At 38.0% G+C, this 142294-nt stretch overlaps 11 protein-coding genes and 1 long non-coding RNA gene across 32 annotated transcripts in view; 2 read left to right on the plus strand and 10 right to left on the minus strand.

Annotated features, from left to right (window-relative positions):
* LOC120487728 (adhesion G protein-coupled receptor E5) overlaps positions 1-40358 on the minus strand; it is a 49922-nt gene extending 9564 nt beyond the window's left edge. For 2 of the 8 annotated variants that reach the window (XR_016168982.1, XM_039684076.2), the window contains exons 1-9: positions 35081-35741; positions 30714-30788; positions 30435-30578; positions 30227-30355; positions 28348-28467; positions 837-965; positions 669-724; positions 207-296; positions 1-122 (exon numbers count right to left, since the gene is read on the minus strand). The exon at positions 1-122 is cut by the window's left edge and continues 32 nt beyond it. Coding sequence is in view for 7 of the 8 variants with exons in the window: in XM_039684076.2 (XP_039540010.2) it covers positions 1-122; positions 207-296; positions 669-724; positions 837-965; positions 28348-28467; positions 30227-30355; positions 30435-30578; positions 30714-30788; positions 35081-35123 (908 nt within the window). In the remaining variant the exon portion in view is untranslated. Of the gene's footprint in view, positions 123-206; positions 297-668; positions 725-836; positions 966-21339; positions 22627-22733; positions 22830-22979; positions 23152-24160; positions 24314-24400; positions 24619-24967; positions 25163-25254; positions 25426-27031; positions 27235-27314; positions 27432-27515; positions 27670-27761; positions 27846-27920; positions 27968-28054; positions 28184-28347; positions 28468-30226; positions 30356-30434; positions 30579-30713; positions 30789-35080; positions 35743-36808; positions 36938-37691; positions 37821-37899; positions 38044-38188; positions 38261-40225 lie in introns of those variants that run through there. The other 6 variants (XM_089132692.1, XM_039684086.2, XM_089132695.1 and 3 more) reach the window with 6 other exon arrangements.
* On the minus strand, positions 1200-4380 carry LOC148978422 (uncharacterized). The gene is made up of 5 exons (XR_016169043.1): positions 3787-4380; positions 2628-2654; positions 1544-1618; positions 1268-1372; positions 1200-1204 (listed from the first exon to the last, which is right to left on the minus strand). It is a non-coding gene; the product is annotated as an uncharacterized LOC148978422 (long non-coding RNA).
* Positions 4682-14961, minus strand: LOC120487757 (adhesion G protein-coupled receptor E5). 6 transcript variants are annotated; one of them, XM_089132700.1, is made up of 17 exons: positions 14695-14954; positions 13531-13596; positions 13297-13419; positions 12347-12475; positions 12165-12220; positions 11654-11743; positions 11421-11574; positions 11224-11340; positions 10771-10823; positions 10582-10737; positions 9235-9405; positions 8947-9141; positions 8252-8469; positions 6934-7092; positions 6696-6867; positions 5976-6065; positions 4682-5550 (listed from the first exon to the last, which is right to left on the minus strand). In XM_089132700.1, exons 1-17 carry the CDS (start codon positions 14720-14722, stop codon positions 5506-5508), a joined length of 2022 nt encoding a protein of 673 aa, XP_088988826.1. In that variant the 5' UTR covers positions 14723-14954; the 3' UTR covers positions 4682-5505. The 6 variants fall into 6 exon arrangements, 5 of the variants coding, with proteins under 5 accessions (XP_088988826.1, XP_039540054.2, XP_088988827.1 ...); XM_039684120.2 differs by having other exon boundaries at positions 10582-10823; positions 14695-14955; XM_089132701.1 differs by lacking the exon at positions 14695-14954 and adding an exon at positions 14464-14653 and having other exon boundaries at positions 10582-10823.
* Positions 16893-19877, minus strand: LOC120487847 (uncharacterized). The gene is made up of 4 exons (XM_039684260.2): positions 19768-19877; positions 19261-19428; positions 18732-19125; positions 16893-18040 (listed from the first exon to the last, which is right to left on the minus strand). The coding sequence occupies exons 1-4, from the start codon at positions 19840-19842 to the stop codon at positions 17031-17033; spliced, it is 1647 nt and encodes a 548-aa protein (XP_039540194.2). The 5' UTR covers positions 19843-19877; the 3' UTR covers positions 16893-17030.
* Positions 40359-47859: 7501 nt separating the features above from the next.
* On the minus strand, positions 47860-52478 carry LOC120495598 (uncharacterized). Of its 2 annotated transcripts, XM_089132726.1 has the most exons (4): positions 51393-52478; positions 50725-50892; positions 49709-50126; positions 47860-49153 (listed from the first exon to the last, which is right to left on the minus strand). In XM_089132726.1, the coding sequence occupies exons 2-4, from the start codon at positions 50890-50892 to the stop codon at positions 48144-48146; spliced, it is 1596 nt and encodes a 531-aa protein (XP_088988852.1). In that variant the 5' UTR covers positions 51393-52478; the 3' UTR covers positions 47860-48143. The 2 variants fall into 2 exon arrangements, with proteins under 2 accessions (XP_088988852.1, XP_088988853.1); XM_089132727.1 differs by having other exon boundaries at positions 49709-50114; positions 50725-52478.
* A 136-nt stretch (positions 52479-52614) lies between these two features.
* LOC148978423 (uncharacterized) lies at positions 52615-57762 on the minus strand. 2 transcript variants are annotated; one of them, XM_089132725.1, is made up of 4 exons: positions 56856-57762; positions 56196-56363; positions 55356-55800; positions 52615-54251 (listed from the first exon to the last, which is right to left on the minus strand). In XM_089132725.1, exons 2-4 carry the CDS (start codon positions 56361-56363, stop codon positions 53245-53247), a joined length of 1620 nt encoding a protein of 539 aa, XP_088988851.1. In that variant the 5' UTR covers positions 56856-57762; the 3' UTR covers positions 52615-53244. The 2 variants fall into 2 exon arrangements, with proteins under 2 accessions (XP_088988851.1, XP_088988850.1); XM_089132724.1 differs by having other exon boundaries at positions 55356-55812.
* Positions 57763-57839: 77 nt separating this feature from the next.
* On the minus strand, positions 57840-69793 carry LOC120495603 (uncharacterized). 3 transcript variants are annotated; one of them, XM_089132731.1, is made up of 4 exons: positions 69465-69793; positions 68775-68942; positions 60736-61111; positions 57840-59725 (listed from the first exon to the last, which is right to left on the minus strand). In XM_089132731.1, the coding sequence occupies exons 2-4, from the start codon at positions 68940-68942 to the stop codon at positions 58719-58721; spliced, it is 1551 nt and encodes a 516-aa protein (XP_088988857.1). In that variant the 5' UTR covers positions 69465-69793; the 3' UTR covers positions 57840-58718. The 3 variants fall into 3 exon arrangements, with proteins under 3 accessions (XP_088988857.1, XP_088988858.1, XP_088988856.1); XM_089132732.1 differs by lacking the exons at positions 68775-68942; positions 69465-69793 and adding exons at positions 61285-61452; positions 61977-62345 and having other exon boundaries at positions 60736-61099; XM_089132730.1 differs by lacking the exons at positions 68775-68942; positions 69465-69793 and adding exons at positions 61285-61452; positions 61977-62343.
* A 3137-nt stretch (positions 69794-72930) lies between these two features.
* On the plus strand, positions 72931-78449 carry LOC120458956 (polymeric immunoglobulin receptor-like). The gene is made up of 9 exons (XM_089132703.1): positions 72931-73138; positions 73224-73541; positions 75914-76264; positions 76350-76658; positions 76754-77071; positions 77152-77454; positions 77523-77825; positions 78160-78226; positions 78338-78449. Exons 1-8 carry the CDS (start codon positions 73093-73095, stop codon positions 78207-78209), a joined length of 1998 nt encoding a protein of 665 aa, XP_088988829.1. The 5' UTR covers positions 72931-73092; the 3' UTR covers positions 78210-78226; positions 78338-78449.
* A 2497-nt stretch (positions 78450-80946) lies between these two features.
* On the minus strand, positions 80947-87906 carry LOC120487795 (polymeric immunoglobulin receptor). Of its 2 annotated transcripts, XM_089132685.1 has the most exons (11): positions 87693-87906; positions 87290-87607; positions 86466-86816; positions 86072-86380; positions 83958-84272; positions 83575-83877; positions 83204-83506; positions 82189-82221; positions 81959-82054; positions 81820-81866; positions 80947-81727 (listed from the first exon to the last, which is right to left on the minus strand). In XM_089132685.1, exons 1-11 carry the CDS (start codon positions 87742-87744, stop codon positions 81416-81418), a joined length of 2439 nt encoding a protein of 812 aa, XP_088988811.1. In that variant the 5' UTR covers positions 87745-87906; the 3' UTR covers positions 80947-81415. The 2 variants fall into 2 exon arrangements, with proteins under 2 accessions (XP_088988811.1, XP_088988813.1); XM_089132687.1 differs by lacking the exon at positions 82189-82221.
* Positions 87907-92146: 4240 nt separating this feature from the next.
* LOC148978424 (uncharacterized) lies at positions 92147-104521 on the minus strand. Its single transcript, XM_089132806.1, has 6 exons — positions 104309-104521; positions 103898-104212; positions 103121-103468; positions 93117-93212; positions 92976-93022; positions 92147-92883 (listed from the first exon to the last, which is right to left on the minus strand). Exons 1-6 carry the CDS (start codon positions 104358-104360, stop codon positions 92626-92628), a joined length of 1116 nt encoding a protein of 371 aa, XP_088988932.1. The 5' UTR covers positions 104361-104521; the 3' UTR covers positions 92147-92625.
* LOC148978425 (polymeric immunoglobulin receptor-like) lies at positions 94663-103030 on the minus strand (the record flags this gene model as incomplete). The annotated part of the gene is made up of 2 exons (XM_089132621.1): positions 94663-95105; positions 102727-103030. Coding segments are annotated over 2 exons (696 nt in total), but the record flags the coding sequence as incomplete, so codon positions are not given.
* Positions 104522-108852: 4331 nt separating the features above from the next.
* LOC120487817 (deoxynucleoside triphosphate triphosphohydrolase SAMHD1) lies at positions 108853-118570 on the plus strand. Of its 4 annotated transcripts, XM_089132717.1 has the most exons (17): positions 108853-109124; positions 110408-110548; positions 112080-112255; positions 113670-113764; positions 114252-114412; positions 114652-114767; positions 114906-114977; positions 115125-115156; positions 115244-115393; positions 115468-115568; positions 115801-115909; positions 116677-116768; positions 116903-117015; positions 117143-117279; positions 117348-117440; positions 117561-117665; positions 117866-118570. In XM_089132717.1, the coding sequence occupies exons 3-17, from the start codon at positions 112168-112170 to the stop codon at positions 118028-118030; spliced, it is 1629 nt and encodes a 542-aa protein (XP_088988843.1). In that variant the 5' UTR covers positions 108853-109124; positions 110408-110548; positions 112080-112167; the 3' UTR covers positions 118031-118570. The 4 variants fall into 4 exon arrangements, 3 of the variants coding, with proteins under 3 accessions (XP_088988843.1, XP_088988842.1, XP_039540152.1); XM_089132716.1 differs by lacking the exon at positions 108853-109124 and having other exon boundaries at positions 109996-110548; XR_016168986.1 differs by lacking the exons at positions 108853-109124; positions 110408-110548 and having other exon boundaries at positions 112027-112255; positions 117556-117665; positions 117866-117963.
* The last annotated feature ends 23724 nt before the right edge of the window (positions 118571-142294 follow it).

Here is a 142294-nt window from a genome sequence, read left to right on the forward strand (position 1 = left end):
TCTTTAAGCTGAGGTCCAATCAGACGCATGCCTTTCTCCACCGTGTCCAGAAACTGACTCATCGTCTCGCCGTCAGCGATGTTTCCGTCCGACAGCAGATCATCGGTGGAATTGCAAAAGTTCTGTGAAATTAATTTCATTTAGCCACTGTGCAAGTGCATGTACACAAACTACTATGAGAATATATGATGCAGTGTGTGTTTAACCTCCAGTAACTCCTTCCCGGTCAAATGTTCTCCCTGTGTGTCATTCAGAGACTCACAGCTGTTCTTCAACAGTGACATCAAATGCTTCAACTAAAGGAAGACATACAGAAATCAAATGTAATAAAATGTTCAAACAATTATGAGATAATAATTTAAAAAAAAATCGATATGGCAGTTTTTTTCCCTGTGGTATCGAATATCGCCATTTTTCAAATATCGTATCGAAGTTTCCAAAATTCCAGAATAGTGTCAACTCTAGTTAAGAAGTTTTCTCTCCACAAAGAAATGAGAACACATATTAATAATATATGAACATCAAATGTAATTTTAAGAACATTTTATCTTAACATTTACATAACTTTTTCAAAATGAAAAAAAATGTGGGAAGGTGCCCTTTTAGCTGGGCATATAATATAATAATATAATTATAACAATCATAATAAGCAGAAGTATACACTCTACCTTCTCCGGTGTGTGTTCTGCATCAGGTCGAGGTTTAAACTGATCACAGTCCATTTCTGTGCACAACATCAGCAAAGATCAAAATAAGTAAAAAGGCTACAGTGCGCTGATTAACTTCTACAAGAGTCTCATTAGCTGTTAATGAACAGAACCTGCTAAAATTCTCACCAATGCATTTTGACTGGTTGTTGCCGTAGTTACTGTAACCCGGGTGACATTCGCAGATGAAGCTGCCTGGATGATTTATGCAGACTGCGTTTGAGCCGCAAACATCTGGATCTGTACACTCATCGATGTCTGAGAGAGAGAGAGAGAGAGAGAGAGAGAGAGAGAGAGAGAACATTAATACTATTACAATTTAAATCATTTTAAAGTGGCATTTTTTATGCCATTTTATGAAGTCTTGATATTGTATTTGGGTGATTGGTTAGCTGACCCAGTGTGCTGTGATTGGTTAGCTGACCCAGTGTGCTGTGATTGGTTAGCTGACCCAGTGTGCTGTAATTGATTAGCTGTAACCTTCATCATCCTTCAACCTGCCATTACCACACACCACAATAGGACATATAGCATAATATAGCATAAAGAGGCACCCTCACATTTTGATTTAGAGCCAGTCGTGGTCTGAAAGTCCAGATCAGATAAGCCCGGAAAAAACATTTCTGTTGTTGTCTCCACATCACCAGAGCCTGAAGATGAACCGTCTATATCCAACAGAAAAGAAAGAGCAATTAGCATTAATAATTGTTTTAGAACAAATTAATTATAATTTAAGCAAAGACATGTAGCCAAAATGACGAACATTTTATGACCAAAACCTTTTAGCTACAATGTGCAAGTCAATTTGGAGTTTCTGCTAAAATTAGAAAAGGTACCTTCTTCTTCATAGTCATATGGGCCCAAAAACATGAAATCGCCAGAGCTGTCAAATTCATTTTCAGGGGCACACTCTATATTTGACAGGAGGGAAAGAGAGCAGTTGGCAAATGATGTAGGCCTACTGCAAATATTGTGTCTTTTATGTTTTGTAAAAAAAAAAAATAATAATACAGTTTTTGCACAAAAGGCCCGGACGCCCTTAAATGTCCTGGACGATTTCGACCAATCAAAGCGTGGTTGCTATAGTGACATTCCGCTGAGGTGAGTTCAGAGGGAGAGACAAGATGCATCGTAAATATGCTTGACAGTTTCAGTATTCAACGATTATTCTGCTGGTATATATTTACATTGGGTCGCCGACGTGTGAGTAACTTACTTGCCAAGTAAGTTTATTTTTCCATGTTTGTTCCGTTAGTTGGGTAGAAACTGTTAGTCTATATTCATCAGCGCGGGCGGTACCTGATTACAATATTAGCATAAATCTGCCTGTATTACTTTCTGTTCAGTACCTTTTCGGAGTTTCTGCATGTTACGTTACGTTATGTATGAGACATTATGTTATTATTGGTTGTATGGTTACTTTGGAGATGATGATTATCATGAGGTGATCAGCGTCGTACTGAATGTCTAGTTAAACGCATTTATGTGCTATAGTCCCTTCTTGTGGTATAATAATTATTCTATTTTGGGTTTGTTAGACTGAATGCTGTTAATGTTTATGTATGCTAATGTTTATTTCTTTGTTTAATTTGTTATAGAACCACACGACACATACATACCCCATATGTAAATCTACCAGCTCTTCAGTAAATAAGTGAAGTTTGAACCCTGCTTGTTCAACTAAGCGTCATCTAATACAATTCTGACCGACTGCTGTGTTTCACATCCATTAAAATTAGTCTACTATCGAAGCTCTCCATTTCAGTTTCTACTAAATGAATATGGTGGACTCCTCGAATCGATCTGTGTACTGTTCTGTTGGGAAGCTCTTTATGAAGAGTTGTATGACTACAACAACAGTTATACATACTTTCTCTTTTAAATGTTCAGATCATTAAAACTTGAAAAGGTCATAATTACCAACAACACATGATGGCAGACAGAGACCTGAAAGAGAAAGGGAAAAAAAATACAGCTATAGTAAAAACTCACAATAACTTCGTGATAGTTTTTTAGCTCTATTTTTTACATCAGCTAATGCTAAAAGGAGTAGTTGACTTTAAAAAAAAACTTTTGCTGATAATTTGCTCACCCCCATGTCATCTAAGATGTCCATGTCTTTCTTTCTTCAGTCGAAAAGAAATTAAGGTTTTTGATGAAAACCATGATGAAAATTTTTCTCCATATAATGGACTTCAATCGGAACCAAACGGTTCAAAGGGAGAGTTTCAGTGCAAACTGTTCAAATGGCTTTAAACGATTCCAGATGATGAATAAGGGTCTTATCAAGCGAAACGATCGCTCATTTAAAAAATAAATAACAAAGTTTAAGTTTTATAAGCTCAAATGCTCGCCTTGCTCTGTTCTGTGATGCGCGTTCATGACTCTCCTGTTGGAACTCGTAAATGAACAAATCTTTTGAAAATGAAAAGATTCGTTAATTTTGTCATGGACCTTGAACCGTCCCCGAATGAAGTTCATTATAAGGAGAAAAATCCTGGAATGTTTTCATCAAAAACCTTAATTTTTTTTCGACTGAAGAAAGAAAGACATGGACATCTCGGATGACATAGGGGCGAGTAAATTATCAGCAAAAGTTTTTTTTTTTTAAGTGAACTACTCCTTTAACATCAGTATATCTGATTGATGAGACAAATGTTGGAAAAACGTCCAAAAATACATCTGTGGTTATCTTGCTTCAATGTCCCATTGTCCTTCATCATAAAAGCAGCAGCAGAGGGAGCTAACATGAAAAGCACAGAGCATGCGCTGGATTCTTGTGGGCGGTTAAAGAGAAAAACTCTTTTGTGCTGCACTATTTCACAATCATTTCCTTACTATAAGCCTTTCTTACACGAGGGGTGGGGGTGCGGTGGGAGAGACGAGGCTATCTGGTTTCACATTTCTAGAAACAGAAATCGACAACTTTGAAGAAGTCTTGCTCAACACAAACAAACAGGCACGGTTCAGTTCTGCATGTTCCCAGCAGCCGTCTGACCACTATCCACTTGAATTGCGCCAGAAATATATATTCACTCACTGCACATGTGAACCGAGCAAAACAATATAGGCTACTCACCCAAAAGAAGTGTCCATTTCAGCTCCATGTATGAAATCCTGCAAAGGTTATTTCTCGCCTGTTATTTGTTCAATGATTTTCCACTATACGTTCTGCTGTATTCCTGCTTGTGTCAAGACAAGAGAGAAGCTGTTCTCCCTTTGCTTCTGTACTTATATTTCCAGCCCTGCAGCTCTTCAAAACCCACCCAAAACATTCACATATTTCCATCTACTTCCGTGCCATGGGAACATAAAATAAGAAAACTGATCAAAACATGCCAAGTAAAACAAAATGAGAACATACGACAGAAATGTTTTCAACACAACAGGTAGAAACTATTAAAATATGTCAAATATTTCTGAAACACACATGCATCATTTAGAAAAAACCCAGGATAAGTGATCAGAATAAGCAAAATTAGTGCAATTAACAAGCAAAGTTGTTGGGTTGACTCTTGACTCAAAAGTGTTCAAAAACAAATGCAATGACAATAATAATAATGCGCTGAAACTTCAAACAGAACTACAGTACGTCTTTCTTCAACACACATTGTAAAGCTTACATAAATAAATAAATCGCTTCAGAAAATTGGCAGAAGTTTGAGTCTCGAAAGCTATTAAAGTCTTTTCAGATCCAGAAAACCCTCATTATTCTGAAACACACATTTACAGTAACTGAAGTGGTTGCTGCTAAAGTGTGGTCGCATTTTGCTCTTCTCAATACTCCTAAGATTTGTCCTTTTCACACGACCATGACGTTTTTACCAATATAAACACATTTCACTCAGCGTAACTCTGTCATAAGTTACATTCCTGTGAAAGAGGCAGAACTGAGAAAAAACAGGGCAGAAATCAGACCTATATTTATGGTTTGATCATCAGCATAATAACAGCACAGAATTATTTAAACAAAATATGTTTTTAATGCATTTTAAAATAAACTCAAGAAATATTAGTACACAAACAGACACTATCTGTTAAGATCATGTATTATTTAATAACCCCAGTCTCTCAGATCAGATCATTTATGTATCGTAAAGCCGTCATAAATGAACCCAACTACAGTTTCCCTTTCACTTATGGATTATTTTAACATTCGTTAGTGGCATAATCATGTCAAGATCTCCCTCAAAGCAATACAACATTGATTATTTTAAACAAGCTGCAATTTGCATGATATAACATCCAGTTTCACAAAAAAACAACAAAGACAGAAGCACCCTGATGACATATTTATTCAGAAGTATGAATATTATCCAATTTAAAAGTTATTTTTAATGTGATGACCAAAAAAATATCCTACATATTGTCCTCAATTGTAAAACTAAATGTTTCACGATGTAGGAAAACTAACAAATTTTTTTAAAAGACATTAAATAACCGGTAGATGGCGGCAGAGGAACACGTATCGGCTCATCAACCGTTTCCACTTACCAATATAGCTTTCACATTTTGCTTTTATTTTTAGTAAAATTTGCAAATAAGCTACACAAACTCATTCAGCGCTTCGAAAGATTGCAGATTATCACTACCAGTAACTTAAACACCTGTGATTGGTCAGTATTATTAACAGGAATGTCTGTTATTAGCTACAATATTTATTTATTTACAACATTCTCATCGAACGGAAGGATGCAAAGCACGTAAAGATCTTCTGACTGGAAAGGTTGAGCTGAAGGTCTTCGTTTGTCGTTGAAAGTCAATAGTGTTCGAGAGTTTGTAAAAACCCACCAGAAGTTTATATCTCTGACTCTCCAGTGCTGTTGTCGACCCGAAGAGGTTTCTATGAAAGTCAATGAAAGAATGTCACAAACACTCAAACACACTCACTTAAGCCCAAAATATACTTTTACACGGACACTATTGTATGCATACAGTTGAATAGCCTTTCATAGTATACTCCGTTCGATAGGGTGTGTGAACACAGGTCAACAATTGCTCCAGAAAGTTTCATCTTTGTTCAGTGTCTCTCCAGACGTTATGACCAATAAAAAGTCTTTGTATTCTTTTACACTAAAGTTACGGCTCTCGATGTGGGCGCCTGTGGTTGTTGTTTCGTCTCTTTAGTTTCGTTTTCTACTGGGAAACAACGGCCTGAGACAGTGCTGCCACCTTGTGGAACAACTGATTAGTGTGCAAAATACACACATGCTGTTCACCTTACCGTACGCAGACCCTCGCATGCGAGTAAAAACCGGCTTGACGTACCTGACTGCTGTTGGACTGGCAGGTACTGTATTCTCCTTTCTCATTATGTGGACACAATCGGACAAACAGTTTGTGATACTCCGCCCTGACCTGAAGGGGGCGACAAAACAGACAAAATAATTGATGCAAATTAACTGACTTAGCGATAAATTACCGTTTGTTTCGGATCAAACCCTAGAGGGCGATATGATATTACACAATTAAATCTATGCGTAATTGCTGCAATGAAATTTCAATTTGTTACAAATTTACTAAATTAAAAAAAAAATTGTATTGAAAAATGAATCATTATGAGATAAAGTATTTGAATGATTTCTGAAGGATCATGTGACACTGAAGACTGGAGTAATGGCTGATCAAAATTCAGCTTTACAACACAAAAATAAATTTTAATTTAAAGTATATTAAAATAGAAAACCATTACTTTAAATTGTAATAATATTTAACAATTTTACCATTTTTTCTGTATTTTTGATCAAATAAATGCAGGTTTGATGAGCATAAGAGACTTCTTTCAAAAACATGTTTCCAAAACCGGTATATCATTCAACCACTAATTCAGAGCAATAAGTACATCTGTACATACGTCCGAGTTTCGAGTTTGTGTGAACTGTCACGTTAAACTGTTGAAGTCCTGCGAGATGTGTCTAAAACAATCCCCTGTTACCAAACCTTCAGTGTGTTGAAGGCCATTCATCATGTGTGTTCTGCTGTCAGTACCGGTTTGGACAGCAGGCAGTGCATGATGAAGATGAGCGCCCCCTGGAGGCTATTGAGGATGGTGAAGAGGTACAACATGACTTCAGTCCCGTTCTCCTGGAAGAGGAAGAAGCCGAAGACCCACGTCCCTCCGAGAACACACAGCTGAGCCACTGCGGTCATCGTAAAACTCCTGCAATAAAAATAATAATAATAAAAACTACAATAGTATACGAATTTGAGTAAAATTGACACACACCTGATCTGTTTGAGTTTGGAGAGGTCTGGATTGAGACTGGAGAATTTGTTGGCCAGTTTCCACACAGTGATGACGAAGAAGAAACAGTTGAGGAGGACGATGATGCAGACGGGTGCGAAAAAACTCAAGATAAAATAACCATCTAGAGAGAGCCAACAGCTGGAATGATAAACCAGTCACATGGTTATAAACACACGCATTTTTTTCCTCAGTAAACTTTTTTTCACCCCAGTATTTACATTTTTAACGTCTTCAGTTTGAGTTAAAGATAATAGCATGATGTCATCACGGCCTGCTGGCCGCCTTCGCTCTTCCACAGAAAGTACTGTAATATATCTAATTACAACATGTCGAGACTGGAAAATCATTGGCCTTCAGAGACTGTGAATGATTCATCTGGATTTACAGCTTCTGAGTTGATGTTTGACCCTGAAGTTTCTGAAGCCTAACAATGAATTATTGACACAGGAGTTTTCCCTGTTGGAGATCAGGCGGTAGTGTTGATGCGAGTTTTGTGCATTTTATTATCTACATTCAATTAATACACCTGATCGGTGACAGAAAGACATGAATCTCTTGCATTTTGAATAGAGTTAACCTGTAGTTCTGGTTCAGAATGACCCTTTTATACTGAGTATTACTGTGTGTCGTTGTATTACATTAAAAATATGGGTATGAACTTTATGGTGAGGGTGAACTTGACTTGACCAAAATCGCAGCTTTGAAAAATGTACGCTATAAGTTGCATTCCTTTGGATAAAAGCATCTTCCATAAGCATAAATGTTAGTCCCCTTCGAGAGGAGTTGAGAAATCTACATAACAAAACACATACATTTATATTTTGCTTCTTTGGAGCTTTGTAACCATTCTGGGCGTCACATATCAAAGACTTCTAAGACATTTTTAATAGCTTTTCATTTATATACTGTAAATTTCGTCATGAAACTTGATATGCATGATTTCTTTGCAAACAAGGCGAATCATCAAAACGTTTGGCCCGTTCTGCTGATAGGAAATCATATGCAATTTTAAGTGTGCATATCAGCCAAAAGTAAAGTTGTAGATGGGTTCAACATCGAATTTTGATTCATAGGGTTTTTATCTATATACATTTTTTATTTATTTAATACTTCTATTTAATACTTGATGGAAAGAGTGATTTTTATATCTAAATAAGGTTATTATTATCGTTAACAAAAACAAAATTTATTTAATTATTTATTTTACAATAATAAAACTACAATAATAACTGAGATAAGACTGATTCAGAGAGCTGGCACACACACACACACACACACTAGAGGTTTAGACACTCACTGTCGATCGGTGCCGTATCCCTTTGGGAAGGAGATGGCAGAGATAATGACGATGACGAGAGGGACTCCGTATCCCACCGCATACATGTAGACATGTTTTAATGTGGTGTGAAACACCAGCACAACCATCCGGTAGAGCTGAACCCCCTCCAGCAGCATCCAGCAGAACGCAGACAAGAAGAAGAAATGAAGAAGCCCGGCCACAATCCCACACCCAACCTGAGAGAAAACGAAAAACACAATGAACTATTGAAACATTAAACTATACTAAGCAGACTGACTTTATTTCTGTCAGACGTCTATAATTGAGCTATTATTCAGCTACGGCTCTTATTGAGAATTAACAGAGGTTTAGATGGTTTGTGTGAAGTCACCATTATGGTGATCAGTGTGCGCTTTAGTTGGGCTCTTGACCGTCAAACGTTATATTTTTTCTGACAGGTTTAACTGTGTTTATAAGACACATTTGTTTAAGAAAAACAAGCCCAGATAAAATGTGATCAGGTGTTCATGGTTATGCTTTAATGACAAACTTATATAGTGGTCTATCTGGATGATGTTATTTTTATGAATCTACAGTTTAAACACAGTGTCAATAATAAAACACATAATATTCTAACTAAATCAGTGAAAAATGTAGCTTTTAGACTTCAAAGCTCCCATATATACATAAGATATAAGACATAAGACACACACCCGATCGTGAGTGCTGGAGATCCCGCAGAGGAAGACGAGGTCTGCGATGAAGAGGCACACGCTCAGGTGAAGATGAATGCTGTTTCGGGTTCCTTGGATCGTGCGGCAGAACCGAAACGTCAGGATACAGAGAAATAAACAGAGCAGAGACAGAACTAAACCCACACGAGTGATCAACACCAGCTCAAACGAGTCCTGAGGGAGAGGAAGAGGGAAAAAATCATCATCATTTCATCTAAAATCTGAATTAAATGTGTGAAATCTGTTTTTTCTAGGTCACAGATGTACCTGTATGGGATAAAGGGCCATCAGTACAGCGAAACTACTGAGATGAGTGCAGGAACACGCTGTATGAGTGCTGTTAGACCACGCCTCCTCACAGCCACGCCCAGACCACGCCCCCTCAGCCTCATTCCAGAACACACAGGAATAAGCCACGCCCTCAGACTCCGCCCTCTCCTGAAGAAGTGAGAAGAACCGTTTTGGAAACAAGGAACACGAAAAGTTGTAAACTAATGGAAAACGCAAAGTGTGTGCGTGCATGAACTAAGGCCCTGTTTACGAGACACGAGAACGATTCCGGGTGAAAACGTACAAATATTTTATCGGATGTGCCTTTCGTTTACACGGCGACGAGGCTTAAAAACGCAAAAAAATTAAACCATTGTACGAAACATTCTCACATAGTATTACTGATAAGAGAAGGCGCAGTGAAGGCTGTATGCAGACGCGCGGACTTGGTGTTGTTGTGTGGCAGCGCTCCACATTGCCACCTAGCCGCCTGGAGTGCACACTACATCGAAATTTACACACTTTTGCGTCACCCTATACACGCAGATTTCCCAACCATTACGCTAATCTAAACGCAGAATAAAAAGTGAAAACGCAACGCCACTTTTGCGTATTTTATCATTTCTACAGTCACATTTTAGAAGGCCTTAAGTCATCATTTGTATTTTTCAATTTCGCACACGCATTCTGCAGTTGTAAATCTTGTGTAAATGCTAGAGCCAGACCGATATATCGGCTAATATCAGCCGATATTAGGCATTTTACAAACTATCGGTATCGGCAGTTATAATGGCCGATAAATGAATATTTAAAAACTAAAATAAAAACAGCCCATGTCATGAGTGTTGGAGTTGTAGTTTGTCCACCAGAGGGCGCTCAGTCATCACTCTGTTCTGTTGTGACAAGTTTCTTTATAAAATGCATTATCATATCATTTTAGTTAAAACTCATAAATAACTACAAATAACTAATGTTAGGGAATGTTTTTGTTGCGTGTTTCGAAAAAAAAAATATATATATATCGGCCGATATATCGGAATATCGGATTTTAAAACCAACAAATATTTGTATTGGTATCGGCCTTCAAAATCCTTTATCGGTCGGGCTCTAGTAAATGCATTCTGGCACTTTAAAACGGCATTATAATCTCTTTAAACCCTGATGAGAAAAGTTTGGGCACACGGTAGACTTGTTTTCTGCTGGTCTAACTAAGCAGGTCATTAGTTGAAGCAAACTGGTTGACCATTTTGGACCAGTAACAAATCAGCTATACATTTTTATGTGGTAGTTTTTTCATTTGTAACTGTCAAGTCACTGAGTTGTTGTGTTGGTCGGCATCTTCACCTGCTCGTGTGTAAAGATGAGCGTCACCGGCTCAGACAGCTCTTTGGTTTCTGGATTACTGACGACGGCCGTCACCACCTTCGAGTTGAGTTGATAAGTGATTTTTCTCTCTCTGCTCTCCTGCTCCTGTGATGATTCGCTCATCTTGTGCAACAGATCACTGGATGATTCGCTCATCTTGTGCAACAAATCACTGGATGAGTTCATATCTTTAAAACTAACCAGCGCCACAAACGCAAAACCTAAAGGAAAACAACATTCACATCTTATCATGAATGCGCTCATGCTTTTATATGTACAATATACACTATATTGCCAAAAGTATTAGGACAGCCCTCCAAATCATTGAATTCAGAGGTTCGATCACTTCCATGGCCACAGTTGTATAAAATCCGAGTCCGAGTTTGGCGGTTGCAAGGAGAACGGTGCTTGCCTGACTGCATTGTGCCAAGTGTAATATTTGGTGGAGGGGGGATTATGGTGTGGGGTTGTTTTTCAGGGATTGGCCTCTTAGTTCCAGTGAAAGAAACTCTTTTTGGACCAATACGCTATTCAATACCAAGACATTTTGGACAAATTCACGCTCCCAACTTTCTGGAACAGTTTGGGAATGTGTCTGCGTGTTAGTAAGTGTATTTGTACCTGGATATGATTTCCCTACTACTGTTTCCCAGCTGGTGTTGAAGAGGGCGGAGTCTGTGCTCAGAGTGACACGCCCACTGGGCGGAGTCTGACCCCGCCTGACTGCAACCTCAGCGACTGTGAATCACATGATCACACTTAATTAAACAATCTTGACTAAACGCAGCACATTTAGGGGATTAACGTTTGTGTCTCACAGGTGTTGTGCATCTCCATCCTGGTCACAGGCTCTTTAAGCTGAGGTCCAATCAGACGCATGCTGTTCTCCACGGCAAACAGAAACTGACTCATCGTCTCGCCGTCAGCGATGTTTCCGTCCGACAGCAGATCATCAGTGGAATTGCACAAGTTCTGTGAAATGAATCAGTGATATTCATCAAAGCATGTACACAAACTACTATGAGAATATATCATTCAGTGTGTGTTTAACCTCCAGTAACTCCTTCCCGGTGAAATGTTCTCCCTGTGGATCATTCAGAGACTCACAGCTGTTCTTCAACAGTGACATCAAATGCTTCAACTAAAGGAATACAAACAGATAACAGAGTCTATTTATCTTTGTGGGAACCGAGATTTCTAAATCATACAAATGTTAACACAACATTCTCCTAGCCTGTACTCAATATAAAATACTCTGAATGCTTTTTTTGTTGGTAATATTCCAAGAATGTTGACGTTAGTATTTCAGTAAATATAAATAAAATCATTGGGGATTTTGTTCTGTAAACATTTTCTGTCAAAACTATGAGAACACTCATCAAGTAAAACCATCATAAAGATGCTCCAAGACTGTTCATGAGAACCACACGTATGAACAAAGTTAAAAGAGCATCATATAAATGTTATTTTAAGAACATTTTATCTTAACATTTACAAACCATGATAGCCTGGCATCTAATAAATATAATAGTAATCAAAATAAGCAGAAGTACACATTCTACCTTGTCCGGAGTGTGTTCTGCATCAGGCCGAGGTTTAAACTGATCACAGTCCATTTCTGTGCACAACATCAGCAGAGGTCAGTAGCTAACACTCACCAACGTCTATAAGAACAACCTAAAAACTGCATCGGGGCATCTAAAATGAAGCGAATAATAGTTTGCCCTGCTGCTATAACACTCACTGGTGCATTTTGACTGGTTGTTGCCGTAGTTACTGTAACCTGGGTGACATTCGCAGATGAAGCTGCCTGGATGATTTATGCAGACTGCGTTTGTGCCGCAAACATCTGGATCTGTACACTCATTGATGTCTGAGAGAGAGAGAAAAGATGAGTGAGAACATACTTTTTTTGTACTGTTTGTGTTATTTTAGAACAGTCTAGGTTATGGGAAGATGTGTTGTCCCATCAAAATGATCATATTTTAAGTTGGCGGGTCAATTTGACCCATTTTGATTGTCGAGCTGTCGGAAACACTAGTCAACCCTATGATGCCTTTCTTGAAAATATGTGACTTTTTCATTTATGGTCATGAAAATGCCAATAAAGTGTCAACAGGGAAATTTATTTTCGACAATACTCGTCTGTATCTGACAGGAGTGAAAGACAGCATTTGGCATTATAATTATATAATTCTAAATTACATCCAGTTTAAGCTTCTACATTAAGTCAGGATGATGAACTGTAAATATTGTGTCTCTTGTCATTAGCTGCTTTTTACCATGTTTTCTAAGTCATTTCCCAGATAGCAAACTGACATTGAATCAACGTGGAAATATGACATCGAAACAACGTTGATCTGACATCGTTTTGCTCATCGAATTAACGTTGAACCAACGTCAGATGCGTCATTCTTTCAAAACTAACGGAAAATCAACTTGAAATCAACGCGTTGTTTCAAGGTTATGAAAGCAAACCAATTTTCGATTTCATTTAGCTTTAAAGAATGCCGCGTCTGACGTTGGTTCAACGTTAATTCGATGAGCAAATCAACGTTGTTTCAATGTCATGAGAGACGTCGTTTCCACGTTGATTCAATGTCAGTTTGCTATCTGGGTTGGATTAAAGTGCTAAATTAATAATTGTAAATGTAGACATGTAAATAAGGAGGACTCCACAATCCTCTCTCACACCATAACATGGTCCTGCTTCGGTGGTCCTTCCGAACCCGTTATTACAGGTGCAATGGTAACTTCCATCTGTATTTACACACTTGAAGTTATCGCCACACACAATCATCGCACACTCATCCACATCTGCAAAAGAGAAGAAAATATGGTATTTTAGAAGTTAGTTGATCACATCCATTATGCATAACGTTACATGAAGACGTCACAACACTCATACGTTTGTACTAATTCAATTACCAACACATTTTTTTTCAACAAATTTATATCCAATGGCACATCCACTACATGATGGAAGGAGGAGACCTGGGAAGAGAAAGAAAATACAGCATAACTCCGTATAACTTTGTATGTTGCTGTCTACACACAATGCTGAACATCATGAAATGTGTACATGCTATGCAGCCAAACCGCATTGATTACACATCTGACAAAGTATGTAGTGGATAACATACATAAATCGTATTATTAGGCTATCTGTGTGAGTGCTTTAATCCTCCTGGCTTTAGAGACACGCGCTCAAGACATTTTTCCACAGAAATACGCGCGTTCAGAATTTAAATTTATAACGGCCACTCCAACCGCCACACTGATATTCGTCACTATAATATTTTTTTATGAGGTTGAATGAAAATCTTAATCTATTTTGCTCATCTCTATTCAAGACGCAGAGAAGCTGTAAATGCTAAATTAAGTCAATATATTGCATTTTAATGTTTGTAAAATTGCAACGTTCGCCTAGTATTCTGTAGTTTAGATGAGTTTTTTTTTACGAGTGACATGACGAAACTGTTCTCTCTTTTATAGCTACCTGTAGGGCAGACAAAAAATAATAGCTACCTGCGGCTATATTTGTATAAGCTGGCATTTTTGTAACTTGCTTGCCTGAAAATAACCAAAAGTCATAAAGAAATATTCCTGTTTAAACGCAATTGCTCACATGTGACGAGTCTAAATTATTTTCTGAAGTAATCTTCGACAGAGCTAATCGTCCTTGTGAGGGACAACACGCCCTGATCTATTAAAGACAATTCTTGAACAGAACGGAAAGTGAGTAGAAAATTCGACACGAAGCAAAAGCTTTAAAAAACCAATGGAAAATCAGACAAACATCCGAGTAACTTCCGTGATCGCGAACATGATTTGTGTTAACTTCTTGAAAATTACACGCACTATTTCCTCATTCATCGCTATCAATCGGTCTTCACTCTCCACGGGGTCCGTGTTGGTGCACGACAATAATAATTTCCTATGGCCCTTTGGTTTCTGTCTAACAACGGAAATCGTCGAGCTTAACGTAGTTAATTAGTTTTTTTCATACCATCTCTGACACGAAGCATTTGTCCGACTTACCTACATCACAAATATATCCCTCACACACGTGGAGTAAGACATTTCACTCACCCAAAAGAAGTACCCATTTCAGCTCCATGTTAGTTAGCACAGTAATAACTGCTTTTGTTGTTTAAGGTTCGTGATATATATACAATTCCCAAAGAAAATCAGACTCCAGACTATTACTTCACATCTTGAGATACTCCAACCACAAGGTGTCCCTCCTTCTCTTTATGATTCAGCTTTAACTACAGTAAAATTATAAACAGCATATATTGTACATCCCTTTTATTTTGTACATTATGCTGCTCTCCACATAAGTCACTTGGGACAAAAGCATCTGCTAAATGATTAAATGTAATGCCTGGTCCTTCCAATTAAATGTAAATGAAATTATCATTGCACAATATTAAACAAACAAATGTGTTCTTCAACTATAGGTCAACCATATTAAGGCTGGCACTAATGATTATTTTGATACGAGTAATCAGTCGATTATTTTGGCGATTAATCCAGTGATCTGATTAAAAAAATAGACCTAAACTTTTAAAATGGCTTAAACAAATGTAATGACAATGAGGCAATAATATTTGATTCAAATAAAGTATCAAAAGCAAGTAATCATGTGGTTTCAATGAAAACACTGTTAAAATACATAATAAAAACAATCATCTGTACATTGTGTATTATAACTAATGCCTGCAGAAGGGCACTTTTGCAGACAAAATTACATCTAAGCTTAATTTTTTTATATTTAGACACTTCTTTATGATATAAACGCAACAGCCATAGGTAATTTCTTGAACAAGAACACGAGGACATAAAAACATGGTTTAAACTTTTATTTTAAAATCCCGATTAACAGTTTGAATATTTAAAAACATAATGACCTATTTTCCTGCATTGGAGTAGGTTTATAAATGACTTTTTAAATGTGCTGAAATGGCACACATTGTGTTCCCCAGATAAACGTTATTAGCAACACAAACTCACAGCATGCAGAGATGGAGTCGCTCCACTCATGTAAATGAGAACGGTTCAAGTGGAACAGCATGTACTGTAACCGGAGACGCATGTAGATAAAGTACATATATATTAAACCTGCGGGGCATATACATTATGGATTTGAAATGGTTTTATCGTGCAGCCCTAGAAAACGGTCTAATAATGCGGACATGGAACACACAACTTACGGTAAATCCCAATCGAGGACTTTGTAATATAGAGAACTCTAATTCAATCGAGGAATTGTGACAGGCCTAAACTCAATGGCCGTCGCTCTGCTTCCGTTAGGGCAAACATCTGCAATAATATTGTAAAACGTTTTGGGATTTAAAAAAAAACAAAAAAAAAACAGTAACACTTTAAGTATATTAACTAACATGAACAAACAATGAGCAAAACATTTGTTACAGTAGTTATTAATCTTTGTTAATTTTAGTGAATAAAAATACAGCTGTTCATTGTTTGTTCATGTTAGTGCATTAACTAATGTTAACAAACACAACCTTTGATTTTAATAATGTAAATGTCAAAATCAATATTAACTAAGATTAATAAATGCTGTAGAAGTATTGTTCACTCTTAGTTCACGTTATCTAATAAACCTTATTGTAAAGTGTTATATTTGCTGATAATTTACTCACCCCAATATCATCCAAGATGTCCATGTCTGTCTCTCCTCAGTCGAAAAGAAATTAAGGTTTTTGATGAAAACATTCTTGGATTTTTCTCCATATAATGGACTTCAATGGGGACCAAACGGTTCAAGGTCCAAAAGACAGTTTCAGTGCAAACTGTTCAAAGGGCTTTAAACGATTCCAGACGATGAATAAGGGTCTTATCAAGCGAAACGATCACTCATTTCAAATATAAATAACAAAGTTTACGTTTTATAAGCTCAAATGCTCGCCTTGCTGTTCTGTGATGCGCGTTCGTGACTCTCCTGTTCGAACTCGTTCATCAAAATGAACGAATCTTTTTCATGTCATTTGGTTTATTCAACGAACGAAATGAACGAGTTGACTCAATAAAAGATTTGTTCATTTTGATGAACGAGTTCCAACAGGAGAGTCACGAACGCGCATCACAGAACAGAGCAAGGCGAGCATTTGAGCTTATACAACTTTATTTATTAAATGAGCGATCGTTTCGCTTGATAAGACCCTTATTCACCGTCTGGAATCTTTTAAAGCCCTTTGAAAGTGTCTTTTGGACCTTGAACCGTTTGGTTCCCATTAAAGTCCGTTATATGGAGAAAATCCTGAAATGTTTTAATCAAAAACCTTAATTTCTTTTCGACTGAAGAAAGAAAGACATGGAGATCTCGGATGTCATGTGGGTGAGTAAATTATCAGCAAATGTTTTTTTTAAAAGTGAACTACTCCTTTAACACTGAAAAGACACTAGGATGATTCAGGAGCAGTTTGTTCTTTAGCGTGTTTGTTCTGATGGGTCTGGAAAACCCCTAAATAAGCGAATCTCTCGTCGCAGAGGGAGCAGCAGTAAGGCTTCTCTCCTGTATGAACTCGCTCGTGGATCTTCAGGACGTCCGATCGAGCGAACGTCTTGTCACAATGCGAGCACTTGAACGGTCTTTCTCCTGTGTGAATCCGCTGGTGCTTCAGTAAGTTGGTGTTTTGACGGAAACTCTTCCCACAGACGTCACATCGGTACGGTCTCTCTCCCGTGTGGACCCTCTGGTGAACCCTGAAATGAGCCGGGTCAGAGAAGCTCTTCCCGCAGTGGAAGCACAGGTAGGGTTTCTCTCCCGAGTGCATTCTCTCGTGCCGCCTCAGCTGAGATATCTGACGGAAGCGCTTGTCGCAGTGTGAGCAGCGATGCAGTTTTTCAGAGTGTATTTTTTGGTGAGATATGAGACAGATGGGCTGTTTAAAGGTCTTCCCGCATTCGCTGCACTGATACGGCCTCTCGCTGGCGTGCGAACGCATGTGCGTCTTGAAATGGGACCCATCTCTGAACCTTTTCTCGCAGAGAGGGCACTTGTACGGCTTCTCCCCCGTGTGTATCCGCTTGTGAACTAAAAGAGATTGTTTGGTGCTGAAATGCTTGTCGCACTCGCTGCAGTGGAAGGGCTTTTCGCCAGTGTGCGTCTTCATGTGAATTTTCAGATTGCCAGAAGTGAAAGAAATCTTCCCGCACTGTTCGCAGTGAAACTCCTTCTTCACTCGGTGCTCTTTTGAATGAAGTCTCTTCTCTTCTAAGGTAGGAAAGCTGATGTTGCATCTCTTGCAGGTGAAGTGTTTCTGTTTGGTGTGCGTTCTCTCATGTCTGGTTAAATTTCCCTGTTTTCTGAATGTTTTCCCACAGGTTTCGCAGGAGAAACTCTTGACCTCCGGCTGATCTTTTGATGTCGAGGCCGCTTCTTCATCAGCAGATGAGCCGCCATTCACATCTGAAAAGAACAAAATAATATATATCTATTGGCTTGCATGTCCCCAACACATATCAATTCATGTAATTTGGGTCAACAAGTAATATAATGAACATACAAAACCATCGGCCATTTTCTAAAACAAAAATATTAAGTTGTATATACTTTTTAACCACAATTGCTCATTTTGTGTTGGTCTTCGACGCGGCAGACTTACTTACGCCTACGTCCAGAATGACCTTTCCAACATGACGATATATATATCCCAGACCAACACAAGACAAACAATTGTGGTTAAAAAGTATATACATTTTTAGAAAATGACCATTGGTTTCGGTAGATAAGACCCTATTCCACGGCTGGGATCGTGCCGAGCCGTGTGAAGATCTTCAAAACTGCATTGATTTGGCTTTCGTTAATTTGGTTACCGTTGAAGTCCATTGTGTGGAGAAAATTTGCGTCCACCAGTACGTCATGCGTCAAGTCAAAGGTTACTCTTTCACCGTATATCGACCTATCGGAAGCTAGTTATTTTAGTTTATAAGGTTTTAAATATGGATATTTTTCTTACAAAAATGCATTGCTTTGCTTCATAAGGCCTTTTTTAATCATGTGGGTGACTTTTACGATGGATGGATGCAAATCATGGGATAATTTTAGTTTTTAGGGAGAACTATCCCTTTAAAATAAAAATTTAAAGGAAGAAACATACCCATATGTGAGGGAATAATGTCACCATTACAGTGATCATCATTATCATTGTCATTGTCCTCACAGTGATCCTCATTGTCATTGCCGTTATCATCATCATCATCATCATCATCATCGCTCTGTACTTTCTCTGCAGTGGTTTCCTCTCTCGTCTCCTTTGAATTTCTGCAGTCCATCGGTTTGACGGAGCACATCTTCAGCGGCGTCAGCTGTTCTTCAGCGTTACAGTCAGAGGTTTGATCAGCGTTACAGTCAAAGGTTTGATCAGCGTTAAAGACAGAGGTTTGATCAGCGGATCCATGATCATGAGTCTCAGTGTAACACAGTAAACTGAGGCTGATCTCTGAGTCCTGTGTGTCTCTGGATCTCTGATCTCTGACGCTCCAGACTGAATCCTGAGAGTGCAAAACACAAAATATATGCTTAAATCTGTCATTGTGTTATTATAAATCAACTTAAAGACAAATTTTCATTGGAAAAACAGACAGAGATTGAAGTGAACTATGAAATGCAGAGTGAGCTGCTCAAACCTCTCTGTCGGGTTTGTCTCCTCTTTCTCTCAGCTTTGCCTCCAGTGACGCCACCTCTTTCTTCAGCTGACAGATTTCAGTGATGAAATCCTCAATATCCAGCATGGACAGATCCGTTCCAACTGATTTACAGCAGATCACATCCATCTGTGCTGTCATGGTCAACATCTGAAGACAAACACATCATATTTATTACAAGAAACATTTATAATGAACTGACACTGATAAAAAAAAATGTTTATGATTATAAACGAGAGAAGAACTGAGCAGGAATATTTTCAAATATTGCATAATACATGATAACCTTCAGTAACGCATTATTCTGTCGCTAGAATTAATCAAAACATTTAGCGTTCGACAGAAAAAAAACGAAATTCGAGGAGAGAGAAAACAATCTTCATTTCCGAACATCAAAACACTAAACGAAATCAATCATTCTATAAACAGATGAATCATAAATAAAGAAAAACGCAAATATAAGTGTAGTAAAGCATATTTAACACCCACCGGCTCAGTGTTCAAACAGTAAGATCTTCTTTCTTTCGTTCGGGTTTGTTTTACTTGCGGAATGAAGAGCTTCATAGCGCCTCCTACTGCGCTGGAGCGACTCGCAAACACCTGAGTGAGTGACAAATTAATGTAAATACACCCTAAATTCACGTATTGAACGATGTTCCAATGAATGTAAATGGCGTTATGGGATATTAGCATATTGTCTCATGTAAACTGTAAACTTAATTCAGCCACTTACTGAAAAACTTGGCAGTGCCACGTCAGGGCCAAGACCAAAACGACCGTTATTACCTCAGTTCATGTTTACATAGACACAGAAATAAAATACACGACAGAAGTCAAGTATATCGGAGGTATTTTTGATTGAGGAAAAAGAGAGAGTTTGCAGATGTTTCGGGAACCTGTTGTAGTCGCTGTGACGATCTTTAGGAAATCCACTGAAGAAGGACGAAGGCTGGCGCGCTGAGACTGAGGTTATTTGTAGCTGTTTGTGTGATTTACAGTATTTAATGTTTTAATGAGCTTAAATTAAGCGCTTCCTCGCCGTTTATTCTTAAAACCCGAATTAACCATGATTTAACAGCAATATACGTATTATTAAACAATACAGTAACGTACCAATTTGTTTACTACAGCAAAGAACTTTCAACCATGATATTTCCTGGAAAAACAGCCTACTGTAGTAACACGTTATAATGCTGGACACTCTAGCGTTCAGCGGCAAGTCTAAATTAGTATGTAGGCCTATTTAACATATTTTTTTTAAATATTATAGTTACAATATTTTACTAAGTTTCTCAATAATAAATAATAAACAAACAATTATATATTTATATCTGGAAATAGTTTCTGAGTATTTACTAACAGATTATTATTTTGTAGTTCTGTTGTTCATATGAAATAATTTTGAGACAGTCAGATCAGTTCATTATACATGTGTCTTGTAATAATGATATTGTATTGCTTCAGATGTTGACCATGACAGTGCAGATGGATGTGATCTGCTGTAAATGAGTAGGAACGGATCTGTCCATGCTGGATATTGAGTGATTGTGGGAAGAGTGGTTCTAGTCCAGCAAAGAGTTGGTGTCGCTTTGGAACTTTACCTGGCCGAGAACCGGTTCTTTGGCTGTCGAAACACAAAGAACTGGTTCGCGCGCAGGCACCGACTCTCAAAATGCTTTGGTGGAAAAGGGGTATGTGTGAGTTCTGGTTTCTTAAGAACTAATGAGGTTATTTCTCATGTGTTGTGCAGCACTCTTGAGTTTCCTCAAGAACCAATCAGTTGCACCATTTTTTCATGGTCGAGTGGGTTTTATTTAAACAAGAGTCATGGCTTTCCTTTCACATTGTAATTAATTATCCATTTCATCACTGTTCTTACAGAGCATTTGTTGTTTCACCATGTAAGGTAAGATATCTACTGGGTCGAGGTGTAAAAATGTGTGAGGGTTTTATTGTGGCAAGTAATTTTACTGTAATGTGCAGATCAGTGTGTGATTATAGAATAATAGTGTACGTTTAAGGGATAATTGGCATATTGACCTCATGTGAACACAAAACAAGCGATTTTTAAATATTTACTTAAAAAAAAAAACATGGCAGTACCACATCAGAAAATGATATTCCCTCTTATTTCCCTCATATTGTATAAATCTGAACTGAAATTCAATAACACATGACACGTACAAGTTACGTTACAATCAGAAATCAAGTATAGTTGTAGACCACATAACAAATCAACTTAAAAAAATAACCGTTTTTTCATCTAAAGATACAAAATATCCATTGCGGAAAATGTAAAATAAAACATTTGTGTTTATCAAATATCATAATTTCACATTCAATAGATAGCTTTATAAAACAAAACAAAAAATGTTTGTGTTGCAGAAGCAAGAGTTTTAAAAAGTTTGGCATTAGCTTGATCTTCTTACAAAATCACTTTGTTCTTAAAATGAGGACACTTAAGCCCTAAGTATACGTTATACGTAGCCTTTCAAAACCACACTTGGCGGTCAATGCAAGCGTCATATTCTTCCTGTCTCTGCAATTGTTATAACCCATTTAAAGTCTTTAAACTATGGATTTGGGTGAATCTCCTAAACCCCTCACAGAAACGCTTGTCAATGCTAGCGTCTGTTGTGTCTCTTCTGTTTCTTTTTCAAATGTGAAACAATGGCCTGAACAAATTCAAGGCACATGCATGCTTCTGCTTAAATCTCTGATAATATAGTTTCAGGACTAGTATTAATTAAAGTCTTTGACATTAATTAAGACCTGCTCTGTGCAATGCAACTGTTAGCTTAATTAATCTAAAGTACCTCTCCTGTTTCCCACATAAATAGAGGTCAAATTTCCCAACAGCTTGAGGACGTAAAGTGGCGTGTAAGTGCAGATCACATAAACCTGCATCTGTGATTAATAATAGATTAAGGCGTATTCTTAAGAATAGTTCTTCAAACATCATGTTCTCAACTGTAAGCAAATGAAAGCTGCCTTTTACATGTAAAGTAGGACGTTTTCCACTAAAGGCACGACAAAGAACAGCTAAGGTGTCTCCAAAGACCATTAGAGGAAGAAAACGGACCTACACATTTTACTACTCTAGCCGTTTTGGCTGAAATGTTTCAAATCCGCCTCTAGTGTGACGAGCACACACCTGAAATATTCTTGCATGACAGACAGAAAGAAAGCAGTTTAAGATCTTCTCAGCGGAAATCTGTCCCATGTGCCCTGTGAGAAGTTGCGCTCCCTTGTGTCTTTGGAGGTCAAACATCACTAGAGATCCTCCAGGACGTGACTGGCGCTCTATATCTTGGACTCTGCGGTGCTCGGATTGCTCCGTAGAGGTCGCTGTAAAGGTAAGACGACACATTTAGTCTAGTGATGACATCTTTCCACGGTTAAAACACTGTGATTATATGAGACATGATTGATGTTCAACAATCATGCAAATTTACCTGACTGTTGCTGGATTGATTGGTGCTGAAATCTGAATATTTCTTCTCCTCATCTGAGCAGATCCTGCTAACCAGCTTGCAATACTCTTCTCTGACCTGAAGGGGGCGACACAAAACACGTTTAAAACACACTGCAAGAACCAATGAGGTTCATTCTCCTGAAGTCTGTTTGATGTTGAGTTCATTGGATCTTTCAAATTTAGGTTGAATCCAGACCATACTGTGTTTCCATTTGTGTGTGTGTACCTGTTTGGACAGCAGGCAGTGCATGATGAAGATGAGCGCCCCCTGGAGGCTGTTGAGGATGGTGAAGAGGTACAACATGACCTGAGTTCCTTCTTCCTGGAAGAGGAAGCAGCCGAAAACCCACATCCCTCCAAGAACACACAGCTGAGCCACTGCGGTCACCGTGAAACCCCTGAAAGTCACCAGGAATTAATTACAACTTGACAGAATAAATTTAGTTACTCTAATGTCGTTCCAAACCCGTAAGACTTTCAAACTCTAGACTCTTTATGAACGTTTTGAGTTTTGGGTGAACAGACTTCCAATGAATGGGAAAAAAATCTCTCAGATTTCATTAAAATATCTTCATTTTGTGCTCAGAACAAAAAGAAGAACCAAAGTCTTACGGGTTTGGAAGGACATGACGACATTTTGTGTAGACAATCCCTTTAAAGGTGCTGTATGTAACTGTTTCACTCCATTAAAGCATAACAATGCCATAATATGTTTGCATATATTGAGGAAATTTCACTGAAAAACACTTCTACAGCCATTTATTTACTCTGAAATGTGTGTTTCCAGGCTGGAATGTTTATTATTGTTTTGGTCTGTGTTAAACTGCATGTTGCTAATTTTCATTGTCTATTGCGCTGGTTCCTGTTGCTTGTGCTCAAACTAGCAACCCATGTGAGCATCGAGTCTGCGGAGGTGCAACATGACATCATGACTTTTGCGTAAACATACACGCCAATTTCGAGTCAAGTGGCGTGTTATCTTGACGCATTTTGAGGTGTACGCGTGTATGTCTGCGCCATTAACGTCCGCGTGTCTGTACACGCCGTCAAATGTCCTAGCAAAACAAAGCAAAATGTAGATCTACATCTGGGGAGCTATGTTTTTCTTTCCTAGGATGGTGAGGGAACAGTCATAAATGCCATTAACCCCAGTGACGGTTAGGTTTAGGGACGGGGTTGAGGTAAGTCATATATTTATATATACAGTAATAACGTTAAGTCAACGGCATTCATAAACACGCCGAAAAGCGATTATGTGTGTTGATAGAGCGCCAAAAATGGAAATACGAATTGCCGAGTCATACACACGCTACTTCATGAGATCAGTCTGCGACAATCTTCGATATTTTAAATTTGGACTGCAGTACCTATTTCCACCACTCGTCATCTTACAAAAAAAACACACACCTGATGTTGCGGAGTTTGGAGAGGTCCGGGTTGAGGCTGGAGAACTTTTCGGCCAGTTTCCACACAGTGATGATGAAAAAAAAGCTGTTGAGGATGACGATGATGCAGACGGGCGCGAAGAAGCTCCACATAAATTCAAGAGCGAGCCAACAGCTGGAGCACAAACACACAATATAACCATTAAAACAGCTGGAAAGCAATCGCTCATATGAATGCTATGAACACACAACCAGCGCTCACTGTTGATCGGTGCCGTATCCCCGCGGATAAGAGATGGCAGAGATAATGACGATGACGAGAGGGACTCCGTATCCCACCGCATACATGTAGACATGTTTTAATGTGGTGTGAAACACCAGCACAACCATCCGGTAGAGCTGAACCCCCTCCAGCAGCATCCAGCAGAACGCAGACAAGAAGAAGAAATGAAGCAGCCCGGCCACAATCCCACACCCAACCTGAGAGAAAACGAAAAACACAATTTGTTTTTGTAGTTGCTTGTGATTATCTAACTTCAAGGCAGAGGGAGTCGAACGAGTCGCAGCACAGATCAGAAGCAGGAGTCAGGTTTCATTTATCATGTGATGAGAGTGAGGCGAACTGACGGAAGATTTGGTTTCAAAGTGCCCTTCACTTTACTTTCATAAATTATTCCAACTAAGTTTCGTAAGTTCAAGCAACTAAATTTGTCGATTTGAAAATATGTAATGTTCTAAGTAATCTAAATCTGTGCAAAAAGAGTTAAGTTGAGTGAGCACAATTTAGACTTCAAAGCTCCCATATATACATAAGATATAGGATACACACCCGATCGTGAGTACTGGAGATCCCGCAGAGGAAGACGAGGTCTGCGATGAAGAGGCACACGCTCAGATGAAGATGAATGCTGTTTCGGGTTCCTTGGATCGTGCGGCAGAACCGAAACGTCAGGATACAGAGAAATAAACAGATCAGAGACAGAACTAAACCCACTCGAGTGATCAACACCAGCTCAAACGAGTCCTGAGGGAGAGGAAGAGAAAAATCATCATCATTTCATCTAATATCTGAATTAAATATGTGAAATCTAAGTTTTTTCTAGGTCACAGATGTACCTGTATGGGATAAAGGGCCATCAGTACAGCGAAACTACTGAGATGAGTGCAGGAACACGCTGTATGAGTGCTGTTAGACCACGCCTCCTTACAGCCACGCCCAGACCACGCCCCCTCAGCCTCATTCCAGTACACACAGGAATAAGCCACGCCCTCAGACTCCGCCCTCTCCTGAAGAAGTGAGAAGAAGAGGATGATTGACAGTTCAGAAAAGGTAAAGAACACATGAACTTTATCAGCTTTATCTTTTTTTAAACAGAACGATTTCTTTGGTCACCACAAAGAGCATGCTTATCAATTGCTACTTCATTTAAACCTATTACATTTTTAAAAACTACTTACCAGATTTAGAAACATTGGTTTTAGGAAATTTAGTGCAGTTCTGTATTAAAGAAAACTCGGTAACACTTTACAATACGTGTGCACTAATTTAATGCTTAACTAATGCACAGATAATACTGAATTAATGTGTAACTAATGATTATTTACGCTATTCATTAATGATTACCACATTAGGAACTAATTAAGAGTCTGTAAGGTTAATGTATTAGTTCATACATGAATTGTTATTAATTAAATATGTAATTGTGGATTAATTCCATAATAACTCATTTTTGTAACTAATAGTTAATTACCAGAATGAGCCAAAGCCTTTTATTTCAACTTCCAGGTAATATGACAGGTATACTAATATGCATTAATACATGATTAATTACTTCATTGTTAGTACAAATTCATGTGCAAATTACTAAATGACTAGTTAATAATGATGTGCCCCATCAAGTAAAGTCATAACACAACGATACCTTTGCAAATCATTAGCTAATGATTAATTAAAGCAGACAACTGGAAGTTGAAGTGCATAGCTTTGACTAATTGTGATAATTAACACATTAATTTACACTATTAGTTAAGAAAATATGTTATTAAGGAGTTAATACACAATGACACATTGAATTAATAGAAATTCATGTATTACTTAATCTATTAATCATATCGACTCTTTATTAGTTGCTGATGCAGTAATCATTAATTAATGGTGTAGTTCTTTATTAGTTATACATTAACTCATGATTATCTGTGCATCAGTTAAGGATGAATTAATGCACATTAGCGCACCTGTATTGTAAAGTGTTACCGAAAACTCTCTTGTGCGTTTCTGTGTTCATATACAAGGGTGACATCTAAACATTTAGTGTGGTTGTCAACTCTTTTCATTCATTCAGAAATCATATCATGCTGACAAATTTTTTCCCAAGCAACCATTTAGATCACTCCCACAATAATAATAATAATAAAAAAATACATATCTCAGCACCAGATCAGAACATATTAGTAACAGAGAATTGCGCTTTATTGGCTTGCCAAATAGGGACACCCTAGCAACCACATCGCAATGAAAACTAAAACATTGTGCTTTCTAATGATATCTCCCAAGGGTAGCGTGTACAGAGTGAACAGCAGCGGTCCTACTACTGAGCCTTGTGGTACGCCATACTGAACTTGTGATCGATAAGACCTCTCTTCATTTACTGCTACACACTGAAAACAGTCACATAAGTGTGATATGAAACATGCAAGTGCAATTCCACTAATGTCAATTTTCAAGTCGTGATCGATATTAAGTATTAAACGTAGCACTAAGATCCAGTAACACTAATAACACTGTAACAACATAGCAATGGCCTTGTAATCACACAGAACACCCTAAACTAAACCATTTAGTTTGTGTGTGTGTCCAATGAGATCTCGGTGTGTGTGAGGTCGGCATCTTCACCTGCTCGTGTGTAAAGATGAGCGTCACCGGCTCCGACAGCTGTTCGGTGTCTGGATTACTGACGACGGCCGTCACCACCTTGGAGATGAGTTGATAAGTGATGTTTCTCTCTTCATCGTCTGATCTCTCTCTGCTCATCGTGTGAAACTGATCACTGGATGAGCTCATATCTTTATAACTGACCAGCGCCACAAACGCAAAACCTAAAAGACGACAGTCACATCTGGTCTTGAATGCACTGATGCTTTCATAAGTACATATATGTGCATGTGTGTATTTGTACCTGGATATGATTTCCCTACAACTGTTTCCCAGCTGGAGTTGAGGAGGGCGGAGTCTAAGCTCAGAGTGACACGCCCACTGGGCGGAGTCTGACCCCGCCTGACTGCAACCTCAGCGACTGTGAATCACATGATCACAACTGCTTAATTAAACAATCTTAACTAAATCCAGCACATTTAGCGGATTAACGTTTGTGTCTCACTGGTGTTGTGCATCTCCATCCTGGTCACAGGCTCTTTAAGCTGAGGTCCAATCAGACGCATGCTGTTCTCCACGGCGAACAGAAACTGACTCAACGCCTCGCCGTCAGCGATGTTTCCGTCCGACAGGAGTTCATCAGTGGAGGTGAACAGGTTCTGGAGTCAAACACAATGAGACTATTCAGCTCAATCGTCAAGTTACCACGATTTCAACACCAGAAATGCAGAAGAAACAGTTTCACGGTCACCTCCAGCAACTGTTCTCCGGTCTGACGGCCTCCATCTCTCACAGACTCACAGCTGTTCTTCAACAGCATCAGTAAATCCTTCAACTAGAACAACACACAGTTTACTCTCCGTCTGAGAAAACACTACTGAAAATAATCACAAACGGACAGAAACTTTACCTTTTCCTCCATTTCAGTCTCAACATTAAACTCGTCACAGTTCATCTCTGCGCACATAAACAACACAATTAATCACTTAAACTTGCACATATATATATATTTTGGAAAAGTGCACATGCTACTTGAACACTCACCGGTGCATTTTGACTGGTTGTTGCCGTAGTTACTGTAATTCGAGTGACATTTGCAGATGAAGCTGCCTGGAAGATTTTTGCAATCTGCGTTTGTGCCGCAAACATCTGGAACTGTACACTCATCGATGTCTGTGTGTGTGTGTGTGTGTGTGTGAAAGAGAGAGAAAACTGTCACATAAATGCAGATTCCTTTGATAAACTCTTTTATGTAATAATATTGCAATCGTTGTTCCAGTTGTTAATGTGATGGTCACTGTCAGTGTCATTAGCAGCATCAGCACACTGACGCTCACCTGTACAGGTGTTGTTCTCGTGTGTATCAAACCCTGGAGAACAGATGCAGGTGAAATTGCCAAGTGTGTTATTGCAACGACTGTAAACTCCACACACTGAGGACACACACTCATCCACATCTGCAGTGAACACACACACACACACACACACACACACACACAGAGATGAGGGTGTAGGTTAGACGAGCAAAAGTGTAACGTTCACACATAAAGAAGAGAGATGACAGAGGTTAATGACATGTTTTATCAGCTTGAAACCCCTCAAACAAAGGTATTAATCCTTTTCAACTGCTGAATGATTATCCTATTTGTGTGGTATATTTATTTTCTTTTTGTATGGGAAACCCAGATTAACCCAATACGTTTATAAAGCCGTGACATGAATGGCAAAAGACTCAATGTGTCACAATGCAACTCGACTGATGCTTATCTTTCTATGATGCAATTTCCATCTTATGCAAATGTAATGTTTTCCTAGATGATAAATGAACCGTACGAGCATGCAAAGACAGTAAAATCATGTGGTAATGTCACATACTACAGTTTGACAGCGTACAGTGTGCTGATGTTCCACACAGAGACCATCATTAATGTATGGAAGCTTGTTTCCGCCATACAATGAAAAATATAAAAGGTAATTGCGACTTTTTATCTCACAATTCTGACTTTTTTCTCACAATTGCGAGATATAAAGTCAGAATTGCGAGATATAAAGTCAGAATTGCGAGATACAAAGTCGCAATTGCGTGTTATAAAGTCAGAATTGTGAGATTTAAACTATTCTGAGGGGGAAAGTTAGAATTGGCCTGATAAGTCGCAATTATGTGTTATAAAGTCAGAATTGCGAGATGTAAACTCGCAATTGTGAGTAAAAAAGTCAGAATTGTGAGATTAAAAGTCGCACTTCTGTCTTTTTTTCTCAGAATTGCAACTTTATATCACGCAATTCTGACTTTATAACTCGCAATTCTGACTTTATATCACGCAATTCTGACTTTATATGACGAAATTCTGACTATATCTTGCAATTCTGACTTTATAACTTGCAATTGCGACTTTATCACGCAATTCTGACTTTTTATCTTGCAATTCTGAGAAATAAAGTCATAATTGCGAGATATAAACTCGCAATTGTGAGAAAAAAAGTCAGAATTGTGAGATAAAAAGTCACAATTATTTATTTTTATATTCAGTGGCGGAAACAAGCTTCCATATTAATGTACTGTACTGGTGGCTTTAACTGATTCTGTGAACCTCCTCGTTTCAGTGTTTCGTTCAATTATTTGCTTAAAAACTATAAATGCATCACATGGATCTCGGATGGGGTCCAAATTTAACCAGGGCTTGAACTAAAGTTACAAAAATTCCTCTGTTTGTATCCGTCATCTAATAATTATGTATAGTTATGGGTTTAAACACCATCCCAGAAAACAAAATATGTTCTAAGAATATTTTCCATTAAGTTTAATTTCAACATTTCTGAACGTTCTCTGAAAGATCAAAACGTCCAGTTTTATAAATGTTTGAGGCAAACATTCCATTTGAACATTTTGAAAACGTTACTTTTAAATATTCTCTGAACATTCCGAAACAAGTTGCAACATTTAAAAAAAATACATTTAACCGTTTCAGTTAAAATAGTTCCATGAACGATGGATAGATGAATGTTTACTTTAAAAGAATGTTCTGAGAACGCTCTCTGTAAACCATTTTAACCAACTACCACAATAAATGTCCCATTAAAGGGAATAAATAATGAAAGCCAAACATTTGTTCTGGAAGGCACATATTGCCCCTTATTAAAAAGGTCATTTCTGAAACTGAAGTTGTTTGGTTTGATTAACAGTCAACGGAAATCAATACGAGTGAGGCCGCTCACCTTCACATGATGAGTTTAGTCTTTGTTCACGATATCCTTTAGGACATGTGCAGATATAAGAGCCAATGGTGTTCAGACACACCCGATCTGTTGAGCATGTGTGTGTCTTCTCAATACACTCATTGATATCTGTTGGGGGAAGCAGTTGGTATTAATTATAGTATTTTAATCATAGTGGACTCTTTTATCCCATAAACCCCTCTCGTACCGACACACTGTCCTGCTGTTGCTGCTGTGAAATTGGGTGGATTTGATCGAAATCCTTCATCACAGATGCAATAGTAACTTCCATTTGTATTTACACACTGAGCATTTTCACCACACCGATTTGGCGTCTCACACTCATTTTCATCTGTAACAGAGGCAGGAATCAAGAAAGAAACGTCATTATGAAGTTTAAAAACTGATCAAATTCCCTCTTTTGAGTGACATGCAGAGCATTAACTGTGTATTATGCACATTAAAACACACACAAGGTGCTCATTACCTTTGCAGCTACTTTTTATTTTTTTGAATCCAATGTCACATCCACCATCAGACTCACTAGACGACAGGAAAAAACCTAAAGAAGATAAACAAGATCTGTAGAATTACCTTTGTGCGTTCATGAATATATCCATAAATACATCTGAAAAACTCTCCTGTCAAGACAAATTAAACTTTTAAATGAAGTTCAGTCACATCGGGCAGAATGAATTGCTTTAAGCAACTCGCTTGTGTTATATTATGTATTATGTATTTTGAATGGGTCATAAAGTGTTGTCTGAATCGATCTGCACTGGTTGTGCTGTAATTTTTGATTCTTTAAAAGGACCCACTCATAGAAGTCATTTATTTGTGAATCAGAGTCTACGCTAATGCTACACTAGCCGTGCTGTATTAGTTTGTGTGTTTTTGCATGCAGCTTACCATTGTTCAAGTCATCATTAGTTCAGTTCAGACTGCAAACTCTGTAAATCTCGGTTTATTTTGCAGTGAGATTCAAGTGGGGTTTCACTGATATTCATAATTTGGCTGATACCAATAACCCTTTGTATTTGAAAGCCAATAACCAATATATTGGCCATATTTTTTTTATGATTTTTGAGAGCGTGATAAAAAAATCTCACCATTAAAAGCCAAATTGTCAGCCAAATAAAAACCAAAGACTGTGATTGTCAAAAATATTTTTTCTGCCTTATTTTGTGCTCAATTTGAGGGCTATTCAATATAGTTTAGACTTTAATTGGAATCTGAATATGGGAACTTGGAAACAGTTCTTGGATCTTACATAACGCCTGCACATGAGTTTCCCTTACAGTGTCCCTACATATAGTGTTCATTTTGTTCATGAAATCAATGATGAAAAATGTTCGTCAACAACCTTTTTTCCATGACTAAGACAAGATGATGATAAGATGACGCCAACGTCGTTAAATGATAACTTTGTCTTATATCAACATTTAATTTCCTGGATGGAAAAAAAGATAAGACTAAAATGTACTTAAAATTTTTTTTCCAAAATCTGTTTATGCTGAATAAAATGAGGAGACAGAATATTATTTTAAAATGAGCTGGAATTTGAAGATTAGGTACATGAGTAAATGGTTCCAGTGAGTGACCTCAAGTACCGCTTTTAGTGCGCAAGCAAATTTTCTTAGAAACCTGAACAGGATACATTTTTTGCCCACTGTTTTACTTAATATTGCAACCTAGCAACCACGCGCACGCACTGCTGCACTCTCGACACTGCGGAAGAAGCACTGATGATCTAAACACTAACAAACATGAAAGCCAGTTCAGCAATGACTTGACTATTGTTTGTGTTATGATTGTCCTTTATTGCTGTTGTTTTAATAGGACAATTGGAATTTCATTAAAGTTATAAGTTTTTGAGGGAAGTTTTTTATTTTATTTTACCAGTTTTTATAATGTCGAGAGAGTATTTTTTAAAATATATTATATATTTTTATATGCTACAAAGCCTTTAATACATTTAACATTGTTGACAAACTTAACACTGCTTGCATACAAACAGAACATTCTGTACAATAGAACACTTTCACACATACAAAAATTCTATCCAAATGTGTACAAGTACGTGTTCAGGAAACCACAGATGCGCCAAAGATGCCCTGTACGGTGTGCTGTGAGAGCTGTGGCTGATGTGTCAAGCTCTTTACTCAAAACTCTCAGAACAATCTGCACATCTGCAGGACGAGATAGCATGCACTTCACACCATTTTCATTTTTTTTAGCAGAATGCAGAGCGACAGATGCAACGCATAACTTTCCACCCAGCACTCACACTCAAGCCATTTTCTTTTTTTTTTATTTAATCGTATGTCAGTCTCAAATCAAATGACTAAACCTACTAAACAAAACAACAACAATAAACAGTTAATGACTTCATAATGTATTAAGTGGTTTCACCTTTACGTCTGGGTTTCAGTTTGACTGTTGGTGGTGAAATGTCATTTCCATATGGTGCTTTACCCTTGAGTTGTGTGGTTGCTTTTTTCAGTGGTGATGTGTTGTTAATAAAAGTAATGATATGTTTAAGTCATCAGACGCTCCTTCAGCTGTCAGACATGTTACCGTTGTGTCTGTATGACCAAAACATGTAGTGAAAAACTAAGGTTGAATTTGAGTAACTGACTCAGGTAATCAGGTAAGTCCTTCAGGATGTCGTGGAGGGGTGTGGTGTCTAAGACCCATCATTCTAGCTACTGGAGTGCCTCAGGGCTCAGTGCTGGGACCGCTTCTCTTCTCCATCTACATGTTATTATTAGGATCTGTCATTCAGAAACATGGCTTTTCCCATCACTAATATCATCTAACTACTGGAGTGCCTCAAGGCTCAGTGCTGGGACTGCTTCTCTTCTCCATCTACATGTCATTATTAGGATCAGTCATTCAGAAGCATGGCTTTTCCCATCACTAATATCATCTAACTACTGGAGTGCCTCAGGGCTCAGTGCTGGGACCGCTTCTCTTCTCCATCTACATGTCATCACTAGTGTCTGTCATTCAGAAACATGGTTAATCCCATCACTGTTATCATCTAGCTACTGGAGTGCCTCAGGGCTCAGTGCTGGGACCGCTTCTCTTCTCCATCTACATGTCATTATTAGGATCAGTCATTCAGAAACATTGCTTTTCCCATCACTAACATCATCTAGCTACTGGAGTGCCTCAGGGCTCATTGCTGGGACCGCTTCTCTTCTCCATCTACATGTCATTATTAGGATCTGTCATTCAGAAGCATCAGAGCTACACAACTCCTTGTCAAAACACTTGTTCTTTCCAGACTGAACTATTGCAATGGCAGGGCTTACAGCATCACTGTCAAACCTATCCAACTGATCCAGATGCTGCAGCAAGAGTGTGATCTTTATCAAACCGAAGAAACACACGTCACACCTCTCCCACAAAGTTACTTTCCCAGACCTTCACCTGGACTGTTCCCTGCTGAACTCAACTCGAGCCGAGGGGTCTTTAGTAATGTAATCTAATGTAAATGTAATTGAGTTTCATTTGCAGTAGGGCAGGAAAAACATGTGGCATGTGTGGTAGAAGACTAGAAGACTTATCTTAACCATCTGTGGTTAAGCGTACCCTGCTTTCACAGTAATATTCGACAAGCCTCGTGATTATTTAAGTCATTTCTAGGGACAATTCTAGTCTCAACTCTTGCACCAAACCCCCAAAATGATTTTTAAGTGGTTTTCCTGTTTCTCGTCAATGCCATTAAAAGACCATGGAGTGGAAAGGTTCAATAGATGTTAAATGTTCTTCATGAAACCGTCAATGCCAATAAGGAACCTTTATTTTTAAGAGTGTATATGCGAACCCTGACCAACACACATGGTTTCTGAGGTGCGGCGAATGAAAGTGATGGCGTCTACAGATTGCACACTGCGTCAGAGAGCACCTCTGTGGGATTGTGGGGAAAAAACGCAAGCGTTTGTGAAACTGCTCGTCCGTCATGGGACCAAAAGTTGAAGAAGATTTAACTCTTGCTGTACCACATTCTGACGTAGACCAGCGCTGATCAATGGGAATTACTTAGAGATAAAGTTGTCCAATTGGAAATCCAAGTTTTATTAGAAATCTCTCACTTTCAGAAAGTGTCTCTTTCCAAATCTACTTGCATTCATATTCATTTCAATTAAAAATACAACAAAATACAGTTTAATAGCAAATAAAAAACAGATGAAGATGGTGTAAGATGCTATACATTTATTGTTAACCTTGCCCCATCTGTGTATATTGTACACCTGAAATACTGAAGGTATTGTACTATTTTTAGAATAATATAAATCCAATTTTACATTTTAATATTTCTCTCAAATGTAATTAAGGACAAAGAGTCAAAATAACACAACGGAAAGGTAAACATTCTTGACATTATATGTTATGTCCTAAAATTAAGTGATAATAGAATGTAATTTGAATCTAAAAGTAATGAAATTATTTAAATAAGTTCATGAATCATACTCAATTGTACCCAAAATTAAACAATAATAACACCACCAACATCCAGAAGTCTCACTTTAGCTTTTTACTTAAAAATGAGAACATTTTCTTAGATTCGACAGAAATGAATTACTTCGATGAAATCCCACAGATCCACTGACAAACAACTACACAGACAGTTTTGATGTAGTTTCTTATCAGTCAAATCTCAGTGTCTGTGTTGTGTCTAAGAAAGAGACTCTTCATTACGAGTCAGTGTGAATGTGTGCGACGTCTGTGTGGTTTAATTGAGAACAGAGCTGAATCTCTCCAGCTTAAAGAAAGAATAGAGTCCTTGTTTAACACTCACTTGTCTGCCTGCTCTTAAATGACCAATCCACATAAACATCTACTCACCCAAAAGAAGTAGTGCCCACTTCAGCTCCATGTTAGGAAACATGCCGTCAGACTCGAGTCTGTTTATCCCAAAGGAAATCTGTATTCCAGTAAAGCGTCGGAGATTCCCGTCAGTCTGACTTTCACTTAAAGCGGTTTGAAATCTCTATCTGAGAATAAAGCTCTCTTCTTTTCAAAAGTTTCCAGTCGGGTTCCCAGATGATTCCTCCTCAGGTTGGTCTCGTCTTTCACGAAAGCTCTGTTTGTCTTAATCCACGCGTTAGGAATTCAACTTTCCACTATTTTCTCTTCCTTTTTTTTCCACTGGCCTCGTCAGTTATACCTCTACTCCTCCACTCTGCTACTGTGTGAGAAGTCAGCAGCTATTCATATCTGAGTGAGTGGGTGAGTGAGTGTGTGTGTGTGAGAGAGAGAGAGAGAGCAGCTGTTCTTGTGCCAGGAGTCATAACTGAAAGCGCGCGCACTCTTTCTTCGCTGCATTTCGCTTCCTTTTCACGCTGCAAAATAATAATTAATTTAATTTCTTAAAAAGTCTTTTAAAACGTTTTCCAAATATCTAAAAGTGTTTAAAACACGATAAATTTGCATTATACGCAAATAAGTCCGTAATTTCACTGGCAGAATGACGCGGAGAAAACGGGGGTTTTAAGACACTCATTTCACACACAATGGTGGCTGTTGACACTCACCCAGATGATGTCACGTCCTGAATTGCACAACAGGGATTGTATCTCCCCACACACACCCACACACACACCCACGTGTTTATTTAGCTAAAATGGGGACCTTCCGTAGACATAATCAGGGTTCAAAATTACCTACAAATGTCTCCCGCTAATTTTAATTAGGTTAGTAGGTTCCCTCATAGCAACATTTAGATGACCCACATCAGGCACATGTGGAAGCATGATCGGGAGTGTCGGCCCAAACACTCATACACAAACACACACATTCTCTGTCTCCTTCCTTCAGTTGTCTTGGACAAATGGGAATTGAGTTGTATTTCCACACACAGAGAGACACAGTTTGCGGGGTCATGGGAAAGGTCAGGAAAAGAGACACAGAATTTCAACTTATTTTAAATATTTATTAAATCACTTACTTGACAGTGTGTGTGTGTGTAACAGAGAGAGAGAGGGTAAACACACTCAGGAAATGGTAAGCCAGAAGATCCTGATGCTTTTGAGTGTGTAGAGACAGCAAGCTTTATCAAAAAATGTAATCTAATTAGTTCCACTAATCAACAATTACACACACACACACAATACTGCCAGTCTTCATCTTCAACACTGCCTCAGTTGATTAAGCATGTACAAACAGGCATGTGTTTGTTTCATCTTCTTTTTATTTACTCATTTCATAATTGCTCCTCATCAAACATTGAAACTGTGTTGGAAATATTTGTCAAGCGCATTTAAACTTATTTACATGAACAACTATAAAAAAAACAAACTTCGCATGTTCTCTTGTTGACTTAGAGGAGAAAAGCAGAAACAGGTCTTCAAATATCATATAAATCAGATTCACAGCTGATCGGTAAAGGTGAAAAGAGATAGTTTTGCTGATACCGGATCACAGTTAAACCACACGGAGATGCCAGACGTCATCGTTCAGCAAACGAGACTCACACACAGAAATGCGTCTGTGAAATATCTGTGCACAAAAACAAAATATAATTAATATTTTAACTAAAAAACAATGCACATACAACTCATAATGCACGCTCACCGGTGCATTTTGACTGGTTGTTGCCGTAGTTACTGTAACCCGGGTGACATTCGCAGATGAAGCCGTCTGGATGATTTATGCAGACTGCGTTTGTGCCGCAAACATCTGGATCTTTACACTTATCGATGTCTGAGAGAGAGAGAGAGAGAGAGAGAGAGAGAGAGCTTGAAACAGCTTTGTGATGCTTGAAACCCCTAAAAAAACATATTAATCCTAGTTTCATTTACACACTTCTCGCTGCATCAAGACTTACAATAAATGGGGATCCAACTTAAGTATCCAACCAAATGGGACACTGATCAGCATAATGGTGAGTTAACTTTCCAAACAAGTAAAAACTAGTAAAACAAAAAAACGTTTTAGCAAAATCAACATCCGTTTATGAAATTAGCTTATGTGATGATCTCTCAGCTGTTTAGAATAAAAGTTGTTCACGATTGAACATTTAAGATGACTTTGGGAAATGAGTGAATGAAGGATAACTGCAGAACTGAGAAAAGTCTATTAAGAATTTCCCGCCTCAAAGAGTTTTTTTTTTTACTTGACGTAATTGAACTCAAACCAATCAGTTAATCTTATCTCGGCTTTTCTGTAAACAAGCCATTGTATGAGAATAGTACAGATTACTAGATATTTACAATTGACTAAAAGGTGTTAGTTGGAACAAATGTTGGATTTTACAGTGTTATAATGAATATATTTAATACAATTCTATTCTAGGCCTGTATATGGGTTTAAACACTATAGTCACTATTAGCTGACACTAAATATGAAAAGCCAAAATAATTTATTAAAAGGAAAATTGACCTTTAATGAAAAAAGGTTATTTATTGATTGATTATAAATCAAATAAATGGAAATCAATACGAGTGAGGCCGCTCACCTTCACATGATGAGTTTAGTCTTTGTTCACGATATCCTTTAGGACATGTGCAGTTATAAGAGCCAATGGTGTTCACACACACCCGATCTGTTGAGCATGTGTGTGTCTTCTCAGTACACTCATTGATATCTGTTGGGGGAAGCAGTTGGTATTAATTATAGTATTTTAATCATAGTGGACTCTTTTATCCCATAAACCCCTCTCGTACCGACACACTGTCCTGCTGTTGCTGCTGTGAAATTGGGTGGATTTGATCGAAATCCTTCATCACAGGTGCAATAGTAACTTCCATTTGTATTTACACACTGAGCATTTTCACCACACAGATTTGGCGTCTCACACTCATTTTCATCTGTAACAGAGGCAGGAATCAAGAAAGAAACGTCATTACGAAGTTTAAAAACTGAACAAATTCCCTCTTTTGAGTGACATGCAGAGCATTAACTGTGTATTATGCACATTATGACACATTAAAACACACACAAGGTGCTCATTACCTTCGCAGCTACTTTTTATTGGGTTGAATCCAATGCCACATCCACGAGACTCACTAGACGACAGGAAAAAACCTAAAGAAGATAAACAAGATCTGTAGAATTACCTGTTTTTGCATTGCCTTGCCTTGCCTTAAAAATGTATAAAGGTACAAAATATTTCTATTTCAAAAATAACTTTTTCTAGTCATCAAAAAATCCTGAAAAATAAAATGTGTGATGGTTCCCAGAAAAATACGAAGCTGCACAACTGATAATAATCAGAAGTGTTTCTTGAGCTACAAATCAGCACATTAATTATACCTGAAGCTGCACTTGTTTGTGTAAAATGTGAACATTTGTTGTATTTGTTGTAACTGAATGTACGCGCAGAACGAACTCTTCTATGGGATGAATATAGTATCAAAATGATTAACACGTGCAAGCACAAATATCAATGAACTTGATTAATACACTAATACAAAAGAAAACATTTGTATTCACAAAAATGTCTCTATTTGTACAAATTTCAACACATTCATTAAATTTTGAACTTTTCACACGCAAGTTGAAAGGCATTTGGTTATATAGTAAAATATTTCTGCAACATTAATCAAGTTGATACTAAATTTTGATACTATATTAATCCCATACTCTTCTGACTGGTTTGCTGCATCATTACACTACACTGTAAAAAAAATTGGGGTAGGATTTACTTGAAAAAACCTTGCTAAACGATCTCACTCAGAAAATGCTAGTAAATTTACAAAGATTTGCCAAGTAAAAACCTAAACATATTTATCAGTAGCTTTAATTAGAAATCTTTAAGTTAAATTTACTTGGAATGTGGAATTAAGTAAACTTTACAAAAAATAATAAATTTTAACTTCACTTCACTAAAACAATTATCTTGAATTTTATTAGTCATTTATAGTATGTTCTTTACTTCGATCATCTAAGTAATTTATATATACATCATGTCAGACTTTAAGCCTTATGTGAATGCAAACACCTCAATACTTGGTAGACAATACACAATGGTGGTAACATTTGATGGATCGTTTTTGTGTTTGAATGTGTCGTTTTAAGCAAAAAAATTACTCGAAATGTCACAAAATGGCAATTTACTAATACTGAAAACAAAAATCAATGATAACACAGTGTAAATACAGCTGGAAACCAGTGAAAAATGAGCCCCATTAATTATTCAAGGTCCAGTGCATGATGGGAACCCCAGTATCAGAAAAGTTGAGTAATTTTTACTTAATTTTATTGAGTTGATATTACATTTTCATTTATACTCGCTTGAAATAAGTACTGATATGGAATTTACTTAGTTTTTTAAATTCTTGCCTGAACTAACTTTTTCAAGTAAATTACATTGGGTTTTTTCACTAGTATTTACTTAACCAAAAAATCATTTTTTACAGTGTACGGGGCTGTTGGATGCTTGAATCTGATTGGTTTAGGAAGGTACTGATGTGTTTTAAAGGAAATGCACAGCTAAAGTAGTTCCAGCTGGCTTTGACTGCATTACAGCTCCATATCACTACGCAATATGATTTTAGTTATTTCAAAGCTCTTTACAACCGAAGCCGACAACATGCAAAAAGAACGGCACTGACCAAGCAAACAAAAAGTAAACAATGGGATAAAAACAACCAATTATTTCCATGTTTTTCCACAAAATTAGGTCACATGCTCTCTCTCTCTCTCTCTCTCTCTCTCCAGCTCAAACACACACACACTCGCACAGAAAAGGTGTTTTCAGCGCTGATCTGAAGATTTTATCAGTAAAATAGTTGAAAAAAAAACAACAACAACTGAGAAGCTGACATTTTTCTTTTTCTACGCAATAATGGCTCTGTTCTTGATGCAGATATATTACCCCCTTGGTGCATATTATTTTCTAATAATTCATTGGATTGTTTTCATTTGTTCCTTACATATAGTATGTTATATTGTTATCTACAGCCAGGATTACTGACCGGTGCGGCCCTGATGCATGATGCAACTTTGAGCATTTATCACACACACTAAAACAGTGAAGCATCAACTCACCAAAAACAATAAGTGTGCACTTCAGCTCCATGTTAGGAAACACTGCGATTCCTGCTTTGGTTTGTGATATATCAACGGTTTGCTCCTTCTTGTCCTTCGTGTTTGAGATTAGGGCTCAGATGAGTGCAGAAGTTTAAATGCACATCCTGCGCTTGCCCAATATCAGACTTGCTTCCGCTCGAGCAGTCTTCACACTGATAGGACAAATTTATCATTTACCAGTCAAGTTTGTAACTGAGACTATATATGATTTCCCTTAATGACAAAAAACAGGATTATCTTAATGCTGGGATGAGTGGAAGCATGCATGCATTTCCTTGGCTGTCTTTATGTTGTATTTGTAGCTTGTTGTTGCGATTCTTGTGAGGCGTGCGGCGAGGACGTTTCTCTGTTTCCTCTTTACACATTCATTTATATGTTGAGAATATTGAAAGGCAACACTTTTAGGTGTTTTAAGTGTCATCAAAGCGGGAAAATCTTCTTCCAAACTCCCGAAGTGACCAAAACGTGCTCTGAGTTCAACTTCTATACTGTCTTTTTGACACATCCACGTGGAAGGGGCTTTCAATAAAGTTGATCTGGACAAGTCAACTGTGGTTCAACTTTCTAAGATGGCTCCTGCCTAAGTGGACTTTCTAAATTAAACGGTCTGTACACTTACAAAGTTCTCAATGCTTCGTTTTGCATCTGTATGGAGCCTCATTATGTTACTGGGTTAGTGTGGGGATATTTTGAGCCTTGTTAGTGGTATAAACTAGCGATTTCTCTTTACTTTGTCAATGCCCCCATATACTAGCGGATACGCTAAACAGTTTTTAGAGATAAAACTCTTTACATTCGATTATCATGAAAACAAATCTCAGACCAAAGGTTCATTTTGCGCCAATTAAACCCAATGGCAATTTAACCCAACGGCTGGGTTTGTCCATATTTGACCCAAAATTGGGTTAAAACAACCCAGCAGGGCAATTATTTTGTTCTGAAATGCTCTGTTTGCACTCAGCATGTTGCTTGGAGGCTCCTTTCTTCCTTGAAGTTGAGCGTGTTTGGAGGTTTTAAGTCAGAAAGGCCAGCTGTGCGATCCAGCTCCGGTTCCCGTTTTCCTTTTGCTGTCCTGGAAAGTGTAAATCTCAGGGAGGAGGCTCAGAAACCGTTCAAGCACTTCCCACGAGACAATCTCACTTCACTTTGCATCAGTTAATCACCATACTCTGTCTTAGCGAGGCGCCATATGTGTTTTGCGAGTTTCAGCCTGACGCGATTATCATTTTCACGTCCTGAGCCACATTGTTTAAATGGCAATATGTTTGTCCGATTGTTGTTTGAGGTGTTTAGAGTTATTATTATTATTATTACTAAATGTATTTTTTAAAAAAATCTTTTTTTTTAGTGCTATATACTATGTAATCTTTTTTCTTTTTTTAGGGTGACTCCTACCAACTATCTAGGGACTGCAGATGAAAAATAGCCTTTAGGCTAATTCTGGCATATTGACAGAAATGTTTATGAATATGCACTGTCCCTGTACTAAATAAATAAATAAAATAAATATGCATTTGCGCCTATGCACTTGTTGGTCTGAAAACGAGGTGTGTGTTCAGGCGCATTGTTGGCGTGTTACTATTTTGAGGAACTCAAATAGACTGAACCTATGACCAACTGAACTCTGGGGTGGTGATGTCGCAGTGGATAAGACACATGCCTTTGGTGTGAGAGATGTGGGTTTGAATCCACTGTGAGACACCAATGTGTCCCTGAGCAAGACACTTGACCTCTGACATATATAGCAATTGTAAGTCGCATAAGTCAGCTAAATGAATAAATGTAAATGTGGTCAAAAGTCAATGGTTGTATTTGCCATTTAAACAACTTGGGGCAGGACGTGAAAATGATAAGTGCGTCAGGCTGGAACTAGCAAAACACTTTCACACGCATTGCACCGGGTGTATGATAGGGCCCATTAAGTTACTGTTTCTCTTCAACACACACATAGAACAAAATCCACAACTTGGATAGTAAGATGACATCAGATATCAGTGACCCTTGCAAGTAACCTATAGGGGAAAGGCCAGGAAGAAAGACAACGTCAAAAAGTCCAGAATGTTCTCTTCACTAAAATACGGTATATAATAACACACACACACACAGATTTATGGGTCAGCTGAGTTTTGTGCTGATGAGGCTACAAGTGCTTCAGCATAAACAGCTAGTCGACACACATCCACATTTGTTGTACTTTCTGAAGTGCTTTAGAGATGAAACAGGCTTTGCACATAACACAGTCCAACACCACAAACAACGACAGTTTGCACAATTCTTCAGTATTGAGTCAAAGTCTAACACTGGGCCCTTTCACACAGCAGTCCTGGTGAATTACCGTAAAATTAACAGAATGACTTTCCCGCTAAATAACTATACTGTTCACACCGGCTCCAAATTCTGTGATGTCTGAGGGAAAGGCATAAGGAGATGATCAAACAGAACGTGTGTTAGCTCTTAAGACGCACATAATAGTACAAAAGTACATTTAAAAAAAAAACAGTCAATTTTTCTAAACTGTACTTTTTTTAACGTAAAATCAATAAACTTACTGGCAACAGATAGTCAGCAAGCAGCAGAAATATTAATTACTGTAGCTTTAAGCTTACTGTAAAATAAAGTACAGGATTACTGTTATTTTTATTCTTATTTTATTCATTTTACTGCTCAATATATAATAACACCAGTTATTGCTTCACATCAACAGCTTTATTCATCTTTTCCATTTGATTGATGAACTTCAATAGAAAATATTTACCAGCATATTAGCCGTATTTAATAAATAAGTAAAATACAATTATAGCTATACAAGTAAAATCTCAGTAGCGCAACACTTTGTGAGTTTGGAAAGTAAATGTTAATGTTTAAAGTACTTATTTAGTAGTAGTATACAAAAATAACCAGCGAATGCATATAGTCTTAAAACGATAGGAAGGAAAAAGCAGAAATGAAAAATGTCCTCTTTATCGCGACGACTCTTCGCCCATCAAGGAGATTAAGTTGTTTAGTTTAGAGATGAAAAGACTCGAGTTGAAATCCTTGTGTTTGATTATTAAACACACCTGCACACTGAAGACACTGGGGAAGAGGGGTTTACTGGGAAATTACACAAGCTTGAGATCCTGAACCTCTCATGCTGTCACAACACACACACACACACACACACGGGTCCGCTGAGTTTTGTTTCCCTCGGTTTACATCTAGAATAACTAAAGTAAACTTCCAGTTTTGTTGTGAGGATTAAAAGAGGAAACGGCCTCGCATGATGTGCTGTAATCACAGCTGATGTGGAAATACAACCAGACACTTGCATAATTCATCACGTCATATTTCTAAAATAATTCTTCTTTATTTAGCTAGTCAAAGTCTAAAAACATCCAAACTCATTCCTCACTTCGACCGCACAGCCTTTTCAGGCAGAAAACAACAATAATAAAGTTGATTAATTCAGCAAAATCAACTCCTCTTTTAAGGTGAACTCTATTTGAGGACCCGAAACATGCTTCATTACGTATAAATAGATGTGTTTCACTTCTGTTCCTGATCTCAGTGTGTTCATGTAAAACTCCTGAGAATTAACAATAATCTCATGATTGATGATCTTCCTCTTCTCATGAGCTCACGGACTAAAATACAGTAAAACACCATATGATTTGTGGTCTGGAAACACTGCAGTTTTTTCCACACTATTGAAACCGCTGTGGTTTTGTGTGTGTGTGAGCAACGTTCCTTCAGTTTCTTCCAGTCTGTTTGCATAACAGTTTATCTGTTGTAGCTCCTAAAGCTCTTTCGGACATTCAGTGATCCCGTGAAGCGTCTTTCTAAAGCGTATGAATGAGTGTTTGATCTGTGAGAGCGCCTCACTTCCTCTGCTTGAGGGGAAACGGTAACCGTGGCAACGAGATGATCATGTGACATGGTGGCAGGTCGCATCATCAGTGCTTCACAGTGTGAAACATCAGCTAGAATGTGACAAAGAGTTGCTTAGCAACGCTCAAACAAAACAATTCTAAACCGTTTTGCCTCATTAAATATTCATGAGCTGTAACTGTGCTTAATTTTAACTGCTTACACACAAAATCCACACTCGTCAACACAATTTATGAAACCTGACACTCACACACCAAAGCTGCTAAAACATTACACTAATTCTCAGCCTCATTTTTTGCAAACGCACAATTCTCTAAGTAGGCCAAACACACACAAATCTAACAGGAGGTATCTTGATCAAGCCTCACACACACTCCTCATTGCTTTACTGAACACCAACCAATCTTGGCTTCAGGATGGGCCTTTATAAACAAGTCAAAGGTCAAGTCATAGATTTTTCAGATGGCGTATTACTGTATTCACAACCACAAATGCTTACAGTAAAAATATAAATAGTTTGGTTTTAATCTTGCGTTTGTGTTAACAATGAATTTCAATCTTGTAGAGAAATGCACACTAACTGAATAACTGTGTGTGACTAAATCCGGAAATATAATATTATGGTGTTTGCAACGTAAGACAAATGTTTGCTTTTGTGATAATTTTGCTTTTTCAACACTGATAATAATCACAAATGTTTGTTGATCATTAGAGTGATTTAGGGTGATCATGTGACACTGAAGAGAGTAATGATGCTGGAATAAATTACACTTTACTGTATATTCACAAAGAAAACAGCTGATTTTCATAATATTTCACTGTTTTGACTGTATTTTTGATCACTGTGCGCGTATATGTGTGTGAGAGAGTTTGAGTGTGTGTGAATGTCAGACAATAAGTGAGTGCATTTGTGTCAGTGAATGAGTGTGTGTGTATGTATGTGTGCGTGTGTGTATATATGACCGGACTAATACAGTAAATATTTATGTTACATAAAACGTTGGCACATGAAAGCTAAAAGGCTCTGAGAGAATGAAAGTTAGACCTTTATTTCTCTGGGTGGGCGGAGCCTGAGACGAGCAGATGTTTCCTTTCCAGCCGTTTCATGCGTCTCTCTGTCTGTGTGTCCTCGTAAGAGATGGAATATCAGATAATCAATGCAAGGCCTTCAGTATTTCCATGTGCTGTAAACAAATAAATGCACAAATCAGCAGAAAGTGCTGCCAATATCATATCTGAGGGGCGGGGCTTGTGAGTCAGTGGGCGGAGCTCCTCACAGAAGGACAGAGTGGAGATGCAGTAAAAGAGGAAAAGTTACTAAAGCAGAAGGTTGTTTTGCGCTGATTAGTCCAAATCAACTTGCAAGTTGATTGATGTAATATTGCTTAAATTTCTAAGGAGAAATAACTAAATTAGAAAATCAGTTATGAAGTAAAAAAAATCTACTCTGTTTTTCTGATTTAACGAGTTAATTTTTCATGAGAAATTTTTTTTTTGCTGTTTTTCTGAATTAATGAGTTAATTTTTCATGAGAAAAAAAGTTTTTGCTCTGTTTTTCTGAATTAATGAGTTAGTTTTTCTTGAGAAAAAAAAGTTTTTGCTCTGTTTTTCTGAATTAATGAGTTAATTTTTCATGAGAAAATTTATTTTTGCTGTTTTTCAAAAATTTCTCATGAAAAATTAACTAATTAATTCAGAAAAACAGAGCAAAAAAATTTCTCTCATGAAAAATTAACTCGTTAATTCAGAAAAACAGAGCAAATTTTTTTTCTCATGAAAAATTAACTCATTAATTCAGAAAAACAGAGCAAATTTTTTTTCTCATGAAAAATTAACTTGTTAATTCAGAAAAACAGAGCAAATTTTTTTTTCTCATGAAAAATTAACTCATTAATTCAGAAAAACAGAGCAAATTTTTTTTCTCATGAAAAATTAACTCATTAATTCAGAAAAACAGAGCAAATTTTTTTTCTCATGAAAAATTAACTCGTTAATTCAGAAAAACAGAGTAGATTTTTTTTCTTCAAGTGAATGCAATACGCCTCCGTAATATTACATTTCACTAGAGCAACTTAAATTTTATACGTTTTGACTCCCTCAGTGATATCTTTAAAATGAATTGCTTAAACGCTTCCTCCTAGAATCTAACCAAAGCAAGTTTTTGTATAGATATTACTTTATTGCTTTTAAGTTTTATTGCCATAAATGCAAATACACAATAAAGCCACATTTGCACCATGTTTAATATTCTTTCTTTAAACACTTGAATCTTAATCTTCACAAGTTTAATCTTTCATCCCGTTTCCATTTCTTATAGGAAATATTTTCAACAGTTTAATTAGGCTATTTCATAATTTCTCTTTGTCATAACTTGGGGGGTAATAAAAAAAGAAAGAGATAAAGATAATGTTTGACATGACCTTTGGGAGGAAGTGACAGACATTAATGGTTTTACTGTGACCCAGCGGAAGCTATTGAGGCAAATACTTCAGGTCATTTCTCATGCGTCAGTCCAAATCTCCAACAGAACAGATGTTGCTTATTCTGTCCAATGATTATTAATTTAAATATTATCTTTGGCTCCAGCTGGGTTTTCTATCTGATGTTCAGCTGAGTGTGTTGACTTGTACTGCTTTTAATATATCGCCATCCAGTGGTCATATGAAAACACACATACTTCACAACATCGACATTGACCAGATTCATGCTAGGCCATATGAAGTTTTTGAGGACATGTCCGAGGTTGTTTGGGTCAATGTTCAAATCAACTTACACTTTATACATCTGAGAGTGACAAAACAATAGTAAACTCGAACGCACAGACACAGTAGATTATCGTTGGATCGATAGCTCAGTAGTAGCGCCTCAAATTTGCTTCATATTTTCCACTGTTTTATATTTGATTTAATATTCAATGTTTTTGTTTTGTGTTCTGTATTTTTCTACTTTCAGTCTGTATTTTGATTGGCTGGTACAGTCTAACTCACATGACGCAGAAATACTGATTTGCTCAACCCTGCATTGGCTGCCTATTAAACATTGTACACATTTTAAAATATTGCTGATTACTTACAAAGCACCAAATGGTTTATCTCCGCGGTACTTGAATGAGCTCTTAAAGGACAACTCCGGGGCAAAAATGAACCTTTGGTCTAATTACACATCGGTACATAATCAATCGTTCTCTGAGATTTGTTTTCATGATTATCGAATGTAAGGAGTTTTATCTCTAAAAACTCTTTAGCTTATAACGCTAGTATATGGGGCATAGAGTAATGAAAATAAAAATCGCTAGTTAATACCACTAACAGTCGAGCAGTTGAACCACGAACGCCGAGCCAAGTGTGCTGGTGAGACAGACTGATCTTATGAAGTAGCGTGTGTATGACACGCCAATTCGTATTTCCATTTTTGGCGTGCTATCAAGACGCATAATCGCCTTTCAGCGTGTTTATGAACGCCGTTGACTTAACGGTATATAAATATATGACTTACCTCAACCCCGTCCGTAAACTTAACCGTCACTGGTTTTAATGGCATTTATGACTGGAGATTTGACTGCGTGTACAGACACGCGGACGTTAATGGCGTAGACATATACGCATACACGCGGATAGCTCAAAATGGGTAGAGATAACACGCCACCTGACTCGAAAGTGGCGTATATGTTTACGCAAAAGTCATGATGTCATGTTGGGTGAGATGTGAACTAACAGGTTAGCAACTATGGTTTTGGGAAACGCACCCCCAGACTGACTTTATTTCTGTCAGACGTCTACAGAAGTTATTGAGAATTAACATTAATCTAAAAAAGAGTTACAAGTTACAATCATTGTTCTGTTGTGTACAACACAACTTAATTTACAGTGTTTAGTTCGATTCATCTTTACTCTCCCAATCCACATGAAAGCTCAATGTGACACTGCCTCCTACTGGCAGAAAGAGCTCAATGTGCAGTTTCAGGATGAGCTCAATGAGTCTTTAATCCAGACTTACTGATGAAAAGACACTATGATGATTCAGTTTGTTCTTTAGCGTGTTTCTTCTGGTGAGTCTGAAAACTACCTAAATAAGCGAATCTCTCGTCGCAGATGGAGCAGCGGTAAGGCTTCTCTCCTGTATGAACTCGCTCATGAGTCTTCAGGACGTCTGATCGAGCAAACGTCTTGTCACACTGAGAACACTTGAACGGTCTTTCTCCTGTATGAATCCGCTGGTGATTTTTGAAGGCACACTGTTGTCTGAAACTCTTCCCACAAACGCTACAGTGATACGGTTTTTCTCCAGTGTGAACTCTCAGATGAAGTCCAAATTGAGCCGGGCTAAAGAAGCTCTTCCCGCAGTAGGAGCACAGGTACGGTTTCTCTCCGGTGTGAGTCCTCTCATGGCAAATCAAATAAGATTTGTGACGGAATCGTTTATCGCAGTGTGAACACTGATATGGTTTCTCCTCAGAGTGTATTTTCTGGTGTGACTTTAGACAGGTTAAGTTTGTGAAGGTTTTCCCACATTCGCTGCACTGATACGGCCTCTCGTTGGTGTGAACGCGCACATGCTTCTTCAGATGGGATCCATGGTTGTAACTCTTCTTGCAGTGAGGACACTTGTACGGCCTTACACCCGTGTGGATTCGCTTATGAGCATCAAGATTCCCTTTGGTGCTGAAATACTTGTCGCACTCGCTGCAGTGGAAAGTCTTGTCGCTGTGTGTCTTCATATGAGATTTCATATTATAAGGAGTGGTGATAAAGTCCTTCCCGCACTGTTCGCAGTGAAACTCCTCCTTCTTCACAATGTGCTCTTTTGAATGAAGTCTCTTCTCTTCTAAGGTAGGAAAGCTGATGTTGCATCTCTTGCATGTCAAATCTTTCTGTTCTGTGTGTGTTCTCTCATGTCTCGCTAAATGTCCCTGTGAGCTCAATGTTTTCCCACAGGTTTCGCAGGAGAAACTCTTGACCTTCAGCTGATCTTTTGATGTCGAAGTTGTTTCTTCATCAGAGGATGAACCATTATTCACACCTGGGGAAAAAAAAAAACGGTATTAAAATGTTGGAAACAATATAAAAAAAGGTTCCATTAGTTAACATGAACTAATCACGAACAATGCCTCTGTTCAGCATTAGTTAATATTTGTTAACGTTAACTCACACATACTGTATACTAATTCATCTATTCACGTTAACAGCACAATTAATTAACATGAACAATGCCTGTGAATATCTTTACTGTTTTGTAAGGTAACGTATTGTACACATTTACATTAGTTTATGTAGCAGTTGAGACACATTAAGGATGAACATTTCTAACTCACCATCTTAGTGTAAAGGTAAAAATGCTGTTGTGTACCTTATCAACATCACTTGTGTGCGCCGCGAATGCAGGTGGAAAAAAGTCAAGCGAGTAATTTACGGTCACATGATCGGCTTTTTTGATCTGCCCTTGTGGGGTTCGCCAATCAAGCTATCGGCCGATCAATCGGAGCATCACTAGTCTGCAAATGCTAATTTAGAAACTTAACTACATTTGTACCCAAATTCTTACCATAACAAAATATAATAAATGGAAGATACATACCTGAAGGTATAAAATCATCATCATCACTTTGATTATTCTTATCCTCATTTTCTTCATCCTCAAAATCATTTCCTTCATCCTCCTCATTTTGAACATCATCATCTTCATCCTCCTCCTCATTCTGAACATCTTCATCTTCCTCCTCCTCATGACTCTGTTGTTGTTGTTGCTCTGCTGTGGTTTCTTCTCCTCGTCTCTCTATCAGGTTCCTGCAGTCCTCCAGTTTGACGGAGCACATCTTCATCTGCAGTTCTCCAGCGTTACAGTCAGAGGTTTGATCAGCGGATTCATGATCCTGAGCGTCAGTATAACACAGTAAAGTGAGGTTGAGCTCTGAGTCCTGTGTGTCTCTGGATCTCCAGACTGAATCCTGAGCTTCTGTCCCATCAGTCACACACACTGAAACCTTCTCCAGATCCTGACAAACACATCATAGATCAACACAAATAGACAACAACCTGTTCATATTAGCCTCGTTACTCAGCAGTTATCTCTAGCGGTTATATTGGTGATTTGTTTGCATATTTTTATGTTAAAGGTATAAGTATAATTGCGTAGAGCTTCACACACATGACCAGCGTTGGCCAATAGTGAGCCTACGTGTGACGTACAACACAAATACGCAAATACTATGAGAATCATTTGTTTGTGTGTTTTTTTTTTTTCCGCACAAAAAGTATTCTTGTCACTTGATAAATTTAAGATTGAGCCACTGTAGTCACTTGGACTGTTTTAACGATTTGTTAAATGTTTCTGGGCCGGCAAGTTTCAATCCCTTAGAAGCCTATGGAGGAGTGATCTAGCTCTCAGATTTAATCAAAAATATCTTAATTTGTGTTCCGAAGATGAACGAAAGTCTTACGGGTTGGAACAACATGAGGGTGAGTAATTACAGACAGAATTTTAATTTTTGGGTGAACTAACCCTTTAACTTAATTTGAGATGTGCATTAAGTGAAAAGCTAACACAACTTTGATTTGATTGAGCTGAAGGATGAAACGATGAGCTGCTCAAACCTCTCTGTCGGGTTTGTCTCCTCTTTCTCTCAGCTTTGCCTCCAGTGACGCCACCTCTTTTTTTAGCTGACAGATTTCAGTGATGAAATCCTCAATATCCAGCATGGACAGATCCGTTCCAACTGATTTACAGCAGGTCACATCCATCTGCGCTCTCATGGTCAACATCTGAAGACAAACATATCATAAGCCGAATTTAAGAAAATAACATTATTATTAAACGTCTTATAGCCTATTTAGACAATTTGATAATCCAGAAATGCGTTTAGGAGCTTTGTTTGTTTTAATATTGAGCAAGCACAGAGCAGAAATTATCACCAAATGTAACAATATATGATAATTACATGCATATATTAAAATATTAAACATGATATTGTCAGATTTCTACTCCTTCCAAAACAGTGAACCCTTTTAAAGCATCTAGCACTGAAAATTAAGCATTGTATTACTGTTTACTTAAAATATCATGGTTACAACATGGTTACTGTAGTAAAACAACAGGACATTTGCTGTGGTTACTACAGTACAGACCATGGTTATGTTATTATTATGTTTTATTAGAAGAGGGTGCGAGGAAAAACTTTAAGATCATCAAATTAATAGAAAAATAGCAAGAACAAGGACAAAGAGCTAAAACATTAACAATGTAAAACAGATTAAACACTCACCGTCTGAAACTGCTCTGAAAGCTCCAGTTGCCTTTCTTTCTTCAGTGGTTTTACCGGTAGACTAAATAACGGCACAGCGCCTCCTACAGTACGAGCGATGGAGTAAAGGCTTCACCAAACCATTTCTCATTCAAAATGCATTGTACTTCAATGGCGTTGCCATGATAGTAAATTCACTACCGTAACTCGATTATTAAATAAAGACGATATACAAATGTTAGTCAGTCAGACGGTAAATGGAAAAGACCGTTATTTTTTGAATTACGCGAGTTCGCGGGTTTCTGAGGAAGAGAGGAGAAAGCGCGCGCAGATATCAGAGGGCGGCGCGCTGCCTGTAAACGAAGTTACATGTTCCAGAATCTTTCTGTTTAAAATAAACGCTGTTCACTCTTTCTGATGATCTGAGAACTGTGAAAAACGTATGTCAGTCAGTTAGCATACACCATTAAGCATTTTCAACGTTAATAAATATTTATTGAACAGCAAATTAGCATAGCTATTAGAAGAATGATTTCTGAAGGATCATTTAACACTGAAGACTGGGGTAACGGCCTATTAAAATGCAAATTAGACTCACTGTAAAAAAAATTATATAGAAAACTAATTTTAGATTAAAATAATACTTCACAGTATATTGTTTTTGCTGTTTTTACTGCACTCCCTTCAGCAGAATGCATACAAGAATAAATACACACACTCCCTCAGACAAACGGAGAGAGATAACATATTACACTTGCAAATTTTATCGCATTGCACTGCTTGGTGTATGCTGATTACTTTGGTCACTGAGGACGTGATTTCAGAATCATGATTTTCAGTAAGTGTTCAATAACAGCTAAAAGAATTAGGCTTCATCATTATGTTAGTGTGATTAAATACTAATCATCATGGCTTAATCTGCATTGTAACCATTGACAGGTTACCATCGTCATCTGATGTCATTTCACTTCCTTTGCTATTGCAAATGTGTTTGACAAAAACACAGTCACAACAGCATAAAAAGACATAAAACACGATCTTACAAAAAGATATACATTTAATAAGAATTAAGAGACACTAATCACTGTTATGGTGACTTCAAATGAAACAAGAGTTAAACCTCAATAAAATTATTAATAAAATTCTCAATAAAACTTTTGTAGACGTCTACAGAAATTGTTATTGAGAATCAAAATTAATTTGTTTTGTGTGTGTGTGTGTGTGGCTGCTGTGACAGCGCGTATGTCAAACACATTAGCTGGGATAGTAATAGTTCAAGTTACAATCATTGGTCTAGTCTGTCCAACACAACTTCATATACTGGCACTGCGTCCCAATTCGCATACTATCGGTCCTAAATAGTATTCGAAAATAGAATCAGTACATCTCAAATCGTAGTGTGTTGAAATGAGTGTTTCAAAGATACCTGGATGGTCAACTATTTCCGGTCAGAATCCGAAGTGTAATCGATGCACACTTTAACGGCTGATATTGCCCACAACCCATCACGCGTGCTCTCCGAAATGGAAGGAAATCATTTTACGGTGATTACAGTTTACAGTGACAGGATGCACGCAGCACGCGACAGTGCTGTCCGTTAAATCTGATGTGATAGGTTGTCCCAAAGCTTGCCTACTCTTTAGCTACACCCTCAAAAGTATGTACTTTTTCTTCACAAAAAGAGTACACATACTTTTAGGGCGTAGTATAAGTAAGCGAATTGGGACGCAGCAACAGTTTGGTTCAATCTATCTTTACTCTCTCAATCCACAAGCTCAATGTGACACTGCCTCCTACTGGCAGAAAGAGCTCAATGTGCAGTTTCAGGATGAGCTCAATGAGTCTTTAATCCAGACTTACTGATGAAAAGAGACTATGATGATTCAGTTTGTTCTTTAGCGTGTTTCTTCTGGTGAGTCTGAAAACTACCTAAATAAGCGAATCTCTCGTCGCAGATGGAGCAGCGGTAAGGCTTCTCTCCTGTATGAACTCGCTCATGAGTCTTCAGGACGTCCGATCGAGCAAACGTCTTGTCACACTGAGAACACTTGAACGGTCTTTCTCCTGTATGAATCCGCTGGTGATTTTTGAAGGTACCATGTTTACCGAAACTCTTCCCACAAACGCTACAGTGATACGGTTTTTCTCCAGTGTGAACTCTCAGATGAAGTCCAAATTGAGCCGGGCTAAAGAAGCTCTTCCCGCAGTAGGAGCACAGGTACGGTTTCTCTCCGGTGTGAGTCCTCTCATGGCAAATCAAATGAGATTTGTGACGGAATCGTTTATCGCAGTGTGAACACTGATATGGTTTCTCCTCAGAGTGTATTTTCTGGTGTGACTTTAGAGAACTTGAGTTTGAGAAGGTTTTCCCACATTCGCTGCACTGATACGGCCTCTCGTTGGTGTGAACGCGCACATGCTTCTTCAGATGGGATCCATTCGTGAATCCTCTATCGCAGTGAGGGCACTTGTACGGCCTTTCACCCGTGTGGAGTCGCTTATGAATTTCAAGATTCCCTTTGGTGGTGAAATACTTGTCGCACTCGCTGCAGTGGAAAGTCTTGTCGCTGTGTGTCTTCATATGAGCTCTTATACTAGATGCAGTGGTGAAAAAGTCCTTCCCGCACTGTTCGCAGTGAAACTCCTTCTTCACTCGGTGCTCTTTTGAATGAAGTCTCTTCTCTTCTAAGGTAGGAAAGCTGATGTTGCATCTCTTGCATGTCAAATCTTTCTGTTCTGTGTGTTTTCTCTCATGTCTCGCTAAATGTCCCTGTGAGCTCAATGTTTTCCCACAGGTTTCGCAGGAGAAACTCTTGACCTTCAGCTGATCTTTTGATGTCGAGGTTGTTTCTTCATCAGCAGATGAACCGCCATTCACATCTGAAAAAAAAAAAAAACTGCATTAAAATGTTGGTAACAATATAAAAAAGGTACCATTAGTTAACTAACACATTAACTAATAAAACCTTAATGTAAAGTGGTACCAAAATGTCTCAATTATTAAAAATAAACAAATTGTGAGGCAGCTCACGACACAGTGTTTTCAACACATTGGATGGACTAGAGATGCTCTGATCAGCATTTATGGGGCTGATCACCCATTACCAAAATCATGATCTGCTGATTGCCAATCACTGCTGATCACAGAATGGCAGGGGAATGGGAATATTTTATCTAGAATCTAGCAGAGTTTGCACCATTTGTACAAATTAAACTAACTATGAGTTGACTGTATTGGGGCGAAAATCAGTAGAAATAGGCTACAGTCAAGATCTTTAAGGACCACCAACTGTTTATTTAATTGTACTGAGAAAATTAGATAACGTGAGGCTACTGTAGGCCATCTTTCCCAAATAAGGTAGAGTAACACAAAATTATTCCAAACAAAGAGGGGTCAGGCAGACCAACACACATTAGATTAGCTTAATGGGACTTAGGCTCACTTAGAAATTGTAGCGTCTTAATACGCTGACTAAATAATTAAAATATTAAATAATTGACAGCAAAATGTAAAACTTGTTACACCAAAACTGGCTACCGCCACAAAAAAAAAACTATGGCAAGTTTTTTTTCTGTTATTATGAAAGTCTGATGAAGTTGATAAACCAACTACATCAGATCCAAAAAATAAAAAACTACCACCACTTTTGAAACATCTCGCGGCATAAATGTACCAATACAAATAAATAAAACATCTCCAGTTAATTAGCAGAGCATTTGTTTTGTTCAATGTGTTTTATTTAAACTTTTTCAATCAAGTGATCACAGTTCTCCTTGCCGCTGCGATCAGTGGCGCAGATACTGTGTTCTCTTGAGGCTCGCGCAGTCTTCACTCGGACGCGTCAAGCTAAATCAAGCTATTTTTAGCCCATAACGGCCGATCAATCGGAGCATCACTAGTCTGCAAATGCTGATTTAGAAACATAACTACATTTTTACCCAAATTCTTACCATCACTAAATATAATAAATGGAAGATACATACCTGAAGGTATAAAATCATCATCATCATCACTTTGATTATTCTTATCCTCATTTTCATCATCCTCAAAATCATTTCCTTTATCCTCCTCATTTTGAACATCATCATCTTCTTCATCCTCCTCCTCATTCTGAACATCATCATCTTCTTCATCCTCCTCCTCATTCTGAACATCATCTTCCTCCTCCTCATGGCTCTGTTGTTGTTGTTGCTCTGCTGTGGTTTCTTCTCCTCGTCTCTCTATCAGATTCCTGCAGTCCTCCAGTTTGACGAAGCACATCTTCATCTGCAGTTCTCCAGCGTTGCAGTCAGAGGTTTGATCAGTGGATCCATGATCCTGAGCGTCAGTATAACACAGTAAAGTGAGGCTGAGCTCTGAGTCCTGTGTGTCTCTGGATCTCCAGACTGAATCCTGAGCTTCTGTCCCATCAGTCACACACACTGAAACCTTCTCCAGATCCTGACAAACACATCATAGATCAACACAAATAAACAACAACCTGTTGATATTTGCCTCATTACTTAGCAGTTATCTCTAGCGGTTATATTGCTGATTTGTTTGCATATTTTTCTGTTAAAGGTATAAGTATAATTGCGTAGTGCTTCTGGTTGAACACCACACGCATCACACACATGACCAGCGTCGGCCAATAGTTAGCCTACGTGTGACGTACAACACAGAAACTCTACGCAAATACTAGGTGAACCATTTGTTTGTTTGTTTTTTCGCACAAAAAGTATTCTTGTCGCTTGATAAACTTAAGATTGGGCCACTGTTAAGTGAGAAGCTAACACAACTTTGATTTGATTGAGCTGAAGGATGAAATGATGAGCTGCTCAAACCTCTCTGTTGGGTTTGTCTCCTCTTTCTCTCAGCTTTGCCTCCAGTGACGCCACCTCTTTCTTCAGCTGACAGATTTCAGTGATGAAATCCTCAATATCCAGCATGGACAGATCCGTTCCTACTGATTTACAGCAGTTCACATCCATCTGTGCTCTCATGGTCAACATCTGAAGACAAACATATCATAAGCCGAATTTAAGAAAATAACATTATTATTAAACATCTTATAGCCTATTTAGACAATTTGATTCCAGATATAAATACGTTTAGGAGCTTTGTTTGTTTTAATATTGAGCAAGCACAGAGCAGAAATTATCACCAAATGTAACAATATATGATCATTACATGCATATATTAAAATATTAAACATGATATTGTCAGATTTCTACTCCTTCCAAAACAGTGAACCCTTTTAAAGCATCTAGCACTGAAAATTAAGCATTGTATTAGTACTGTTTACTTAAAATAGCATGGTTACAACATGGTTACTGTAGTAAAACAACAGGACATTTGCTGTGGTTACTACAGTAAGACCATGCGTTATTTTTTATTAGACGAGGGCGAGGAAAAACTTTAAGATAATCAAATTACTAGAAAAATAGCAAGAACAAGGACAAAGTGCTAAAACATTAACAATGTAAAACAGATTAAACACTTACCGTCTGAAAGCTCCAGTTGCCTTTCTTTCTTCAGTGGTTTTACCGGTAGACTAAATAACGGCAGCGCCTCCTACAGTACGAGCGATGGAGTAAAGGCTTCACCAAACCATTTCTCACTCAAAATACCAGCATTGTACTTCAATGGCGTTGCACTAAATTCACTACCGTAACTCGATTTTTAAATAAAGACGATGGATATACAAATGTTAGTCAGTCAGACGGTAAATGGAAATGATCGTTATTTTTGAATTAGGCGAGTTCGCGGGTTTCTGAGGAAGAGAGGAGAAAGCGCGCGCAGGTATCAGAGGCGCGCTGTAAATGCATGTTCCAGAATCTTTCGGTTTGAAATAAACGCTGTTCTCTCGTTCTGATGATCTGAGAACTGTGAAAAACGTATGTCAGTCAGTTACCATACACCATTAAGCATTTTCAACGTTAATAAATATTTATTGAGCAGCAAATTGGCATAGCCTAGAAGAATGATTTCTGAAGGATCAACATTGAAGACTGGGGTAACGGCCAATTAAAATGCAAATTAGACTCACTGTAAAAAATATATATAGAAAACTGATTTTAGATTAAAATAATACTTCACAGTATATTGTTTTTGCTGTTTTTACTGCACTCCCTTCAGCAAATGCAGACAAGAATAAATACACACACTCCCTCAGACAAACGGAGAGAGATAACATATTACACTTGCAAATTTTATCGCATTGCACTGCTTGGTGTATGCTGATTACTTTGGTCACTGAGGACGTGATTTCAGAATCATGATTTTCAGTAAGTGTTCAATAACAGCTAAAAGAATTAGGCTTCATCATTATGTTAGTGTGATTAAATACTAATCATCATGGCTTAATCTGCATTGTAACCATTGACAGGTTACCATCGTCATCTGATGTCATTTCACTTCCTTTGCTATTGCAAATGTGTTTGACAAAAGCACAGTCACAACAGCATAAAACGACATAAAACACGATCTTACAAAAAGATATTTAATAAGAATTAAGAGACACTAATCACTGTTATGGTGACTTCAAATGAAACAAGAGTTAAACCTCAATAAAATTATTAATAAAATTCTCAATAAAACTTTCAAAGATACCTGGATGGTCAACTATTTCCTCTCAGAATCCGAAGTGTAATCGATGCACACTTTAACGGCTGATATTGCCCACAACCCATCACGCGTAGGACGAAGATTCAGTAAGAACAAACACGAGTAAAAAGTGTTAAACAACTACAGACATGGAGGACGCGCGAGTCCCGCGGTTGTGTAGAGATGTTTAAATAATGAGCTTTGAGTGAATAATTATCAATATCCAACCATACGAAAATTAATTTATTCATTGTTGTCCACATTATATTGCATCTGCAGCAGCATTGTGAACTTTTGTAAAGATACATTTAGCCATGACATTTTAAATGCATCATTATATTAAAAATTGAAAACACGAGGAGAGACTCCACATGTAAGACCCACGACTTGCAGATGAACGTGCTCTCCGAAACGGTAGGAAATCATTTTACGGTGATTACAGTTTACGGTGACAGGATGCACGCAGCACGCGACAGTGCTGTCCGTTAAATCTGACGCGATAGGTTGTCCCAAAGCTTGCCTACTCTTTAGCTACACCCTCAAAAGTATGTACTTTTTCTTCACAAAAAGAGTACACATACTTTTAGGGTGTAGTATAAGTAAGCGAATTGGGACGCAGCAAGAGTTTAGTTCAATCTATCTTTACTCTCTCAATCCACAAGCTCAATGTGACACTGCCTCCTACTGGCAGAAAGAGCTCAATGTGCAGTTTCAGGATGAGCTCAATGAGTCTTTAATCCAGACTTACTGATGAAAAGAGACTATGATGATTCAGTTTGTTCTTTAGCGTGTTTCTTCTGGTGAGTCTGAAAACTACCTAAATAAGCGAATCTCTCGTCGCAGATGGAGCAGCGGTAAGGCTTCTCTCCTGTATGAACTCGCTCATGAGTCTTCAGAACGTCCGATCGAGCAAACGTCTTGTCACACTGAGAACACTTGAACGGTCTTTCTCCTGTATGAATCCGCTGGTGATTTTTGAAGGTACCATGTTTACCGAAACTCTTCCCACAAACGCTACAGTGATACGGTTTTTCTCCAGTGTGAACTCTCAGATGAAGTCCAAATTGAGCCGGATTAAAGAAGCTCTTCCCGCAGTAGGAGCACAGGTACGGTTTCTCTCCGGTGTGAGTCCTCTCATGGCAAATCAAATGAGATTTGTGACGGAATCGTTTATCGCAGTGTGAACACTGATATGGTTTCTCCTCAGAGTGTATTTTCTGGTGTGACTTTAGAGAACTTGAGTTTGAGAAGGTTTTCCCACATTCGCTGCACTGATACGGCCTCTCGTTGGTGTGAACGCGCACATGCTTCTTCAGATGGGATCCATTCGTGAATCCTCTATCGCAGTGAGGGCACTTGTACGGCCTTTCACCCGTGTGGATTTGCTTATGACCATCAAGATTCCCTTTGGTGGTGAAATACTTGTCGCACTCGCTGCAGTGGAAAGTCTTGTCACCGTGTGTCTTCATATGAGCTCTTATACTAGATGCAGTGGTGAAAAAGTCCTTCCCGCACTGTTCGCAGTGAAACTCCTTCTTCACTCGGTGCTCTTTTGAATGAAGTCTCTTCTCTTCTAAGGTAGGAAAGCTGATGTTGCATCTCTTGCATGTCAAGTCTTTCTGTTCTGTGTGTTTTCTCTCATGTCTCGCTAAATGTCCCTGTGAGCTCAATGTTTTCCCACAGGTTTCGCAGGAGAAACTCCTGACGTTCAGCTGATCTTTTGATGTCGAGGTTGTTTCCTCATCAGCAGATGAACCACCATTCACATCTGAAAAAAAAGTCTACCATCAAGAAATTCTATATATGTCTATATTTTTATATAACTTCTAGAGCTTAAAATTTAATCAAGATAAATGTGAAATTGTTCAACTAACACAGCGTTTTCAACACATCGGTTCACAGTAACTAATGTCTGCACCTGCTGATTTAGGAGAACAACTAAATTTTAACCCAAATTCTTACTATGATTTGCCATAACAAAAGATATTAAACGCACAGCAAAATCCACAGTCTTCAATAAACACTGCTGTAGGGATACTCCTATTAGCTCAGATACAGGGAATATAATTTTAATAACAAATCATCAAACATGATCGTGAATCACCTACAAATTATAAATTACCCGTAAAGGGAAAAGTTACCAACGGCCTGAATACAACGGATTATAGTCAGTCCTCCACACAGGTAAGCAAATATAGAACAATTGTGCTATCAATAATCAATCACAACGAATTATAACTAAAATATTAATATGTCAATTGTCAAAAATAGATCGATTCTAAGGACAATTCCCCATGGGATTAATTTAGTACCGACTAATCTGTTTTGTCCAGCTATCTTAATCACCCCATGAAAAATGATCCCTCTGAGTCTTTCAGGAGACGCTATTACTCTGGCCACGAGGATTAACTTTCCTGTTCTATAACAATACTATTTAACTACCAACAAATAGCTTGATCGCAACATTAAAGGGACTTTGAATCAAAGGGACTTTGACAGTCAATCAAATTAATATAATGTATTGAATACATGAAACTATGTATATCGGTGAACTAAAGTTACATGGAGTACATGTACATGTAATGGCAACTTAAATTTGTGTTTTTTCTCCCGAAGTGATTCTGCTTGTTAACATCAGGTGTCTTCGATTTTGCTCACTCAATCATCACTTAATTATCTCATTTACTTTAACACTGCTTCAGTGTTACTTATAACTCTCTGAGTGTGGACCAAATAAATTCTGAGCAGTGTTAATTTAACAGCGTGGAAGAAACATACCTGAAGGAATAAAGTCATCATTATTTCGATTATTCTCATCCTCAACATCATTTCCTTCATCACCATCTTCATTCTGAACAACTTCATCTTCATCCTCCTCCTCCTTAAAGCTCTGTTGTTGTTGTTCCTCTGCTGTGGTTTCTTCTCCTCGTCTCTCTATCAGGTTCCTGCAGTCCTCCAGTTTGACGAAGCACATCTTCATCTGCAGTTCTCCAGCGTTACAGTCAGAGGTTTGATCAGCGGATCCATGATCCTGAGCGTCAGTATAACACAGTAAAGTGAGGTTGAGCTCTGAGTCCTGTGTGTCTCTGGATCTCCAGACTGAATCCTGAGCTTCTGTCCTATCAGTCACACACACTGAAACCTTCTCCAGATCCTGACAAACACATCATAGATCGACACAAATAAACAACAACCTGTTCATATTAGCCTCGTTACTCAGCAGTTATCTCTAGCGGTTATATTGCTGATTTGATTGTATATTTTGCTGTTGTCTTAAATTAAGATGTGAATAAGACGTGAGAAGCTAACAATATGAGCTGCTCAAACCTCTCTGTCGGGTTTGTCTCCTCTTTCTCTCAGCTTTGCCTCCAGTGACGCCACCTCTTTCTTCAGCTGACAGATTTCAGCTATGAAATCCTCAATATCCAGCATGGACAGATCCGTTCCTACTGATTTACAGCAGATCACATCCATCTGTGCTCTCATGGTCAACATCTGAAGACAAACACAACATCATTATTATAATGACCTAACACTGATTTAAAGTCAAAATAACAAACAGAATAAGAAAATTATTATATTTTCGGTCTGATAATACTAATATACCAATAGATATTGATTTCAGATATAAATAAACATTTGTTTAGGTAAGTTTATGTTGAAATTCTTTATTGTAAGAATATCATTATACAATATCATTTTCTAAAACTGATAGATTTAAACGCAGATTTCAGTAATTAAACATGTTAATGTGATACTTGTACTCATTTCTAAGCGTCCAGCATTTAAAATTAAACATGTTAACTATTACAAATATCACAGTTAAAACATAAATTAGCTGCTGTAGGAAGCAACGGGAAACTGTAGTGTTTATAACACTACAAATATCCTTTACTATGGTTACTGTGGTAAAACCATGGTTAATTCGTTTTTTAATGATAAAAAGCGAAGAAGTAGTTCATTTAAAGCACATTAAAACATTACAGACAGAAAAAAAACAGTTAAAAACAAAAACAAACCTGTCTCAGCCACAGCGCGTCCTCTTCTTCAGTGGTTTTACCGGCGGACTGAAGAGCGTCACAGCGACTCCTACAGGTTTCGGGAACTCCTGCTGGTCTGTAGATATCGTCCACAGAAAACTTTCTCCGTCGTTTAATCAATCAAAAACACGCTTGAAAACACAGCTATGAACGTGAAAATACCGCCAAACCCGTCAGCTAGAACACCATTCTTATGTTTCTTTCTATGGTGAAAGTAAAATTGTTCAATTAATGACTTCGCTGTTATTTGTGTAGTTGATTTGTCATGTTCACTGCACCACATCATTTCCTCTTATGTTTCCGTATGGTGTATTTCTATGTCTGAATCAGTTCAACTCTCTAAACATGAACTGTGGTAAATCATTTATTGCCCTGATGTGGTTCTGTCTTTAGAGTAACTATTAATGCCAAATAAAAATAACTATCAGCCTGCACATTAAAGAGGAAAGTAAGTCATAAAAAAAAAAATCATTAAATAAAAGTTTTTTTTTTAAAAAAAGGAAAACCATGGCTCTTTCTTGATTAAATAAAACGTATCCCGATAAAAACCATTGAACAATGGACAAAAGTGTGCAATTGCCCTAGAAACTCACAGTGTTATGAAATCTAGGAATTCATTGATACTATTTTGAGGCTTCTATTAGGCAAAATTCAACCTCTCAGTCTCAAGTTTAAGATACAATCATTGTTATGCAGAGTTTGTTTAAATCTTTACTCTCTCAATCCACAAGCTGAATGTGACACTGCCTCCTACTGGTAGAAAGAGTTTGTGTAGTTTCAGGATGAGCTCAATGAGTCTTCACTGATTTACTGATGAGAAGACATTATGGGGCAGTTTCCTGAGAGAGAGATTATTCCTTGTCTTCAGATTTACAGAGATCTGCTTTATCTGGCATGGTTTTAAATAGTCCTATACTTAATATAAACCAGCGTTTTAGATCCTACAAGACCAAATTGAGATTAAAATTAAACCAGTGTGCCGTTGTTACATATTCAGAATACAAATGATGAGTAGTCTAACTGTAGCCTCCACAGAACATAAAATACTTTTTTTTTTAAAGAAATTGAAATTTAATTTGATGAACTATAAACATATTAGAAACTCATTAACTTTGAAAGCATTAACTTCATAAATGTAATTTCGCTTGTACGTAGCAAACTTCATCACAGTATGTGTTTGTAGTTTCAAAAAATTGCGCTAAAGTGTTTGTGTGTGTCTGTTGCACATCCATAGTTGCAAAGAGGACGCAATTGCAACTCTATAAACATAAATGTATCAAATAACCATACCGAGATGTCCTGGTCCATTCTCATTTGTGTTTATTCTGCCATGGTCTCTTCGTCATCTGGGTCTGATCAGAGACTATTTATATATTCCGATTCAAACATGTACGGCTGAATGACAGCAGGTCTCTCACTCTCATCCATTCTGCTTACCATATGTCGTTTTGCCATATGGAAGAATTAATTGACGCTCTCATCCAAAGGCAGGGCGGGAATATGCAGCTCATTTGGATTTAAGGTCGTATACACCCAAAACAGCTCATTTTTAAACAGGCCCCAAAAATTACATTTAAAAATGGTTATAATAAATGAACTGTGGGGTATTTTGTCCTGAAACTTCACAAATACATTCTTGTAAAAAGGGGCATAATAGGTGACCTTTAATTTTTATTTTTGGGTGAAGTAACCCTTTAAAATTTACTATCTAAACTGAACTAACCCTTTAAAATTTACTAAGATGGTAAGTTTATCTGTTTATAAAAAAGAAAAAAGAGCACAAAATAAATAAAAAAAATCATTATTTTAACAAGAATGAGACTGAATAGCACAAGGTCTTGTAAAAAACTATTTTTCAACAAATAATTTGACAAGAAAGAGACAGTAAAGAGCCAGATGTAAAAAAAAAAGAATATAACAAACTTTTAAAACAGATAAAATAGCAAACTAAAATAGTAGCTATAACAATTTGTTAAATTTAACGAAAGCAAATTTTAGAAATTTTAAACCGAATAGAAAAAAATAATAATTTTTTAAATTTTAAAAATAAAGATGACTACAACAATATCTAATTTTGTAGACATCGGTGGGTAACAATATTCCTCGGGGAGCGTAGAAATTCGTTCACCCTGTCCTTGATCCGCTTGCCGTCACTGCTAGCCATTTGTGGAAATCTCTGAGCGACTGAAGACATTATAAAGTGTCTTATGTTCACAGGAAGTCCACGTTTGCCTCTCGAACCATCCCAGTTTGTTGTGGATGCCCACTCCTCGTAGATGTGCTGCGGTACCACGGCACGGAACAGCAAGCAACCAAACCGATCTGGCCGTCCCTGACTCTGAATCATCAGCGACTCGAGAAGCTCCGGAGTGGGAGAAGTGAACGGGAGTTCGGGACAACAGTTGCTAAAAGGCTTACTTCCCCTGGTCGGAGTCACACAGTCTGAGTTTGGGGATTGTTCACGGTGTAACCGTTTCCTTAGAGTGGTCTGCGCCTCTCCTAGCTGCTTTACAACCGTAGAGTGGATCTCGACGAGCCCTTTGTGGGTAGCTTGCATATCAGTAAGCGATGCCTTTGCGTCGGCATGTGCCTCTCTGCAGACACGCAGCTCAGTCCGAAGGGCCTCCATCTCCTCAACATGCTTTGCCTTGCAGACAAGCAGCTGCTGTTTCAGTGCCCGAATCTCTGCGTCACGTCTTTCCAGCTCAAGCGTTAAATCCTCAAACACAGTCTGTCTTTGGTATCCCGTCACTTCTATAAAGAGGGTGTATATATATATTAGTGCTGTCAAACGATTAAAATATTTAATCGCGATTAATCGCATTAATGTCATAGTTAACTCACGATTAATCGCACATTTTAATCTGTTCTAAATGTCTATTGATTTCTTTTTGTCCCATTATTTTTTTCTCAATTTAATGCTCTTATCAACATGGAAAAGTGGATTGGCTTTTTTTTTTTTTTAAACAACGTTGGCATATACTGTGTTTAATTTCACATTAGAGCCCGACCGATAAAGGATTTTGAAGGCCGATACCGATACAAATATTTGTTGGTTTTAAAATCCGATATATCGGTCGATATTTTTTTACTTATTTATTTTTTTCAGAAACGCGCAACAAAACATTAACAGATTTCCTTAACATTAGTTATTTGTAGTTATTTATGAGTTTTAACTAAAATAATATGATAATGCATTTTAAAAAGAAACTCGTTTCTTTTATTGTCACAAGAACAGACTGATGGTAGTGGTATTAGCTAGCTTTGTGGTTAGCTAGTCTATGATGAGCCATAATTTAGCAATGGATTATGTTATAATGCAAATTGTAAAACATATATTTTCAATATAACAGGCCAAGGAGAGATGGTACATCTCACTGCTATAACTGTCACGCGCTATTAAAGAAATACTTCAGTCACATTGTCAAAAGTTAAACCGACAGTCAGTCAACTACACTGGAACAACGTAACGTAACTATTACTAGCTAATTCCGCTTCACTCTCGGCTTATTTAACAGCAGCAAAACTGGACATGATAGTCACAAATTTTGTCATGCTTATTTGAGTTAAGAGAACTGATGGGGATGTTCTTTTAATTGTTATTCAAGCAATGCATGTATCGTGACCAACTCAACGAGTGTAGAGCGCCCTCTGGTGGACAAACTATACAACTCCAACACTCATGACACGGTTCAAGCGTGTTTCGTCCGTTTTTATTTTATTTTTGAAATATTAATTTATCGGCCATCATAACTGCCGATACCGATAGTTTTGAAAATGCCTAATATCGGCCGATAATATCGGTCTACCGATATATCGGTCTGGCTCTAATAAAAAAGTGAAAGATATACTGACGAGGTCCTGCTATTGACAAACACAAAGATCACTTTGGTCTTGTCGATGGAATTTGGCAACTAAAAGTAAAATTTCAAAAAAGTAAAAAACAAAGTAAAATTTCCATTCAGAATCTTATTGGCATCCATTTCGGCGTCTCGCGCTCGTCATCCACTCAAAACGTAACGTTAACCAACTATTTGGCTGACTCGCAAGCCCAAACGAGTGTGTGCGGCGTGCCTGTTGTTTTGTTTCCGGTTTAGCTAGATCTGCTTGCGCTTTGGTCGACGAAGCAACAAAACGTCCTCGCGCGACACAAGCCATTGAAATAAATGCGTTTCATAGCGCAGCGCCGCGTCCTGGCATGTGAAAAAAACTACAAAGTTTGCTAGGACAAAAAGACTGTTAATCACACGATAAAACAATTGACGCCGTTAATAAGGCGTTTAACTGACATCCCTAATATTTTGCATTATTTTTTATTTATTTATTTACAGAACTAATTCCGATTGGTATTATTATACATAGGGCTGGGCGATATATCGAGTATGTACGATGTATCGTTATATTTTTTGAAACGATATGGAATGAGGCAATACCGTTTATATCGATACAGTAGTTTGATATGAGCACATCTGGAAAAATAACGGAGGTTGCAATGTGAGCTGATGCAGTGAAAGTAGCTATAGGCTACGTAGTACAATTTGTCCTAAACATGACACAAGCTTATATTAATTGCGTCAAAATCACTTTGATATAGTTAACAAGTTTAAGGCAAATGCTCTGACAGACACTGTTGCTGACTGACAGATATACTTGCGCTGTTTAATGCGTTTGAGATGTGGTGCTTTCCTCAGTGCTCAACTTACATTTCACATGTATATTCTCCATCTGTAAATGTTAGAAAGTAAAGCAAATATGTCCATTTCACAACAAATATGTCCATGTCAGAAGAGGACGAGCTTCTGCAAGTGAATCTCCGCTAAAATTCATGCTTCCTTGAACGAGCGCCGGCGCGCGCATGCGCGTGAATAGTACTACGTAGTACGCAATAATTCTGACTAAAATAAACATATTGCTAAAATATTTGTTGTTGGAGAAAATAAATGTGCCATATGTGGAATTTTAAACCTACAAGTATATATTTTTAATGAAAGTGAAAGTGATTATAATGGGGTAATCAAATGCAGGCTAATATAATTAGTTTGTGCTTTTGTTTTTATTTTCATTTTTAGTTTAGCTTTTAGTCAATATAAAAACAAAAGCTTTTTGCACATAATATATTGCATAGCCTATATTATATTTGTTTCCATATCCTTCAATATCAACATTGTTTGTAGGATATCATTGGGCCGAATATGAATATATATATATATATATATGTATATATATATATATTGTTTTTTTTTTTAAATATAAAGATTTTCTTTATCTAAATAGAAAACGTAGAAAGTACCGAGATATATATCGTATATCGCCATTTGACCAAAAAATATCGAGATATGATTTTTTGGCCATATCGCCCTGCCCTAATTATACAGATGTAAAGTCGCTCGGTTGGATACTATTTGTTCCTTAGTGTAAAATGGAAATGCATGGTAATTTTATTTTATAAATATAAGCAAAAAAACTAAATGGTGTAACAGAGTTTTAGAACTAGACAAATCTCTCTGCATTAATAGCGTAAAAATAAAATTTAACTACAGTAGTCCATGTTTGATCGGGTTTTGAACCTGTGTCATCTTCATTCAGCCACTCACTGAGAGTGTGATAAACACAGTGTTAATTACATTTTTTAAAAGAGATTTTGCTGTGTAGAAGAAGCATACCTGAAGGTAAAATGATAAAATCATCATCGTCATCACTGCGATTATTTTCATCATCCTCATTCTGATCTTCATCCTCCTCTTCCTTAAAGCTCTGCTGTTGTTGTTCCTCTGCTGTGTTTTTTCTTCCTCGTCTCTCTATCAGGTTCCTGCAGTCCTCCAGTTTAACATAGCACATCTTCATCCACTCTTCTCCAATCTGCGGGTAGATTGAGTCAACATGCATTATTGCGATAGAATGAAAATAGAATTAAAATCTCTATCGTAGGCCAATTTTGTATACTTTACATTGCATATTGTTTCAGCGCATGGTTCACGGTCAAAATGAACACGGATTGACATGAAAATGTAGTAATTTAAATTGCAATACATTTTATATACTATATATTTTCACAGTCATTCTCTTTTTAACTTTAAGTTCGGGTAATTAAAGCAAGGAAAACTACCCAGTAACGTTACCTGAACAACGCGACACAATGGATGCAATTCATGGAGGTGGAAAAACGAGTTCTTTGTGACCGCACTATTTCTTGTAAAAAAAGATTTAAATGCAAAAGCTGTTTTTGTCAATAGTGTAGGTTTTAATTTAAAATGTTTGCGATGTTAACAGAAATGTATAAGTTTTGCCACTTGCTTTAGCAACTTAATATATAAATCTATACAAGTAATAATAATTTTTCAAGTGTGTTAAGTTTATACATGAAAGAAAGAGTGTAGACTTAAATGTCTGTGCTCAAATAGAATCACAATGCTGAAACTCTTATATATTTTTTATAAAAGACACTAATAAAAACAGTGATTTGAAATTAAAACAGAGGATAAATGCTGTGTTTGTCGACACAAACTTACTTGTGTACTTGAATTTTATTTATCTCCAACATTATAATTACAGTTTTGCATAATAAATGTTGTCAAAACTATGTACGTTTCTTTAAAAAAAAGCAGTTTGACTTTCCTTATGGTCTATCTAATCTATTCTAAAATGGTTCTGTGGTTATATTGGTGATGTGTTTGCATATTTTGCTGCTGGATTAATTATAGATGTGCATTAGAAGTGAGAAGCTAACACAACTTTGATTTGATTGAGCTGAAGGATGAAATGATGAGCTGCTCAAACCTCTCTGTTGGGTTTGTCTCCTCTTTCTCTCAGCTTTGCCTCCAGTGACGCCACCTCTTTCTTCAGCTGACAGATTTCAGTGATGAAATCCTCAATATCCAGCATGGACAGATCCGTTCCTACTGATTTACAGCAGTTCACATCCATCTGTGCTCTCATGGTCAACATCTGAAGACAAACACAACATTGTTATTGCAAGACACATTTATAATGATCTAACACTGATTTAAACTCAAAATGACAGAATAAGAAAATGATTGCATTTTCTGATAATAATATATTAATTTCAGATATAAATAAGCATGTTTAGCCGTTATGTTTAAATTCATTGTAGAATGTCATAATAATACATTATCTAAAACTGCTGGATTTAAACACAGATTTCTGAAATTAAACATGATAATGTGATACTTGTACTCGTTTCTGAGCGTCATTTAAGTGTCCAACATTGAAAATTAAACATGTTAACTATTGCAGTTAAAACATAGGCTGTGGTAAGCGACGGGAAACGTGTTTATAACTACATATATACTAACTATTATTACAAATATCCTTTACTATGGTTACTGTGGTAAAAACCATGGTTAATTCGTTTTTTTAACGATAAAAAGCGAAGAAGTAGTTCATTTAAAGCACATTAATACATTACAGAAAGAAAAAACACTGTCATAAACACAGTTAAAAACAAACCTCTCCTCTTCTTCAGTGGTTTTACCGGCGGACTGAAGAGGGTCACAGCGACTCCTACAGGTCGTCCACAGAAAACTTTCTGCGTCGTTTTATCAATCAAAAACACGCTAGAACGTGAATCATGTTTGTTTTCTCTATGGTAAAAGTTAAATTGTTCAATTTATGACCACGATGTAGCTAAGTAAGCTATTTTTTTTGTTCTTGATTTCAAGTTATTTAAAAACTAATTATTATTAGTGGCTTAGCCACAGGTCAGGCTAATTATTATTTCCGTTACTTGACATGTACGTCTCGTGTGTTATTATTTCTCTGTCTGAATCAGTTCTTCTCTGTAACATGAACTAACGACCCTTTCTTGCCCTGATATGTGGTTCTGCCATTATGTTTTTAGAGTTATCATTACTGCTAAGCTAGGCTAGCTGAGTTCAGTGTTTACATGAGAACAATATGCCAAATAATAAGTATATCAGACACTGCACATAAACTGTCATAAAAACAAAACTCCGTTTTGAAACAAAGTTTCTCCGTCCCGGGGATAATTTCTTCGATGTAAATATCGTAGGCTACCTGACACGATGGCACAAATGCTAAAATATGAATAACATTGTGTGAAAGGAAAAACCCTGGCTCGTTCTTGAATGGGCTAATTAATACTTAAAATGCAAATAAAAACCACTTCAACACTTAAAACATGTTTATCAGTGTTATCCAGGAACTCATACTATTTTGAGGCTTTTAGGTTGAGTTCAATCAATCTCTCAAGTTCAAGATAGAATCATTGTTATATTCTGTCCAACACAACTTCCACAAGCTCAATGTGACACTGCCTCCTACTGGCCGAAAGAGCTCAATGTGCAGTTTCAGGATGAGCTCAATGAGCCCTTTATCCAGATTTACTAATGAGAAGACATTGATTAGGCCTAGTCCTACTAAAATCGCCCCTTAAACCAGATAAATCTGCTTTATCTGTCATGGTTTGAAACAGTCCCAGACTTAGTCTTGTCCACAGTTTAAGCTCCTAAGATTGTTGATGTCTGTTTGGGAACTTTTACCTTGTAGAAAAGTTAGAAGCTGAGGAGACCAGGGGACAATGGATGTTTTCTAAGCAGAAGTTCTTTATTGGTGGTGTCTGCTGTCATTCCAACATCGTCTCGAGTCTAACTAAAATCAGTATACACTTGAATTTGAGTTACATCGAGGGGGGATACATTCTGAAACAAAGCATGCAAATGAAGTAGGAACACACCCAGTCTGAGAATGATCCCATTCTGAGGAAATCCCAATTTAGAGCCATTAAAGAACGTCTCCCCTATAGCTAATCCAATCAACCTTACAGTTAAACATCTAGACTAAAAGGTGAAAATTTCAGTGATCTGATTCATTTAAAATACAATAGAGAAAACAGGTTGGGCAGGAATGAACTATTAAGAGTTTCAGTAATCTGACCAATAAAGAAAAACAGGATAGGCCGCATATAATCACCATCCTAATCTTAAATGCTAAATTCAATGTACAGACCATTTCTCAGTTTATACTATTGTATTGGAAGCTAAATTATACATTTAATACATTTGTATTCCTTCACATTATAGATTAACTGACCTTTTAGAGCTCATGTTTTTAAAATCTTCTAAACGATTGTTATAATGTTGCTGGAGCTCATGCTACAGGTACAGGGTTTGTGATGTGAATAAATTAATGGACCAACACAATCTTTGCTTGCTTTTTAGAAAAAACTGAAATATATTACGACATGACAATTTCAACTATTGTTCGCTAAATAAATGAGCACTTCTTGTGTTGTTATTGCCTCTTCACAAATGACTTGTTTGATTTAGTCCTCAGGTGTAAGTCGCTTTGGATAAAAGCGTCTGCTAAATGACTAAATGTAAATGAGGGTTCGCATTTCGAGCATTTCCTGTAAATTATCAAATAAATTATTAAATAAATGAGTAAATAAACAAGTTTTTACAAATACGCTTATGTATATTTGGATCTGTCATCTGCCTTAAGTCTGTTTAGTCCCAGACTAAATGTCTGTTTTAAATGTAACTTGCACTGGCATGTATTATTTTGTATCAAGATGCACCAATGTTTATTTTTAAGCAACTCAAATGTCCTAATTTAACCAAGGTCTAACTGTGGCCTAATGTAAGCCCTGTGTGTTTAAAGATGACCGAGGTCGACTAAAACTGTTTCACACACGTCAGTCTCTCTGTGGTTTTCATGATGATGCAGGATTGAGTATACACTCTTCTGTCGTGCACTATAAAAAAAATCTGTAGAAATTACAGTATTACTGGCAGCTGCTTGCCAGTAACTTACTGTAGATTTAAATTATTGTTATTTACTGGCAACAGTTTGTTCAAAGTTAAATGAACATTACACGTTAACAAGTCTTTATCTTTACAGAATAAAACTAAGCCTCATGCAAAGCATTCTGGGAACCAAAATCTGAAAAAAAAAAAAAAAAAAAAAAAAAACCGAAAACGGTTGATGAAGATTTCTGGTTCCCAGAATGCTTTGCATTATTTTTGAAGTTTTATTCTGTAAAGACAAAGACTTGTTAATGTTAAATGTTCATTTAACTTTGAACAAACGGTTGCCAGCCCAGTAAATATTCATCAATGTACGTAAATCTACAGTAAGTTATAACTAGTAGCATGACTACTATATAACTCTGGGGGAGTGGTAAAATGAGCCTATTTCAAAAAAAAAAAAAAAAAAAAAAAAAGAGGACTATCCCTTTAAACTCTCAATGTTTGTCAAGAGAAATTGCTTGCAAAAAGGTATGGGTGATTTTATTTCCTCTAAAAGCAGAAGTGAGACACTGGGATCCATAAATAGATCATAATAAACAATGCAATGACACTCTCCCCCAGTTTCAGCTTAACCCCAGACTAAAATGACTATTTTAACTGAAACTTGCACTGGCATAACTTAAAATATGTCACTGTGTTTGTTTTGTCTCAAGATGCACACCAGAAATGTTTTGTTTTCCTCAGGAACGTTTATAAAAGCTACTTAAATGAAGGCGTAATTGTGGCCTAATCTAAGATCTGTCTGTGAAACCAGGCCTAGAAGTGCTCTGAGTATGGCATGTTTTAAGATGACTGAGGTCGACTAAAACTGTTTCACACACGTCAGTCTCTCTGTGGTTTTCATGATGACGCAGGATTGAGTCTTTACACTCTTTCATAGTTGGGGACATTTAATATTCAGCAATATTATTGATCTGTGTTGTATTATATCACTGTGAAGCTGCTTTGATATGATCTGTATTGTAAAAAGTGCTATATAAATAAATGTGACTTGACTTCTGTCACTCTTAATGTGTTTATATTAATATACGGGTGTGTCATCTTTCATCTCTGCTCGTCTTTCACACACACACACATATATATATATATTTCACACTCATCTCAGCACTTTCCGCCCTGTTAACAGAGCATGGGTGGGACCGTTATAGAGAATAAGGAAGAAGAAGTGTGAGAAAGACTGACTCTGTACTTCTGATGATAGACACTTACATCGCATTCAAGGAACACGTTTGATCAGTTCTTGCTTTCACTGGATTGTGATCGGATCTGGTTTTTCTGTGGATATCTGAGACTGAAGTCAATCTGGAATGAAGGCTGCCGTCCTCATCTTCATCACTCTCTGCCTGATCTCAGGTCAGTTCTTCACTGCTCAGTCTCGGTCAAATACACAGATTGATGATATATAATAACCCAGAGCAAATGATCGTGTGTTTGGCAGGTCAAGTGCTTTGTTTCAGTGTGTTTGGATGCACTGGAGGGAGTGTAATGTTCAAGTGCATGTACAAGAACGAGAGTAAGACTGATGATCCACATGAAGAGAAGTATTTCTGCAGAGACAAGAGCTGTAAGATGGCCATCATCAGTACTGATGTTCAGAGTCGATGGGTTTATAACGGGAGATTCGCTCTGTATGATGATGAAAACAGCAGATTCTTCACAGTGTTTATCAGGAACCTCAGCAGAGACGATGATGGGGAATATACATGTGGAAACAATCAGACATGGAGTCATAATGTTAAGTTAGTGGTGAAAAGAGGTGTGTGATATTTTATAACTTACTACAGCAATTATTTATTATATTATTATTAAAGGTGCACTACAGAAGATTTTGAGTAAAAATGAACAAAAATGAATTTTTGGGAAAGTATTTAAATAAATGTTTGAAACATACCTTACAATGATTCACATATTTAGTTTCAGTAGATTTATACACATTATTATTATTATTATTATTAAAATTATTAAAAGTGTTATGTCATTCATCTATGCATGTTCATGTCACCAGGGCCGGCGCTAGCCATTTGGGTGCCCTAAGCACAAATGCTTGGTGGTGCCCCCTTAACAACCCCCTCCCCCCAACCCCAACCACCCACTCACCCAAGGAATAACAACCATTAAGAATTTCTTAGTTAGGTTCTCTTTACTTCCAAAATAACTGCTGCAAATAAATACATTTACATTAACAATGGCACCAAATATGAAAAGAAATAAATAATAAAAAGGTTAAAATTATAAATACCAAAAAACACCACAATTACTAAAAACACATATTTGGAACTGGCTACAGCTGCTGGTTGATGGTTCTTCCTCCTGGCCTTGAGTTGCTCCTTGCATGTATTTTAGCATTGACCCTGCATTCAGAAATACAAGACAAAATATTCAGGGATTCTACTGAATCAATAACCATCATACAAAAATATTGCACACATTAGTCTTTTATATAATATAGGCCAGGGGTGCCCAATCCTGCTCCTGGCGATCGACTGTCCTGCACAGTTCATCTCAAACCCTAATCAAACACACCTGAAGTAGCCAATTAAGGTCTTTAGGATCACATTCAGGTGTGTTTGATTAGGGTTGGAGATGAACTGTGCAGGACAGTCGATCGCCAGGAGCAGGGCACCCCTGATATAGGCCTATGTTTCACTGGAACATTTAAAATTCAAAACTTTATTCTACCTTTAAAAGAGGTCTGATGAGGCACAGTATAATAATTCTGTACATAATTTGTAGGGCTGGGAAAAGATGAATCGCGATTAATCGCATCCAAAATAAAAGTTTGTGTCTACATTAATGATATAGGCCTATGTGTGTGTGTACTGTGTATAGTTATTTTGTATATGTATTTAAGAAATATTTGTTATTTATATATAAAATATTTTAATATATATATATATATATATATATATATATATATATATAATATAAATTATCTATAAATATATACAGTATATACATGCAAATATTTCTTAAATATATATGTGCAATTGTGCATATGTGTGTATATTATATATACAAAATAATTATACACAGTACTCATGTAGAAACTTTTATTTTGGATGTGATTAAGCTTTTCCCAGCCCTAATAATTTGACACCTCCATATGAAAATATACAAACAGTGAGATTGTGTTTTTTTTTTTCTAATAGCAGTTTCACCAATAGATGTCGCCCTTGGGCCTTTTACCGCATTATCCGATAGAACAACAACGAAAAAACATATCTAAGCGATCTTCCTTTTCTTCTCAAACAAACTAACTGCATCTTAAACAGCCCAAGTAAAAAAAAAATTCCCGGGGAGAAACCCCCGGACCCCCGTTAAAATAAAAAATTCTAAATGCAGGGCAAAGCCCTTGATCATTTGCACAACTAGCGACGCCCCTCTGGACATGCATACACGAAGCAAGGGTGCCTACAAAACTAACACTTTTATTTAAAACATTGTCTTACCTGCAAACGAGTATCATCCCACTGTCTCTTCTTTTTCCTTTTTTCCGCCCCCGACTCTTGGTGCCTTTTCGAGGCCATGTCTGATGTCGATCAGGTGTCTGCCAAATTTGACACTGATTGAGGAACAGACCACTGCGCGGTGGGGAAGGGGGGGCACCAGAGGGAGAGTGGCACAGGAGATTCACCTTTTTCTCCACTAATTTGGTCTAGGCCTATATTACTTTTGTATTGCTTTTGTATATTAACATGCTTTAGACATATTGTATTTGTTATTTATACTAGTAGCCTATTGTGATGATTTTTCACGACCCAGATTTTTTGGTGCCCCCCCCAAGCACTTGGTGCCCTACGCGCAGTGCGTGGTGTGCGTGTGCGGAGCGCCGGCCCTGCATGTCACTTCAGTAAAAAGAAAAGAAAATACCATATTTAACTTCTTTAGATGTTGTTTTCAGGATATGTGACTTGTAAGATGTATGTTTTTCTGTCAGTATGTCTTGGATGACAAATCTCATCACAGGGAACCCAAAAACAACCACAATCCATGTAAAAGAAACATTCAATGTCATGTTCTTTATAGAGATGGCGATAGAGAGCACAAAGCTTCCTAGAGCACCTTTAATAACACTAATAATATTTTAGATTTCAATGCATCACAAGGTTTTGTTGAAATTATTTCCAGAGTCTCGTTGTGGGAAGTCTGTTATCTGGGAGAGGTATCTTGGACAAAAGAAGATCACTTTCCACTGTGAATATGATGAGAAGTTTAAAACACACACCAAAGTTTTCTACAGACTGAACAAGGATACTGTCCATGTCCTGAACACCTCACAATCATCACAATCATCTGAGGAGAAGTTCATTCTGTATGACAGTCATAAAGATTATTTTAATGTGACCATTAGAGATATTTCTGCAGCGGACGGAGGAGTTTATTTATGTGGAGTGGAGAGAGACGGATCAGATCATCGACCTTCAGAAACATCAGTCACTCACATAACCTTCATTAAAGAGGTCCAGCTGAATGTTCATAGTGAGTTTAGTTTATGTCTATTGAAAATATCCTTACAGCTCTAACCCCTCCTGACTTTTAATAAGAAATAAATCTGTTTTTGCAGGTAAAATAACGTCTGTCCAGGTTCAGGCCTACTCCAGTAAATCAGTCTTTATCGACTGTACATTTCCACAAACATTCAGAGGAAACAAGAAGTTCATCCAGAAAGATTTATCAGAGAAGATCTTCGTTGATGAACACAATCAATGGAGTCGTCATGATAAAATGCAGATGTATGATGATCCCAGTGAAGGACGTCTGAAGGTGTTTATCAGCGATTTAACCGCGGCTGATAAAGCGACGTACAGATGTGGAGTGAATATCAATGATGATGAAGATCTGTTCTCTGAGATTAAACTCACAGTAAATCAAGGTAAAGAGCTTCTGGAAGGTGTTTCTTTGTAGAGACTGATTATAAGAAAGATAGGCATTATTTATATTATATATTTACATTGTTTTTGTGTACAGTTGATCATTTTCCTGCATCAAGCAAAGCATCTGCTATTATTGGTGAAAGTGTGAAACTCACCTGCAATTTCTCCAAGAACCACGACAAGACCAAGTTAAAACACATCTGCAAAGAGAACCAGCAGAAGATCTGTGAAAGCATCAGTTCATCAGAGAAGAAACGCTTTGAGTTTTCTGCCAGTAAAGCAGGAGTTTTCACAGTGAGCATCAGTAATGTGAGTGTGAGAGATGCTGGAGTTTACTGGTGTGGAGCCGAAACCAGACACACACATCTGACTTCTGTCTCTCTCACCAATCAACATCAACTCACTTTAACTAGTACGTACAGCACCCATAAATCACATTACATATACATATATTACAGAACATTAACACTTTTCCTTCTCTTTGACTATTAGTGCCTCCAGTGGTCGGACGTGAAGGAGATTCATCTGAGATTAAATGTCCTTATGATAAAAAACATTCAACAGAAATAAAGCATTTTTGTAAAGGAAAGTGTTTCACTCCAGATGTTCAGAATAGCATTCAATCCGATGAAACCCATCTTAATAATCCAAGGATGTCAGTAAAAGATGAGACTGAACTCAATCTCTTCACTGTGACCTTGAGTGACCTGAGAGCAGAGGATGCTGGGATATACTGGTGTGCAGTGAAGGACGCGTTTAATCTTTCCATTGAGCTCATGATCGTCCTGAAAGATGGTGAGAGTGTGTTCTGGGGAACATCTCAATGTTTTCTGTCATGATCCTCATATGTTTGTTGTCTCCAGCTCTCCTCTCTCATGAAGCGTCTGTCGGAGGATCGGTGTCCATCAGCTGTAAGAAACTCAAGAGTCGAACACAGAGCTTTTTCTGCAGAGGAGATCAGCCCGATGTGTGTGTCAGAGACGGAGTTCGTGTTTCATCCAATAGGAGAACACAAGGCCGATTCTCTCTGACTGACGAAACCTCAGCTGGAGTCTTTACTGTGAACATCAGCAGTCTGACAGAAGAGGATTCTGGGAAATACTGGTGCGCAGAGGAGATGTCTGGGTCATTCGTATTCACTGAAATTCATCTGAATGTGATCAGAGGTAAAAGACTCATTCAGCAGCAATGACTAATGCACTTATAGACGGAAATGTTTTATGGAATTGTTTGCTTTAGTTGAGCTCTTGACTCTTATATATGTATTGTCAGATTTTCTTTTGTCTATTAAAACATTGTGATAATTAAGTACAATTGTTACTGCAAGAGAAAACCTGCTTTCAATTTATTAAGTGACAACATTATCATCCTGTTGTGACCTGATTCATGTTTGTTCTCAAACAGAGTCATTGATCAATTTGAGAATACTAGGATATATTACAAAAATACTCGCACATGATGTCATAGTCTCACCCTGAAAATCCCCTTGTGTGTTTTCAGACTTTACTGTTAGTGTTTTCTGTCTCCGAGGGTTTGATCCTGCTGGCTGACACAGCTTGTATACATGGTGAGACACACACATTACACTAATGTACACGTTGTAAATCTGAGTTTCTCACTCTCTGCCGTTCAGATACACACACGGTTTAACCTCACATTTTCTCTCTTGTTCAAATAGGATTTGTTTCCTCATGTGGATCGACTCCAGTCCAGAGACCCACAATCCTCTCTGATGAGCTGCTGTACACATCTCTCAGTGAAGCTTCATTCTCAGTTAGCAACGAGGAGATTCACCCTGATTACACCACGACTATTTACCACATCATGCCAAATTAATATTATAATATGAAGAAACTCTGCGGTTACTTACTTTACACCACTGATGCCAATACATGCTTTAACCTTAAAGGGTTAGTTCACCCAAAAATGATAATTCTGTCAGTAATTACTCTCATGTTGTTACAACCCCGTAAGACTTTCGTTCATCTTCGAAACACAAATGAAGATATTTATGAAAACTGAGAGCTTTCTCACTCCTTCATAGACTTCTATGTAATTTCATCTGCCGGCCCAGAAAGTTATTAAAGACATTGTTAAAATAGTCAAAGTGACTACAGCAGCTTAATCTTAAGTTAATCAAGCGACGAGGATACTTTTTGAACAGTGTAAGTATTCTCATCGCTTCATAACATTAAGGAACTCTGGCCCTTGAAAGTTGCAGTAACGTTGCTGTCAATGGAGGACCAGAAAGCACTCAGATTTCATCTAAAATATCTTCATTTGTGTTCTGAAGATGATCGAAGGACGTATGGGTTTGGAACGACATGAGGGTGAGTAAATACTGACAGCAGAGCTGCCAACTCTCACGCATTGGCCGTGAGACACCCGCATTTGATTGGTCTCACACGCCACACCCCTGATTTCTCACGCTGAAGTCAAACCCGTCATTCACATGCCTGGTCAATGAGTTTTTCTATATATCTACCTATATATCTACCTGTTGAGCCACTCTAACCCTAACCCCTAACCCTAAGGGCGCACTATTCCGAATTCAGGAAAATTCTAGTATGATCCATGCAAACAGCCAACGCCTGCCTCAACTTGAAAAAACACATTAATAAAGAAACACCCCCCCCCCCATTTTCAATAATAACATTGTGTACACAACATCGTTTTAAAAAAAGTTGTAATTTACATCAACCAGCAGAAATACGCCGTCGAGCGCCATCATAACTCTGCCAAACTGGGAAATGAATAGTTGAAATAAAGTTATCGTTATTATTCTTATTTTTTCCCCACAAAAAGTGTTCTCGTCGTTTGATAAAGTTAAGATTGAGCCACTAAAGTCACTTGGACTATTTTAACGATGTCTTTAATAACTTTTCGAGGCCGGCAAGTTTCAATTCCTCAAGAAGCCTATGGACTAGTTAACACAGTCTCATCCCAAAAAGTCATATAACTGACGTTTTGGGACGTTTTTTGACCATACGTCAACATCCGCTTTTTTAGGGCCCCCTTAAACGTCGGTAGATGGCGATCCCGGGCCGTCATACAACTGACGCTTTACCTTTAACGTCAGTTAGGTGACGGGTTAGGTTTACGTCTGCGGTAGAGTTAGGATCCCATAACCTCATCTACCGACGTTTAAGGGGGCCCTAAAAAGGCGAATATTGACGTATGGTCAAAAGACGTCCCAAAACGTCAGTTATATGACGTCTTGGGATGAGACCGGGTTGGACTAGTATACAGGAGTGATCCAGCTCTCAGATTTAATCAAAAATATCTTAATTTGTGTCCCGAAGATGAACGAATGTCTTATGGGGTTGAAACAACATGAGTAAATACTGACAGAATTTTCATTTTTGGGTGAACTAACCCTTTAAGCATTTTCTGGTGCATTCATGGTGTCGTTTGAGAACCTAAAACCCTGTTTCTCCCAGTAAACACGACAACACGTAACCGGCATTATCAGGAAACTCCACTTTGGCCGGAGTTTTTAGAAATAATTGTTTTCTGTGATAAAAACAGTTTTCGTGTAAATGAAAGTCCAAACCACTGGGAAATATCTCCGTTTTCTATTTTTGTTATCTGTCCTCCTGATGCAAATAAAGCCTTTACCGCAGCAATTATGTCTCTCTTCTTTTTTAACATTAACCGTACATTACATAAAGATGCTCTGAGAAGGGTCATTCATTTTTTAAACATACAATTTCTGCATCAAAAGAAACAAAATGCACGCATTTACTAAACCCAAACAAAACAAAAATGTAGAGGCTGTTGAGACATGATGTCCCTGTTGGAAGAGAACATGTGTTCGTATTGTATTGTGACAGTGTTTTATTGTATTTAGAAAATTGTTGTTGGAGTTTAATTTATAATGTGTGATTTTGAGCATGAAATGAACTGTTTTTCCAATTGTATGTTTAGGTGTGTTGGTGTGAGTTTAGAAAAATTGTTAAAAGTATTGAAAAAATGAGGTAAAGTTAACTAAAAAGTGTTTTTTTGGGGGGGATTTTCACAGTGAAGAAACTGAAAACCTTCAATACAAATGCAAACTGAAACTGATGTGAAAGAATGAGTCAGAGGAATTAAGAGTAATCGAGTCCTCGGCTGCTCTTTGGAGGAAATCACACAATAATTCATCTGATCATCTGTGAAATACTGCCAAAACATCACATAACAACTGCAAACATGACAAGTGATTTTTAATTAAGAGAAAACACTCAAATAAAACATTGTTTTCACGTAAAAAGGACATGAATGTATGAATAAAATGCATTTGGGTTATAATAATTCACTAAAGCTAAAACCATGAACAAAAACATTTTCTGTACTAAAATAAACATTACCAGAAATTAAATATTAAAAAAGAAAAACATTTTATATTATTTTAGCTTGTTGCAAAAGGCAGGATTTAGTTTAATATGTAAATAACTAAAACTAAAAATCAATAAAAACTATATCGACATATTGAAACAAAAATAAATAAATAACTAAAAAATACAGTCAAGAATGTACACCAAAATTACTAAAACTTAAAAAAATTGAATTAATGAATATAAAAGGTAATTCATAATATCTCTATAATATATATATATATATATATATAGCCTATTATCATATTATATTATGTCGATATACCTATGCAGCATGTAAGACTCTTTAATTGTTTCTCCATCAAACTTATGCAAAACACACAAATGATCGTAAAGTTTCCCTCCAAAGGAACAGCTCCTCATTTGAGTGAAAAACAACTCTAATAGTAATAGTCGTTTGGTGTGTTGCTGTGTTTGACAGATGCGTAATCGGAGTGAATCTCGTTCTTCCTGAAGACGACTTTAGCGTCACTGAGAGACTCTTCATGGTTCTGGAAACTGACGGATGCGTAAAGGAGCCCGTCAGAGGGGATTGTGGGTAACTGGACTGTCGAGTAAAGGGGATTCTGTGAATCAGAGGGGATTATGGGTAACTGGACTGTCGAGTAAAGGGGATTCTGTGAATCAGAGGGGATTGTGGGTAACTGGACTGTCGAATATAGAGGAGTTGATGAAGGATCTGAGTCTTGAACCTGTAAGAGAAGCAAAATCCCCCAAACATGAAGTCTGTCTTTAATGGTACAGAAAACATGCCCTCTTATTACAGATCAGTTCTGAAACTCACCATTTCATGATCTCCGGTCTCTCTTTTGTCTGATGATGAAATGATGCCTGTGTGAACAAGAGCCACATCCGAGACTGAGAAAATGACAGATCATTTCACTGCATGTGCAGTTGAGTGTGTGTGTGTGTGTGTGTCTCACCATGTTTACAGCTGTACTTTATTTTGAGCAACATGAGCACTAAACACACAGCCAGCAGGGCCAAACCCACAGAAACCGCAACTATCACAGAGGAATCTGAAATCACACAAAGGGATTTCCATGGAGAAACACGGTGAGACTATGACATCAGGTACGAGTATTCTACCATCGCTTATATATTATAAGATCACTTTCAACTCAAACTGAGCAACGGATTGGTTGGATCTTACCAGACATTCCTTCATCCTGGTGTGTCGTTGATTCTGAACATACACAATCATAGAGGTACCGATAGTTAAATTCATCACAGGAACAACAAATTCTGTATTTATTAACTCAGATCATCTGTGAAACACAAATGTCATTGTTGGAAAGAATATTTTCTGTACATTGAAAGCAAACAGCAAGTAGTCAAGCTCCAAAAAGGACAAAAAAAGCCATAAAAGTGACCTTGTGACTCTTTTCATTTCAAGTTTATACACAACATATTTGCGGCAGGTTATCTCGTAACGCCCCGTTTTCCACAGTTTTTATGTCTTCTAACGTCGTTAAGCTTGTTTGTTTACTGCACACAGCAAAATTCCCAGTGTTAATTTAACTCTTCTCACTTCTCAGTGTTATTTTAACTCTGGGGATGTTGCTGTGCAAACATGATCTACAGATAAAGATAAAGATATGGGAATATACTGCAAAATAGAATGCGATATTTTACTTCATACGCTTCCATAACTGTGATATATGCATTGACCATGTATTAATACCTATAAAGAATGTATAAATTAAGATAAAAATAGCATTACATGTTATATTCAAAAGGTTTTATCCTGTATTGTGAACATATAATGCACATTCATATTTCCATATAAATGTGAATATTCATTGTTTTAAAAACACATTCATGGAATGAGTTCAACAGTTCTGGTTCCCAGCATGCTTTGCTTCTGACTGTTAAAGGAGAACATTGTTAAAGTTAATGAGATAATTAAGTGAATAATTGAGTGATGATTGAGCGTTATTGAAGACACCTGATGATAACAAGCAGAATATCTGAAGGTGACTTTTAAGTCACCATTGTGGAGATCAGTGTGTGTTTAGTTGGGCTCTTGAACCTCACATCATTAATTTTGGATTTTGTTTGGCTGCTGTATGTGACTTTTGACAGTCAGAAGAACAAGTAGTAAAGGTGATCTAATGGTGTTGATTGTGTATTTTTGAGATGGCCATTGTGTTATACGGGTCTTTTACCTTTAGCCACATTCAGATGAACTTCAGTGAATACGAATGACCCAGACATCTCCTCTGTGCACCAGTATTTCCCAGAATCCTCTTCTGTCAGACTGCTGATGTTCACAGTAAAGACTCCAGCTGAGGTTTCGTCAGTCAGAGAGAATCGGCCTTGTGTTCTCCTATTGGCTGAAACACGAACTCCGTCTCGGACACACACATCGGGCTGATCTCCTCTGCAGAAAAAGCTCTGTGTTCGACTCCTGAGTTTCTTACAGCTGATGGACACCGATCCTCCGACAGACGCTTCATGAGAGAGGAGAGCTGGAGAGAACAAACATATGAGGATCATCACAGAAAACATTGAGATGTTCCCCAGAACACACTCTCACCATCTTTCAGGACGATCATGAGCTCGATGGGAAGATTAAACGCGTCCTTCACTGCACACCAGTATATCCCAGCATCCTCTGCTCTCAGGTCACTCAAGGTCACAGTGAAGAGATTGAGTTCAGTCTCGTCCATTACTGACATCCTTGGGTTATTAAGATAGGTTTCATCGGATTGAGTGCTATTCTGAACATCTGGAGTGAAACACTTTCCTTTACAAAGATGCTTTATTTCTGTTGAATGGTTTTTATCATAAGGACATTTAATCTCAGATGAATCTCCTTCACGTCCGACCACTGGAGGCACTAATAGTCAAAGAAAAGGAAAAGTGTTAATGTTCTGTAATATATGCATATGTAATGTGATTTATGGGTGCTGTACGTACTAGTTAAAGTGAGTTGATGTTGATTGGTGAGAGAGACAGAAGTCAGATGTGTGTGTCTGGTTTCGGCTCCACACCAGTAAACTCCAGCATCTCTCACACTCACATTACTGATGCTCACTGTGAAAACTCCTGCTTTACTGGCAGAAAACTCAAAGCGTTTCTTCTCTGATGAACTGATGCTTTCACAGATCTTCTGCTGGTTCTCTTTGCAGATGTGTTTGACGGTCTTGTCGTGGTTCTCGGGGAAATTGCAGGTGAGTTTCACACTTTCACCAATAATAGCAGATGGTTTGCTTGATGCAGGAAAATGATCAGCTATACACAAAAACAATGTAAATATATAATATAAATCATAGGCGTCATTTACGGGGGGACAGGTGGGACATGTCCCCACCAATTTTTGCCAGGGTCGATTTTTTCCCCACCACTTTTGAAACATCTCGCGGCACAGATGTACCAATACAAATAAAACATTTCCAGTTAACAGCATTCGTTTCATTTGTTTGTTAAATCTCAGATAAAGATATCCTCCAGCTATACTGCTTGTGCTCTCATTTAGTACTTCAAAGTTATTTTTAATTTTTGTACTCTGTTCAGCATTTTAATTGAACCTGAAAATTTTTATGTGTGATTATGCACTTGAATGTTGTACACAATGTGTAATTTTATGTTGCCTTGCACTTTTAGCCTTGTCTTGGCCAGGTCGCGGTTGCAAATGTGAACTTGTTCTCAACCGATTAACTTGGTTAAATAAAGGTGAAAAAAAATAAATAAATAAAAAATAAATAACAGGCGATCCAGCATCTAGTCTTCTCTTCTTTCGAAACGCTAACCCGATCTCACGGGAATTCGTACGAATTTTAAGAGGTGGCTAATTCGTAACAATTCATACGACCTCACTCGTACAAATTAGTACAATTTTGCTAAATCGTACATATTTTACGAATTGGCCAATTCGTATGAATTCGTACGAATGACCTACCCCTGACCCCGCCCCTAAACCTAACCATCACGTGGGTTTAGACAAATCGTATGAATTCGTACGAGTGAGGTCATACGAATTAGCCACTTTTTAATCACTCGTACGAATTTGTACAAATTGGTCGTGACATAGTGTAGCAAGTACGATTTTGCTAAATCGTACATATTTTACGAATTGGCCAATTCGTATGAATTCGTACGAATGATTTACCCCTGACCCCGCCCCTAAACCTAACCATCACGTGGGTTAGGCAAATCGTATGAATTCGTACGAGTGAGGTCGTACGAATTAGCCACTTTTTAATCACTCGTAGGAATTCGTACGAATTGGTCGTGAGATAGGGTAGCAAGTACGATTTTGCTAAATCGTACATATTTTACGAATTGGCCAATTCGTATGAATTCGTACGAATGACCTACCCCTGACCCCGCCCCTAAACCTAACCATCACGTGGGTTTAGACAAATCGTATGAATTCGTACGAGTGAGGTCGTACGAATTAGTACGAATTAGCCACTTTTTGATCACTTGTATGAATTCGTACGAATGGGTAGGAAACGCGCTTCAATCCGTTGTGGAGATTCGTTCCGGTGAAATCACAATTGAAAATGCACACAAACGTGTCCCTGTTTCTCATGGGTTCTGATCCGCTCTCGTATATTTTTTCCCCCTCATCAAAACATATAAAACCACTGATAAACATTATATCAATTCAACCACTGATAAACATTATTGGTTTTGATGAGGGGAAAAAAAATTATATACGAGTGTGGATAAGAACCTCGAACCCCCCGAGTCCCGACACGCTAAGCAAAAACTCTACCTCTGGACCACCACTGTACATACACAATAAAGGGCGTATATACTCTATATACTCACTATACTCGGACATTGTGCTCATTTTTATTTATGTACATCAGGAAGCTACAGGACATCGTCTTTCAAAACATGACCTACTCGAAAGAGAAAAAAAAGAATGAATGCGTCATTGTACCCAGCACTATTGAAAATGCCCTTCCGAGTACGTCTCTGTCCCCAGCACATCTCAACCAAACTGACGCCCATGATATAAATAATAGCTATCTTTCTTATAATAAGTCTCTACAAAGAAACACCTCCCAGAAGCTCTTTACCTTGATTTACTGTGAGTTTAATCTCAGAGAACAGATCTTCATCATCATTGATTTTCACTCCACATCTGTACGTCGCTTCATCAGCCGCGGTTAAATCACTGATAAACACCTTCAGACGTCCTTCACTAGGATCATCATACATGTGCACTTTATCATGACGACTCCATTGATTCTGTTCATCAACGAAGATCTTCTCTGATAAATCTTTCTGGATGAACTTCTTGTTTCCTCTGGATGTTTGTGGAAATGTACAGTCGATGAAGACTGATTTACTGGAGTAGGCCTGAACCTGGACAGACGTTATTTTACCTGCAAAAACAGATTTATTTCTTATTAAAAGTCAGGAGGGGTTAGAGCTGTAAGAATATTTTCAATAGACATAAACTAAACTCACTATTAACATTCTGCTGGACCTCTTTAATGAAGGTTATGTGAGTGACTGATGTTTCTGAAGGTCGATGATCTGATCCGTCTCTCTCCACTCCACATAAATAAACTCCTCCGTCCGCTGCAGAAATATCTCTAATGGTCACATTAAAATAATCTTTATGACTGTCATACAGAATGAACTTCTCCTCAGATGATTGTGATGATTGTGAGGTGTTCAGAACTTCGACGGGATCCTTGTTCAGTCTGTAGAAAACTTTGGTGTGTGTTTTAAACTTCTCATCATATTCACAGTGGAAAGTGATCTTCTTTTGTCCAAGATACCCGTCTCGGATAACAGACTTCCCACAACGAGACTCTGGAAATGATTTCAACAAAACCTTGTGATGCATTGAAATCTAAAATATTATTAGTGTTATTAAAGGTGCACTAAGGCTTTGGGCTCTCTATCGCCATCTCTACAAGGAACATGACATTGCAGATCTGTCCAAGACATAGTGACAGAAAAATATCTTACAAGTCACATATCCTGAAAATAACATCTAAAGAAGTTAAATATGGTATTTTCTTTTCTTTTTACAGAAGTGACATGAACATGCAAAGATAATTGACATAACACTGACATTTTCCCTTCATAATCTGACTTTACAGCTCAAACTATGGATTATTATCATATGCTGACCGTTTATTTAAATTTTAAATTTAATATTTATTTATTTATTTTTCCAGAAATTCATTTTTGTTCATTTTTACTCAAAATCTTCTGTAGTGCACCTTTAATAGTAGTATAATAAATAATTGCTGTAGTAAGTTATAAAATATCACACATACCATTTCTGCTCACCACTAACTTAACATTATGACTCCATGTGTGTTTGTTTCCACATTTATATTCCCCATCATCCTCTATTGTGAGGTTCCTGATAAACACTGTGAAGAATCTGCTGTTTTCATCATCATACAGAGCGAATCTCCCGTTATAAACCCATCGACTCTGAATATTAGTACTGATGCCCATCTTACAGCTCCTGTCTTTGCAGAAATACTTCTCTTCATGTGGATCATCAGTCTTACTCTCGTTCTTGTACATGCACTTGAACATTACACTCCCTCCAGTGCATCCAAACACACTGAAACAAAGCACTTGACCTGCCAAACACACGATCATTTGCTCTGGGTTATTATATATCATCAATCTGTGTATTTGACCGAGACTGAGCAGTGAAGAACTGACCTGAGATCAGGCAGAGAGTGATGAAGATGAGGATGAGGACGGCAGTCTTCATTCCAGATTGACTTCAGTCTCAGATATCCACAGAAAAACCAGATCCGATCACAATCCAGTGAAAGCAAGAACTGATCAAACGTGTTCCTTGAATGCGATGTAAGTGTCTATCATCAGAAGTACAGAGTCAGTCTTTCTCACACTTCTTCTTCCTTATTCTCTATAACGGTTCCACCCATGCTCTGTTAACAGGGCGGAAAGTGCTGAGATGAGTTTGAAATATATGTGTGTGAAAGACAAGCAGAGATGACAGATGGCACATCCGTATATTAATATAAACACATTAAGAGTGACAGAAGTCAAGTCACATTTATTTATATAGCGCTTTTTACAATACAGATCATATCAAAGCAGCTTCACAGTGATATAATACAACACAGATCAATAATATTGTTGAATATTATATGTCCCCAACTATGAAAGAGTGTAAAGACTCAATCCTGCGTCATCATGAAAACCACAGAGAGACTGATGTGTGAAACAGTTTTAGTCGACCTCAGCCATCTTTAAACATGCCAACATTTCCAGTTAGAGAGCAGCATATTCACACAGTGATAATCTAATGAGCATGTGTTGTGGAAGATCTCTCTAAGAGATTAGGCTACTCCTGATATAAGAGCACTTCACAGACAGATCTTAGATTAGGCCACAAGGCCTTCATTTAAGTAGCTTTTATAAATGTGCCTTAGAAAAAAAAAAGAAAAAAAAAACATTGCTGGTGTGCATCTCGAGACAAACAAACACAGTGACATATTTTAAGTTATGCCAGTGCACGTTTCAGTTAAAATAGGCATTTTAGTCTGGGCCAAGGTTAAGCTGAAACTGGCATTGTTTATTATGATCTATTTGTGGACCCCACAATATCTCACTTCTGCTTTTAGAGGAAATAAAATCACCCATACCTTTTTTCAAGCATTTTCTCTTGACAGTGACACACATTGAGAGTCTAAGGGTTGCCATTGCGGAAGCATTTCTCATGTTTATAATTGTGTTTGCTCACGTCTCATTCATGTCCATGTTTTTAAATATAAACTTATCTACATTTTATTTTTGTGAGGCGGTAAGCTATTTTATAGCAGTTAAGCAAATGACTGAAAGAAAACAAAGTGCAGTAAATGGGAAAACTTGTCACACTAGAAACCAATGTGTTCATATGATAAAATGCCGTGATATCACATTACGTTGGCAATATCAGACAGCATAACAGACAGTTTTTGTGGAAGCACATGAGACCGGAAGCCTATTTGAGAAAAGATGTCTATCCTGGTCTTATGTTAAAATAAGGTGGTTAAAACCATACGTAGATGACACATTGGACCGTTCAAAACATGTTATCTCTATCTACGGAGGCATCAGCTAACCCAACACGAGTTCAAACCCCTGTAAAATTGAGTTAATACATATATGTTGGTCCATTTCTTTGAGAGTTAAATCTCGGGTGTTTTTGCGATGTTGTAGCATCATTAATTCTTACTGTGAGTGCCCAGATAGCAAACTGACATTGAATCAACGTGGAAATATGACATCGAAACAACGTTGATCTGGCATTGTTTTGCTCATCGAATTAACGTTGAACCAACGTCAGACGCGGCATTCTTCAAAGCTAAATGAAAATTGGTAATTGGTTTGCAATTGGTTTGCTGTCCAAACGTTGAAACAACGTTGATTTCAAGTTGATTTTCCGTTAGTTTTGAAGAATGACGCATCTGACGTTGGTTCAACGTTAATTCGATGAGCAAAACGATGCCAGATCAACGTTGTTTCGATGTCATGTTTCCACGTTGATTCAATGTTAGTTTGCTATCTGGGCACTCACAGTAAGAATTAATGATGCTACAACATCGCAAAAACACCCGAGATTTAACTCTCAAAGAAATGGACCAACATATATGTATTAACTCAATTTTACAGGGGTTTGAACTCGTGTTGGGTTAGCTGATGCCTCCGTCTTGTATAGTGTTAGTTTAGCAAAATCATCTGCTGAAGTCTACTGCTAATATAATATTCATATGTTTCTACGGTTGCACAGTCGTTCAATCATCTCGCATTCGAAAGTTCACGGATCGACTTTGACCTTTCCAAAATGGCAGACAGCTCACGCATAGAGGCCCATAGAAACAACCGCTAATGAGGCGAAACCCAGACAACTTCCGGCGAATTTAGATTTGCTCTGAACGTTAGTCTGGCAAAGAGCTCATTCAAACCCATTTCCAGTCCGCAGAAATCCTGTCATCAAGCGTTGGGGCGGGCTTTACACGATGACGACAGTGCTGGGATTTTTTAGCCTACTACTTTACAAAGATGGACGCCGCTGTTGAAACTCTGCGGTTACTTACTTTACACCACTGATGCCAATAATGCTTTAACCTTAAAGGGTTAGTTCACCCAAAAATGATAATTCTGTCAGTAATTACTCTCATGTTGTTACAAGCCCGTAAGACTTTCGTTCATCTTCGAAACACAAATGAAGGTATTTATGAAAACTGAGAGCTTTCTCACTCCTTCATAGACTTCTATGTAATTTCATCTGCCGGCCCAGAAAGTTATTAAAGACATTGTTAAAATAGTCAAAGTGACTACAGCAGCTCAATCTTAAGTTAATCAAGCGACGAGAATACTTTTTGAACAGTGTTAGTATTCTCATCGCTTCATAACATTAAGGAACTCTGGCCCTTGAAAGTTGCAGTAACGTTGCTGTCAATGGAGGACCAGAAATCACTCAGATTTCATCTAAAATATCTTCATTTTTGTTCTGAAGATGATCGAAGGACGTATGGGTTTGGAACGACATGAGGGTGAGTAAATACTGACAGCAGAGCTGCCAACTCTCACGCATTGGCCGTGAGACACCCACATTTGATTGGTCTCACACGCCACACCCCCGATTTCTCACGCTGTCGATGAGTTTTTCTATATATCTACCTATATATCTACCTGTTGAGCCACTCTAACCCTAACCCTAACCCTAAGGGCGCACTATTCCGAATTCAGGAAAATTCTAGTATGATCCATGCAAACAGCCAACGCCTGCCTCAACTTGAAAAACCACATTATTTAGAGAAAGAACCCCCCCCCCCATTTTCAATAATAACATTGTGTACACAACATCGTTTTAAAAAAAGTTGTAATTTACATCAACCCACAGAAATACGCTGTCGAGCGCCATCATAACTCTGCCAAACTGGGAAGTGAATAGTTGAAATAAAGTCGTTATTTTTCTTATTTTTTTTCCGCACAAAAAGTGTTCTCGACGTTTGATAAAGTTAAGATTGAGCCACTGTAGTCACTTGGACTATTTTAAGGATGTCTTTAATAACTTTTCGAGGCCGCCAAGTTTCAATTCCTCAAGAAGCCTATGATGATCCAGCTCTCAGATTTTGTCAAAAATATCTTAATTTGTGTCCCGAAGATGAACGAAAGTCTTATGGGGTTGAAACAACATGAGTAAATACTGACAGAATTTTCATTTTTGGGTGAACTAACCCTTTAAGCATTTTCTGGAGCATTCATGGTGTCGTTTGAGAACCTAAAACCCTGTTTCTCCCAGTAAACACGACAACACGTAACCGGCATTATCAGGAAACTCCACTTTGGCCGGAGTTTTTAGAAATATTTGTTTTCTGTGATAAAAAACAGAGTTTTCGTGTAAATGAAAGTCCAAACCACTGGGAAATATCTCCGTTTTCTATTTTTGTTATCTGTCCTCCTGATGCAAATAAAGCCTTTACCGCAGCAATTATGTCTCTGTCTTCTTTTTTTCATTAACCGTACATTACATAAAGATGCTCTGAGAAGGGTCATTCATTTTTTAAACATACAATTTCTGCATCAAAAGAAACAAAATGCATGCATTTACTAAACCCAAACAAAACAAAAATGTAGAGGCTGAGACATTGTGCTATGATGTCCCTGTTGGAAGAGAACATGTGTTCGTATTGTATTGTGACAGTGTTTTATTGTATTTAGAAAATTGTTGTTGGAGTTTAATTTATAATGTGTGATTTTGAGCATGAAATGAACTGTTTTTCCAATTGTATGTTTAGGTGTGTTGGTGTGAGTTTAGAAAAATTGTTAAAAGTATTGAAAAAATGAGGTAAAGTTAACTAAAAAGTGTTTTTTGGGGGGGATTTTTACAGTGAAGAAACTGAAAACCTTCAATACAAATGCAAACTGAAACTGATGTGAAAGAATGAGTCAGAGAAATTAAGAGTAATCGAGACCTCTGCTGCTCTCTGGAGGAAATCACACAATAATTCATCTGATCATCTGTGAAATACTGCCAAAACATCACATAACAACTGCAAACATGACAAGTGATTTTTAATTAAGAGAAAACACTCAAATAAAACATTGTTTTCACGTTAAAAAGGACATGAATGTATGAATAAAATGCATTTGGGTTATAATAATTCACTAAAGCTAAAACCATTAACAAAAACATTTTCTGTACTAAAATAAACATTACCAGAAATTAATTATTAAAAAAGAAAAACATTTTATATTATTTTAGCTTGTTGCAAAAGGCAGGATTTAGTTTAATATGTAAATAACTAAAACTAAAAATCAATAAAAACTATATCGACATATTGAAACAAAAATAAATAAATAAATAAAAAATACAGTCAAGAATGTACACCAAAATTACTAAAACTTAAAAAAAAATGGAATTAATGAATATAAAAGGTAATTCATAATATCTCTATAATATATATATATATATATATATATATATATAGCCTATTATCATATTATATTATGTCGACATACCTATGCAGCATGTCAGACTCTTTAATAGTTTCTCCATCAAACTTATGCAAAACACACAAATGATCGTAAAGTTTCCCTCCAAAGGAACAGCTCTTCATTTGAGTGAAAAACAACTCTAATAGTAATAGTCGTTTGGTGTGTTGCTGTGTTTGACAGATGCGTAATCGGAGTGAATCTCGTTCTTCCTGAAGACGACTTTAGCGTCACTGAGAGACTCATGGTTCTGGAAACTGACAGATGCGTAAAGGAGCCCGTCAGAGGGCATTGTGGGTAACTGGACTGTCGAGTAAAGTGGATTCTGTGAATCAGAGGGAATTGTGGGTAACTGGACTGTCGAATATAGAGGAGTTGATGAAGGATCTGAGTCTTGAACCTGTAAGAGAAGCAAAATCCCCCAAACATGAAGTCTCTCTTTAATGGTACAGAAAACATGCCCTCTTATTACAGATCAGTTCTGAAACTCACCATTTCATGATCTCCGGTCTCTCTTTTGTCTGATGATGAAATGATCCCTGTGTGAACAAGAGCCACATCCGAGACTGAGAAAATGACAGATCATTTCACTGCATGTGCAGTTGAGTGTGTGTATGTGTGTGTGTGTCTCACCATGTTTACAGCTGTACTTTATTTTGAGCAACATGAGCACTAAACACACAGCCAGCAGGGCCAAACCCACAGAAACCACAACTATCACAGAGGAATCTGAAATCACACAAAGGGATTTCCATGGAGAAACACGGTGAGACTATGACATCAGGTACGAGTATTCTACCATCGCTTATATATTATAAGATCACTTTCAACTCAAACTGAGCCACGGATTGGTTGGATCTTACCAGACATTCCTTCATCCTGGTGTGTCGTTGATTCTGAAAATACACAATCATAGAGTACTGATGGTTAAATTCATCACAGGAACAACAAATTCTGTATTTATTAACTCAGATCATCTGTGAAACACAAATGTCATTGTTGGAAAGAATATTTTCTGTACATTGAAAGCAAACAGCAACTAGTCAAAAGGACAAAAAAAGCCATAAAAGTGACCTTGTGACTCTTTTCATTTCAAGTCACATTTATACACAACATACATATTTGCGGCAGGTTATCTCATAACGCCCCGTTTTCCACAGTTTTTATGTCTTCTAACTTCGTTAGGCTTGTTTGTTTACCGTACACAGCAAAATCCCCAGTTAAATTAACACTAAGTGTTAATTTAACTCTTCTCACTTCTCAGTGTTAATTTAACTCTGGGGATGTTGCTGTGCAAACATGATCTATACCACGGAATAGAAAGATATGGGAATATACTGCAAAAGAGAATGCAATATTTTACTTCATACATTTCCAGAACTGCGATATATGCATTGACCATGTATGGCTATATATTAATTAGGGCTGGGAAAAGATTAATCGGATACAAAATAAAAGTTTGTGTTTACATAATATATGTGTGTGTAGTGTGTATAATTATTTTGTATATTTTGCACACATATTATTAATATATCAAATATTTATATTTATGTATAATATTCATTTTGTGTAAATATATATGAAGTATATACATGCAAATATTTCTTAAATGTTTACATGCATGTGTGCGTATTTATATATACAAAATAATTATACACACCACACACACATGTATTATATAAACACAAACTTTTATTTTGGATGCGATTAATCGTTTCCCAGCCCTAAAATTAATACATATAAAGAATGTATAAATTAGGATAAAAATAGCATTACATGTTATATTCAAAAAGTTTTATCCTTTATTGTGAACATATATAATGCACATTCATATTTACATATAAATTCATTGTTCACACACATTTAAAAACACATTTAAGTTACTGGTTCCCAGCATGCTTTGCTTCTGACAGTTAAAGGAGAGCAATGTTAAAGTTAATGAGATAATTAAGTGAATAATTGAGTGATGATTGAGCATTATTGAAGACACCTGATGATAACAAGCAGAATGAAGGTGACTTTTAAGTCACCATTGTGGAGATCAGTGTGTGTTTAGTTGGGCTCTTGAACCTCACATCATTAATTTAGGATTTTGTTTGGCTGCTGTATGTGACTTATGACAGTCAGAAGAACAAGTAGTAAAGGTGATCTAATGGTGTTGATTGTGTATTTTTTGCGTTAAATGCGTCTTTTACCTTTAGCCACATTCAGATGAACTTCAGTGAATACGTCAGTCAAAGAAAAGGAAAAGTGTTAATGTTCTGTAATATATGTATATGTAATGTGATTCATGGGTGCTGTACGTACTAGTTAAAGTGAGTTGATGTTGATTGGTGAGAGAGACAGAAGTCAAATTTGTGTGTCTGGTTTCGGCTCCACACCAGTAAACTCCAGCATCTCTCACACTCACATTACTGATGCTCACTGTGAAAACTCCTGCTGTACTGGCAGAAAACTCAAAGCGTTTCTTCTCTGATGAACTGATGCTTTCACAGATCTTCTGCTGGTTCTCTTTGCAGATCTGTTTGACGGTCTTGTCATGGTTCTCGGGGAAATTGCAGGTGAGTTTCACACTTTCACCAATAATAGCAGATGCTTTGCTTGATGCAGGAAAATGATCAACTGTACACAAAAACAATGTAAATATATAATTTAAGTCATAGGCGTCATTTACGGGGGGCGGGTGGGACATGTCCCCACCACATTTTGCCAGGGTCGATTTTGTCGCCACCACTTTTGAAACATCTCGCGGATGTACCAATACAAATAAAACATTTCCAGTTAACAGCATTCGTTTCATTTGTTTGTTAAATCTCAGATAAAGATATCCTCCAGCTATACTGCTTGTGCTCTCATTTAGTACTTCAAAGTTATTTTTAATTTTTGTACTCTGCTCAGCATTTTAATTGAACCTGAAAATTTGTATGTGTGATTATACACTTGAATGTTGTACACAATGTGTAATTTTATGTTGCCTTGCACTTTTAGCCTTGTCTTGGCCAGGTCGCGGTTGCAAATGTGAACTTGTTCTCAACCGATTAACTTGGTTAAATAAAGGTGAAAAAAAAAAATAAATAACAGGCGATCTAGCACTGAAATGCGTTGTCTTCTCTTCTCTCAAAACGCCAACCCGATCTCACGGGAATTCGTACGAATTTTACGAGGTGGCTAATTCGTAACAATTCATACAACCTCACTCGTACAAATTAGTACGATTTTGCTAAATCGTACATATTTTACGAATTGGCCAATTCGTATGAATTCGTACGAATGACCTACCCCTGACCCCGCCCCTAAACCTAACCGTCACGTGGGTTTAGACAAATCGTACAAATTCGTACGAGTGAGGTCGTACATATTAGTACGAATTAGCCACTTTTAAATCACTCGTACGAATTCGCACGAATTGGTCGTGAGATAGGGTAGGAAACGCGATTCAATCCGTTGCGGAGATTCTTTCCGGTGAAATCACAATTGAAAATGCACACAAACGTGTCCCTGTTTCTCATGGGTTCTAATCCGCTCTCGTATATTTTTTTCCCCCTCATCAAAACATATAAAACGACTGATAAACATTATATCAATTCAACCACTGATAAACATTATTGGTTTTGATGAGGGAAAAAAAAATTATATACAGATTATAACCTCGAACCTCCCGAGTCCCGACACGCTAGGCAAAAATTCTACCTCTGGACCACCACTGTGTCACGGGTGTGGAGGGAGTGCAGGTGGATGAGGAAGACAGATGAGCCAGATACTTCAATGCAAACACTTTACTTCAATCCCAAACATCCAATGGAACGGAACAGAAAGGAATAAACTCAAAACACGAACATAGGTTCAGGTACATCCAGCAACATAAGTACAACGATCGACAAAGACTGAAGGAAACTGAGGGAACTAAATACACAGGGGAATCAAACATAATGATGTGCACAACAGGTGAAAATGATGAACAGACGAGGAACAGGTGGCTGATGAGGGAGTGAGTTCGGGAGTAGAGACAAGAGGATCCTGGGAAGTGTAGTGCAGATGACGAGACAGACTGGTGCAGACGGAGGACTGTGACATCACTCCCCCCTCCCGGTAGGCGTGACTTCACGCCGTAACATCAATGGGGAGAGGGGGTGGGCGCCCTAGAGGCTGTGGAGGGCGTGGACTGGAGGAGGAAGCCTCCAGGGCGGAGCAGGACGAGGGCGTGGCCAGGGCGGAGCAGGCTGAGGGCGTGGCGGAGCAGGCTGAAGGCGTGGCCAGGGCGGAGCAGGCTGAGGGTGTGGCGGAGCAGGCTGAAGGCGTTGCCAGGGCGGAGCAGGCTGAGGGCGTGGCCAGGGCGGTGAGGACCCTTCGGGCGGCCACGGCGGTGAGGTCCCTTCGGGTGGCCGTGGATGGGACACTGGGCCCCCCCCCCAAAAAATATTTGGGCAGAGTCCCCGGATGAAGGGCCGATGGGGAGTGGACGGTCTCGGGCTGGACGGTCTCTGGCTGGACGGTCTGGACGGTCTCTGGCGGGACGGTCTGGACGGTCTCTGGCTGGACGGTCTGGACGGTCTCTGGCTGGACGGTCTGGACGGTCTCTCGCTGGACGGTCTGGACGGTCTCTCGCTGGACGGTCTGGACGGTCTCTGGCTGGACGGTCTGGACGGCCTCTGGCGGGACGGTCTGGACGGTCTCTGGCTGGACGGTCTGGACGGTCTCTGGCTGGACGGTCTGGACGGTCTCTCGCTGGACGGTCTGGACGGTCTCTCGCTGGACGGTCTGGACGGTCTCTGGCTGGACGGTCTGGACGGCCTCGGGCGATGGCTGGACGGGGCTGGTAGGAACCAGCAGTGAAGAGCATTCAGTTTCTGGAGAGCTGGACGGAACCAGCAGTGAAGAGCATTCAGTCTCTGGAGAGCTGGACGGAACCAGCGGTGAAGAGCATTCAGTCTCTGAAGAGCTGGACGGAACCAGCAGTGAAGAGCATTCAGACTCTGAAGAGCTGGACGGAACCAGCGGTGAAGAGCATTCAGACTCTGGAGAGCTGGACGGAACCAGCGGTGAAGAGCATTCAGTCTCTGGAGAGCTGGACGGAACCAGCGGTGAAGAGCATTCAGTCTCTGGAGAGCTGGACGGAACCAGCAGTGAAGAGCATTCAGACTCTGGAGAGCTGGACGGAACCAGCAGTGAAGAGCATTCAGACTCTGGAGAGCTGGACGGAACCAGCAGTGAAGAGCATTCAGACTCTGGAGAGCTGGACGGAACCAGCAGTGAAGAGCATTCAGTCTCGGGAGAGCTGGACGGAACCAGCGGTGAAGAGCATTCAGTCTCGGGAGAGCTGGACGGAACCAGCAGTGAAGAGCATTCAGACTCTGGAGAGCTGGACGGAACCAGCAGTGAAGAACATTCAGTCTCTGGAGAGCTGGACGGAACCAGCAGTGAAGAGCATTCAGTCTCTGGAGAGCTGGACGGAACCAGCAGTGAAGAGCATTCAGACTCTGGAGAGCTGGACGGAACCAGCAGTGAAGAGCATTCAGACTCTGGAGAGCTGGACGGAACCAGCAGTGAAGAACATTCAGTCTCTGGAGAGCTGGACGGAAACAGCAGTGAAGAGCATTCAGTCTCTGGAGAGCTGGACGGAATCAGCGGTGAAGAGCATTCAGTCTCTGGAGAGCTGGACGGAACCAGCGGTGAAGAGCATTCAATCTCTGGAGAGCTGGACGGAACCAGCAGTGAAGAGCATTCAGTCTCTGGAGAGCTGGACGGAACCAGCAGTGAAGAGCATTCAGTTTTTGGAGAGCTGGACGGAACCAGCAGTGAAGAGCATTCAGTCTCTGGAGAGCTGGACGGAACCAGCGGTGAAGAGCATTCAGACTCTGGAGAGCTGGACGGAACCAGCGGTGAAGAGCATTCAGTCTCTGGAGAGCTGGACGGAACCAGCGGTGAAGAGCATTCAGTCTCTGGAGAGCTGGACGGAACCAGCAGTGAAGAGCATTCAGACTCTGGAGAGCTGGACGTAACCAGCAGTGAAGAGCATTCAGACTCTGGAGAGCTGGACGGAACCAGCAGTGAAGAGCATTCAGACTCTGGAGAGCTGGACGGAACCAGCAGTGAAGAGCATTCAGTCTCGGGAGAGCTGGACGGAACCAGCGGTGAAGAGCATTCAGTCTCGGGAGAGCTGGACGGAACCAGCAGTGAAGAGCATTCAGTCTCTGGAGAGCTGGACGGAACCAGCAGTGAAGAACATTCAGTCTCTGGAGAGCTGGACGGAACCAGCAGTGAAGAGCATTCAGTCTCTGGAGAGCTGGACGGAACCAGCAGTGAAGAGCATTCAGACTCTGGAGAGCTGGACGGAACCAGCAGTGAAGAGCATTCAGACTCTGGAGAGCTGGACGGAACCAGCAGTGAAGAACATTCAGTCTCTGGAGAGCTGGACGGAAACAGCAGTGAAGAGCATTCAGTCTCTGGAGAGCTGGACGGAATCAGCGGTGAAGAGCATTCAGTCTCTGGAGAGCTGGACGGAACCAGCAGTGAAGAGCATTCAGTCTCTGGAGAGCTGGACGGAACCAGCAGTGAAGAGCATTCAGACTCTGGAGAGCTGGACGGAACCAGCAGTGAAGAGCATTCAGACTCTGGAGAGCTGGACGGAACCAGCAGTGAAGAGCATTCAGACTCTGGAGAGCTGGACGGAACCAGCAGTGAAGAGCATTCAGTCTCTGGAGAGCTGGACGGAACCAGCAGTGAAGAGCATTCAGACTCTGGAGAGCTGGACGGAACCAGCAGTGAAGAGCATTCAGACTCTGGAGAGCTGGACGGAACCAGCAGTGAAGAGCATTCAGACTCTGGAGAGCTGGACGGAACCAGCAGTGAAGAGCATTCAGACTCTGGAGAGCTGGACGGAACCAGCAGTGAAGAGCATTCAGACTCTGGAGAGCTGGACGGAACCAGCAGTGAAGAGCATTCAGACTCTGGAGAGCTGGACGGAACCAGCAGTGAAGAGCATTCAGACTCTGGAGAGCTGGACGGAACCAGCAGTGAAGAGCATTCAGACTCTGGAGAGCTGGACGGAACCAGCGGTGAAGAGCATTCAGTCTCTGGAGAGCTGGACGGAACCAGCAGTGAAGAGCATTCAGACTCTGGAGAGCTGGACGGAACCAGCAGTGAAGAGCATTCAGACTCTGGAGAGCTGGACGGAACCAGCAGTGAAGAGCATTCAGTCTCGGGAGAGCTGGACGGAACCAGCGGTGAAGAGCATTCAGTCTCGGGAGAGCTGGACGGAACCAGCAGTGAAGAGCATTCAGACTCTGGAGAGCTGGACGGAACCAGCAGTGAAGAACATTCAGTCTCTGGAGAGCTGGACGGAACCAGCAGTGAAGAGCATTCAGTCTCTGGAGAGCTGGACGGAACCAGCAGTGAAGAGCATTCAGACTCTGGAGAGCTGGACGGAACCAGCAGAGAAGAGCATTCAGACTCTGGAGAGCTGGACGGAACCAGCAGTGAAGAACATTCAGTCTCTGGAGAGCTGGACGGAAACAGCAGTGAAGAGCATTCAGTCTCTGGAGAGCTGGACGGAATCAGCGGTGAAGAGCATTCAGTCTCTGGAGAGCTGGACGGAACCAGCGGTGAAGAGCATTCAATCTCTGGAGAGCTGGACGGAACCAGCAGTGAAGAGCATTCAGTCTCTGGAGAGCTGGACGGAACCAGCAGTGAAGAGCATTCAGTTTTTGGAGAGCTGGACGGAACCAGCAGTGAAGAGCATTCAGTCTCTGGAGAGCTGGACGGAACCAGCGGTGAAGAGCATTCAGACTCTGGAGAGCTGGACGGAACCAGCGGTGAAGAGCATTCAGTCTCTGGAGAGCTGGACGGAACCAGCGGTGAAGAGCATTCAGTCTCTGGAGAGCTGGACGGAACCAGCAGTGAAGAGCATTCAGACTCTGGAGAGCTGGACGGAACCAGCAGTGAAGAGCATTCAGACTCTGGAGAGCTGGACGGAACCAGCAGTGAAGAGCATTCAGACTCTGGAGAGCTGGACGGAACCAGCAGTGAAGAGCATTCAGTCTCGGGAGAGCTGGACGGAACCAGCGGTGAAGAGCATTCAGTCTCGGGAGAGCTGGACGGAACCAGCAGTGAAGAGCATTCAGTCTCTGGAGAGCTGGACGGAGCCAGCAGTGAAGAACATTCAGTCTCTGGAGAGCTGGACGGAACCAGCAGTGAAGAGCATTCAGTCTCTGGAGAGCTGGACGGAACCAGCAGTGAAGAGCATTCAGACTCTGGAGAGCTGGACGGAACCAGCAGTGAAGAGCATTCAGACTCTGGAGAGCTGGACGGAACCAGCAGTGAAGAACATTCAGTCTCTGGAGAGCTGGACGGAAACAGCAGTGAAGAGCATTCAGTCTCTGGAGAGCTGGACGGAATCAGCGGTGAAGAGCATTCAGTCTCTGGAGAGCTGGACGGAACCAGCGGTGAAGAGCATTCAATCTCTGGAGAGCTGGACGGAACCAGCAGTGAAGAGCATTCAGTCTCTGGAGAGCTGGACGGAACCAGCAGTGAAGAGCATTCAGACTCTGGAGAGCTGGACGGAACCAGCAGTGAAGAGCATTCAGACTCTGGAGAGCTGGACGGAGCCAGCAGTGAAGAGCATTCAGACTCTGGAGAGCTGGACGGAACCAGCAGTGAAGAGCATTCAGTCTCTGGAGAGCTGGACGGAACCAGCAGTGAAGAGCATTCAGACTCTGGAGAGCTGGACGGAACCAGCAGTGAAGAGCATTCAGACTCTGGAGAGCTGGACGGAACCAGCAGTGAAGAGCATTCAGACTCTGGAGAGCTGGACGGAACCAGCAGTGAAGAGCATTCAGACTCTGGAGAGCTGGACGGAACCAGCAGTGAAGAGCATTCAGACTCTGGAGAGCTGGACGGAACCAGCAGTGAAGAGCATTCAGTCTCGGGAGAGCTGGACGGAACCAGCAGTGAAGAGCATTCAGACTCTGGAGAGCTGGACGGAACCAGCAGTGAAGAGCATTCAGTCTCGGGAGAGCTGGACAGAACCAGCGGTGAAGAGCATTCAGTCTCGGGAGAGCTGGACGGAACCAGCAGTGAAGAGCATTCAGACTCTGGAGAGCTGGACGGAACCAGCAGTGAAGAGCATTCAGACTCTGGAGAGCTGGACGGAACCAGCAGTGAAGAGGGCTCAGACGGGAGGACGATGATGGCTGGTGAGGTGATGATGGGTGTGTGTGGTTCTGACTGATGGGCGATGAGGGCTGATGCGGTGATGATGGGGGGTGTGTGTGGTTGAGTGGTGCTGTCATCTTCAGCCTCACCAACGGTGAAGGCTGACCCACTCAACCACAACACATGGTCCAGGTATCCGGCGAAGGTCCCTGGAAACGCTGCTGCTGGGGCTTGCTGGTACAGATGATCGTCCAAACCCAGCCAAAAGACTGACTTTAGGACGTCATCTGACCAACTTACCCCAGCAGAGACCTCCAGGAACCTGACGACATACTCCTCGGAAGAGCGTCCGTCCTGAAACAGGTTGAAGGTGGTGAGAGCCGGGGTTAGGAGAAGTCCCATGCTGTTACTGGTGTGGTCGATCGTTCTGTCACGGGTGTGGAGGGAGTGCAGGTGGATGAGGAAGACAGATGAGCCAGATACTTCAATGCAAACACTTTACTTCAATCTCAAACATCCAATGGAACGGAACAGAAAGGAATAAACTCAAAACACGAACATAGGTTCAGGTACATCCAGCAACATAAGTACAACGATCGACAAGGACTGAAGGAAACTGAGGGAACTAAATACACAGGGGAATCAAACATAATGATGTGCACAACAGGTGAAAATGATGAACAGACGAGGAACAGGTGGCTGATGAGGGAGTGAGTTCGGGAGTAGAGACAAGAGGATCCTGGGAAGTGTAGTGCAGATGACGAGACAGACTGGTGCAGACGGAGGACTTTGACACACTGTACATACACAATAAAGGGCGTATATACTCTATATACTCACTATACTCGGACATTGTGCTCATTTTTATTTATGTACATCAGGAAGCTACAGGACATCGTCTTTCAAAACATGACCTACTCGAAAGAGAAAAAAAGAATGAATGCGTCATTGTACCCAGCACTATTGAAAATGCCCTTCCGAGTACGTCTCTGTCCCCAGCACATCTCAACCAAACTGACGCCCATGATATAAATAATAGCTATCTTTCTTATAATAAGTCTCTACAAAGAAACACCTTCCAGAAGCTCTTTACCTTGATTTACTGTGAGTTTAATCTCAGAGAACAGATCTTCATCATCATTGATTTTCAATCCACATCTGTACGTCGCTTTATCAGCCGCGGTTAAATCACTGATAAACACCTTCAGACGTCCTTCACTGGGATCATCATACATCTGCACTTTATCATGACGACTCCATTGATTCTGTTCATCAACGAAGATCTTCTTCTGTGAATCTTTCTGGATGAACTTCTTGTTTCTTCTGAATGTTTGTGGAAATCTACAGTCGATGAAGACTGATTTACTGGAGTACGCCTGAACCTTGACAGACGTTATTTTACCTGCAAAAACAGATTTATTTCTTATTAAAAGTCAGGAGGGGTTAGAGCTGTAAGGATATTTTCAATAGACATAAACTAAACTCACTATTAACATTCAGCTGGACCTCTTTAATGAAGGTTATGTGAGTGACTGATGTTCCTGAAGGTCGATGATCTGATCCGTCTCTCTCCACTCCACATAAATAAACTCCTCCGTCCGCTGCAGAAATATCTCTAATGGTCACATTAAAATAATCTTTATGACTGTCATACAGAATGAACTTCTCCTCAGATGATTGTGATGATTGTGAGGTGTTCAGGACATGGACAGTATCCTTGTTCAGTCTGTAGAAAACTTTGGGGTGTGTTTTAAACTTCTCATCAAATTCACAGTGGAAAGTGATCTTTTGTCCAAGATACCTCTCTCGGATAACAGACTTCCCACAACGAGACTCTGGAAATGATTTCAACAAAACCTTGTGATGCATTGAAACCTAAAATATTATTAGTGTTATTAAAGGTGCACTAGCAAGCTTTGGGCTCTCTATCGCCATCTCTACAAGGAACATGACATTGCAGATCTGTCCAAGGACATAGTGACAGAAAAACATCTTACAAGTCATATATCCTGAAAATAACATCTAAAGAAGTTAAATACGGTATTTTATTTTCTTTTTACTGAAGTGACATGAACATGCAAAGATGAATGACATAAAACTGACATTGTCCCTTCATAATCTGACTTTACAGCTCAAACTATGGATTATTATTATATGATGACCGTTATGAATCATTGTAAGGTATGAACAAAAATCTTCTGTAGTGCACCTTTAATAATACTATAATAAATAATTGCTGTAGTAAGTTATAAAATATCACACACCTTTTTTCACCACTAACTTAACATTATGACTCCATGTGTGTTTGTTTCCACATGTATAATCCCATTCATCCTCTATGGTGAGGTTCCTGATAAACACTGTGAAGAATCTGTTGTTTTCATCATCATACAGAGCGAATCTCCCGTTATAAACCCATCGACTCTGAACATCAGCACTGATGCCCATCTTACAGCTCTTGTCTCTGCAGAAATACTTCTCTTTATGTGGATCATCAGTGTTTCTCTCGTTCTTGTACATGCACTTGAACATTACACTCCCTCCAGTGCATCCAAACACACTGAAACAAAACACTTGACCTGCCAAACACACGATCATTTGCTCTGGGTTATTAAATATCATCAATCTGTGTAAAATAACATTATTTGACCCAGACTGAGCAGTGAAAAACTGACCTGAGATCAGGCAGAGAGTGATGAAGATGAGGATGAGGACGGCAGTCTTCATTCCAGATTGACTTCAGTCTCAGATATCCACAGAAAAACCAGATCTGATCACAATCCAGTGAAAGCAAGAACTGATCAAACGTGTTCCTTGAATGCGATGTAAGTGTCTATCATCAGAAGTACAGAGTCAGTCTTTCTCACACTTCTTCTTCCTTATTCTCTATAACGGTTCCACCCATGCTCTGTTAACAGGGCGGAAAGTGCTGAGATGAGTTTGAAATATATGTGTGTGAAAGACAAGCAGAGATGACAGATGGCACATCCGTATATTAATATAAACACATTAAGAGTGACAGAAGTCAAGTCACATTTATTTATATAGCGCTTTTTACAATACAGATCATATCAAAGCAGCTTCACAGTGATATAATACAACACAGATCAATAATATTGTTGAATATTATATGTCCCTAACTATGAAAGAGTGTAAAGACTCAATCCTGCATCATCATGAAAACCACAGAGAGACTGACGTGTGTGAAACAGTTTTAGTCGACCTCAGTCATCTTTAAACATGCCAACATTTCCGGTTAGAGAGCAGCATATTCACACAGTGAGAATCTAATGAGCATTAATGTTGTGGAAGATCTCTCTAAGAGATTACTCCTGCACTTCACAGACAGATCTTAGATTAGGCCACGAGGCCTTCATTTGAGTAGCTTTTATAAATGTGCCTTAGAAAAAAAACAAAAAAACATTGCTGGTGTGCATCTCGAGACAAAACAAACACAGTGACATATTTTAAGTTATGCCAGTGCACGTTTCAGTTAAAATAGGCATTTTAGTCTGGGGTTAAGCTGAAACTGGGGGAGAGTGTCATTTGCATGTTTATTACGATCTATTTGTGGATCCCACAATATCTCACTTCTGCTTTTAGAGAAAATAAAATCATCCATACATTTTTTCAAGCATTTTCTCTTGACAGTGACACACATTGAGAGTCTAAGGGTTGCCATTGCAGAAGCATTTCTCATGTTTATAATTGTTTACGTCTCATTCATGTCTATGTTTTTAAATATAAACTTATCTACATTTTATTTTTGTGAGGCGGTAAGCTATTTTATAGCATTTAAGCAAATGAATGAAAGAAAAACAAAGTGCAGTAAACGGGAAAACTAGTCACACTAGAAACCAATGTGTTCATATGATAAAATGCTGTGATATCACATTACGTTGGCAATATCAGACAGCATAACAGACAGTTTTTGTGGAAGCACATGAGACCGCAAGCCTATTTGAGAAAAGATGTCTATCCTGCTCTTATGTTAAAATAAGGTGGTTAAAACCATACGTAAACACATTGGACCGTTCAAAACATGTTATCTTAGAACGGTCAATGTGTCGACACCCAGACAGCAAACTGACATTGAATCAACGTGGAAACATGACATCGAAACAACGTTGATCTGACATTGTTTTGCTCATCGAATTAACGTTGAACCAACGTCGGACGCGGCATAAAGCTAAATGAAAATTGGTAATTGGTTTGCAATTGGTTTGCTGTCCAAACGTTGAAACAACGTTGATTTCAAGTTGATTTTCCGTTAGTTTTGAAAGAATGACGTTGGTTCAACGTTAATTCGATGAGCAAAACGATGTCAGATCAACGTTGTTTCGATGTCATGTTTCCACGTTGATTCAATGTTAGTTTGCTATCTGGGCACTCACAGTAAGAATTAATGATGCTACAACATCGCAAAAACACCCGAGATTTAACTCTCAAAGAAATGGAACAACATATATGTATTAACTCAATTTTACAGGGGTTTGAACTCGTGTTGGGTTAGCTGATGCCTCCGTCTTGTATAGTGTTAGTCATCTGCTGAAGTCTACTGCTAATATAATATTCATATATGTGTCTACGGTTGCACAGTCGTTCAATCATCTCGCATTCGAAAGTTCACGGATCGACTTTGACCTTTCCAAAATGGCAGACAGCTCACGCATAGAGGCCCATAGAAACAACCGCTAATGAGGCGAAACCCAGACAACTTCCGGCGAATTTAGATTTGCTCTGAACGTTAGTCTGGCAAAGAGCTCATTCGAACCCATTTCCAGTCCGCAGAAATCCTGTCACCAAGCGTTGGGGCGGGCTTTACACGATGACGACAGTGCTGGGATTTTGTAGCCTACTACTTTACAAAGATGGACGCCGCCGTCGAACATCACTCGCTCAAATCAGCTATCGCGTCTGTTTTTAAGCGATTTGAACGTTTCCTTTTTGTTAAAAACCGAGCGAAGAACTCGGAGATGTTTCTCCGCCGCTCTGCATTCGTCATCTCCTTCACCGCTCTGATTGGTTTTAGGTCTCTCCGCGACGACCGCTGGTGTCTGTCAAATGATTTGTCTATGACGCTTTGCCAGACCATAACTCAGTTGCAACTAAGAATGGTCTGGTTTTAACCAGACTACTGTATATATCTATAGATGGAACATTATCATGATGCTTTGCTGCCCTCTGTTGGAATTTGGCGCTAATTTACAACCCCAGTCCCCGGTCAGGCCTCTCTAAAAAAATAATCCAAATATATATATATAAACTACATAGTGTGAGTTACCCAGACCTGGCAGCCATGCACAAGCATCTAACACAGACATAACAACAAAACTGACTCAATGGCCACATGTTTGGTTCTGTTTCAGCCCGTGTTTCATATTTGTATAAAATGTTTTCAGTTCGGTTTGTGTTTTTATTTCAGCTGGTAAATCACTCCAAATGTGTCTCCCTATCACTGCTCTCCTAGTGGTCACTCTCCTTGTGTTTATTTCTGTCACAAATGGACAGAGAACGGCTGGAGCTAGATTATTTGCACATTTAAAAGTCAGTTTAAGAACATAACTTAATAAAGCTATCAAAATTTAAAAGCTTATTTTTCTGTACAGTGGTAGGCCAAGTTGGTTTCTGATCCATACAAGATTGATGTGATAAAACAGGCCTAGGGTTGAATTGGTCATTTTGTATATTTTTATTGTTTCGTTTAAAACAATGTCGAAATTTCTCTCACTTTGACATTATTATTTTACACGAAAAAAAAAATGCATGCTGCACATGTTCTGTGGAATAAAGTATATTTTATAAAAATACCCATGCATTTTTTTTATTTTATTTTTTATTAAACAATCATCTTACAAATACATATCTTCAATTTTAAAACAATTAAAGATTTTTGTAAACACAATAAATAAATAAATAGAACATAAAATATCACAGAGGTCTAATGAGTTGTCGAATTGTGTATAATTTTGAAAACCTCCAATGCTTGTCTTGTTTTATATCTTTCAAAGCTTTATTATACAAAGTTAACTCCTTCATAAAAAAACAAAAAACAAAGGTCTTACATTCGTAAATCTACACCTATGTATAAACTGCTTAGCTAAAATTATTAAACTGTTATACATTAAAATGCCCATAAGTTTCAAGTATTATTTTTTCTTGATCAGGAAGTAACTCATAATACAGTGAAATGGATAACTGAAACCATATACAATTATATTACACAAAATCAATGTTGTTTTAAAATGCTTATTGTACTGTAATGTATAACATACGTATAGTTCATGTTCAATAAAAGCTGTTTCATGTGTAAAATACCCTCCAAATGACGTTAGGTGGCGTTATTAGGTTTCAAACCTAAGCTCCGCCCCTCACTTACGGCCCTGGCGCTGTTGGTTAGAACGTAACTCCGCCCCTTACTTCCGGTTCTGGCGTTGGGGTTCTGAAACTGGTGTGCTGCGGGTCTGCAGCTGGATACTATAGCAACTTCTTGATCTATTTTGATAGCTTTTCCTCTTATAGAGAATCATATAGGTACAGTCCTTTTGTATTATGATTTTGCTGCCCTCTGTTGTAATTTGGCGCTCATTACATCAGGTCTCTATTAATTATTAATTAAAATGTCAATAATGTTCAGTTAAACAGTCTGTGCAAACAACACCCTCACATTATACACACAGGACTGGATGGATCAGTCTGTGTACAGAATCACTCCTGGAATTATGATTGACATGGCCGTGACCATTCTGGACTGAACAATAAAACGAGGACGCCGAACGTGTAAAAGCAGCCGAGAAACATTTCCCCGACCCGAGCGCTGTCTGTCCTGTCATCTTGTTGGTGAACATGAGAACTGCTTAACTTTCCACTCTGTGCTATTGTATTATTACTTTTATTTAGTTGTTAGTGTTTTCTCCATTTTGGGACAGGAATGGAGTTAGTGTACAAATCTGTTATTATTTTTCTTTTATTTGGTAGTTTAGTCGGAGGTTCAAGTTCCCCATTCAGATTGCATTTGTTTGTTATTTTGGCCCCGCCCACTCTTGAAGCACCAATTTGTCACGTCCAGTGCGAGTCTGGGTTATAGGCAGATGCAATGCGTTTTAGACACTTGAAACACTTAAGACTTGGAACAATTAAATAATAATACAACACCACAGAGTGGAAAGTTAAGCAGTTCTCATGTTCACCAACACAATATTAAACTGCAGCAACAGGACAAAGACAGCGCTCTTCTCAAAACAATTCTCAAACTCTGTTTCTCAAGCTTTTCTGCTGGATCACGCTGGACTGATAAGCAGATGCGACCGAGGGAAATCATGCAGATGGGTTGAGTAGGAGGAGCCAAAGAGCAAAAAAAACACATTAAAGACAACACAGCTCTAATAAATGATATATCTATGAATATAATATGCAAATGTGTAATGTGACAGCAATCTTTTCTGCCTGCTAGCTTTACCGTCTCTCTACCACTTTTGGCTCATCGGATGGGTGAGTTACTGTTCTCTCTATCAGTTGTGCTGTTTGTTTACTGCTAGCTTGTGTTGTCTTTCTCTTAGCTTGCTGACGTGGTTTTTGGCGAGTTATTGGCATTGCTTCTACAGTACAAACATGCTTCTGGCAACTGTTTTTGCCTTATTTTTGTCTGTTATCTATAATGGAAATTGGATATTCACTGGCTCAACCAAGGGCCTTGAACTGCTGTCCGCGTCTGGATTCTCTGCTGTCTGAAAACGGCTAGACGATAGAAGGCCTATATGCGCCCCCTGCTGGCTATACTATGTGCTGTTCTCGTATTCATCTCATCGGTAATGTCAAACAATGTACCTCATAGTCTGATCTGAATAGCTCACATCATCACTTTGCTGTTCTGAACTGTCGATCCATCTCTGATAAAGCCCCATAGCTCAAAGGATTTATTTGTACAACATGTTTTTTGCTCTCAGTCCGTCCCTGCTTCCAGCCATTACACATTATTACACTTATAACAAACCAGTTATAGATTAGTCAATATCTGTCATACTACTACATAAGTTCTTATTGAGAAATAACAAAAGTTTAGATGTTGATATTTAATTGAAAATGTTTGTTTTGATGTCACCATTATCATGATCAGTGTTTGCTTTTGTTGATCTCTTGACCCTTGACTTTTTAACATCATTTTTTTCCTCTGGTGGCTTTAACTGTGTTTTTGTAAGTTACTTTTGTTATCACACACAGTCAGATGAAGACATAATCGTCATTATGTGTCTTCATTCACTGACCCATTCTATTTCCAAAGTGTTACATTTACACCACCGTGAAACTAGCAAGAGTTCCCAACGCAATCAATTATTATGAATATATTTTTAAAACACATCATGCACTGCTGAATCATCATTTAGATACAAACATGCAATGCAATATTTTTGATTAATCCCAAATTATAATTGAAAGGCATGTTCTGAGCTCCTGATCCTGGTGGCAGAATATCTTTTTAAATATGTTTTTAAAAGAACGAAAGAAAAAACTCAGGTTATAACCTCTGCTTATTATGGTGAATGACAATTTCAATGACAAAATCAAACAACATTTAAAATAAAAAATCCTCTTGTCACTAAAAAGCAAAACATTGCCTTTTAAAACTGATCTAAAAACACAAACACCTTGTATATATGGCAAGAGACAACACACAATTATGTTTCAGACCTCTGAGGACGAAATGTACAGTGATGTCCCTGTTGTATCTGTAACTATAACCTAGTGTAGTGTTGTGTCTGTCACTATGACTGCAGGCAGAATCAGCATGAGGATTGATGAAACATGATGGAAAATCTCCACATCTCTCCAGGTCTTACTATCCTCCTCGACACATGAGCAAGACAACAGCAGATCATTGAAAAAAAGAGAAGATATCTCAAGGTAGAAAATCGAAGGTAAGGTTTTATTATTGAAATTTAGAAAAAAAATATATTAGATGCACTCAAGGGTAAATGATTATGTATAAAATTATTAGATATTTCATCATTTTTATTTATGTTTTTAAAACCTGATCTGTATGAACCAAAGCTGCATTTTAGTATGATTTATGATAAAATCACTGTTAAAATAATAATATAATAAAACTAAAAATAAAAAAATAAAATAATAAAAATAAAACTAAAAAAATAAATTATATATATATGATTTATAAATATATATATATATATATATATATATATATATATATATATATATTTTTTTTTTTAACAGAGTTCCAGATTAGGGCTGAAATCACACATTCCCCAGGTTTGTCTTGTTATTGTTAAGCTAGTTTTCCCCTGTGTATTTTGTTGTGGCAAAAACAATTAACAAGCAGCATTACAGTAAGAGACATCAGATTCAAATTTGTATTTTAAAAGAAAGCTTTATTCTTTTAAAAGAGGTTTATTTACAAAAAAATGCACCTTAGAAGCTACGATGGAAACAAGACCTAAATGACATTGTGATTGGAACAAAATACTGAGCAGGACTTTTACTTTCTGAACCTGGACTTTACACCTGGTTTATTTCTTTACTCCTGGTTGACATGTGGCATTGCTATGGAGAGGTGTAAAGTCCAGGTTCAGAAAGTAAAAGTCCTCCTCAGTATTTTGTTCTAATCACCTGGATTTGCTTAATCAAACTCACTAAGAGTGCTGACCGTTTTCCCCCCCAAAATCGCTATGGAACTCTGTCCTGTCTTGCTTGCACTCGAGACGGCGACATGAGCTCCACAGTCTTCACTCCTATTGGTTGTCGCTAACGAAATTCTCTTCTCATTTGCATAAACTTCAATTTTCGGAACTTTTAGTCTCACGCTTACATTCTGCCACTAACGATCATTGTCGCTTGTGTCGCCGGAAGTCGCCAGCCCTCATTGGAAATCAATGGGATCATGTCGCTTTGTCGCTGTGTGTCGCTAGCGGTGTTAACAGGGCTTAAATAGGCTCCCCTACCAGACAATTACTTATACAAGAACTGTACAGTGTGTGATTGGCACTTCCTGAATGTTTTCCAGCATCCGGCTTATTCCCCCTCATTACAGTTCAATGTTTGTCTGAGACACAATCTAATACTTTAATGACAACTTCGTAAGGCGATGAAACAGTTGAACCAAATGTGCCATTTTGTGTCGAGGCTTCGAAACAATTCGAAATCCGTCTCAACTGTGACACCTACGGTGACATCTCACAAAAACCCATGAGATCAAGATAAGTCGACTTCACTTTTATACAGATGTGCGATTGTGTGTTCTGTTCCCGACCCTGTCAATCAAACGCTAAATCGACTGAGAACTCTGCCTGTCGAAACACTCAGAAGCTTCATTTAGCCGTAGTCATGTGACATGGGTGTTTTGAATCACTCGTCGGATTGTGTTTTGAATCATCTGCACTTCGGGATCTCGCTTCAGCCATCCCTAATGACAACTTTCCTCATGTATTCCAGTGGGTTGAGCTGCTGGATCTATAAAATCTGTACACAGTTCTGTATTCCCTCCTCATCTGAGCTTTTAACAACCCACGAAAAGAGGACAATGCCACAATCTGGAAAAAACAAACAATCTTTCTCTGATCTCAGGAAAAATCTTCAAGATCTAAAAAAGTCATTTGAAGAAGTTGAAGGTAAGGAAAGACATGTACACAACTCACTGTCAAATGATAATGTGTATATATAAATTACTGAGTTTCATGTGATAGATTATCTCCTGCTCATATATTTGTGTTTAGAGTAATATCCATCTGTTACATATGATTTACAAACCAGGCGAAAAGAAGTTCAGCACAAGATTATCATTCAAGTATAAGGAGTTTTGTTAAATCATACAAATAAAGTTTTTTGTTTTTTTGGACCACAACTTGACTTGACTTGAGATGACAAGAAATACAGTGAATGCAATAGATATGACGAGGATAGAAAGGAAGTTGTTTACAAGAAAGACTCATACAGGAATTATGTCAGAAAGGCATAACTAGAACTTGAACTACTTCCTAAAAGTAGTCCCATAGCTAAAATATTAAATGAGAAAACTTTACTGCTCATTGTTTGTATGGAAACATTTATGTTAGCTCTAAAATGAACTACAAATATAAGCTGCACTTTTCTGGAAAGCCTTGCCCATACACATCCACTATAAATGCATGGCTAAAATGTTTTCTTGCGTTTACAATATATTTCCCTTTCGATATGGTGCACTCACACTGCATAAGTGTTTTCTGATGCTTATGGGGAAAACATAGTTTTTCTCAGAATAATGAAGCCTGGTTGGTTCATGTGATGAGTGATGAGTGTTTCCTTTAGTTGGGCTCTTGACCCTTACGTGATTAACTTCTGATCTTTGTTTGGCTGCTGTACCTGAGTTACAACAGTCAGATGAACAAAGAGAAAAGGTTATTTCACTGTGTTTTAACATTATTATCATTTCACAATCATTTGACCTGCATTGTCCTTGAAAAAAAATCATAATATCCATATCTTTTACAGTGTTATCCAAATAATTTGAAAAGACATCAAGAATCAGCCTATGAATCTCAACAATGGTGACAATCATGAAGTATTTTGCAGTGTATTCTGGATGCCACCAATCAAATCTGCTGTATAAATAAATAATGAGCTTATGTTCAGTGGTCATCTTTTTGTCACCATTGTTTAGATTCATATGCTAATTATTGATGTCTGTATGTGCCTATTTGAAATATTTTTGGGGTTTTTTTTTGTAATTGCTTTGATCATTTTGATTTATAATAGAAATGAGTGCTGCTAAAATCTATAAGCTACAAAACGTAACTTTAAAATTATGCTCTCAATGAGTTCAATGAGTCAGGCCAACTATTGATCAGATTAAAACACAACCGACACCATCAGATCACCTTTTCTATTTGTTCATCTGGCTGTTAACTCAGTTACTGCAGCCAAACAAACTCTAAAGTTAATGATTTAAGGGTCAAGAGCCCAACTAAAGCAAACACTGATCTCCATAATGGAAATATACGAATTTACAATTTTACACTGAGGATATAAAATGTCATGCTTTTCCAGAGCCTGTGAAACAACAGGCATGGGAGATTATTAATGATGAATTGCAAGACATCCTGAAGAAATACTCATTAGACTTATCAAAAGAACAAATGAAGGTAAACTAACTACTCATTTAACATTTCTGCTTATAATGTCTATTCACATTTCACGACCTCCCTGAAAGAACGTACAAGCCGTTCTGCTGATATGTATTAAATTGGTGAATTGCATTTGTCTAATAATCAAATTGAAATGTGACACTTTACTTGGTGTCTGTGTGTAAAAGTTTCTTAATTTTAATGGATAACAGAGAGCACCTGTCATGGAGAATTTGCATAAATGTGCGCTTTACTTTTCTTTGTTTTGCAACAAAACAAGCAGCACTATGTTCCAAAATGAATCACTGCTTGAAACAAATAGGTTGAGTAAATGAGTCAATTACTCACGTGTCACCAGTCATGATGTGGACAAATGTGAATTCACCATTGAAATGATTTTTGTAGGTCACAAAATCACTTGTCAACAACATGTTTTTTGTACATGTTAAGTCGCGAAATGCATCGAATGTTAATGTGATTAACTGTTGTGTTTTGCGTGCTGTAGATTTTCAACGACCCCATTCATGGTCACATTGCGCTGCACCCCCTGCTGGTGAAGATCACAGATACACCTCAGTTTCAGAGACTGCGACATATCAAACAACTCGGAGGAACATATCTGGTGTATCCGGGAGCTTCTCACAATCGCTTCGAACACTCACTTGGGTGAAATATTATTATATTGAGATCACATTTTTAGACCGTTTAAGTAACTATGTTTAAGGTAATAATTTGAGAGATTTAAAGTTAATATTTCAATAATTTGACAACATTTACACCTTCACAGTTCTCTGATGTTGTTGATGTTTTTACATGGCATGCAAGGAAACAAATACAAATATTTTTTGTTATTCAGTATTTTTGGTACAAACTGTGGTGTTTTTGTCTCTGTGTGTGTGTGTTAGTGTGGCGTATTTATCAGGTTGTCTGGTCAAGATTCTTCATGAAAATCAGCCAGAGCTCAAAATCACCAAACAGGATTTCCTGTGTGTTCAGATCGCTGGACTGTGTCACGACTTGGGTGAGTAAAAGAAAAAGTGAAAATAATCCAATATTCAGTGTTTTGTGTTTTTGTATTCGTCATGGAGTCTAAACTCACCCAAACCCTTTGGGTGATAACCATACCTAGAATTATCCAGTTTCTCTTCATTTATTTTAGGTCATGGTCCACTTTCCCACGTATTTGATGGTCTGGTTATTCCTAAAGCAAAAGAAGAGAAAAAAATAAGAGGTAAGTGTCTGTGGACATGCAAATTACTTACTCATGTTATTTTTACATTTGGACATGCAGAACTCAAGCCATGAAATGAATTGAAAGAATTTGTTAATGTGCATAACATGACTTACAATCCACATGACACCTGCATTTTTTTCTTAGGCTTGTATGATGACATCCCTGAGACATGGAAGGTGAGAATGAACACATTGCTCACACACACTCAGTGCCGTTGGCTTCTGTAATGTGTGTATTTCTGATTTCATGTGTCTTTACTGCAGCATGAACAGATGTCAGTGCAGATGTTTGATGACATTGTGAAGAGTTTGAAGACTGAGAATGAGAATGTGTTGAAAGAGCACGGACTGGATGATAAAGACGTCACCTTCATTAAAGAGTTAATCGAAGGGGCTAAAGATTCAGCTGCTGAGGTTCATACTGATACTTTATCTGTTATTGATGTGATAAAGCCTCATTTACATACAGCCTTTGCTTTTCACTTCAGTGGACATACAAGGGAAGAGCTGAAGACAAATCCTTCCTGTATGAGATTGTGGCAAACAAACAGAATGGCATTGATGTGGACAAATGGGACTATTTCGCACGGTAAATATTATTAGCCGTTTTGAACAGATGTCTAAGTCCTGCGCTAACCAACAGGGACAGGTCACTCTGTCACAGTCTCATTAACTTCAACACTCTTGAGTCTGAGCAATATAAACTCCAAGGAAAGTTCATTTCAAACTGGAGTTTTTGCTGTGTAACTTTGAACCAAATTATCCTCTAATTTAAATACTTTGTATATTTTTTATTTCTATATTGAATATTTATTTCTCAGAGACTGTTATCACCTCGGCATTCGAAACAGCTTTGACCATCAGCGTCTGCTGAAGTTCTCTAGAGTGTGTGAAGTGAACGGGAGAAATCACATCTGTTTCAGAGACAAGGTTCATTTTACATTTATATTCACAGCAAAATCCTCAGTGTTTTATTAACACTGAGAGTGTGACTTATATAAACTCTGAGCAGAGTGTTAAATGAACACTGAGGCAGTATTAAAGTTAATGAGATAATTAAGTGAATAATTGAGTGATGATTGAGCATTATTGAAGACACCTGATGATAACAAGCAGAATCTCTGAAGGAGAAAACCGGAATTTTTAAGTCACCATTATGGAGATCAGTGTTTGCTTTAGTTGGGCTCATAACCCTAAAGTTGTGAACTTTAGATTTTGTTTGGCTGAATTTGGGACATAACAGCCAGAGGAATAAATAGGAAAAGTGATCTGATTGTTTCTTAACATAATCATTAATTGACCTGAATCGCTGAACTCATCAAGAGCATAAATTCTGTATGTAGGCACGCACAGACATCAATAATTAGCGTATGAATCTCAGCAATGGTGACAATCAGATCACCTCTGAACATAAGCTCATTATTTATTCATGCAGTAATGCATGATGGGAGCCATGAATGAGTTTTGATTGGTGGCACCCAGAATGCAACGCAACATGCTTTATAATTGTCGCCATTGTTGAGATTCACACTCTGCTCAGAGTTTATATAATTCACATTTTTTAAGTGATAATTTAACACTAGGGATTTTGCTGTGTTCTCTGCTTAAAACTTCAGATAAAAAGTGACATTAGCTCTTGAATGTGAACACTGCATCATGGGAAATGGATCTGTGACTGGTGTTTGTGTGTCTAACAGGAGGCTGATAATGTTTATGACATGTTTCGCACTCGATACACTCTCCATCGCCAGGCCTACCAGCACAAGATCTGCAATATCATTGAAGAGATGTGAGTCTCTCTGATTGCAGTGAATATGAGATTTAATAATATTTAACCTGATGCATGACTTATTCTTCTAACACAAATTCAGCATTAGACTGTGATTCTTATACATGTTGGAAACACTAACTCAAATGTTTTAGGTTTGCAGAAGCGCTCGTATCAGCTGATCGTGATCTTCATGAAGGGAAACCTAAAGATATGCTGAAGATTTCTGAAGCCATAAAGACAGCAGAGGAATACAGCAAACTCACAGGTCAGCTCACAGTACAGGTGAAAAACATGGAAACTCAAAGCTAAAAGAGATAAAAATATCCCGGAAAACCTGGATAAATTCTCTCTTATGTGTCTCATGACATAAAAAACTTCTGTTGTTGTGTCAGATGAGATCTTTGAGCAGATCTCGTCCTCCACTGCTGAAAACCTGCAGGAATCCAGAAACATCCTGGACAAGATCTCCAGGAGAAAACTGCCAAAGTTTGTGGGAGAAGCTCGTCTGACTGAGGAAAACATGTCAAAGGTTGGACAGAAACGGAAAAACACATCGATTTACTGTTTGATTAAAACTGACAAACCCTGTCAAATCAGGAAATTCTGACGAAATCATGGAAAGCCGCAGTGCAGAAGTACAACCCCACTGACCCGACTGTTTCTCTGAACGCTGAAGAATTACCAGTTTATGTAAGTTATATGTTATTTCAGTGCAGATTTACATTCTTAAACCATATAATTTGTGTAGGTTTTTACACTGAAATAAAGCAGAATTGTTTAGTGAATCACCTCGTGTTCTCACAAGCTCAGGTGGTTGATCTGGATCACGGCATGAAGGACAAAAACCCCATTGAATCCGTCTATTTCTACAGCAAGAGGAATCCCACCAAAGCTTCAACCATTAAAGATTATCAGGTATTCATGACACTCAAACTGTTTTATTCCTGATCATTGAAGAATATTTCTAAATGGGTGCCATATATTCCTTTATAAATGTTCTTTAGGTAAACTAATCGGACTGGAGTCTTGTTTGGACTCAGTGAAGTTTACATTTACTCTATGATTGAGTATCTTTATAAAACTCAGTATGTGTGATTTTTGTCTTGTATTGACAGCTGTCCAGTTTCCTGCCAGAGAAGTTTAATGAAGAGCTTGTCAGAGTTTATTACAGAAGAACTGATGATCAGACAGATGAATATAAGATGAAGGACAAGAAGAAGGTGGAAGAGGCTGAGAAGTGCTTTCAGAAGTGGTGTGACGACAATTTTGGACTCCATTAATGTGTGTATGATTTATAATATCCAAAGTTTATGGCTGCAGAGTCCGTTTGTTGTCCATTTGTCGTTAATGAATGAATTACTGAGATACTTTATTAGCAAGGAAGTGAAAGATCATTCATGTCTCTGCTATTGAAGAAACATTCAGGTTATGAAAGTATAATGGAAATATTTAAAAATTCAAGGAGTGTAAATTATATGATGGGAATTGCATTTTTTTTCTTCAGTCATTGATTTATCAGAGTCAATCACTGCTTTTAAAAAAACAGGGCCAGTTTTAATAAGAGCCGGTTATCTTATAAATGTGGGTAAATTTCATCTCATGCAATTTCAGGGGAAATGAGTGTGAATTATGAAAACTAATGTGCTTTTTAACTTCTTATTGAAACTTTCAGTGTTTCACCACACATCAAAAATACGTCTATATAGTTTAACAGTGATTCACTCTCTATTATTAAATAAATTTAATTTAGTTCAATCTTTTTGATTTTTCTGCTGCACAGATGGTCTATTTTTACCATGAATGGAAATGTGTGTGTTTAACACTTTTGGACACAGAAACAACATTTTGTCTTTGTCATTTTTTAAACAGTTTTTTTTTTTGTTTGTGCTCTTATAATTTCATGCATTTATTATATAATTTCTCTATTTTTATAAAGAAAAGAGTATTAATTCAGATTGTCTGACAATTTTAACTTATAAAAGTTGAAAAGTAATTCAAAATATTTAAAACTGTAAGATTATTACTTTATTATAGAGAATAGAGATATTACAGTTTTCATTAATATTTTGAATTTTGTTTTATTTTTATAATTCCAGTTTTATTTTTAATTGTAGTTTAGTTTAGTTTTTTTTTACATTAAAGTTTTTGTGATTTAGTTTGAGATATTTTAGAACATCAAGTTAAACTAAATGAAAATTATAAATTCAGCCTTTGGGCACTGAAAAAAAATGTTATATTGACTTTACTTGATTTTATTATGTCAAGGGGTTGCATGAAATAAATTTATCTAAATCCATATATATATTTTTTTAAGTTGAGTGTACTTTTATTTTAGTTGGTTGTACTTATAATTATGTACAATGCCAGTGCTGTTAATTAATAAAATAATCTATATCAGAAATTTAGCTCTATATGAATTCAATGATTCAGGTCAAATGAATGTGAATTATTGATTATGATAAATAACAACCAACACCATCATATCACATTTTCTATTTGTTCATCTGCCCGTTATAACTCAGACACAGCAGCAAAACAAGTCTAAAGTTAATGATTTAATGGTCAAGAGTCAAATAAAGCAAACAATGATCGTCATAATGGTGACTTAAAATTACAGTTTTTTTTCCTTGTTACGACCCTTCTTTGGCTCTCACCTGTCCAGGGAATATTAGAAGGGGGACACAAGACCAGTTCAGTCAAACGTCTCTATGGACCACTTTGTAAGTTGAGAAACATGAGAGACACAGTCAAAAATAGAATGAAAAATAATTTAATAAAGAGAAAGTAATTTATATTACATGTGAAACGGGCAAAAGGAAAACGGGAAAACAGGATTTGTGCCAAACAAACGAAAGTAACATAAGCAAAACAAAACTAACTAAACCATTTCAATCTAAACCTAGACTACAACAAAAGATCAAAGAAAAAGTCTTATCTAAACTACACTGATTAATGAACACAAAAATACACGGGGTGGCACATAGACACAAAAGACAACTAAGTGTACAAAATGTATGGTCACTCACTCACGTGACATTCTTACCTATTCCCTTCCTCCTTTCCAACTAACCCAGCTTTGAAAAGCAATCACGAATGAGAAGTCTCAGGGATCACTCAGTTCAAAAGGTAAGCGTAACCTGACAAATAAAGCAAACACTTAACAGAACTAAATCAACCGGAGAGAAAACAACACATCTCAAGGCAAAAACAAAAAGTCTCTCTCTCTTCTTCCCGCTGTTAGCATGATGCGTGTAGGGCTTCTCCAGGTGTCACGCATCGTGCTGATGATGATCCCAACTCACAGGCAAACCCACTTGTCTCGTTACGAGTGATTGACAGGTATTACAGCCAATCAGCGACGGCCTGTGAAAGTGAAAGTAAGAGAGAGAAACACAAACCCCGAAGAAAAAACAAGGACTCCTTCAGTGATTTTGCTTGATAACATCAGGTGTCTTCAATGTTGGCAATGTCCGTCTGTCTTTGACATCTGTCTGTTCTTCAGACATTTTTGTTTAAAAAATAAATTTGACTCATTTTAAATGGTTAAATTTTAAGGAATTATTTTGATTAATTATTACTTACTCCTGTGTTAAATTAACTCTCCTGGGTGTTTATATGACCCCACACTCAAGAGTGTTAATTTAACACTCATATTTTAACACTTCAACACTCTTGAGTCTGGAGCCAAATGAACTGAAAGTTAAAGTTAATTTAACACTGGAGGTTTTGCTGTGTGTAATGTGATCAATTTAATTAATACTATTGTAATATTGCTTGTAATCTGTTGCCACAATTTTAAATTAAACATTGAATAAAATTAACTTGTTCTAAACAAGGGCAGTGAATTTGAAAGTTAATAATAAAAAATAAGTAAGATTAAATAACACATTGAAATTGACCAAATAAAACATGTAACATTTACAAGGGTTCAGAATCTTTTTCCCCCAGTAAAATAAAATGAGATTTTGAATATTTTACTTCAGATAATGATTATTTTAAGTACAGAAAAATGTTTGTTCATGTTTTTAGTTTGAGTGAACTATAATAACTCCTGGTCAGTAACACCTAAAAAGCACTCTTTTATAAATTCATGTTCATTTTAACTTAAAAACTTAGTATTGAAAAACCTAAGTTAATGGATATTTTTTGGGATTTGTCATAATTAATAAGCAATTTTCATGTCTGCAGTTGTTGTGTATGTATGATGTTTTGGCAGTTTTTCACAGATGATCAGATGAATTATTGTGTGATTTCCTCCAGAGAGCAGCAGAGGACTCGATTACTCTGTGCTTCATTCTGTCACATCAGTTTCAGTTCAGTTTGCATTTGTTGGTTAAAGACAACAGTCTTCTGAGTCTCGATGAATGAAGGATGAAGCTACACCAGAAATCCCTTCATACCTTTACACACAGCCAGTGCTTTGAGTTTGTGTTTATATGAATATTGATGAGCTCAGCATAAATATGTGAATTTAGGTTTATTTATTTCATACATGTATAAGAATATTAGCTAATGTTAGTTTTATCAAATATTTGATTTGGATTCAGCATAAACATTGTTTTTATTGCGAATCATGCATGTTGTAAAAACGTGTTTTCCCGTCATCTATTTTCATGTGATATAATTAAGTATAATTTAAAAGTTTAACACACTCTTTTAATTTGAATTTAAAACAGTGCTTTAAAACCTTTTAGCAGCACAATTAGTATGATATCAGATATGCTATCATATATTGTGATTTTATAGCAATATACAAAATTATATATTTTTTGCTTTACAGTAAACTTCTAAACTCATTAAATGAACAAATTATGTTTGTTTAACGAAACCAAGTTATGTGGAACTGCGGAACCTGTTTACAAAAAAAAGTTAAGTAAAGCCAACACAACATGTTTTTGAGTGTTGTTTCAGGGAGGATGTTGTGATTGGATCGAACTTGTGATGGAGAGAAGAGAACCGGCAACAGCCTTTTTATTCTTTTTTCACTGTTTATCTGGTAAAGCCTCGTTGTTGTTTTATTTATTTTGTAGCTCTAGTCTTTATTTGAAGACACAAAAGCTTTAATTTCATTCTTTATTTTGCAAAGTCCATTGCAACAGTGACGTGTAAAAGAGTGAAAGTTGACAGTGGAAACAAACAAAGATCATCTGTTCATCTGAAGCTGCTTCATCTGTTCTTCACACAGAACCTGTTTCACTACAGATACTTCATGAAAGTCAAACACAGAAATATTACACCTGCTCATGTGAGTATTTCAGATGGGTGTGTTAGTCTTTAGTCATTTGTTTTTCAGGACATCACCTGTCACATCAACTAACCTGATATGAACTACGAACAATACGTTAAAAGGAAAGATATAAAAAAAGATAAGAAAAAAAAGAATAATGCTTGACAAAATGTCATGCAAGTAAATCAATCAATGAATCTGAACTTGGGTTTTCTGAGTAAAAAAAGGCAGAGTATGTCAATTGTACATTTTACAATGAAGTCATTGAGTAAAGTTAACTAAAAGGTGTTGGTTAGAATCATTGGATTTTATAGTTCAGATTAAATAAAAACAGCAAAAACTCTTTAAGATAAAGCATTACTAATGCGGCTGTAAAGTTTATCATGTTGTTTCAGGGAGGATGTTGTGATTGGATCGAACTTGAGAAGAGAACCGGCAACAGCCCTTTTATTCTTTTTTCACTTTTTATACTCAATTGTTGTTGTTTTAGTTATATGTGTTATATTATCTTGGTTCACAAGATAATTCAATAAAGTCAAACAGAATTATTTTATCTATGTGAACATTTACACACCTTACAGGTTGAACCTGCTCAGGTGTGTATTTCAGATGTTTGTGTGTCTTTTGCTTTTCAGGACATTACCTGTCACATCTACTAACAAGACACACCTGACATGATGATTTACTTTATTAATCCCAGGGGGGAAATTTATATTTTTTTTGAACTACAAACAAAAGTTAAAAGGAAATACATTTTTTTTAAATGCTTACTTTGAGCCCTGGCAAACATGTTACTTACAAGTTTTCCAACTGATCTGAATTAGATGTCCAACTGATCCGAACTGATTCGTGTCCAACGTTTGGCCGGAAGTGATCGCTTGTGCGTCTACGGCAGTGTTTCCCAAACTTTTTTTCTGGGGACCCACATTTTAAAGTCGATAAATCCTTGTGACCCAAAAAACATTAGGCCCATAAAGTTCATATATCACGAAGAGAATTTATGCATTAACAAAATATGTATGACCATTTTTTAAGGTCATTTTTTAAGCTTCCAGTTAACTATTTAAAAGAGATACAGATATTTGACAAAGCACTTTTTTTATTAACCTGTTGTTGACAATATGCAGAGGTGAAATGAGAAAGGAAGAGTTGACAGGGCATCTCATTGTTTTCATATTCTCATAGTTACAGTGTACATAATTTACTATAATAATTATTATAGGCTTAAATTAAAATATTCTGACCGTGAGACTTTGTAACCATGCATGGCTCACTGCATAAAAAATGCCTAAACAGGCAAAAAAAAAAAAAAAAAAAACTATACACACGATTAAATACATATTCCTCTACCCCCCTAATAAATCTAAGGAAATATAAATTACTATAACATAGCATTCAATATAAATATTCCACATTTATGCCCAAACCATGGTAAATTATTACATTCAGGCTATTACATGGTAAATGTTTGTAAGGGTGGTGATTAGGGCATTTAGTCTTCTAACTTTATTCATGTTTCTTCTATTTTTCTCATCAGTAGTGTTGGGAATGTTAAGACTGTTTCATCCGATTTAAAACTAGTTAAAATCATTGAGTGATTTGTGGTTTGTAAGAGAGAGGAGTACGTGTCCGATGGAAACGCTTCGCTGTTTAATAATAGTGTCCGGGACCGGGAGTAAACGCGACTCCTTTAAGCTTTGCGTTTCGTTATCCACTGGGCCGTGCTGCCTAGTTCAAAGTAAACTAGTGAAACGACTGAAACCAGCGCTATTTTGTTCTTTATATGTTGTTACTTACCGAGAAACCGCTTCAGGTGAACAAATCCGAATCGTTTCAGACCGTTATGCACGCGCGTTTGGCCAATGGCCAATTCATGGAAAGGAAATAATCAAACCAACGAATGATTAATATCGCTGGTTCAGTCGACAGAAATACGGGACACACATAAAAGCTGCTGAAATATTCGGACTGTAAACTTTTCTCTCAGGTCAGTCTGAGTGCTCATGGTACACACACAGTGCGTATAGTCATCCAGCTGCACGCGCCACTGCGGCCACGCGCATATCTAACCAAATTTAGCCGCACCACCAGAAAATAGGAGGAAAGGGAGGTTGGGGTGCCCTCGGCCGTATGGTGATGATTGGCGGGCCGCCAATTGAATAGCCCTGATCTAGAGAGTAGCCTACAACACACTGAAAAATAGTGCTCGACTTGGCGACCCAGACAAAATCTCCCGCGACCCACGTGTGGGTCGGGACCCCGCCTTTGGGAATGACTGGTCTATGGCACTCATTGTTTACACGGATATTTCGGAAGTTTTACCTTTCACTAAACATATTTACATATATCGAATCGTCTTCCATTGCTATTTCCCGCATATCTAAATATGTTTAGATCTTCACAGTGAAAGGTAAAACTTCCGGACATGGCTGTGATTACAAGAGGTAAAAACGATATAAATACTGTTCGCTTTCTCACACAAACCGCTCGTTTCGTGTCTTAGGCCATCAATGTGTACTTACATTCATGAGTCAATAAATCATGTTTCATTTGGACTTCTCTGTGCATGCTCTTTGACGTGGTGACCATAGACTGGCATTATATGACTGACAGACAACAACTCAAAAATGTCAAAATTGAAAATACTGTGGAAACAAAGACACCTACATCTTGAATGCCCTTGAGTTAAGCTAAAACATATCAAAAATTAATTTCAAAGTGAACTATCCCTTTAAACCAAATCATCAGAATACGTTTCATATCTCAGATCACAGCATGATTATGTCAAAACATAACCAACACTATCAGATCACTCTTTTTCTTTGTTCATTTGACTGTTAGTAATCAATAACAGCAGACAAACAGATTTTAAAATGAAATTATAAGGGTCAATAGCCCAACTAAAGCAAACACTGATCTCCATAACGGTGGCTTACAATTTGTGATTTTCTCCTTCAGTGATTCTGCTTGTTATCATCAGGTGTCTTCAATAATGCGATTTAGAGAAGGTGATTTACTGCTAATCAAGGAACCGGCTTTACTGATTAGATGCGCATAACAATATCGCCCAGCCATAACTTTGACTATTTCTGTTAGATGTCTACAGAAGATCTTAGTGAGCATTAACAGAGGTTTAGATGTTGATATTTGCTTCATTTGAAGTGTCACCATTGTTGTGATCAGTGTTTGCTTTAGTTGTGCACTTGGTCCTGCGTTATCAATACATTACCTGTTGAAACTGTAAAAAATATGATTATTAAGGCAAAAAAAAAAAAAGCCAAGAAAAAAAATATAATATTTTCAATTATGATTGTTAAAGGATTAGTCAATTTTTTTAAAAAAACTTTTGCTGATAATTTACTCGCCCCCATGTCATCCAAGATGTCCATGACTTTCTTTCTTCAGTCGTAAAGAAATTAAGGTTTTTAATGAGAACATTCCAGGATTTTCTCCATATAATGGACTTCAATGGGAACCAAACGGTTCAAGGCCCAAAAGAAACTTTCAGTACAAACTGCAAACTTGTTCAAAGGGCTTTAAACGATTCCAGACGATAAATATCAAGCGAAACGATCGCTCATTTTTAAAAAAAATACCAAGGTTTAAGTTTTATAAGCTCAAACGCTCACCTTGCTCTGTTCTGTGACGCACGTTCGTGACTCTCCTGTTCGAACTCGTTCAACAAAATGAACAAATCTTTTTCCGAATCAATTCGTTCGCTTCTTTCGCCGAATGAACCAAATGACTCGGAAAAAGATTTGTTCATTTTGATGAACGAGTTCGAACAGGAGTGCATTACAGAACAGAGCAAGGCGAGCATTTGAGCTTATAAAACTTAAACTTTGTTATTTATTTATAAAACGAGCGATCGTTTCGCTTGATAAGACCCTTATTCATCGTCTGGAATCGTTTAAAGCCCTTTGAACAAGTTTGCAGTTTGTACTTAAAGTTTCTTTTGGACCGTAAAGTCCATTATATGGAGAAAATCCTGGAATGTTTTTAGCAAAAACCTTAATTTTTTTTCGACTGAAGAAAGAAAGACAAGGACATCTTGGATGACACGGGGGCGAGTAAATTATCAGCAAAAGTTTTTTAAAAAGTGAACTACTCCTTTAACAGCAGGTGTTCATCAGTGTCTGAATTAAATATGAAAGTATTCACTCCATCAAGTGGGTGATGGACAAATGTAGTACAGTCTGAATTAAATGATGGTTCACTTCTTTATCTGTTGCTGGTTTGAGTGTCACACACACTTTCCTTAACTGAAGGTCAAAGAAGACTCTTACATATAAACAGATTTGCGTAATGATAATGTGTGCCGTTGTTAGGTTCCCCAGCCCGCTGTGTATTTCTACACGTGTTTGAGAGTCTGAGTTTCCTTGCTCTTAAATGCAGATGAGCTACACCTCTATGTTATTGCACACCTCTATGTTATTAGAGTACATATTGGCGTCATATGTACATATGTACTCTAATAACACATATGCACACAAGCTGGCCTGTGTGCGTCTCTCCTCTATGTTATTAGAGTACATATGTACATATGATGCCAATATGTACTCTAATAACATAGAGGAGAGACGCACACAGGCCAGCTCGTGTCAGAATTAGGGGTATGTTTATTTAGTAGGTTTATTTAGTAGGCAGATTAGTTACAAAGGCGAAACGCTTCGGATTCCCAGGTGGACAGCAAAACTCCTACAGCAAACAGCACGGCAGTCAACTCCGGCTCCCAGGCTCTGTGTGTGCCCCCAGGTGTGGTCCCAGAAAGCTTTTGTAGCTCGAGGATGCGGCTGCAGCACAGGTGTAGCTCATCTGCATTTAAGACCAAGGAAACTCAGACTCTCAAACACGTGTAAAACACACAGCGGGCTGGGGAACGTAACAGCCGTGTTTGACGATCACTTTTGCCAAGAAATCACTCTTGAATGATACATTTATTATTAGAAATTCTTAATTTTATATTTTAGAAAACAGTATAGGGAAAAAAAGTCTGGAACCACAAATATTTTTCCGCACTGCGTAGGAACCCTGAATAAATAGACAAATGCCTTTAATCTCTAATGCAAATGTTTGAATATTGAATGATGTAGTGAGTTTGTGTTTGTAAAGACACAAAGACATGAAGGAGAGATAAAGATCAGCTGATTTTATTGTGACCTCAAATCTTCATCTCTGTATCTGATCTAAAATATGTACAGTATATCAGTGTCCTGCAGGATCGACAGTGTTTGCATGTTTCCTCACACATTCATTTCCATACACAGCAAAATCCCCAGTCAACACTGTTTAGAACATATGGTGTGTGTGTGTGTGTGTGTCTGATCTGTGATATCAGTGTTTGCATGTTTCCTCACACATTCATTTCCATACACAGCAAAATCCCCAGTCAACACTGTTTACAAATGGTGTGTGTGTGTCTGATCTGTGATATCAGTGTTTGCATCTTTCCTCAAACACTCATTCATTTCATCATTGATCATATGAGCAAACAAACCTTTCTCTGTCAAACTACTGATTGCACGCAATGCACATTTATTAATCAAATGTGGATGTTGTAGTAATATCTAGAGTTACAGTAAATGTAGGAGGCAGTGTCAGAGTTAATACGATGATTAAGTGAATAATTGAGTGAAGATTGAACATTATTGAAGACACCTGACCTGATGATACTACTACACACTGTAAAAAATAAAATAAAATAAAAACAGTCAATGACTGTCAACTATGGCTGCCAAAGCAAAAACATAAAAATGAAGTAAAATATCCTAATTTAAATAAATTGCACCAAACTTTTACAGAAATGTTCAATCTGATGACATTCTACTTAAGCTAATTTTAGGTCTATATATTGAAAAGTTGCAGGATTTAATGTGAATAGTGTGTGTAGAAATGTGCTCCTGATTTACTCCTGATTGATAAAATAACAAAGGGAACTGGAAAGAAAACCAAATGCATATAATTCAAACATGAAAGGATATTTGCAGGAGTTATTGAAGACAGAAAGAATAAAAAAACAAACAATTGTGAGATAATCAAACATACAAAACTAAACGCAAAAGATCAGTTGATGTAAAAACAAAATAACTTGACGTTTGTATTGTATTTTATGCTTCTTTGAAGCCAATTGTTAATTTCATCAACACACTGGTGTGTGTAGGGCTTGGCAATAGCGATGAGATCTAACTAAGTGCTGTTTGTAAAGAGGTTTGGCTGTTTACTATCAGGATCACACACACAATGAACAGCTGACTGATCCACTGACATGTGATAAGCAAATAAGTTGTTGTATTTCCATTCATGCACACTTTCACTTTTAATCACTCCAGGCTTTGTATTTACTATTGTGTAATTTATGAAAGTAAAATCTGAGTTAAGTAAAATACCAAAGAAAGAAAATAAAAAAAATTAAGTATTGTGCAAAAGTTAAAAGATAATATTGCAGTGCTTTCGTATTCTCCTTCCAGTGAATGACTGCTGTTTGCCTTTGTCCTCATTTGTAAGTTACTTTGGTTAAAAAAAAAAACCTGTTAAACGAATAAGCAAATATAAATATAAAACAAATGTAAATAAATGAGTGTGATGTTGGACTCATTTAAGCTCCATAAACTCTTGGCCCTTGGGTGGCCCACTCCTGTTTGCCAGATCTGGGCCACAAGCAGGCCATAGCAATGCCACATGTCAGCCAAGAGCAAAGAAATAAACCACAACTGGACTTTATCTGAGACACAAAATCGGTGTATCATTCATTGCTGCATGTGGGCCAGATCCGCATCCCACAAGTGCCAGATGTGGGCTGGATCTGGGCCACAACAATGTTGCTGTGGCTGTTAAACTAGAAAACTAGAACAGTTAAACTAGAAAAGCAAGGCCGCAGTTGTTGTCAGTATTCGTGTGTTTGGTTTGGGTTTTTGTGTTTTCTGTTCCTGGTCTCTATGGTTTCTATTATCTTCAGTGATCGACTCTCTCCATGCACTGCCCAAATTAGTGCAATTATCATCTATTATATGAATGCAGTCAATACGTTTACATGAAGCACTGTAAAATGATATATATGCAGAAGATAATTATTAGGATATCCTCTTACGGAGTTAGTTGAGTTTAAAAATTACTCTGTTTTTATCTGTCATGTAATTTAGACGTAATGCCAATTCCATTTTGTGACAAATGAATTTTTATACTTTTCGAATAGCTAAGAAAAACATTTTCATCAATAAAAAATGACAATTAATAATGAGGCTAATAACGCCTCAGTCAAGTCAAACAAAAAATGTTTATTCATTGTTGCTTTACATAATTGTCTAAAACGCTCAAAACAACATCGAAGATCATAAGTTTATCTGTGGGCTATACACTCAATTTCAACATATTTAGAAGGAAAAGGTCTTTCTTTAGAGATTGAGCGCTTTATTGATAATGAAATGGCATTTTTAAGTATTATTAGAGGATTCAATGCTATGAATTTGTCACGGATTGATATGCAGAATGTAAAACCTGATATTTGTCATTTCTGAGAGGAATATACTGTGAGTAAACAGCGCACTCAGAGACTGTTTTCACAATCACCTCATTCCCTACATTAGTTCACTAATTTAGGCCACTTGGATAAATTAATAATTCAATTATTAGTTTAGGTAATTTTCAAAGTTAATTCAGACACTGATGAACACCTGCTGTTAACCAGCAGAATCACTGAAGAAAAGAGAAACACGAAACTTCACTTATTACTAACCAGACTGACTTTATTTCTGTCAGACTTCTACAGAAGTTCTTATTAAAAGGTGGCAGAGGTTTAGATGTCGTTTTATTTTCATGTGATGTTACCATGATGGTGATCAGTGTTTGCTTTAGTTGGGCTCTCGACCCTTGACTTTTGAACAATAGTTTTTCTTTGACTGTGGTAATTGTGTTCTTAAATTTCATTTACAGTGGCATTAAAGCTGAAAGAAAACAGGATCAGATGATAGGGGTCTCTATCATTATCTGATTCACTGATCTCATGTCTAATTCATTTATGGGTGATGTTTTTTATTTTTGATCATCGCTACGATTTTACAGATTGAGAGTTTGACCAGCAAATATGAAGAAATAAAAAAAGGCTATGCTCAGAACATTTTTAGTATCTAGACACACTAGATATTACTCTCATAAATGTCACAATAGTAAATACAAAGGCTGAAGTGATTGAATGATGTGTTCCTGCATTAAACAGGAGAACTAGACTGACTGGATTGATTTGCAGAATGTTTTCATTTTTCTTGTGAACACTTAAAGATGAACTGAACTGAAAAAAATCGACGATGAAAACGTGTTGTTTATGACAATTAAAAGTAAATTACACTAAACATTTTAATAAAAAATATTAATATAGCTTTTTATAAGCAACGCAAAATTGCGCTTGTTAGCGCTGGCAATTTCGATGACGTCACTGGCATGGTAGGACCCGCGGAGCACCATAAACAACAGCTGCAGGTCCTATATACACGGACGAAAATGAGCACTTTTAACGGCATGGATTACGCATTTGAGCCCGCGAGGGACATGCCGGTGGTGTCTGACTACCACCACATGGAGGACGATCAGTTTTAGGCTTCACTTACTGTACAGGATCGTTTGGGGAGAAGTGATTGTGGGCGCGAGCGCTGTGGAGTATGCATACTGCACAGGAGTCGATCTGTTGCAGAGAGGTCAACCTGGAACATTTATTGATCGGCGAAAAATGCATCACCATGCACCGTTCATTTCGGATGCTGTTCGGTGAGAGAAACGTGTTGGAGGAGGCTACGCTGTCTATGGATGTCCGAGCTGAGACGCGAGCGCCCCATCAGTAGCAGGGTATTTTACGAATAGGCGACTAGGCTGGGCTAACTTGTTATACTTTTTTCAGACTGAGAAAACAGCGATTAACAGTGTACTAGATTAACATTAGATTAACAGTGTACTGGCAGTTCACTCTATGGGCGAGGGTGCATTTTCCCATCCTTTACAGTGAACTATACATCAGGGATCTTTTCCCCTCAGCCGAATATCAAGGATTCGTGTAACGTTAACGTGATATGTTGAACTTGTAACTTGTGTAAATAAAACATTTAATGCAGACATTGTCAGACGTTTCATGTACTCATTGACGAAAGTACATATCTCTAGATAGTGTTTCGCTAAAAATTCTGTTTCTTCAGCCATGTCAGCGCGCCTCAGACTGTTTACAAGCTACGGCTGTTCTGCTGGTGCGGGTAGGCAGCGGAGTGGCTTACCATGCCAGTGACGTAATCGAACGTTGAAATCCAACATGGCGGCGCCCGTGTAACGAAAACAACACTTTCAATGTACCATTTTATCCCTTTTAACAAATTATGCCATTTTAAAAATTGTACCAATGATAATTAATAAAATACATCTGTTATGTCACCTTTTTTCAAATTTCAGTTCAGTTCATCTTTAAAGGAAACCTGGAACCTGTTTAATCTTAATCACTTTATTCACACACAATATATCTGTATCTCATTTTAAAGGCTTCTTCGTCCTGAGGTCAATTATGTCGGCTGCATATGTCATAAAGGATTTCTTATCTCAGAACAGTAACTCTATCAAATTTACAGCATTTCCAAATGAAGCATTGATTGTTGTAATTTCTTAATGACTTTGTAATGTAGTGGTTAGTTAGTTTACTGAAATGAAGCCGCTTCAATGACGTGACAAATGAAACAACCGTAGCTTATACATTTACATATGTGTCATTTAAGCCCGTCTGGGTCATCAATACGACTGCATATTTGAATGCAAATGTAAATTATTCATAGAAATAAAATGCAACATTTGTTGTTCTGAGCTCTTCATTTAATACTGTTTTATGAGATTCAATGTTGGAAATAACAGGAATCAATGGAGCCAACAAGACAAAAAAATACAGCCCATTCTCACTCCCAAGGCGTCACTTAACTGACGCCTTGGGAAGCATTTGGACATGCTTCAATATCTGACGCTTTAGGCGCCCTTTAGCGTCAGTTAGATGACGCCCTAGGATCGCGGGTACCCTACCCCCACCCCACACCTAAACCTAACCGCGTCCTCTAACTGACGCTTTCCTTTAGCGTCAGTTAGATGACGCCGTAGGATCGCGTCATGTAAGTGACGCTAAAGGGCGCCTAAAACGTCAAATATTGAAGCATGGTCAAAGGTGACGCCTTGGGGTGAGAATGCGTTGAAAAATATTATAATTACAAACAGAGTATCTTATTTTGGCTCTAGAAAAGTAAAAAAAAAATAAAACAATACATTAAAATATGCTTAACAAACTGGCACTCAAACCAAATAATCAATTATTCTGAACTTGGGTTTTCCGTGTAAAAATGGCATATGAATACGTATTACTATTTTACAATTAAGTTGTAATTTAAAAATAAAACGGCAAAAACTCTTAAAGATGAAGTAAAGTTTATGATCTTGTTTCAGGGAGGATGTTGTGATTGTTTCGAACTTGTGATGGAGAGAAAAGAACCGGCAACAGCCTTTTTATTCTTTTTTCACTTTTTATACGGTAAAGCCTTGTTGTTGTTTTAGTTATATTTGTAGTGTTTATTTGAAGACACAGAAGCTTTAATTTAATTCTTTAGTTTGCAAAGTCCATTGCAACAGTAAAGTTGACAGTGGAAACAAAGATCATCTGTTCATAATGAATCCTGTTCTTCACACAGAACCTGTTTCACTACAGATACTTTATGAAAGTCAAACACAGAATTATTACACAGCTTACAGTTTAAACCTGCTCATGTGAGTATTTCAGATGGGTGTGTTAGTCTTTAGTCTTTTGTTTTTCAGGATATCACCTGTCACATCAACTAACCTGATATGTACAAACAATAAGTTAAAAGGAAAGAAAAAAAGAATAATGCTTGACAAAATGTCACGCAAACCAATCAATCAATGAATCTGAACTTGGGTTTTCTGAGTAAAAAAGGCATAGTATGTGAATTGTACATTTTACAATGAAGTCATTGAGTAAAGTTAACTAAAAGGTGTTGGTTAGAATCATTGGATTTTATAGTTCAGATTAAATAAAAACAGCAAAAACTCTTTAAGATAAAGCATTACTAATGCGACTGTAAAGTTTATCATGTTGTTTCAGGGAGGATGTTGTGATTGGATCGAACTTGTGATGGAGCGAAGAGAAACGGCAACAGCCTTTTTATTCCTTTTCTACTTTTTATACGGTAAAACCATATTACATTTTAGATATATTTGTAGCTCTAGTCTTTATTTAAAGACACAGAAGCTTTAATTTCGTTCTTTAGATTGCAAAGTCCATTGCAACAGTGACGTGTAAAAGTGAAAGTTGACAGTGGAAACAAACAAAGATCATCTGTTCATCTAAAGCTGCTTCACTTGTTCTTCACACAGAACCTGTTTCACTACAGATATACTTCATTAAAGCTGATCACTTGTCACATCAACTTACAATACACACCTGCCACTAGGAACAATAGTTTAAAAGGAAAGATTAAACTTGAAATAACAATGCAAGCAAGAACCTAACAAACGTTGAAAGCACAGCTTGAATAGCACAGCTATAAATGCTTATTGTGAGGAGTGTTGGAAAAGTCATGATCACTGTATATAAGTATTGTATCACTGTCATGTCTTTTCTTTTGAATATTTTTTTCAACAGAAGAAAGGAGGTCATTCAGAATGACTTGAATGTAAATTTTGGCATGCCCTATCCCTTTAACATTCACATTTTATTATGTAATATTTGCATTTCATTTACATACATTTGGTAAAACAAACCCTACCAAAGGCAGTTGTAAGAGAAATATGCATAAGAGATTATATATTTATATATACAAGAACTATACAGCAAATATTGTGTGATGGAATATGCACTGAATGTGTTTCCAGCAGCAGTCGCTCTGATCCACTCATGAAATGTCTGAGACAGGACACAGATGTCACACAATAGGACAAGACCTCCTTAAGATGCTATTAAAACAAACAGATGAAGTTTGTTAACATTCTCTTCATTCTTTTTTGACCAGTTTTGATGATTTTAAATTCAATAATGACTTAAATTTGAATGTTTATTGCTGGTTTTTGGAGACTACATAAAATGTTCTGAAGTGTTACTAAAACAACTATAATGTATAATGTAACATCTGAACAAATATAAAGTTCATAAATACAGTGCTACTACTTATAATGGTATTTAACTTTTTTTTAGAAAAAAAAAAAAACTGAAGGAGAGATGAGTGCAAAAGAGAGGACCAGTATAGGGAGCGAATTTAAAAGGATCTTAAGAAAACGACGGAGAAAGTAAATCAAACTGAATGTTTCCAGTCATATAGCCTACATCTTAAAATAATTCAGGGATCTTGCTGAGTGACTGAATGACTGCTTATTATTCAGTATCAGAATAGACCTGTGTGAGGTTCAGGTTCAACATAATTTCAAATTTAATTAATAATTAAAGCTGCAAGCAGCGATGGGCGGGCCCTCACACCTGTAGCACGTCGGGGTCTGAGGCGGCCGCGTTTCATTTTCTGCAGCTCAGCCAGTGCGGCTGTGCATTTGCCACACTGCTTCGTTAAAGGCCACTTCCTGTTGCCAGCAGGTGGCGCTATGACTGTGGGTGAATGTCGGCATGTAGATTTGATCAGGGCGGGACTCTTGTCAAATGTGTTAAATTTCGTGCAGATCTGGGCATTTACAGCCAAGTTACTACAACTTCCTGTTTCATGGCGAATCATCGACGCCACGGACACGCCCATCGACGAAAACGCGCAGATAGCACAACTTTTCATCGTCAATGCCTTTAGAAGGCACAGCAGAAATTTGAAGGCGATCCGACTAAAGCCCTAGGAGGAGTTAGTTAAAGTACGTAATGAGTAAATCATCCAAAAATGGCGGTAAAATTAGAAATGGCTGACTTCCTGTTGAGTTTAGGGCATCGCTCCAAGAGACTTTTCTGTGCGTCTGGACATGGTAGATGTACCACAGAAATTTCGTACATGTCGGTCAAACATGCGACGGGGGCTGCTTCGTTAAATGTCACTTCCTCTTGCCACTAGGTGGCGCTATGAATGTGGGTGAATGTCGGCATGTAGATTTGTTCAGGACGGGACTCTTGTCAAATGTGTAAAATTTCGTGTAGATCTGGGCATTTACAGCCAAGTTACTACAACTTCCTGTTTCATGGCGAATCATCGACGCCACGGACACGCCCATCGACGAAAACGCGCAGATAGCACAACTTTACATCGTCAATGCCTTTAGAAGGTACAGCAGAAATTTGAAGTTGATCCGACTAAATCCCTAGGAGGAGTTCGTTAAAGTACGGAGTGTGTAAATCGTCCCAAATCGGTCGCCGAATTCAAAATGGCGGACTTCCTGTCGAGTTTAGGGTATGGGTTCTTGAGGCTTTTTTGTGCGTCTGGTCATGGTAGATGTACCACAGAAATTTCGTACATGTCGGTCAAACAAGCGGCGGGGGCTGCTTCGTTAAAGGTCACTTCCTGTTGCCAGCAGGTGGCGCTATGACTGTGGGTGAATGTCGGCATGTAGATTTGTTCAGGGCGTGACTCTTGTCAAATGTGTAAAATTTCGTGCAGATCTGGGCATTTACAGCCAAGTTAGTACAACTTCCTGTTTCATGGCGAATCTTCGACGCCACGGACACGCCCATCGACGAAAACGCGCAGATAGCACAACTTTACATCGTCAATGCCTTTAGAAGGCACAGCAGAAATTTTAAGTCGATCCGACTAAATCCCTAGGAGGAGTTCGTTAAAGTACGGAGTCTGTAAATCGTCCAAAAATGGCCGCCAAATTCAAAATGGCGGACCTCCTGTCGAGTTTAGGGTATGGGTTCTTGAGGCTTTTTTGTGCGTCTTGATATGATACACGTCCCCACCAAATTTCGTGCATGTAGGTTGAACGTGGACGAGGGGCTAATTTTTTCCAATTTTCTAGGTGGCGCTAGCGTGCCATTTTGCCCCGCCCATCTGCGAAACCCACAAAATACAAAATTTTTCACCAGTCCTGACATGCGTGCCAAATTTGGTGAGTTTTTGAGCATGTTGCGGCCCCGAAAATGGCACTTACTTTGCAGAAAAAATAAAAAAAAAATAAATAAAAAAATTAAAGCTGCAAGCAGCGATGGGCAGGCCCTCGCACCTGTAGCACGTCGGGATCTGAGGCAGCCGTGTTGCATTTTCTGCAGCTCAGCCAGTGCGGATGTGCATTTGCTACGCTGCTTCGTTAAAGGTCACTTCCTGTTGCCAGGAGGTGGCGCTATGACTGTGGGTGAATGTCGGCATGTAGATTTGTTCAGGGCGGGACTCTTGTCAAATGTGTTAAATTTCGTGCAGATCTGGGCATTTACAGCCAAGTTACTACAACTTCCTGTTTCATGGCGAATCATCGACGCCACGGACACGCCCATCGACGAAAACGCGCAGATAGCACAACTTTTCATCGTCAATGCCTTTAGAAGGCACAGCAGAAATTTGAAGGCGATCCGACTAAAGCCCTAGGAGGAGTTAGTTAAAGTACGTAATGAGTAAATCATCCAAAAATGGCGGTAAAATTAGAAATGGCTGACTTCCTGTTGAGTTTAGGGCATCGCTCCAAGAGACTTTTCTGTGCGTCTGGACATGGTAGATGTACCACAGAAATTTCGTACATGTCGGTCAAACATGCGACGGGGGCTGCTTCGTTAAATGTCACTTCCTCTTGCCACTAGGTGGCGCTATGAATGTGGGTGAATGTCGGCATGTAGATTTGTTCAGGACGGGACTCTTGTCAAATGTGTAAAATTTCGTGTAGATCTGGGCATTTACAGCCAAGTTACTACAACTTCCTGTTTCATGGCGAATCATCGACGCCACGGACACGCCCATCGACGAAAACGCGCAGATAGCACAACTTTACATCGTCAATGCCTTTAGAAGGTACAGCAGAAATTTGAAGTTGATCTGACTAATTCCCTAGGAGGAGTTCGTTAAAGTACGGAGTGTGTAAATCGTCCCAAATCGGTCGCCGAATTCAAAATGGCGGACTTCCTGTCGAGTTTAGGGTATGGGTTCTTGAGGCTTTTTTGTGCGTCTGGTCATGGTAGATGTACCACAGAAATTTCGTACATGTCGGTCAAACAAGCAGCGGGGGCTGCTTCGTTAAAGGTCACTTCCTGTTGCCAGCAGGTGGCGCTATGACTGTGGGTGAATGTCGGCATGTAGATTTGTTCAGGGCGTGACTCTTGTCAAATGTGTAAAATTTCGTGCAGATCTGGGCATTTACAGCCAAGTTAGTACAACTTCCTGTTTCATGGCGAATCTTCGACGCCACGGACACGCCCATCGACGAAAACGCGCAGATAGCACAACTTTACATCGTCAATGCCTTTAGAAGGCACAGCAGAAATTTTAAGTCGATCCGACTAAATCCCTAGGAGGAGTTCGTTAAAGTACGGAGTCTGTAAATCGTCCAAAAATGGCCACCAAATTCAAAATGGCGGACCTCCTGTCGAGTTTATGGTATGGGTTCTTGAGGCTTTTTTGTGCGTCTTGATATGATACACGTCCCCACCAAATTTCGTGCATGTAGGTTGAACGTGGACGAGGGGCTAATTTTTTCCAATTTTCTAGGTGGCGCTAGCGTGCCATTTTGCCCCGCCCATCTGCGAAACCCACAAAATACGAAATTTTTCACCAGTCCTGACATGCGTGCCAAATTTGGTGAGTTTTTGAGCATGTTGCGGCCCCGAAAATGGCGCTTACTTTGCAGAAAAAAGAAAAAAAAAAAAAAAAAAAAAAAAATAACCCTAACAGTTTCAATAGGGTCCTCGCACTGTTAGTGCTCGGGCCCTAAATAACCCTAACAGTTTCAATAGGGTCCTCGCACTGTTAGTGCTCGGGCCCTAAAAATGAGCATATACGACACAATCCTTCATAGAAATGATTCCAGCTTAATTTCATTAAATGTAATCAACGTAATCTTTTAAAAATTTGGTTTACCAATTTTTTTTAATTGAGTCAACATGAATATTTTTCGTTCGTCTTAAACGGATGTCACTCAAAAAATGAATTTTGGCCTCTTGTTAAAATAATTAATTAAAATAAGCAAAAGTAACATGATTGTTTAATATTGTCACAACTTAATTTAATTGTGTTCAATCAACCTAATTCATTTGTGTGAAATCTACATGAATCATTGTTGTTGACATCTAACTGGGCAGTGGATCTGTAGTTCCCAGCATGCTTTGCAAGGGACTGCCTTAAGAGGGTCAATTTATGGAAAAAGTGTGTTTTTCAGTAAATGGAAAGATGTTGTTTGTTAATGTTAGTGTTTAATGTTGAGTTATGTTAAAAACTTAGAGTACTTTCTGTAATGTTTTTGAATTTTGTGGTTACCATTATGCAGAAGAGTGGTGACTGTGTTTGGGTCAGTATTGTGTTCAGACTCAATTTTACACTATATGTGCTTTAAATCTTCTGTTCAGGCTGTGGGCACTCAGTATGCACTATGTGTAAACCCATTGTGCAGTCCTGCACAAGTAATATAATATTACTATGTAAAAAAAGTGTGTAAAAAAATTATAATGTTGGTGAATTAAGGCAGGACAAAAACTAAATAGTTAACCTGACAAAACTTTATCTAGTAAGAATGACTAAATTAATTTAAATTCATACAACAAGATTACAACAAATTATTTCAAATTAATTTGAATTTGTTGGAAAAATATAAATCAATTTCGTGGAAAACCTTTCCTTAATTTAGTTAAGTTCGATCAACAGATTCTTTTTTTGAGTGTACATTTGTTGGGAAAACACAGTAGGTCATGAGTTCATAATTGAGTACTCATTACATTAATTTCTCTGTTGATCCATTCATCTATCATTATTTCAAACAAATATCATGAAAAGAAGGCTCTCTGGGAATTGGAAATTTCATTTTTACTTATGCAATGGATTTTATTTTCATGTCAGAAGCCAAGTTCCCATACACTTGACAATCGAATTATCTGAAGTTCGATAAAAAAAATAAAATTAAAAAAAAACTAATGCGAATAAAGCTGGTGAAAGTGTTTCCATCCAACGGCTTTAAAGCGAATAAAAACCTGTCCATAATGATGTCACCTGTTTTGCGATCATATTGGTATATCGATTTGGTTTGAGACATTTTAAGGTGTTCCCATTCTTTTTCGCTCTGAATCGCTCAACATTCAAGCACACATTTGCAAACAAAGTTTTGCTAGACAAAATGGATCGCGCCATAATAACGTTTCCACCAGCATTTATCACATTAGCCGTATATCGATCAAAATAAAATCCGATGAGACCGAACGATTTCAAAATCAAAACGATTGATTTCATTTGAGTCGATATTCATGAAATTCAATCGAATTTTACTGTTTACATAATGCATTTTTCATTCGATATCACTTAATTCAGATAAAAACGTGTGGATGGAAAAACATAGCTGTTACTGTTTAATTGATGAACAATGACATTGTCACAGTATTGTTTTGAAATGGCACACTGTAAATGATTTCTGTTGTTTTCACAGGATTATACTGTTTTTCTCAACAGTTTCTTACTGTATAATCTATGTACAGTAAGTTACAGTAGATTTAGTTGTTTTCACAGTATTAAATTGTTTTTTCAACAGTTATGTACTGTGCACACAGTTGACAGTATGTTACTGTAGAATTTCAATGCATTCTGGGAAATTATCAGTTACTGTTAATCTAAATACAGCAGTGCTAATTGACCGCGAAAAACACCACACACAGTTCCACGGGTTAAATTGCTAGCCTACTAATGTTATTCTTACATTTAAAATAAAAATGTAGCACTGGTTGACCATTAACAGTCATAATTTATGACATAATTTATGTCAGTGGGGTGTGCATGAGAGCATATTTGACTTTGGAAGAGTTTCTCTGTCGTGTCAGGGGTGCTGCTGTCTTTTCTGCCGACCTGCAACTTCTTCATCTGGTAAGTAATAATTCTTATAATGTGTATGCATACAGATTCTAGCTAATAACTTTTAAAGTTATTTAGAATAGCTGACCACGATTTCTATATTCAATTTAATCTATTCTAGACATTTTAATATGTATAGGCTACTCTTTAATGTAGCCATTTGGGATGTTACTGTAAATTCAAATACATTAGTACGAAATGACCGCGAAAAATAACCACAACAAGCTGCCATTTTATGAAGAACTCTTCAGTTCCCTTCCCTCTGTAAGAACACGCAGGCCGTGCATCGCGTTGCTGTCGGCAACGTTTTCGCCATACATATCTGGTTAGTAATTCATATTTTTATGCAAACCATATGAGTTACTTACATTAACAGATTAACGTTAGAAAGAAGTGGCCGCGGAATGTTCTATAACGTCTGTAGGCTATAAGTCAGACGCGGATTTCTTTTATGTTGATAGCCTTACTTGATTAAATGTGATTTTATTAACATATATTTCATATGTAACCTCTTATAAGGTCAAAATGGTCTAATCATTTTGTTATTTACCACGTTAAGTCGGTGGAAGCGCCTGCACGTTCATTATTTTATGACTTACAGGGGTTAGGAATTGATAATCGATAAATGTATCCTGAAATCGGACATCCAAGGTTAGGATTCGGATTTATTGTTATAAAATTAAAGTGTCGATTCCTCTTATTGATTTTTTCACGCTTATTTTCGTGTAAATCCTGACCTGGCGTTCTGCCATTATACGTTACCTCAGTGATAAAGTTGGACCGCGGAAAGCGCCCAAGGTGTATTTTTGTCCAAAATACAAAGCTATGTGTGACATTTACAGTATTGTGGGCTATATTTTTACTATGTGTAAACTGACATGTACTTATTTGAAGGGAACGATGCCTTGTCAAGCTTTTTTTAAGTCATGTAACTTAGTATCACACAAGCAAGATTTAGCCTACGTTTTCACGTGATCGTAAATGAATTGATTTTAAACAACAGTCCAACAAACAAGATTTTAGTATTAAGTGAATTACACTTTAGACATCATTTTGTCTGTTTTTGCTGTTTAGCCAAAACAACAACAAAAACGTACTACATTTTAACTGTCTTGTCTGTTCTCCTTTTCCACAGGTGTGAGCTGTGCATGTTAAGAAGACCGGACCCCTTTCCATCTTGACGACCGATGAATTGTAAATCTAATCTAATTTAATTATTCTATTTATCTAACTACTACTACTATACCTTGGTCCAGTACTGACCCACTGAGAACATTTTAAACGGATTATTATCCATCTGTGAATTTTATCTATCTGCAAGTTGTTTAGAATTGTTGTGTGAAAATAAACGTTGCTGTACAGTTTAAGGTTTAATTGCATAAAAGCTTGGATAGAAAACGTCCTATTGCAAAAGTTAGAACATAAGTCTGCATATAAATGATTATTAATACCGTGATGCAAGTTTTTCATGGCACATGTGCATGATGAGGTTGTTTTGTGTTTAGTTTTTTTTTTTTTAAAGGACACTGGATAACTTGTCATTTTGTAATACTCATCTGGATTGGTGGTTTACTCGTCAAAGCTTTTATAGTTTATAAGTTTATATGTGTCTCCCAGCCCTGCAAATCTGGTCCCTTAGATAGAAAGCAGCCAAAAACCCTTTAAAATCAGCAACTGACCAGTTAGACAGTCTATCTCAAACCAATAGACAATCTTAGACTAGTTTAAGCTGTTTTACCCAGATTTGATCAAATAGCACCCCTTTAATCTTTTCTATTTTACCTGTTCATGATAATTTTTGCTTGTATTTATGCATAATTGTTCATGATTGTCATGCATGATTTTTATTGTATTATATTACATTTTTATTATTAATGTATTTAATTGTATTAATGTATTTAAATGTATATTATGTAAATGTACTAATGTGTTTGAAAATACACAATAAACCTTGTGCAGTTAAAGCTTCAATTGTTCTTTTTTCTATTTCCCATTAACAGTTAAAATAATATTTCTACAGATTTTCTACAGGTTACACAGTAGCACTATAAAATAAATACAATAACATTTCATACTATACAGTATTATTAAAAATTAACAGTGTAATTATGTACTTTAATATGGTAAGAAATTACAGTAAAATAATGTTATTTAATTTGCAGTATGCTTAACAGTACTGTAGTTAGTGTTACGGTAATTTTTACTGTTAAATGAAATACAGCAAGTACTGGATAATTGTTGCCAGTAAGTTACTGTTAATTTGACAAGAAATTTTTTACAGTGCATTTTACTGTATTTCTCAAAGATATGAATCAATGTTTCCTTATTGATGGATCAATACG

Source organism: Pimephales promelas, chromosome 6, assembly GCF_988280905.1.
Source record: "Pimephales promelas chromosome 6, fPimPro1.hap1.1, whole genome shotgun sequence".
Classification (NCBI taxonomy): domain Eukaryota; kingdom Metazoa; phylum Chordata; class Actinopteri; order Cypriniformes; family Leuciscidae; genus Pimephales; species Pimephales promelas.

What these genes read in the sequence shown, in the direction of transcription:
- LOC120458956 (XM_089132703.1), top strand. Translation starts at nt 73,093, where the DNA reads ATGAAGGCTGCCGTCCTCATCTTCATCACTCTCTGCCTGATCTCAG. An exon ending in GGTCCAGCTGAATGTTCATA is followed by an intron (nt 76,265 to 76,349) that starts GTGAGTTTAGTT and finishes CTGTTTTTGCAG; the next exon opens with GTAAAATAACGTCTGTCCAG. An exon ending in CATGATCGTCCTGAAAGATG is followed by an intron (nt 77,455 to 77,522) that starts GTGAGAGTGTGT and finishes TGTTGTCTCCAG; the next exon opens with CTCTCCTCTCTCATGAAGCG.
- LOC120487817 (XM_039684218.2), top strand. Translation starts at nt 112,054, where the DNA reads ATGACAACTTTCCTCATGTATTCCAGTGGGTTGAGCTGCTGGATCTAT. An exon ending in CGCTTCGAACACTCACTTGG is followed by an intron (nt 114,413 to 114,651) that starts GTGAAATATTAT and finishes TGTGTGTGTTAG; the next exon opens with TGTGGCGTATTTATCAGGTT. An exon ending in CTGAGGAAAACATGTCAAAG is followed by an intron (nt 117,280 to 117,347) that starts GTTGGACAGAAA and finishes CTGTCAAATCAG; the next exon opens with GAAATTCTGACGAAATCATG.
- LOC120487847 (XM_039684260.2), bottom strand. Translation starts at nt 19,842, where the DNA reads ATGAAGCTCTTCATTCCGCAAGTAAAACAAACCCGAACGAAAGAAAGA. An exon ending in GAGACAAACCCGACAGAGAG is followed by an intron (nt 19,126 to 19,260) that starts GTTTGAGCAGCT and finishes TTGCACTCTCAG; the next exon opens with GATTCAGTCTGGAGCGTCAG. An exon ending in CATTATTCCCTCACATATGG is followed by an intron (nt 18,041 to 18,731) that starts GTATGTTTCTTC and finishes TGTTCTTTTCAG; the next exon opens with ATGTGAATGGCGGCTCATCT.
- LOC120487795 (XM_089132685.1), bottom strand. Translation starts at nt 87,744, where the DNA reads ATGAAGACTGCCGTCCTCATCCTCATCTTCATCACTCTCTGCCTGATC. An exon ending in CACTCTCTGCCTGATCTCAG is followed by an intron (nt 87,608 to 87,692) that starts GTCAGTTCTTCA and finishes TGTGTTTGGCAG; the next exon opens with GTCAAGTGCTTTGTTTCAGT. An exon ending in GTTAGTGGTGAGCAGAAATG is followed by an intron (nt 86,817 to 87,289) that starts GTATGTGTGATA and finishes AATCATTTCCAG; the next exon opens with AGTCTCGTTGTGGGAAGTCT.
- LOC148978423 (XM_089132724.1), bottom strand. Translation starts at nt 56,363, where the DNA reads ATGTTGACCATGAGAGCACAGATGGATGTGAACTGCTGTAAATCAGTA. An exon ending in GAGACAAACCCAACAGAGAG is followed by an intron (nt 55,813 to 56,195) that starts GTTTGAGCAGCT and finishes TGTGTTTGTCAG; the next exon opens with GATCTGGAGAAGGTTTCAGT. An exon ending in TGATGATTTTATACCTTCAG is followed by an intron (nt 54,252 to 55,355) that starts GTATGTATCTTC and finishes TTTTTTTTTCAG; the next exon opens with ATGTGAATGGCGGTTCATCT.
- LOC148978424 (XM_089132806.1), bottom strand. Translation starts at nt 104,360, where the DNA reads ATGAAGACTGCCGTCCTCATCCTCATCTTCATCACTCTCTGCCTGATC. An exon ending in AAAGTACAGCTGTAAACATG is followed by an intron (nt 93,023 to 93,116) that starts GTGAGACACACA and finishes TTGTTCACACAG; the next exon opens with GGATCATTTCATCATCAGAC. An exon ending in AGACCGGAGATCATGAAATG is followed by an intron (nt 92,884 to 92,975) that starts GTGAGTTTCAGA and finishes CTTCTCTTACAG; the next exon opens with GTTCAAGACTCAGATCCTTC.
- LOC120487757 (XM_039684120.2), bottom strand. Translation starts at nt 14,722, where the DNA reads ATGGAGCTGAAATGGGTACTTCTTTTGG. An exon ending in TCTCCAGCACTCACGATCGG is followed by an intron (nt 8,470 to 8,946) that starts GTGTGTGTCTTA and finishes GTTTTCTCTCAG; the next exon opens with GTTGGGTGTGGGATTGTGGC. An exon ending in ACTGCCTGCTGTCCAAACCG is followed by an intron (nt 6,066 to 6,695) that starts GTACTGACAGCA and finishes CGCCCCCTTCAG; the next exon opens with GTCAGGGCGGAGTATCACAA.
- LOC120495598 (XM_089132726.1), bottom strand. Translation starts at nt 50,892, where the DNA reads ATGTTGACCATGAGAGCGCAGATGGATGTGACCTGCTGTAAATCAGTT. An exon ending in GAGACAAACCCGACAGAGAG is followed by an intron (nt 50,127 to 50,724) that starts GTTTGAGCAGCT and finishes TGTGTTTGTCAG; the next exon opens with GATCTGGAGAAGGTTTCAGT. An exon ending in TGATGATTTTATACCTTCAG is followed by an intron (nt 49,154 to 49,708) that starts GTATGTATCTTC and finishes TTTTTTCCCCAG; the next exon opens with GTGTGAATAATGGTTCATCC.
- LOC120495603 (XM_089132731.1), bottom strand. Translation starts at nt 68,942, where the DNA reads ATGTTGACCATGAGAGCACAGATGGATGTGAACTGCTGTAAATCAGTA. An exon ending in GAGACAAACCCAACAGAGAG is followed by an intron (nt 61,112 to 68,774) that starts GTTTGAGCAGCT and finishes TGTGTTTGTCAG; the next exon opens with GATCTGGAGAAGGTTTCAGT. An exon ending in TGATGACTTTATTCCTTCAG is followed by an intron (nt 59,726 to 60,735) that starts GTATGTTTCTTC and finishes CTTTTTTTTCAG; the next exon opens with ATGTGAATGGTGGTTCATCT.